This window comes from Aedes albopictus, chromosome 2 (genome assembly GCF_035046485.1).
Source record: "Aedes albopictus strain Foshan chromosome 2, AalbF5, whole genome shotgun sequence".
NCBI classification, from domain to species: domain Eukaryota; kingdom Metazoa; phylum Arthropoda; class Insecta; order Diptera; family Culicidae; genus Aedes; species Aedes albopictus.
Genome location: NC_085137.1, coordinates 265865951 through 266010129, shown reverse-complemented (window position 1 = coordinate 266010129; position 144179 = coordinate 265865951). Strand labels below are relative to the sequence as shown.

Genomic DNA, 144179 nt, shown 5'->3' with positions numbered 1-144179 from the left:
CTGAAACCCTCGGGCGAAGTGCGTCTCTGTTTGGACGCCAGGCGCTTAAACGATCGGACTAGGAGGGATGCTTATCCTCTCCCACACCAAGATCGTATATTGAGTAGACTAGGGTCAAGTAGGTTTCTAACCACAATTGATTTAACTAAAGCTTTTCTACAAATCCCCCTAGACCCTAGTTCTCGTAAATATACGGCGTTCTCGGTGTTGGGTAGAGGATTGTTCCAGTTCACCCGCCTACCCTTTGGATTAGTCAACAGTCCCGCCACACTGGCTCGGCTGATGGACGAAGTCTTAGGGTACGGTGAACTGGAACCGAATGTGTTTGTCTACCTCGACGACATCGTCGTGGTAAGCAGCACATTCGAAGCACACCTCCAGTCTCTGACCGAAGTAGCTCGTCGATTGCGTATGGCCAACCTCTCTATCAATCTCAATAAATCCAAATTTTGTTTGAGAGAGTTACCTTACCTCGGGTACATAATCTCAGCCGATGGGTTGAGACCAAATCCCGATCGTGTGGACGCCATAATTAATTATGAGCGCCCCACTTCGTTACGTGCCCTACGTCGATTTTTGGGAATGGCGAATTATTATCGACGCTTTATTCCCCGCTTTAGCGAGATTTCAGCTCCTCTAACCAACCTGCTGAGAAAGAAACCCAAGACAATCGTCTGGAATACGGCAGCGGAGAAGGCTTTCCTGGAACTGAAGGAGAACCTAATCACAAGTCCCGTCCTCGCGAACCCCAACTTTGAACTGCCGTTCCAAATCCAAACGGATGCGAGTGACAGTGCAATAGCCGCAATCCTTGCACAGCAGCATGAGTGCGGAGAGAAAGTGGTTGCGTATTTCTCGCAAAAACTCTCTCCGGCACAACAATCTTACGCAGCCTCCGAGAAGGAAGGACTTGCCGTTCTGACTGCAATCAACAAATTTCGTCCCTACATAGAAGGCACACGGTTCGTTGTCATTACCGATGCCTCTGCACTTACCCATATTATGAATGGGAAGTGGCGAACTTCGTCGCGTCTCAGTCGATGGAGCATCGAGCTGCAGGGCAATGATTTTGAAATCCGACACCGAAGGGGGAAGGACAATGTGATTCCGGACGCACTCTCCCGTTCTATGGAGATCGCTGCATTAGGTGATGGAGACGCATGGTACTCTTCTCAGTATCAGAAAGTTCTCTCGGAGCCTGATGAGCACATCGATTACAAAGTGGAAGGAGGGAAACTGTACAAATTTGTGCCGAATAAGACGGAAGTTCTTGATTTCCGATTCGAGAAGAAGCTCTGTGTTCCGGAGAGGTCTCGAGAAGAGATTCTCCGAAAAGAGCACGACGAAGGGTTCCACATAGGCTATGAAAAGTTGCTGGAACGTATTCGCACGAGGTATTTTTGGCCGAAGATGTCCACCACTATACGGAAATACGTCGAACGGTGTCGAACCTGCAGAGAGTGCAAGCCCACTACAATCTCCCAACATCCAGTCATGGGAAACCAACGACTGGCCACGAAGCCTTTCCAAATGCTGGCAATTGATTTTATCCAATCGCTGCCAAGATCTAAAACCGGCCATACCCACCTTTTAGTTTTATTAGACGTTTTTTCAAAATGGACTGTTTTAGTCCCGGTGAGAAAAATCTCAACAGATCTTGTAATCAAGATTCTAGAAGAACAATGGTTCCGCCGCTTCTCGGTCCCGGAGATATTGATTAGCGACAACGCAACTAGCTTTCTAAGTAACACGTTCAAAGACTTTCTAAACCGGTATCAAGTGAAGCACTGGACCAACTCCCGGCACCACAGCCAGGCTAATCCGGTCGAGCGCTTGAACCGGAGTATTAACTCGTGCATCCGGACATACGTTAAGACTGACCAGCGTATGTGGGATACGAGAATCTCCGAAGTGGAACACACACTAAATAACACCACACATTCATCTACTGGTCTGACTCCGTATATGATTGTTTTCGGGCATGAAATTGTTTCCTGTGGTGCGGAGCATCGTCGTGATCCCGACACTACTGAGGTTTCCGAGGCTGAAAGAGTAGATAGAAAATTAAAAGTTGACCAGCAAATTCAGGATATAGTAATTAAAAACTTGGCCAAAGCCCATGACAAGAGTGCCAGAGCTTATAATCTTCGGTTCCGGAAGCCTGCCCCAGTATATCAGGTGGGACAGAATGTCTATAAGCGAAATTTCGCTCAGTCGGTGGCTGGAGAGGCCTATAATGCAAAACTAGGTCCCGCTTATACACCGTGCACTATCGTCTCTCGTCGTGGCACGAGCTCCTATGAGCTAATTGATGAGCAAGGCAAAAACCTTGGTATTTTTTCTTCGGCGGATCTTAAGCCTGGTGTCCCCGATGATGAGTAAAAGTCTGTCCAACGTCATCACTATTTTCGATACCATCTATCCAGAAATTGACTCGATTTTGTCCAAAATGTTTGTAGAGCCTTTGTGAGTCAGCGTACGCGTCCTTTGTAAATGTGATGATCATCGTTTATTGTGAATTGTAAAGCAAATATTGTGCAAGTGAAAAAGCGAATCTGATGAGTATAGAATGTCTTGCCGTCCGAATGTATTGTCCATATATAGTTGTTTCACTTCATCAAACTTCGGAAATAAATAATAGTCTGTCATCATTGGAAGAAGCAGAAGCGACGGGGAAATTTAACCGATCAAAGATAAACAACAACAAATGCAAAATTTCCAGATCGCGATGTGCAGTAGCTTAGGATCCAGTGATCTGCCCTGCCTTTTCTAATTGTGAAATTGTGAACCAACCTTGTTTACCACCCCATTCAATATTAAAACCTATGAAAACCACGTACTAAACCATAGTAACGTTCGGCAAGAATAGCATTCAGAAATCAAATCATCAGATGATTTCGTTTTGATAAGAGAAAAGATTCTACTTTTCCTCGGAACAGTCAAGTTTCGGACATTGGAAGAAGATATAATCGAATAACCATTTCGTGAGATTACAATTACGTTAACAAAAGTCCTCTAATTTAGATGAGGCAACTGTTTGTTACTAAGACGTAACTAATGCTAATTTTTGTAAATTTTCGAGAGCGAAAAAAGTTGCAACTCAACCCTGGGATGACTAAAAATGAATTCAACAAATGAAAAATTAATTCAAAACTTTGTTTTGATTAATTTTTAGGGGGGAAGATGAGGTAGTGTTACCGTTGGGGAACAAAATCCTTTATTGGTTTGCCGAGTAAAAATACCGAAGAAGAAAAATTTAAATTGTCAGTTATTGTCAAACCTTAATTGTCTGTAAAAAGTATATATTGTGTTCAGTTCATGCCTTAGAGGTAAATAAATAGCTAGTTTAAAAAGTATCCTATACGCATGCACACCTAAATACTAAAATAATAATAATAATATTGTATAAAACACTATTCTAAGAACAAAGTTTGTAAAAACACTTTTCGAACATAACACAAAACACACACCTAACTGCTGCATGGGCATTAAGCGAGGATGTCGCGAGCTACGAAAAGGACCATCAGAGCAAAGAGAAAAAGGGAAATTGAAGAAAACGGGTAAGCTACTGGGTCTTCGGATGAGAAGAGGTCTCTTTTCCACACCGACAGTCGAAGTGCATAGTCACCAACACGGAAAGCTAAAACTTAGTGCCTATTTTCGGACGTTACCCACATTGTGGAAGCCTCGAGTGAGTGGAAAAGTTAATCGTTCCGCCGAGAATTAAGATAGAACCAGGTATGCCTGATCTATACGCTGTAACTCAATTGAAATTGGACCCAGTAGCACGCAAATACCCTAACCTGTAAATATAACCCTCTTTCCAACCAGGACCCAAGACCTTTGGACTCAGGATCCATGTCCACATTTAGGACCTGATTGAGTGACCACAAAAACCCTCCTAAGGTCGAGAAATCCTTGCAGACAGCGACGATTCAAGGAAACTCGCTACGACTCGACTCCCCAGACGACCGTTCCTGGGTGTAGAGACGAGCCCCAGCCAACAGTAGAACCCCAGCCCTTGACGAGTTCCCGAGATATCTGCCCGTAGTTACCCCGAGTACGACCAACCAAGCGTGGATGTGCTCCGAGGAGCAGTCGCAAGTCATCCTAACCTCGGCTTCGTCCCTACAGCAGTTCCAGCCGGCCGGCCCACCAAACACCTACACACACCCACATAATAAGGTAATCGTGAATAAAAACCTAGTAGTTAAATTTCAAATCCGTGCAGTTGTTCCTTAATTAGCTTCCCGATTAGCCGACCTTGAGTATATAGGTCCCAAGCTCTGGCTCGCCGGTGATCAAAAACGGTAGCCGAGGGTCCGTCTGACCCCCAAGTAACAGTACAGTGCCTGAACAGCAACATGGTGGATATGATCGGTCGGAAGCGATACCGCTCTCAGTGGTCATTGAGCAGCCATCTCAGCGATACGCAGGGATTCCCGGGTCAAGTTATCCAGTGTATTCTCCACAGAACGTTGGTTTTTCGAATCCGCAGGTGAATCGGCTGTCCCATCGATACCAAGAGGAGATCGTGCCTCCGCAAGATCCAGTTCAGCAGCCAGCTATGGCTGAACAATCCGTCGTTCTTCAGTCGCAACAGCTTGCAGCGCGGCATGTAGTTGGGAAACAGTTGCCCAGATTCGATGGCAACCCAATCGACTGGCCTATGTTCATCAGTAGCTATGAACAGTCGACCGCTGCTTGCGGCTACACAAACGCTGAAAACCTGATTAGGCTTCAGCAGTGCCTGACTGGGCACGCGAAAGAGTCGGTCTGCAGCAAACTTTTGCTGCCAGAGAGCGTGCCTCACGCTATCGAGACACTGCGTATACGCTACGGTCGACCAGAGCTGCTACTCAAATCGCTCCTCGAAAAGGTTCGTCGTACACCAGGTCCAAGACAAGATAAATTGGAAACGGTTATCGAGTTCGGTTTGGCAGTTGGGAATTTTGTCGATCATCTCCGGGCGGCGCAGTTGCAGCAACATCTCACCAATCCCATGATGATGCAGGAGTTGGTAGATAAGCTCCCAGGCTCGATGAAAATGGAGTGGGCTTCCTTCAAGGGCCAACAACCGTTGGCAGACTTAGAGACCTTTGGGCGCTTCATGGAAAAGCAGGTCAACGCAGCGAGTGCGGTGAGCTTCGAGCTTCCAGTCCACGAGAAGACGTATAAGCACGAAAAGCAGAAAGGAAGGGAGAGTGCCGGGATCCATGCACATTCGCAAAGCGATAGTCCAAGCAGTAAACCGAATTCGTCAGGACAACCTCGGAAACCGACTAAAATCTGTGGTGTCTGTACTCGCGAAGGTCACAGGGCGGCGGATTGCTCTCAGTTCAAAGAGCTGAACGTCGACGAGCGGTGGAAGACTATTCAGAAGAAGGGCTTATGCAGAACATGTCTGAACAGCCACGGCAAATGGCCTTGCAAGTCATGGCAAGGCTGTGCGGTAGATGGGTGCCGACTGAAGCACCATACTCTTCTTCACTCTCCTTCATCGACACACCATGTCAATTATTCATCTACCCATACACCTTCAACGAAAGCCTTGTTCCGCATACTGCCTGTCATCCTATACAACGAAGGCAGAAGCGTGTCGGTATTCGCTTTCATCGACGAAGGTTCGGAAATCACACTGCTGGAAGACAACGTTGCGAAGCAGCTGGGTGTAAAAGGTCCCGTGAAAGCTTTAACTCTGCAGTGGACAGGTAACGTTAAGCGGAATGAGTCCAGGTCCCAGGAGGTGAACTTGGGAATATCAGGGAAGTGTGGTTCTGAGAAGTTCGATCTTCGTCAAGCCAGGACAGTCAGCTGTCTATTCCTGCCCAGTCAGCAGCTCAACTACGAAGAATTGTCTCAGCGTTTCCCACACCTCCGCGGTCTCCCAATGGAGAGTTATGAAAATGTTCAGCCGAAGCTTCTGATCGGCTTGGATAACCTTCGTCTAGGCGCTCCACTGAAACTTCGTGAGGGTGGACCGAACGATCCAATTGCTGCAAAGTGTCGCCTAGGGTGGACCGTTTATGGGTGTGCTGGTGACAGAGGAGAAAACGCAGCTTTGGTTAATTTTCACACCGTGGAAGCTGCGGATACGGATCACCTATTGAACGAGCAGTTGCGAGATTTTTTCACCTTGGAGAATGACGGCCTCTCCAATCGCAACGAAACCCTAGAATCGGAGGAAGATAAACGAGCGAGGATGATTCTCGAGCAGACGACTCGACGCATTGGTGACCGTTTCGAGACGGGACTTCTATGGCGAACAGATAATCCAGAATTCCCTGACAGCTACCCGATGGCGACTAGACGACTGGTGGGATTGGAAAGGAAATTTGCCAAACAGCCGCTGCTTGGAGATCGAGTACTTGAACAGATTCATGACTACGAGCGTAAAGGCTACGCGCACAGGGCGACTCAAGCGGAGCTGGATTCAGTGGATCGCAGCCGATTGTGGTTCCTGCCGTTAGGAGTAGTTCAACATCCCAGAAAGCAGAAAGTTCGGTTGATTTGGGATGCCAAAGCTACAGTGGGATCTGTCTCCTTCAATTCTAAACTCCTAAAGGGTCCTGACCTGCTGACACCATTGCTCGCCGTTCTCAGCTCCTTTTGCCAATTCCCGGTAGCCGTGTGTGGTGATATACGGGAAATGTTCCACCAGATTAAAATCAGGGAACAAGACCGTCTCTCTCAGTGCTTTCTGTGGCGTGACACTCCGTCAGAAGATATCAAAATATACGTGATGGATGTTGCGACGTTTGGGTCTACATGTTCGCCCGTATCAGCCCAATTTGTAAAAAACCTAAACGCTGCAGAGTTTTCCGAGCAATATCCACGAGCCGCGGTCGCTATCATCAAGCACCACTACGTAGACGACTACCTGGACAGCTTCCGGACAGTCCAGGAAGCTACAGAAGTCGTGAATGAGGTGAAACTCGTTCACTCGAAGGGAGGATTCGAGCTTCGCAATTTCCTGTCCAACTCTGGGGAAGTTCTGCAAGGTATCGGAGAAAAATCAGGAGATCCAATGAAGGAATTGGCCTTGGAGAGGGCTGAAAACGCGGAATCGGTTTTGGGGATGAAATGGATGCCCAGTGTAGACTGCTTCACGTACACTGTCAACCTTCGGGAAGATCTTCAATGGATTCTCAACCACAACCACGTTCCCACGAAACGAGAAATACTTCGGGTCGTTATGAGCCTGTTCGACCCGCTAGGCCTGGTCTCTTTCTTCCTCATTCAAGGAAAGGTCCTAATCCAAGGAATCTGGGCCTCAGGAACAGGTTGGGACGAACCGATCAACGAAAACAACATTCGGCAATGGCGCCAATGGGTGGATTGTTTCGATCAGTTGAACACAGTAAGGATTCCACGGTGCTACTTCTCCACCGCCTTTTCCAACAATGCCAATCGACTAGAGGTCCATGTGTTCGTTGACGCTAGCGAAACAGCATACTGTTGCGTCGTATATTTCCGACTAGTGAGTGAAAGTGGTATTCAAGTAGCTCTGGTTGGATCGAAAAGCAGAGTGGCGCCCCTAAAAACTCTTTCCATCCCACGATTAGAGTTGAAGGCTGCTGTTCTCGGTGCTCAATACCTTCAATCTGTTCTGAGCAATCATGAACTTCCGGTGTCTAATCGCTATATGTGGACCGATTCTACAACCGTTCTAGCGTGGATTCTATCAGACCACCGCCGGTTCCAGAAGTTTGTTGCGGTGCGAGTGGGCGAAATTTTGACATTGAGTGATCCTCAAGACTGGAGATGGGTCCCGACAAAAGCCAATGTAGCGGATATGGCCACAAAGTGGGGAAAAGGCCCTGTTTTCCAAGCACAAAATCCGTGGTTTCGTGGTCCATCTTTCCTTCATCAAAGTGAAGAACATTGGCCGGAACGTCGTCAAGATATTTCGACCCAAGAAGAACTTCGGCCAGTTCATGCGCACTGGTCAGCAGTCCCACTGATTGAAGCCACAAGATTCTGTCGGTACGAGAGGATGCAGCGGGCAATGGCGTATGCTTTACGTTTCGTAGACAATCTTCGTCATAAACGGAGCGGTTCAGCACTACAGCTAGGCGTTCTCAACCAAACTGAATTGAGACGTGCAGAGGAAACATTGTGGAAAGTAGCTCAAGCGGACTGCTTTCGTGAAGAAATAACAGTCCTGTCTCCGACGCAAGGATCACCGGATACGCGGCACGCTTGCGTGTCCAAATCAAGCCCGGTTTTCAAAGTATGGCCGTATCTAGACGACCAAGGGATCCTCCGGATGCGAGGCCGTATTGGCGCTGCAACATTTGCACCAGTCGAAGCCAGATTCCCTGCTGTTTTGCCACGGCATCATCGCATTACCAAACTTATAATTGACTGCTATCATCGCCGCTTCCGCCATGCAAACAGGGAAACTGTCGTGAACGAAATGCGGCAACGATTTGAAGTGGCAAAGCTGCGAAGTCTCGTCGAGAAGGTTTCAAGGGAATGTGCCCTTTGTCGCGTGAAGAAAAGTCGTCCACAACCTCCAGCAATGGCTCCACTTCCACCGGCTCGACTGCAAGCTTTCGTCCGACCATTTACATTCGTTGGAGTAGATTATTTCGGGCCGATTTTCGTCAGAGTTGGAAGGAGCCAAGTTAAACGTTGGGTGGCAGTATTTACCTGCCTGACAGTGCGCGCGGTGCACATCGAAGTAGTGCACAATCTGTCAACTGAATCGTGCATCATGGCAGTTCGGCGTTTTGTTGCACGACGAGGTCCGCCAGCTGAAATCTACAGCGACAACGCAACGTGCTTCCAGGGTGCGGGCAATGTTTTAGAGAAGCAGCGTGAGCGGAACGAAGCTCTGGCGTCATCTTTTACAAGTGCCAGAACAAAATGGATGTTCATCCCTCCGGCGGCGCCGCACATGGGCGGAGCCTGGGAGCGTCTCGTACGTTCAGTGAAAACCGCAATTGGAGCGGTTGCGGATGCCCCCCGAAAACCAGACGATGAAACCCTGGAAACAATCCTGGTGGAAGCCGAGTTCATCATAAACTCCAGCCCTCTCACCTACATTCCCCTTAAGTCAGCTGATCAAGAATCGCTTACGCCCAACCACTTTCTGTTGGGCAACTCTAGTGGCCTGAAGATTCTGCCATCCCAGCCAATGCTACAACGAGGAGATCTAAGGAGTAGCTGGAAGTTGGCCCAATCGATTTGCGACGAGTTCTGGCGTAGGTGGGTAAAGGAGTACGCACCGGTTATCACCCGCCGGACCAAATGGTTTGCGGAAACGCGGGACCTGAAGGTTGGTGATCTGGTTCTTGTTGTTGGTGGAACGGCGCGTCATCAGTGGGTTCGCGGACGTGTAGAAAGGGTTATCTCCGGGAGAGACGGGCGAGTGCGTCAAGCACAAGTACGCACTGCATCAGGATTACTCCGAAGACCCGCAGTTAAGCTAGTTCTTCTAGACATCGTGGAGAGCGGTGAACCTGTCAAACATAATGGTGGCTCCATAGAGGAATCCTAGGACGTCATACAGGTTCACGGGTGGGGGGATGTTACGATGAGCCACCCCACTGTACGGATAGTTTGGTCGATGAGGCAAACAATCATCAAACGATAGGAGAAAACGATAGTTACGAGCCCGAAAACCCGGGTGTAAACAAATAGGGCCGATATGATTCAATAGCTGCTTATAGTTGTAGCACAATAGAAACGAAAGTGAGATTGTGGCATGCATTTGGTAGTTCTTAATTCTATTCTAATGTCTAAGTGAATTGTTATAAACTAATGAAATTCCTTTATCATCTTAGCTTACACTTTGCTTAACATCACCTCTGCAGTAAAATTAGTATCAGTCGCTTGAATTTTTCCTATAATTAATAGTGGTTGTGTGCACAGGTAAACATACCAATGTGAATGAAAGTTTCTATAAGTAATTAAGTTGATCCTAAATCTAGGTGTACACGCAACTAAAACTACCTCCCCTAATTCTACCCTTTGTACAACGAAGACGAATTTCCGTAATAAGAACTGATCGTGAGTATGTAAAATTATGTTGTAAAACCCTAAATCTAACCTTAAAATTACCCTTACATGCAGATCGAACTCAACAGTGACGGTCAGAAAATATTATACGGTTGTTGAATTACGTTGCTAAGGTTCACCAAAAATTGTAAGCTCCTAAAATGTACAAAATTGTGAACCAATTACTAAATATACATTAATTTTAGCTTAAAGCTTACCAAAGGCAAAAACCTGGTTTGCTTCATAGGTTTTGGAGAAATCATCCGTACAATCTACAATGATCGATTTCTCATAATCGATTTTCTCCCCAAGCAACACACATGGTTACAAATCAGTGACGACAGCGTATGTAAGGGTTGCACAGAAGTCACTGTAATTTACTGCGCAACCCTTACATGCAATGCCGTCACTGTTTTGTAACCATGTGTGTTGCATGGGTCTTTGCTCAGTAACTACCGGTGAATCATTTCCAGATGTTTTCGTGTGTATTTGATTTTTAGAGGGACTTTAACCTTCCGGTCATTCGTCCCTAATGTTTTCGTTGTTCTAGCACTAGTCGTCCTTTATCTGAACAAACCAAGAGATCATACTAGCAGCAAACATATTGAATTATTGTACACGGTGTTCAATAAGTTCGGATACACAGTAAAATAGAATTTATGTTCCATCTGCAATTCAGATTTGCAAAGTGAATGTATCAATTGAAAGCTCACATAATACTGATCAAATACAGTATATGTTTTGAAATAAACTGTCCTTTATCCTTTTGTAATAATTGCAAATGTGTCTCAAGTTCCTTTCGGCCGGCACGCACGTCTTTCTTTGACATTTCGTCTAGTTTTCATTGAGTAATGGTGTTAAGTTAAATTAAATAAGGTTGTTGTTCTCAGCATTAGTGGTTGCAACTATGACCATACGAAATAATCTATAAGATTCAGATTAGGTGAAGTATGGAGTCATTTTATCAAGATCTTTAAAATTGCTAAAATTGTCGCTGTACCTGTTTTAATGATATTTGTTTTGTAAAAAAAGCAAGGCTGCGTTATATCTCAGTTTAATCTATAATTATCTTTTCCAAAACTTGAATATATCCCTATTGAGGCCACTTTTAACCAAAATTGGCTTTATATAATGTATTTATGCCTTTTATATAGGTTTAAGCACATTTTGACTAAACTTTCAAATTTATCGCCATATCATCACTGAAATAGCAGTGTAAAACTTTTGTCTATTAATTTAGTTATTTTAATTTAGTACAGGAAGATGTAAACTTAAAAGTCAACGTTTTAGACTTCTGTAGCATGAACAACTTTTCGAAAATTATACTAGTGTGCCGGAGCTGTCAAATATTAGATACATCCAAGCCTTATCAAAAAAAGTAGAAAAAGACGTTATTCAAAACCATATTTTGCATTTGATCAGTGTTATAGGACCTTTCAATAAATACATTTACTTTGAGAATCTGAATGAGAGATGTGAAATAAATGTTATATGGTGTATCCGAACTTATTGAACACCGTGAAACTGACCACATTTTGTATTTTAATGGACTGAAATATATCCACCAAATTCTCACAATCACATCTTTAGTTTCAATTGATTCTTAGAAAATGGAGAAAATTTCCATTTGTCCGAAAGTACCCGAAAGTACCATTTGCCAGAATGTACCAATCCCCAGAATTTCATATTTAATATTGAATACTGGGGACTGGTACAGTGGTACATTCTGACAAATGGTACTTTCGGGATAATAGTATTCTGGCAAATGATACATTCTGGCAAATGGTTTTCTGGCGTTTGTCATTCTGGCGAACGGTTTTCTGGCAAATATCGCACAATCACAATTTACATATTGCAGCATTAATTGCGATAACATAAACTGAAAACTAAAAAAACATTATTTTAGAATTTAATAGCAACCACCTGAGTGAATGCTTCTCGCATCGAGCATTTTGACATTTGCGGTAGGACTGCGGCGGTCGGAACCACCGCAACCCCGTTGGATTTGTTCTATGTTACCGCAATGCTACGTAGGTAGACTCATATTTAGTTATCTCAAACCCCTCACCCCTCGTAGACTTTTGCCCGTACCAAAATTTGATAATTTGTGTGGACCGTACACTGAGGCAAAAATACTTAGGAATTAAATAAGTCGCAACTTATGAACGGACGATTTTTCTGTTTCATTACTCACTTATTGACTTTATAGTTGTCGCGATCGCGTTCCATATCTACAACTTATGATTGACATAAGCGACATGGTTGTGATAAAACCTTGGATAAAACCATAATTGAAATCTATGAAAATCTTTACAATGAGGCTATGGATTCCAGCTTGCTGCGTCTTAGACAAATGAGCATTACTCACAGATCGGTTTTCGGAGCTATCGTATATTCAAAATAAAGTTGATTTTATTTAAGTGCCCATAATTTCTCGAAATTCAACAACAATGGAATTAAATATACGTTAGTAAAATGATCGATTCCTCTTAATTCATCTTAGCGTTTTTCGTCAAAGTGAAAAGAAGCAAGTTTGACTGCATTACGTGGTAAAAACAAACCATGCAAACTTGCATTATTGAATGAACGTACAGTCGAATACGTTCCTTGCACTTAAAAAAATTGTGGTCGATGAAGAGAAATCGATCATTTTACTTATGCGGTAATTCAAGACGCATAATAAGAGCAAACATACGATAGTTATAGTTTTGATTCAATGATATTTCTAAGCAAAACTTATGATCTTGTACCAACTTTTCGAACCCTCTAAGCAGAATACCCTCTTCGAATTGCTTATCCTTTGACAGATACGCGTATTTCGACTACCTTTGACAGATACGCGTATTTCGACTACCACTTGTAATCTTCTTCAGTTTCAGTTCTGGATAACTGACACTGAGGAAGATTACAAGTGGTAGTCGAAATACGCGTATCTGTCAAAGGTTAAGCAATTAGGGCGGAATTAAAAGGTACAAAACTGATTCCACCCTGATAAAACATATAAAAAAAAACGATAAATTTTATTGTTACAACACCATTTTTACCATTGAACGTATTGTAATTTACACAGCACACTCACCATCACCCCTATTGTTCTATACCATTCGGCGTATGGTAAATGGCACTTTTACAATAAAAAATGGTGGTCGTTATGTATCTTAACCATAAAATTTTGAGAAAATTTTCATACACTTTTTCGCAAAAAACAATTGAATGTATTGTGTTTTTATGAGACATTTTTAGGGCAATTTTCAAAAGAAAACAATACATCTTAATGTTTTTTCATTGTTCTTACAATACAAATACAATTGGTCGGCGTTAAGTCAGAGAGGACCATGTGTCTTTTACTAAATTTCTTGAAAAACGACTTTAAAGTTTGCAACTCTATAAGTTTTGAGTTTTTCGACAAATGTTCCTGATTTTTTGCCATAAATCTTATTAACTATTCATCACAGCATCGCTCTGTATTGATCACGAAAAAACGTAAAATAAAGCTTGAAACCTGGAAATTGCTTACTAATTGATTGTACATAGTCCACTCTGACTGAACGGTTTTTGGAAAATATTCAACCAACTACAGTTCACACTCAAGTTTTTACATATTTGATGAAAAAATAATGCACAAGTAGGACAACAGTTAATAGGAGTAGTGTATAATGTGAGCAGAAAGTTTGATTTTGATATTACACTGTTGATTACCGTTTTCAATTTTTATGTTCAGTCAGAGTGGACCAAGTACAACAGTTCAATATAACAAGAAGGGCTATGAAGGGTAGTCAATTAATGAGCTTTTTAAGAATTCTTTACTTGAACATTTTATAGCTAACAACTTTTGAATGTATTTTCATAGTTCGGTACGTTTTTGAAACATTGTAGTTACACAGTTCATAATAATTTATTCAAAGGACTGGCATTTTTCAAAAATTCGTTCAGACAGAGTGAACCAAGTACGCAATTCTTAAATATTCGGTAAAATCAAATTCTTCATGAAACGGGTATTGGTGCATATCAATATGATGCCCAACAGCTACTAAACAAACATATTCTGATTTGGAAAGGATTACGAAGAATAAGGTTATTACAACTATTTTTCTGAGAGACACATGGTCCACTCTGTCTGCACGCGAAATGCCACTATATGCTTCAACACAATGATCTGTAAAATACGATATTGACCATAATAAAAATGGAATTTCACGTGCTTTCTTGATCAATAATCATCAGAAAATGCGTTAGGGAGTCATACGATTTAGAAACGTATCACATTTTGATGATAAACTATTTTATTTATTGGATTTTAACCAATACACATTTTTTTAACTCTCTTGACATCAAGCATATGGTCCACTCTGACTGCACACTATAACCGATTTTTGCAGTTCAATCAAAAGAAAATTGTACCATAACTCTCGTTAATTGTAACATTAAGAAAATTGGGTGAATGTTCTAAGTAGCTTAAATAATTCTTAATCAAATGCCCTAAATATCTAATTTTCGTCAATTTTGTTACTTGGTCCCCTCTGACTTAACGCCGACCAATTAATTGAATGGCGTCAAATGAATCGTTGTTACAATAAAAATACAATAATATTTGTTGTTATTTGTAAGCAGTTTTCGTTTCCATAGAATTTATATTTCTCGCTAACATTTACATCCAGCATTAACGAGCACTAACGACCGCCAGAATGATATGCACATTTTATGATAAGAGTTAAACACTCTGATGTCTGTCTAGTATGTGTTGCTTGGCAGCTGTTGATAGGATCTATCATCAATCTTTTCAAATAACTGCCAAATATCACAAGTCAGACCTCAGGTCGTATGATCCATACTATAAATCGTTCACAATTCATGTGGCCATTAGTATCTGTAAATGCTGAAGAAAAATGTTATCGAGAAATATGAATTCTTTGGTTTTTCAAAGGCGAAATCTGTTCACACAACAACAAATATAATTGCATGTTTATTTTAACATCGATTCAACTGACCCCATTAAACAAAATGTATTTGTATTGTTATCAATGGTAGTTTACTATTTACTAGATTTGTTTAATTTATTGGAAAACAATAGAAAAATCATTGTTCATCTTTTTCTTGTCGTAACGTCCTCACTTGGCTAAAACCTGCTGTTCAGCTAGTTTTCTATAAGTACTTTCTCAGTTATTCATTGTGAGCTTCCTCTGCCAACACGGCTTGACGTCTGTCAGTCGTTGAAGTTTTAGCGAATAACATTCGATAACCGAAACATCTACTGTCCTCAAATTTAAAACGAAAACTATAAAAAAATATGTCAAGTGATTTTGTATTTGATTATACAAACATGATCCAAGCAAATTGTGTCATACCCTTGACACTAAGTCCAATTATTCTTAAGCACTACTATCGAACTCAGCGTAATAAATTTAGATTATTTCCAAACTTCTAGCATGGAATCACATCACGTTTCATCAGCATCTATTGTTCTTCCTTTTGCAAGCTAGTAGATTGACGAATGACCGTTTCCCTTGTTTTGGTTTGGTTTTACCACAGCGGACCACTACTCTTTTGTCCAATGCAGTGCGACGCGCCGACCGAGGGGTCGTTACAATAATGTTATGTAAATTCCTCTAAGATGGAGTACTATATTTGTAGTATTGATCTGCGTAGAGAAATTATTTAACTGGTCGATGTTATCAAAGGTGTTGCATAAAATATGGTGTCCATTATGCTCCGATGGTTGTCCATTTCGTCCCGTACCTTTCCTGCCAGCCCACGGTTATTTATTTTTGTTATTTAAATTCCTCTGAGATTTGTAGTATTGATCTGCGTAAACAAATAACTCAACTAGTCGATGTAATCAAAGGTATATGTGGCATAAAATATGCAGGAGTATCCATAATGCCCCGATGATGGATGGTTCACCCCGTACCTTTCCTGCCAGATACATTTCTCGAAAGACATTCTACATCCTGTAAATGATTGCTTAAGCTAAAGTTGTGAGCCAACTGAAAATATGTTTAGTTGTTCTCTGTTATACAGGCCTATAGGATTTGAACCAGGTCTTCTTAAATGGATTGACTCATTCATTTCATTTTCATTTCGCATTCTTCTCCTGTTGATTTGCCGGTGCTAGTCTTTTTTACGGCTGGCTCGCAGGGCCTGACACCAACCCACTAACTCAGCGAGCGGGGCTTACCTTCCCGGAAGCTACGGGATCTGCATTGGCATTTCCTCCAACTACAGTGCTCAATAGCTAGGCTCAAGCACCAGTCTTCGCCGGGGTGGTATTTTAATGGGCGTCCAGTTGATAATATTTTACCTGAGCTTCCACCCCCAAATGGGTTGAATCATAGCTCACGAATCGTCAACAAATAATTAAATTCAAAAGTGCTAAATCAAGTCCAATACATGTAAGACGGAAGGGTTTAGAGTTGAGAGAATATCGAAATTATAACTTTATTCAAAGAAATTATACTACAACGCGCACACGCGACGTCACCAGTATGGTGGTCGGATAAGAACTGACTTCATGAACTTTTTCGCCGAGGGGCTACCCGATCTTCCCACACGGCCTTTCCTGACACTACTTCCGCCCCGGAAGTGTCCATGGCTTGATGGAGTCACCAGCGGTAGTCGTCTTCCTCCAGCCTTCGGCTTCATCGTCGACCTTCAATACTTCAAAACGGACGTTGGGTAGAGCTTCGGTGATATCGTACGGTCCAATGAATTTCGGCTTGACTTTCTGGCCCACACCGAATTAGGTTTTCGGTATCGCCACCAGATCTCCAACTTTGTTCTTCACCATTAGCTTCCGACGAACATTGTAATACTTCCGGTTCTCCTCTTGCATCTTTTGAATGTTCTTCTGTGCCGCACTGCGTAGTTCACTTCGTTCCTGCTCAAAGCTTTCTTGGATCTCCTTTCGCAGCATTTCGTGTTAAATGGCATCTTCCTTTGTTCGCATCTTAACGCCAGTCAGCATTTGAAAGGCTGTCATGTCAATCGATCTTTGCCAACTGTTATTCAAGCATTTTTGAACGTCAGCCACATGCTTGAACCATTCCTCCGGCCTGTCGACGGACACCTTAGTTATCATCGGAATGATGATTCGATGAACACGTTCTACTTGTCCATTTCCACGGGGCACCCCAGTAGCAATCTTGTGAAGCTCAATGTTTTCGTCCTCGTGAATAATCCGGACATAAATGCGGAGCCTCGGTCACAGATAATCCTTCTCAGGTTACCAAAGGTGTCGGTAATTATGCGCAACTTTTTCACCGTTTCTTTCGCGGTCGTTGACTTCGTAGGGAACAGCCATACAAACTTGGTAAAGCCATCAATCACCGTCAGAATGTAGTTGTAGGACTTCTTGGTTGATGGCATTGGTCCTACATGGTCGACATGAAATGTATCCAACGGGACATCACCTTTCGGGATGGGGTGTAACTCTCCCTCAGGTTTTCCTCGTTTCTTTTCACCAACGATACAAGGGACACAAGTGGTAATGCACCGCTTGATCCTCTCTTCTAGTCCTGGTACGTAATAGTCCTCGTTGATCCTTCGCTTCACCTTCTTGACTCCGAAATGTCCTCTTTTATGCGCAGACCGAATGATTTCCACCCAGCTAACACAAAGTCTTATATGATGTTGAATAGGATGCTAAAATGGAGGCCATATACGTGCATGCTTCCATTTAACCGCGTGTAAAGTGTACGTATATCGCCTCCACTTTTACATCCTATTTAACATCATATGCGATCGTGTGTTGACTGGGCATCTCCATAGACTCCGGAACGTAGATCCTCTTCGTAGATTCGCCATCACCTTCGTACAAGACACCGTTGCTCACAGAATATATGCCAACAACTTCACCTTGCTCCAATTCCGCCAAAATCGCCATCGCTTTCTGATCCTGCTTCTGTGCCGCACGAACCTTGGCAACAATCGGTGCGGACACAACCATGACATTCGCCCTGGACAGAGCATCCACGTGAGGCATCTTCTCTCCACGGCGATGTTCAACCTTGTAGTCGATTTCGGCGAGATCCATGACCCACCTTGCAATCCGAGGGTTCAGCTTCTTCGTGGACATCGAACCTTCAAAGGCCATGCAGTCGGTAATAATCTTGAACTTCCGGCCAAGCAGATAACATTGGAACTTTCAAACAGATTCGACAACGGCCAACGTTTCCAACTCGTAGGAGTGGTAGTTTTTCTCGGAACCATTCGTAAGGCGACTGTAGTAATAGCAGGGGTGGAATTTCCCATCATCGTTTGCTTTCTGCATCAGGATACCTGCCAATGCCTCAGGGTGGAAAATCCGCAACACTGGGAAGCTGGCCAAAATCTCCTTGATACGGTTGAAGGCACTCACCGCATCTTCATTAAACTGAAAAGATCTTCCCCTTTTCAACATACCTGAAAGCGGACGCGTTAGGCTTGCGAACACTGGGACGAACTTCCTGTGGTAGCTGGCCAATCCGTAAAATCGCTGCAGTAGCATCGCTGTTGTTGGCTGCGGAAACTGCAAAAATTTCCCGACCTTAGCAGGTGCCGGCTCCACACGGCCATCGTATATCATATAGCCGAGATGTTCTAGACGTCGATGCAGGAAAGCGCACTTCTTCCAATTACACTGCAATCCATTCTTCTCAGCCACTTCCAACACTCGTTTCAACACTTTCAGTCCTTGTTCTTCATTTTTGGACGGAATGATGACATCGTCCACGAATGCCATAATTGTCTCTTTATTGATCAAGTCTTTAAACACCGTGGTAATGAATCGACCGAACGCGTTACCACTTGTACACAATCGAAACGGTGCTCGTAGAAACTCATATTGTCCATCACTCGTCACGAACGCGGTGTACTTTCTACTCTTCTCTTCTACCGGTACGTGAAAGTACGAATTCTTCAGATCGAGCGTCGTGTACACACGAGCCTCCGACAATCGATCTATTTGGTCTTCAACTTTGGGCATCGGAAATTTATCGCACACTATTGTTTTGTTTATTTCCCGGTAGTCAACACAGACGCGGTACGATCCGTCCTTCTTCGGAACGACCACAACCAGACTCGCATATTCACTTTAGGATGGCTGCACTATGCCGTCCTTCATCCATTCCCCGATTTGCTGGTGGTGAAGTCTTTTTCCAGCTGTGCCAACCGACGAGAATTTTCACAAACGGCGTCGTCGTCCTTCAACTTGATTGATAATTCATTGGCAGCAACCACTGACTGACTCGGATTATAATTCTCAATCATTCCCAAAACTTCGTCGCGGTATTTATACGGCACTGAAATCTCGTTTTCACCAATGTACTCCTCTACGCAACGGATCCATTTGGTATCACTCTGTTCCGGCTCTTCAACTTTTTGTGGGAACTTTTCACTCGCGCCCCATCGGGAGTAATCGCGTAATCGACACTGTTCAGGAAATCCATTCCAATCAACAACTGCATATCGATCGCGTCAACCGGCACAACATAGAAACGCACAACGTATTTTTCTTCTTCGATGTCGGCTTCGAGATCTAGTTCGCCGCAAACCGCACTTTTCCACCGTAGCCGCGCACCTTCATCGATGATTTTCCCATCGGCGGACTGGATTCCGAAAGATCCGTACACAAATCCTGCCGAAATTTCACTCCCGGTATCGATTATCGCAGAAAAGTCGCGCCCGAACAACTTCATCGTCACACACGGTTTGCCGTCGGCTTGCAGTACATTCACTTTGGATGCGGCTTTTTTGTCACTCTACTTTTTCTCCTTCTTCCTGCTGCAATCTTTCGACAGGTAACCAAACGAGTTGCAGCCAAAACACTTCGGTCCGTCGTTCTTCTGCGGACACTCGTGCGCCACATGCGACGCCTCACCGCAATTGAAGCAGTGACGCTTCGCTTCGGGTTTACTGCTCTGCTTCGTCGAATCCGATTTTCGATGCTCTTTCTTTCGTCCGGCGTCGTCGTCCACTCTCGGTTTGCGCTCCGCTTTCCGTTGTACATTTTCGAAGTTGAGCAGATTCGCCTTCAGCTCTCGGATCGTGCTGGCCTCGTACAAGAGGGATCGATGAAATTCGTCTTCCGTTATTCCATCGACAATGTTCTCACACACACATTTGGCTCATCAAGATTGATCGCGAGGGCAATTCGTTGCATTTCGTAGATATAGTTTCGCGGCGATTCCGTCGGCTTCTTCTTGCGCCCAGCCAACGTGCGATGAACGTCGCTTGCCCGTACGAAAGGGGAAAATTCACGGATAAGGGCAATCTTCAGCTGCCAATCATTTTTTTCCGGCACATTATCAACTTCTGCCCATCGTTCCAGAATGCTGTTTTCGCCATGGCCTCAAACTGGTTCATCCACATTTTCACATCGTGGCCTTCCTCTGCTCCGAATGCTTCATGCTATCCTCCACATCACGAAATGAGTATGGTAGTTGCTCCTGTTGTGCGAGTGGGGTTGGCTCCGGCGTAGACGTCGTTCTCTTTCTACCCACCGCCGGCGTGAAGAATTCTGAGTCGTCCGTATCGTCGTCAGCATCTCTGTGTGAGTAATCGTTTTCGTCGTTCGAGATGTCGTCGTCATCAACTTCATCGACCAAGCCGTCGTCGTCGGCGCGTCGGTCGTCGTCGTTTTCAACTTTCGCATCGTCGTCGTTCTGGTTGCAATCCTGCGCCGCGTCGTTGGCCTCAGGAGCGCCGTCGTTTTCCGCCATCGATTTGTCGTGATCAACAAAGCGTTTTGCCATAGCCTTTTTATTTCCCGGTGTCGGCAATCCTCGTTTTTCGCACTCTCGCTGAATGCCGAGCTTGGTCAGCGTGTCGCACAAAAGTACAACGTAGTCCTCCATCTTGAATCGTCCGATTCGCGTCGTTTTACTTTTGATTTACTAAATCACTAAATCACTAAATCGCGATGTGTTAAAACATCGCGAACACTGTCTCAACAACTCTCCTTCCTGGATCGAGCCCCCATGTAAGACGGAAGGGTTTAGAGTTGAGAGAATATCGAAATTATAACTTTATTCAAAGAAATTATACTACAACGCGCACACGCGACGTCACCAGTATGGCGGTCGGATTAGAACTGACTTCATGAACTTTTTCGCCGAGGGGCTACCCGATCTTTCCACATACATGTAACTTCAGGAGTTCCTCAAGGATCTCATTTAGGCCAACTTTTGTTTATCTTGTAGGTCAATGATGTTTCTTTTATACTTAGTAAGACTAATATTCTCATATATGCTGACGACATGAAACTGTACTTCGAAATAAGAAAAAATTAAGACTATGTTATTCCAAAATGAAATAAATGTATTTTACACTTGGTGTCAGAAAAGCCTATTCAAACTTAATGTAAAAAAAGTAACTCCATTTCCAGTAGCAGGAAGTTAAACACGCGTACGGTGTACTAGTAGATTCTAAAGTGACAATTATAGATCATTATAATACAATCATTAACAAGGCCAGTAAGATGCTTGGGTTTATAAAACGTTTTAGTTACAATTTCCACGACATATACACAATAAAAACATTATATATTTCCTATGTTCGTTCAATACTAGAATATTGTTGTATAGTATGGTCGCCATTTTCAGATAATCACGTCAGCCAAATAGAATCTGTTCAAAAACAGGTTTTATTATTCGCTCTTCGCAAACTGGGTTGGAGAAGTGGGCAGCCTCTGCCACCTTATGAAGCACGGTACAAGCTGTTAGATATCCAAACATTTAAAGAACGTCGAAAATTTGCCATGATTTCATTTATAAATGACATCGTATCCAACCGAGTTGATTCACAGAAAATTTTATCAAAATTGAATTTTTGTACGCCTACTCGTCAATTACGAAATTGCAGCATTTTTTCTACTAATCACTATCGTACTAATTATGCCATGTGTGGACCTATAAATCAAATGATGAGGATATATAATGAACAATGTGAGTCCATTGATTTCGGTTTGTCGAAAGCTAAGATTAAGAATCAATTGGGTTTTTAAATTTTGAAAAATGTATTGATTTTTTGATTTCATACGAAAGAGCACCTTTTTCTGAGCCGCTATGATTTTTTTTTTCAGATTTTTAGAACTTTATTTTGGTACCTTAAATTAATTTCAAAGATATTTTTTGAAATCACCTTTTGACAGCTGGGCAACTGCTTGGCAGCTCCGTCCAGTACAAACTGCGACGAGGGGTGATGCGAGAAATCGCTCCCATACAAACTTCAAACTGATTTTTGAATAGGTTCCCGGGCTCCAAAATTCATGATAATTTGGATTTCGACTCATTTTGACATGCAGATTTAGAATATTAAAGTATCTCAACACCGTTAAAGAAGCCAATTGAATGTAATTCGTTACTAAAAAATAATGTTAGGTTAAGAAAACATAAATCTAACAAATGGTCTACATATGATTGACGACGAATAAATAAATAAACTAACGTACTCATTTGCTTGGGATGTCCATTATGTCCCTAATCCCTCTAAAATATTCAAATCTGGGCCCTGTAGCCTAATCGGGCTAATAATATTAGCTACAAGTTACAAGTTACAAGTACTAATATTACAAGTGCTAATAATTTGTGTTGCATAAAGGCTCAATTTTCCACTAATATTATTAGCACTTGTAATATTAGTGACCATGAAAATACAAGTTGTTTTGGTTCATTTACCTGTCAAAATTCATCCGACAGTTCACTATTAATTTGAAATGGCAGTTGATGTTTGTTTATATTCTGCATTTTCCGCGTAACATCCGGAAATAACTTCATTTATTCCGAAGTTTTGCATTCTTTATACGATAGATGAAGAAAAGCATGTGCTGTTTGGATAATTTTCGGCCGCTCTGACGAAATATTTTTTTACAAAGTATGGTACTGCAAGTACCTACATTTTTAGTAAAATGTCCCAAAGATTTAATAGTACTGGTTGAAAAACAATGTATAAAGATTTAGCAACATGTATTATGCTTCTTGTTAAAATCCGAAGTGATCTGGGATGCAAAAATTTAGCTTTTACCTACTTTTATATGTCGCAATTCGATTCGACTTAGTGTATGTATATTGTAGCTCTTGATTAGCTTAATGATGCGCAATACAAGCAATTGATTCAAATTTATTTCGCATCTGAAACTTTACCTGTACTTATGCAGTGACCATAATATGTAATTTTACCAAGAACCTCTTATCAAAGATGGGTATTGGAAACTTTGGAGAACTTGAGAGACTCAGCAGAAATTATATTTTGGATACAAAGTGTATTTTTCTCTTCAATGAGTTTCGAATACATACCGCCAAATTTAATCGTCGAAAACTGGAATTAAGGTTGACATGTTAGATAATTATCTTATTATAATTATAAGATAATTATAATTAATATCTTTTGAGTTCATCAAAATGGTAAATCGATATATTCAAAACTAAATATGACTTCTGCAACTCTTTAAATCTAACTTGTAAATTATTTTAAAAGACCTTTGAGACTTGTGATTAAAAGTACAAGTCATAGTTAATATGTTATGAGACGTATTTTGATCTGCTCGTCGCATTTCGTTCGCGTTTGAAATTTTTTTTTCTTCGCGATTCCGCTGACTGTTTGGCCGGTGCTACGCCATCCGGATGGCTCTTCCGCGGGTGAGAAAGTGTGAAATATCATTTTCAAGAAGATTAGTGTTCAAACATGGATCCGTGTTACTGGAGCAGCTGGCAGCGCTACACCATCCGGAAGAGTTTTAGTGTCTTGTACGTGATTGAATGCCGCTGCCAGCAGGGGGTTCACACAAGAAGTGCCGAAGCTCGTATAGAAAGTGTCGTTTTTTCGTAGTTTTTCGCGTTTTTCGCTGATATGTCACACCGTCAGATTCGCGAATCGGTCGGTACACACACCACGCTATCAATGATTCGCGAGTGGTTCCAGAATCAAACAGTGTGGCCTCATATTCATAATTATGTGAGAGGTCAAGTGACGTGTGTTCTAATGATGACTGAATGCGTGCGCGATGGTGGTGAGACGAGAGCATGCTGAGGAGCATCCGATCTGCGCTGTTACGACGTTCCCATGGTGATGGTAGCGCTACCTTGGACGGATTCCGGTGAGAATGTTCTGATTATCGTTACTACTTCAAATTGAACTAAATACGTGCCAGTTTTGAAGGTTACCTTTGAAGCAGGAAGTGTGTTTGCATTATCATTATCCATTTGATAACGGTAATGCACACATGCGGGGCTTGTTGTAAGTGAAAGTGACCTCGGAATGGACGTGAGTAACCAGACATTCTGAAACGGGTCACTGGATCCCAACAGAGCTATCACCTTTCAACTCCCGGGCTAAAGATGATTTCAGTTGTGAGTATGAAATTCTTTAAAAACCATACAGACAACTGCAGACATCTTTCTTCCATAATACCACTGCCGGACAGTGGGAGTTGAATTGTATACACACACACACACACACACACAGTCATAGTTAATATGTTATACTTGTAGTTTGTTTATGCAACATACACTTGTAAATTCTACTAATAATATTAGTCCGACCGACTTGTAGTATTGGACTTGTAACTTGTACTTGTAGTATTTTTATGCAACAGAAAATTATAAGTTACAAGCTACAAGACTTATATTATTAGTAAAATTTTTATTATGCTACAGGCCCCTATTCAAATTATTGAGCCAGCACTAATACTTGCATGTGCAAACATTTGTTTACATTGCGTGTGAAATTTATCACAGCAAATTAAACAAAAAGTGAGCAAATATTGTAAAACATGAAAAAGTTTTATTTGTCGCATTTTTTTTTATTTCTGATTTATCTAGGTGGACAAAGCTAGAAATCGAAAGTTCTGTCATATGCCAAAGAAAAAGAGTTGATATGTTAAAAAGTCTGAGAGTTCTAGAGAGCCAAAGAGCTATTTGTTTTGTGCTCTCCGTTCGAAAGGGATATAGGGGAAGTTTTGTTCTCTTCGTCAAGGGGGGTTTTCTGAAAGCTGTTGAACTTAGAGTTGGCCTCAAATCCTTCCCAATCAAGTTGAGTTATACGACCACGTTTCAAGAAATCTGGTCGACAGAAACCCCTCATGACGAACAGAACAAACCTGCCGATCATACCCATCGTCACCTCATGTGAAAATTGTACTGCTTTTTTCCTCGGTTTGGGGCAAAATGAATACAAGTGCGTGGAATTGCAGGAGCAAGGCATATTTTCAGGCAGTTGATAGTGTATAAAAAACGCAGCACGTATGTTTCTTGCATAAAATAATTAATTAGATAAAATTTATAACTCATTCATACTTCAAAGATTTTTGTATCGAACTAACTAAAATTTTCATATTGCATGTTAAAAAAGGGGATATATTTATTGCAACATCAGCAAAATGTCCAAGAAATTTATTGATCTCAATTTTTTAGCAAAGTTTGTACATAGAAGCCATACATTACATTACATTAATTTGCTAGGTTCATAACATTTAATAAAAACTGTTTCAATTTATTTTCAGACCAAAACGAACGCAGATGGATTGAATATTCTATACATACATGACGTTACATATGATCAATGTGGAGAAATACAATGCATAGCCACAGTTTCTAACCAAACATCAACTACTACAGCGTCCGGCATGTTAACTGTATCGCCAGCACCATTTAGTAAACGAACATTTAAAATAATGGGAGAGAAACAGCACCCTCATTTTTCGAACTCGTTGAAAAATTGTAGGGTGTTTACGGGAAGTACATTGGCATTTGAAGTAAAATTTCAGGGATATCCCGAACCTCAAGTAATATGGATGCGTACGGTATGCTTCATTATTGTGTAGTATGGGCAGGCTGGTCCGCACTGAGCGCATAAAAATTCTGCTCTTTGGATTTACATCATCGAGCACATCAAAAACTAGAAATCTTTTCATCTTATCAGACAGAAGGATTTTGAAAATTTCTAAATGTCACTTCCAACTGTCAAAAAACCGCACCGCAGAGCCACAAAGGGATTTTCACCCGGGTGAAAATACTCTAGTGAATTTCACGTTGAACGGCTCGCGCGGCTCTGCGGTGCGGTTTTTTGACAGTTCGAAATGTCATTTAGGGTATTTCAACATCCTTCTACCAGGTAAGATGAAAAGATTTATAATAAATGATGTACTTGATGGTGTAAATCCAAAGAACAGAATTTTAAAGCGCTCAGTGCGGATAAGCCTGAATTGCATGGGAATATAAAAGTTGCAGTAAATTTACTTTCTAGGGTCGCCCTATCGAGGATATTAATGCAGCAATTGCCACAAAGCCTGGATGTTCAATCCTTACCATTAACGGTATTAATGCAAACCAAAGCGGAAAATATGCAGCATTCATAATCAACAATTATGGAAGTGAAACTACATCAGCATCTGTGACTGTTGAGGGTCCTCCAGACCCACCAAGTGGAAAACCAAGCGTAGCACTTGATTCCCAAGGAGTTACAGTGACCTGGTGTGGCCCTCCTTATGATGGCGGATGCATGATATCTGGATTTCTGTAAGTAATATTATAACATCTAAGCGTACTAAATGTACATCTAAATAGCAATTTCACTTCACTTCGTTCTTTATCTAAACTGCCGTCAATTCTGCTGGTTTCAAGACTGAGTAGCCGGTTTTAATTGATAGTTAATACATGTCAATTATCCGGGATTCGATTATCCGGAATTTAAGACTCGATTATCCGGAATATTTTTATAGCGATTTTTTAATATTTTGAAGCGTAGTGGCTACACGTTCATTTCATAAGTGGATGGTCAGGGGTCGATCCCAGCCTCGGTATTTGCAATTTTTCGTCAGTTGCTCTTCCCCCGAGAGCGGCTGACGCCTGACTCTCTTCTGAGCATATGCTCTAACGGACCCGAAAACTTGGATATCGGCTAATGGCAACTCATAATGGACCCCCAATCGAACTGGAAAAGGAACAAGAGCCACATATCAACATCCTCGTGCTCATCATTCTATCAAGGACAGGGTAGAAAAGTCACAGCAGCGCAAAGGCAACCAGTTCGATACAGAAGAATTCGAATAGAATACATTTGGGCGCTGTGCAACCGCCAATGGTTGAAGAAAAAAAAAACAGTGCTGACACGCTTTTAAATCAGGGGTGTAAGATCCTACCCTTTACGCTCACCCAAACATGTCCACCTGCTCGCCATCTACTGTTGGTTCTAATTTGTAAACATCTTTTGTTTAATGGTTTATAGACATAAACAGTAGCTCAAACATCAGTATTTTTCTCTCGAGTCTGATGCTTATGATCAATGTTTTCGATTATCGAAATGTCTTGAGTCATAGTGTAAAATTATCCTTACACTTCAGCAAAATAGTCACCCAGAGAGATTTCAATTTTCAGCCGATTTCCGTACTCCAAACAAAACAACAACAACAAATGAGAGTAGAGGCTAATTGGCTTCTTTAGGGGTGTTGAGATAACCCCAAATTCTGAATCTGCACGCCAAACTGAGCCGAAATGATTTTAGGTATCAATATAAAGTTCTAAAAATCTGAAAAAAATCATTCTGGCTCTGAAAAAGGTGCTCTTTCGCATGAAATTGAAAAATCAATAAATTTTTCCTAATTAAAAAACCCATAATGGCGAAAACAGAACACTAATATATTCGAAATAAAATTTTTCAATCTAATATGTTGAATATAACATCTTTTATGTGTGAATCACATAGTGACTTGCTTTTAGCATGATAAACCGGTAGGGTATCGCGCCACTTGGGCGGTGGCTTCTATATTCGTCTGTTTTCCACTGTAACTCAGTCAATTTTGAACCAATGGACTTGAAATGTTGTACACGGGTAGAAAACAGACGAATATAGAAGCCACCGCCCAAGTGGCGCGATTCCCTATAAAAATCAAATTTGGAAGTCTGTACGATTTATATCGAAAACAAAGTAGTAATAATAATAATAATAATAATAATAATAATAATAATAATAATAATAATAATAATAATAATAATAATAATAATAATAATAATAATAATAATAATAATAATAATAATAATAATAATAATAATAATAATAATAATAATAATAATAATAATAATAATAATAATAATAATAATAATAATAATAATAATAATAATAATAATAATAATAATAATAATAATAATAATAATAATAATAATAATAATAATAATAAAAATAATAATAATAATAATAATAATAATAATAATAATAATAATAATAATAATTATAATAAAAATAATAATAATAATAATAATAATAATAATAATAATAATAATAATAATAATAATAATAATAATAATAATAATAATAATAATAATAATAATAATAATAATAATAATAATAATAATAATAATAATAATAATAATAATAATAATAATAATAATAATAATAATAATAATAATAATAATAATAATAATAATAATAATAATAATAATAATAATAATAATAATAATAATAATAATAATAATAATAATAATAATAATAATAATAATAATAATAATAATAATAATAATAATAATAATAATAATAATAATAATAATAATAATAATAATAATAATAATAATAATAATAATAATAATAATAATAATAATAATAATAATAATAATAATAATAATAATAATAATAATAATAATAATAATAATAATAATAATAATAATAATAATAATAATAATAATAATAATAATAATAATAATAATAATAATAATAATAATAATAATAATAATAATAATAATAATAATAATAATAATAATAATAATAATAATAATAATAATAATAATAATAATAATAATAATAATAATAATAATAATAATAATAATAATAATAATAATAATAATAATAATAATAATAATAATAATAATAATAATAATATTAATAATAATAATAATAATAATAATAATAATAATAATAATAATAATAATAATAATAATAATAATAATAATAATAATAATAAAAATAAAAATAATAATAATAATAATAATAATAATAATAATAATAATAATAATAATAATAATAATAATAATAATAATAATAATAATAATAATAATAATAATAATAATAATAATAATAATAATAATAATAATAATAATAATAATAATAATAATAATAATAATAATAATAATAATAATAATAATAATAATAATAATAATAATAATAATAATAATAATAATAATAATAATAATAATAATAATAATAATAATAATAATAATAATAATAATAATAATAATAATAATAATAATAATAATAATAATAATAATAATAATAATAATAATAATAATAATAATAATAATAATAATAATAATAATAATAATAATAATAATAATAATAATAATAATAATAATAATAATAATAATAATAATAATAATAATAATAATAATAATAATAATAATAATAATAATAATAATAATAATAATAATAATAATAATAATAATAATAATAATAATAATAATAATAATAATAATAATAATAATAATAATAATAATAATAATAATAATAATAATAATAATAATAATAATAATAATAATAATAATAATAATAATAATAATAATAATAATAATAATAATAATAATAATAATAATAATAATAATAATAATAATAATAATAATAATAATAATAATAATAATAATAATAATAATAATAATAATAATAATAATAATAATAATAATAATAATAATAATAATAATAATAATAATAATAATAATAATAATAATAATAATAATAATAATAATAATAATAATAATAATAATAATAATAATAATAATAATAATAATAATAATAATAATAATAATAATAATAATAATAATAATAATAATAATAATAATAATAATAATAATAATAATAATAATAATAATAATAATAATAATAATAATAATAATAATAATAATAATAATAATAATAATAATAATAATAATAATAATAATAATAATAATAATAATAATAATAATAATAATAATAATAATAATAATAATAATAATAATAATAATAATAATAATAATAATAATAATAATAATAATAATAATAATAATAATAATAATAATAATAATAATAATAATAATAATAATAATAATAATAATAATAATAATAATAATAATAATAATAATAATAATAATAATAATAATAATAATAATAATAATAATAATAATAATAATAATAATAATAATAATAATAATAATAATAATAATAATAATAATAATAATAATAATAATAATAATAATAATAATAATAATAATAATAATAATAATAATAATAATAATAATAATAATAATAATAATAATAATAATAATAATAATAATAATAATAATAATAATAATAATAATAATAATAATAATAATAATAATAATAATAATAATAATAATAATAATAATAATAATAATAATAATAATAATAATAATAATAATAATAATAATAATAATAATAATAATAATAATAATAATAATAATAATAATAATAATAATAATAATAACTCGAGCACATCGATAAGGCGGCGTCAAACGCGTGGCTGGTGCGGGGTGACCTGTTCTCAGAAACAGAAGGTTTCATGGTAGCCATCCAGGACCGGGTAATTGCGACGAAGAACTATCGGCGGTACATATTGCACGAGGACGTGGAGGACCGTTGTAGGAAGTGTAATTCAGTAGGGGAAACGATCGAGCATGTCGTTGCAGGCTGTTCAGTGTTAGCTGGATCAGCTTACCTCGATCGTCACAACGAAGTTGCCAAGATTGTGCACCAACAGCTTGCTTTAAAGCACAACTTGGTCGACAGATTTGTACCCTACTACAAGTACCAGCCGGACCCGGTTCTGGAAAATAGTTGCATAAAGCTGTACTGGGATCGCGAGATCATTACGGACGTCCTCATTCGTGCCAACCGGCCTGACATTGTGGTTTTCGACAAAAGGATGAAGCGAGTAACTCTCATCGACATCGCTGTACCGTTAGACCAAAATGTCCAATCAACGTTCTCCGGCAAGATAACCAAGTACCACGACCTAGCGGAGGAGTTGAAGCAGATGTGGCACCTGGAGGACGTCCGTATAGTTCCGGTTGTCCTCTCGGCAACCGGAGTTGTCCCTAAATCTCTCCTGAGGTCCCTAGACGAGCTGGAATTGAAGAAGGACCTGAACAGCATCCTGAAAGCGGTGATTCTTGGAACCTGTAGTATAGTTAGGCGGTTCCTGAATCATCACAACTGAAAGTACATCCAAAAGCAGACTCATTAGGATAAGCTAAAAAACCGGCTAATGAGATCCACAGAGCCTAATCCCCTTTGGCATTCCGATTGCCCGGGGTAGGTGAAAGTTTCCAGCAATTTTTGCTGAGAAGTGCCAAAACTCTATAATAATAATAAAGTTCTTGCATCGTGTCAACTGTGTTCTGAGGAGCTTTCTGTCAGCCGGCAACAAGGTGAAGGCGATCAACACGTTTGCTGTGCCCCTGTTGACCTACAGCTTTGGGGTGGTAAAGTGGACCAAGACTGACCTCGAGGCGTTAGAACGAGCAGTACGAGTGGCGTTCACCAAGCACCGCATGCGCCATCCAAAGTCGTCCATTGAGAGAGTCACCCTGCCACGCGCAGTAGGAGGAAGAGGCGTCACCGATATCCAGGCACTGTGTGTCTCCCAGATCCAGCAGCTGCGGGCATATTTCGTAGAAAGCCAGAACCGTCACGAAATGTACCGCACTGTATGTGAAGCTGACCACGGTTACAGCGCCCTGCATCTGGCGCAGGAGGATTATCAGCTGAACTGCGACATCAAGACCGTCGACGAGATGATCGTAGCGTGGAAGCAAAAGGAGTTGCATGGGACGCACCCCCATCAACTGGAACTCGAGCACATCGATAAGGCGGCGTCAAACGCGTGGCTGGTGCGGGGTGACCTCTTCTCAGAAACAGAAGGTTTCATGGTAGCCATCCAGGACCGGGTTATTGCGACGAAGAACTATCGGCGGTACATATTGCACGAGGACGTGGAGGACCGTTGCAGGAAGTGTAATTCAGTAGGAGAAACGATCGAGCATGTCGTTGCAGGCTGTTCAGTGTTAGCTGGATCAGCTTACCTCGATCGTCACAACGAAGTTGCCAAGATTGTGCACCAACAGCTTGCTTTAAAGCACAACTTGGTCGACAGATTTGTACCCTACTACAAGTACCAGCCGGACCCGGTTCTGGAAAATAGTTGCATAAAGCTGTACTGGGATCGCGAGATCATTACGGACGTCCTCATTCGTGCCAACCGGCCTGACATTGTGGTTTTCGACAAAAGGATGAAGCGAGTAACTCTCATCGACATCGCTGTACCGTTAGACCATAATGTCCAATCAACGTTCTCCGGCAAGATAACCAAGTACCACGACCTAGCGGAGGAGTTGAAGCAGATGTGGCACCTGGAGGACGTCCGTATAGTTCCGGTTGTCCTCTCGGCAACCGGAGTTGTCCCTAAATCTCTCCTGAGGTCCCTAGACGAGCTGGAATTGAAGAAGGACCTGAACAGCATCCTGAAAGCGGTGATTCTTGGAACCTGTAGTATAGTTAGGCGGTTCCTGAATCATCACAACTGAAAGTACATCCAAAAGCAGACTCATTAGGATAAGCTAAAAAACCGGCTAATGAGATCCACAGAGCCTAATCCCCTTTGGCATTCCGATTGCCCGGGGTAGGTGAAAGTTTCCAGCAATTTTTGCTGAGAAGTGCCAAAACTCTATAATAATAATAATAATAATAATAATAATAATAATAATAATAATAATAATAATAATAATAATAATAATAATAATAATAATAATAATAATAATAATAATAATAATAATAATAATAATAATAATAATAATAATAATAATAATAATAATAATAATAATAATAATAATAATAATAATAATAATAATAATAATAATAATAATAATAATAATAATAATAATAATAATAATAATAATAATAATAATAATAATAATAATAATAATAATAATAATAATAATAATAATAATAATAATAATAATAATAATAATAATAATAATAATAATAATAATAATAATAATAATAATAATAATAATAATAATAATAATAATAATAATAATAATAATAATAATAATAATAATAATAATAATAATAATAATAATAATAATAATAATAATAATAATAATAATAATAATGACGAGTAACCCTCATCGACATCGCTGTACCGTTAGACCATAATGTCCAAGCAACGTTCTCCGGCAAGATAACCAAGTACCACGACCTAGCGGAGGAGTTGAAGCAGATGTGGCACCTGGAGGACGTCCGTATAGTTCCGGTTGTCCTCTCGGCAACCGGAGTTGTCCCTAAATCTCTCCTGAGGTCCCTAGACGAGCTGGAATTGAAGAAGGACCTGAACAGCATCCTGAAAGCGGTGATTCTTGGAACCTGTAGTATAGTTAGGCGGTTCCTGAATCATCACAACTGAAAGTACATCCAAATGCAGACTCATTAGGATAAGCTAAAAAAACCGGCTAATGAGATCCACAGAGCCTAATCCCCTTTGGCATTCCGATTGCCCGGGGTAGGTGAAAGTTTCCAGCAACTTTTGCTGAGAAGTGCCAAAACTCTATAATAATAATAATAATAATAATAATAATAATAATAATAATAATAATAATAATAATAATAATAATAATAATAATAATAATAATAATAATAATAATAATAATAATAATAATAATAATAATAATAATAATAATAATAATAATAATAATAAAATTGTGAAGCCCGCAGAACTCCGAGATCTCACAGAAGTCAACATTACGGAGATCCTCGACACCCATGTACAGCGGTTGAGTGCTCTTGCGAAACGATTGCGGCGTTATGGAGAATGTTCGAAGCGGAAGGAACAAAACCGGATGATCAACATTAACGAAAGAGAGTTCTACAACTGCATCCGAAACGACAAGCCTGACTATGGAGAAGGCCTTCCGGAGATTGGCGAAGTCACACAGTTCTGGGCCAATCTATGGGAGAACCCTGTCCAGCACAGCGACGATGGGATGTGGTTGGCAGAAGAAGAGCGACAGTGTAATGGAGTTGGAGACATGACCGCGGTCGTAGTAACCGCTCAGGATGTACGCGAGGCTACCCGGGATGTACGCGAGGCTACCCGGTATACCAGAAATTGGGCTGCACCAGGACCCGATTTCGTGCACAATTTTTGGTATAAAAAGCTCACGACGCTCCACGGGCGGATGGCGGAATGCTTCAACATGGTGCTAGAAGACCCCACGCAGCTACCAGAGTTCATTACCAGGGGTATCACTTATCTTCTGCCGAAGGACCAAAACACAGCTGACCCAGCAAAGTACAGACCAATAACGTGTCTTTCGAGTCTGTACAAAGTGCTGTCGTCGGTGATAGCGAGGAGGATACAAACCCACTGCGATGCCAACAACGTGATGACCGAAGAACAAAAAGGGTGTCGCAAAAACACGCAAGGCTGCAAAGATCAGGTCATTATAGATGCAGTCATTGTGGGTCAAGCCACCGATAAGCAGAGGAACCTGAGCATGGCGTATATCGACTACAAGAAGGCGTACGAATCAGTGCCGCACTCGTACCTTCTTAAGGTGCTGCAGTTCTACAAGGTAGACGGGAACGTCATCAGGCTGATGCAACACGCGATGGCGATGTGGAGCACGTCCCTACAAATCACCGACGGAACAGCTGTGTTGCGGTCCAGATCTCTCAGCATCAGGAGGGGTATATTTCAAGGCGATACCTTCAGTCCGCTATGGTTCTGCCTTGCAATGAACCCCCTCAGCAGAGCACTCAACCAATGCAATTATGGCTACCAACTGAAAAGTGGGGGAAGGAGTACAAGAATAACCCACACCTTCTTTATGGACGACCTGAAGCTGTTTGCGGAATTTATTTATTTATTTATTTCATTTCGTCAACCGACGTAGACTAGTACATTATACATATACATATTTTTTTCTTATTTCTTAATATTATAATTATGAAAAACATTGAAAAATATATAAAAAAAAATGAATTAAATTATGTAGTGTTTTGTTTTTTTTTTAAGTGTTCCTATTTCTAATGGTACGAAAATATGTTTTTAAATTTTGCCTGGACATGGTAAAGTCAATCGTTTCGCAATGTTTATTATAAGCAACCATCATGCGATTTATAGGCCCAAATTTGGCGTAGTTTGTTCGGTGGTGGTTACTTGCGAAAGTATTCCGATTTCTTAATTGCCGAGAGGGTATATAAAAATTTAGTTTTGATAAGATTTCAGGCGAGTCTATACGATGCGAAACGATATCGTTTACGAATGAAATCATTGCGATTTCACGCCGCTCTTGCAGAGTTTGTATGTCAATAAGCATGCAGCGTGCTTTGTAAGACGGAAGTGGAAATGATGTCCAGCCTAATTTACGAAGAGCAAACAGTAGAAATTGTTTTTGCACTGATTCTAATCTTTCTTCGTGCGTGGTTGAAAAAGGAGACCATACAGTGCTGCAGTATTCTAAAATAGATCTAACATAGGCAATATAAAGTGTTTTAATTGTATATGGGTCATGAAAGTTATAGCAGAAGCGCTTAATGAACCCTAGCATATTATTAGCCCTGTGAATGATTGTGTTGTAGTGGTCAACGAATGTAAGTTTAGAGTCTAAGATTACTCCTAAATCCCTAACCCTTTCACATTTTTCCACATTCTTATTTCCTAATGCGATAGAGACATTCGGTGTTGTTCTTTTTCTGCTAAATGATATTAGATTGCATTTTTTAACATTCAGTTCTAATAGGCTTTTGTTGCACCATGTGTAGAATATGTCTATTTCATTGCGGAATACATTGATGTCTTCATCATTTCTTATTTCCAAAAAGAGCTTCATGTCGTCGGCATAAATTAACACTTTTAATTTCTTGAGAATGAAGGAAATATCGTTTACATAAATGATAAAAAGAAGAGGTCCCAAATGAGAACCTTGTGGTACACCGGAAGTGACTTGAATTGGTTTTGATTTGTATCCATCAAATTTAATTATTTGTTGGCGGTCACTCAGGTATGATTCAAGCCATTTCAGGTGACCTGGTTCAATTCCAATTTTCTGCAATTTGAAAAGCAGCATTGGTATGTCGATGCGATCAAATGCCTTACTAAAGTCCGTATAAAGAGCTTCCACGTGATTTCCATTATCCATTGCATTCAGTACATAGTCAACAAATTGAAGCAAATTTGTTGAAGTTGATCGGCCTTTAAAAAAGCCATGCTGCATGTTAGTTATTCTGTTTTTGATTTGTAGAAATAACTTTTTGTTGACAATTGCCTCAAATAGTTTTGGAATGCAAGAGATAATGGCTATGCCGCGATAATTACGTACGTCTGATTTACGACCAGATTTAAAAATAGGCACTAAAAAAGAGGTTTTCCATACTTTTGGGAAGTTTGAAGTATCGAGTGATATTTTAAAAAGCCAAAATAAAGGAGCAGTGAGCTCCTTAGCTAAATTTTTCAGAAATATTGGAGGAATTTTGTCAGGACCATGTCCTTTAGAGGCGTCCAAGTTTAAAAGTGCTTCAAAAATTTCATTTGGTTGAATTTGATTCACACCAACATTCCTAATAAAATCTGGGTAGAAAGCAAAGTAATCGCGGTCACGATCTTCTTCAGAAAAAGTTGTATAGATTTCCTGGAAAAAATCCGCAAATAGATTGCAATTCTTTTCCGGGTTGTCTCCAACTTTTTCGTCAAGATGCATAACGGATGGAAAATTGTCAGATTTTAATTTGCTTTTTACGTAATTAAAGAAGTTCTTTGGGCAGGACTTTATTTCGAGTTCAGTTCTCGTATTATATTCTTCAAATGCATTATTAATTTCAAAATTTAATTGGTCGCATATGTTCAAATATTTAGCTAAATTTTCATCAGTTTCATATTTTTTGTAAATTTTGTGTGCTTTTTGTTTGCAATTTTTCAGATTTTTGATTTGTTGATTATACCATATTGGATATTTTGAATTTATATGACGACGTTTCGTTTTTATTGGAGTTTCTTGCCCAATAATTTCATTTAAAATTCTGTAGAATTCTTCTACGGCAGATTCGGCATTTCCTTCATTCTTAAGAATAGCTTGCCAATCTACACTACTTAATTTACATTTTATGTTTTCGTACTTCGCTAATTTGTATTCAAACACTTCCTCATATTCGCAGTCGTTGGGGATTTTGTGCTCATGTATGAACAAAGAATATTCGATTGCTGTGTGGAAAGCTTCATTTTTCCATAATGGAGACAATGATTCGCTGACACAGAAGTCGTCAAAGATATTCGTTAATAAAAAGTCTAGGTAGCAATTTTGGCGGTTTTTTATGTGATTGATTTGGTTTAGACCTAAATTTGCAGTTTTGTCAAAAATAAATTGCAAGGTTTCATTCTCCCCAACGACTGGGAGTAAAATACTTTCATTTTCAGAGTCCAAAATGAAATCAGCATTACGTTGATTAAAGTCCCCGTATATGTGGACCTTAATCTCGGGAGGAAGTTCAGACATGATTTGTTCAGCACATTGAAAAAAGTTTTCGTATGTAGTTTTGTTCGCATGTTCTGGTGGAAAATACACTGAGGCGAAAATATGTGTTTCACCTGCTATGTGAGATTTCACCCAGACATGCTCAAATTCTTTAAATTTAGATGTGTTCATGATTTCTGAATCAAAATTGGCCGAAATAGCCACGAGAACTCCTCCTCCTGATTTCCTCTGGGACTCATGAAAATTTCGGTCGTTTCGGAATACATTAAAAGCACTTCCAAAAATTTCTTCGCTTCGAACACTTTCATCCCAGCTTGTCTCAGTTGCCAAGACTACCGAGAAGGATGAGCCTAATAAATTTTTTTGGATTTCTTGTATTTTGGCTGGACTTTTCATTCGATTGAAATTTTGACAATAAATCAAAATTTCGGTCGAGTTGTTTTTTGTCGAAGAAGTAGTTGGAAGTGTGTCGGATTGTGAAATATTTAAAATACAGTCAGATTGAGAATTACCCGTTGATGGTTCGTCATGAATTTCTGCTTCCAAAGAAGGCGTCGTTATTTCCGAAAATGTGTGACGGGAGAGTAAAATTTGTTGGCACTCTCGCGTAGGTGCTGCAATCGGTTGGTCCTTTCGCTGGTCAGGAATCGTCCGTATGATAGCAAGTCAGCTGCCGCTTCAGTTGCATCCACTCCATACTCTTGATGAACTTCGACGAAGATGCGATTTAGATGCTCTGGAACCGTAGGCAAGCCTTCCGATGCCAGCAGCATTCTAATGCTTGTAGATGTCATGCCCTCTACACAGACCGTTGTAGGCTGGTCTTTCATGTAGGCAAGATATAAGCGGACAATTTTCATAATTTTTGGGTCACGCAGTCTGGCCTTTAAAAAGCGCCCATCACCTTGCACAGATTGCTGCGTCAGGCGTACAATGGGTGGACGCATTGGATCAAATTCGAATTGACCGTCTGTGCTTTCAGTTGAAGGTGCTGAGTGGAAGTCATTTTGATTGCCAGTCGTTTGTTGTGACATGTGCGGGCTTGGATGCTGCTGGATATTGTTTTTGCGCAGTGGTTGTAGTTGTTGCTTCTGGTTGCTAGTAGACTGTTGATGACTGTTGGATGATGATGGCTTCTGATTAATTGTTTCACCTTTTTCGAAAGTGATAAAAGATTTTGCAGCAGATATAGAAAGCGCTGCAATTGGGTGGTCTGTGGATTCTGGAGGGCTGGAGAATTGACTTTTGGCCATATTTAATAACTGCTTGTCTGTTTTTTTGTTGATTGTGGTGTTGTGGTTGCTATTGTTGTTGTTGTTGTTGTTGTTGTTGTTGTTGTTGTTGTTGTTGTTGTTGTTATTGTTGTTGTTGTTGTTGTTGCTGTTGTTTTTGTTGTTGTTGTTGTTGTTGTTGTTGTTGTTGTTGTTGTTGTTGTTGTTGTTGTTGTTGTTGTTGTTGTTGTTGTTGTTGTTGTTATTGTTGTTGTTGTTGTTGATGATGTTGTTGTTGCTATTGTTGCTAGTATGCTGCTTACGACGTCTCTTATTGCGAGGCATCTTTTCAGCAATTTTGGCATCAAGCTTAGACCAGTCTCTGCGCCAAAGCAGTTTTCTGCCGCTGTCTATAAACCGCCAACCACTGTCTGGTGGCTGTGAAACACGCATTTTCGCTCGACGTTCAGCAAAGAGCTCAGCAATAGCATCGCGCTTTGGTGTTGCAGAAGGTGATTGACGAGTGTTGCTTGAAGAATTAGTTAGTGGTACTTCTGCTAACTCTTCCGCCAATGTTTGATTAGCCTGCGGTGAGCGATTTCCTGAGCTGCTCTCAAGAGCTTCGACAACAGCGGATACAGATTTAACCTCATCTAAAATTTCCTTGGATAGAGAAAGTAGATGAGGTAGTTCCAAAATTTCATGTGGGCTTCTTTCCGCCTGTATAATTTCTGTTACTGCTGCGGTTGCAGCTGATTTGGCTAAAGATACTAAGTCATTCCTGACCGAGTCAATTATTTGCGGAAGTGGGTCAATTGGATGCCCCGGTGAGTTCGTTGCGTTAATTGTTTTTACGGCTGCTTCTTCAGCTGCTGGCTGTGCAGCCTTCTGAATAGCCCTGGTGAGCGCTGAAGGTGTGTCGCAGAGTGCTGATATTTGATTCTTTATTTCTGTAGCGCTGTTTTTGCTGCTACTAGTAAGTACAGATATATTCTGTTTGATAACATCAAACAGTTTTTCCACGCGCTCAAGCGTTTCGTCATGGATAGCGCTAAGTGTTTCGAAGTTTGATTGCAGCTTGTGGTTTGCTGCCAGACTGGATTCAATGCTGTCCTTTATGTTGGCGAAAGATGTTGCCAATTGTTTCAGGTTCAGCTCGGGGGTGAAGTTTTCTTGACAATCCTGGCAAAGAGGCAGCATAAAGGTCCGCAGAACTTCTTCGTGATGTCGTTGTGCTCCTACACAAGCTGCGTGGAATTGCCGGTTACAGTTTCCGCGACAACGCCATAGGAAGCGGTTGTCAGTCAGCATGCAATTAATTATACCACACTTCATTGCACTCGCGGTGGGTAAAAAAAAAATAAAGTCACACACGGCGGCGGCGATTCGCGTGAGGCGAAAAGTAGAGAAAAAAAAAATACTAACGCAGGTTCGCGTACGGACGGACCCGGGGTCAAAATAAATAATAAGTTAAGTTTTAAAAATATTTACAAGCGCGCTGTTACGCACGTCCGAACTCAAAGGTGGTTCGACTAAGACTGATCAGTACAGAGGCTGCATCAACTGTTGCAGCTTGTGACGGTGTTCAGCAACGACATCCGGATGGAGTTTGGAATTGAAAAATGTCGGTCAGTCCATCTTCGCCGGGGTCAAGTAGTGGACGCCAGCTGTTTCCGCGTCAACGAGCAGGAGGAGATTCGGAATATGTTGAAGGCGAAGTGTACAAGTACCTCGGCTTCCTGCAACTTAGAGGTATTCGCCACACAGCGATCAAGAAGGAACTACAGGACAAGTTCTTGCATCGTGTCAACTGTGTTCTGAGGAGCTTTCTGTCAGCCGGCAACAAGGTGAAGGCGATCAACACGTTTGCTGTGCCCCTGTTGACCTACAGCTTTGGGGCGGTAAAGCGGACCAAGACTGACCTCGAGGCGTTAGAACGAGCAGTACGAGTGGCGTTCACCAAGCACCGCATGCGCCATCCAAAGTCGTCCATTAAGAGAGTCACCCTGCCACGCGCAGTAGGAGGAAGAGGCGTCATCGATATCCAGGCACTATGTGTCTCCCAGATCCAGCAGCTGCGGGCATATTTCGTAGAAAGCCAGAACCGTCACGAAATGTACCGCACTGTATGTGAAGCTGACCACGGTTACAGCGCCCTGCATCTGGCGCAGGAGGATTATCAGCTGAACTGCGACATCAAAACCGTCGACGAGATGATCGTAACGTGGAAGCAAAAGGAGTTGCATGGGACGCACCCCCATCAACTGGAACTCGAGCACATCGATAAGGCGGCGTCAAACGCGTGGCTGGTGCGGGGTGACCTGTTCTCAGAAACAGAAGGTTTCATGGTAGCCATCCAGGACCGGGTAATTGCGACGAAAAACTATCGGCGGTACATATTGCACAAAGACGTGGAGGACCGCTGCAGGAAGTGCAATTCAGTAGGAGAAACGATCGAGCATATCGTTGCAGGCTGTTCAGTGTTAACTGGATCTGCCTACCTCGATCGTCACAACGAAGTTGCCAAGATTGTGCACCAACAGCTTGCTTTAAAGCACAACTTGGTCGACAGATTTGTACCCTACTACAAGTACCAGCCGGACCCGGTTCTGGAAAATAGTTGCATAAAGCTGTACTGGGATCGCGAGATCATTACGGACGTCCTCATTCGTGCCAACCGGCCCGACATTGTGGTTTACGACAAAAGGATGAAGCGGGTAACCCTCATCGACATCGCTGTACCGTTAGACCATAATGTCCAATCAACGTTCTCCGGCAAGATAACCAAGTACCACGACCTAGCGGAGGAGTTGAAGCAGATGTGGCACTTGGAGGACGTCCGTATAGTTCCGGTTGTCCTCTCGGAAACCTGAGTTGTCCCTAAATCTCTCCTAAGGTCCCTAGACGAGCTGGAATTGAAGAAGGACCTGAACAGCATCCTGAAAGCGGTGATTCTTGGAACCTGTAGTACAGTTAGGCGGTTCCTGAATCACCACAACTGACATCCGAAGCAGACTCATTAGGATAAGCTTAACAAACCGGCTAATGAGATCCACAGAGCCTAATCCCCTTTGGCATTCCGAGTGCCCGGGGTAGGTGAAAGTTTCCAGCAATTTTTGCTGAGAAGTGCCAAAACTCTATAATAATAATAAAATTGAAATTTTCTTGTTTAGCAGTTACGTCTTTCTACTGGTTCTAAAACATGCTAGAGGGTAGGCGATATTTGTTCCCAGTTGACAGTCAACTTACACCCCTGTTTTAAATTCCCCCGATTTCGTTTTTCCTCGTTTTAGTCGTCTTTTTGACCTGATTATGTTAGCCCTTTTGAACAAGAAAATATAACAGTTTTTGCACTCAGCATTACCATTTTACAATCAGTCTCAATTTTAGTTGATACCTTTTAGCATCATATGCGAATCTCGTACCAAACAAATCACGCGGTATAATTGGAAACAGCAAAAAAAATTGAATCTCGTGTCAGCTAAATATGCTATGTCACTTTTCACATGATTTTGAATCTGCTTTTAAAAAGTTTGTAAAATAATCGTTTTTTTTTTCTTTTCTCGGAGATTAATTCTGCTGGCCTCATGCATTACGTGTGAATTTTCATAAAATACCTTAGGGTCATTTTAAATGTTGCTCCAGATAATGAAAAATATTCAGCGAAAAATGAATGATTTTCTTTTATTTCTTTTACAGATTAGAAATTCAGTATATGGACGGTGAATGGCACGTACTTGCTATTGTGTTTGATACTTTATCTTATTTCGTGAAAAATTTGACACCGAATAAAGCCTACAAGTTTCGAATACGAGCAAAAAATATTTATGGATATAGTGAGCCTGGCTTATCTAGCGATGCCATTTTAATTTCGTTGTTAAATTCCGAAAAAGACGAACAACTGAATTGGACGGAGTGTGAGATTGGAGAAGGAGAGGTGTTTTCTTCTGTTTATGAATCATTAGAAGAACTTGGTCGAGGAAGATTTGGAGTAGTACACAAGGTGCGCCACCGACAAACTGGAGATTTACGTGCAGCTAAAATTGTGAAATGTATCAAAACTTCCGATAGAAAGAAAGTGCAAGAAGAAATATCCATTATGAAATCTTTGCAACATCCAAAGTTACTGCAGTTGATACAATGTTTCGAAGCATCTCGCGACATCACAATGGTAGTCGAATACATAAGTGGTGGAGAACTCTTCGAAAGGGTTGTAGCGGATGACTTCACACTGACCGAGAAAGATTGCATTATGTTTATGCGCCAAATCTGTGAGGGCGTTTGCTATATGCATAACCTTTCAATCGTTCATTTGGATTTGAAACCTGAAAATATTATGTGTAGTACCCGTAATAGCCATCAGGTGAGTAATCAGTCATTTCTATTTTTTTCTATTATTATTTAGAATCCGAACAGGAAAAGCAAGCTATTCTATTCAATTAAATATTATAATATATTACATATTACATATTAAGGCACAGTGATGTTTGAATGATAAGCGGGTGTTATGATTTTTTCAAAGCAAAGCAAAGCAAAGATAACCGTACACATCGTAGTTGCTACTTCGTGATTGACCAGAACAATCGAAGTTGCACAGAGATCCAATGAATGGTGCTTGGGACTAGCTACATACTCTCAATGTGCATACATCGAGAGTTCAATATTTTAAAGTCAATAACGGCGCCGGCCACGTCCTTACGGTCATCGGGAAAGGGGAAGGAATGTTTAGTTCTACAACCGTTGTTACTAGAAACCGTGGTATCCACAGCATCCCCACAGTTGTCTCGGGAAGAAGTATTTGTTAGTAGGGTAGGGTAAGGTGTGGAACTTGGAGCCACCTTTGGTAGGTGATATGATCCACAAGTTATATGAAAATACACGACACGGTCTTCATCCCGATTATGATTTATTTGTTCGCAATGGTAAGGGTAATGCTGCACATACGTCAACGATCTTTCTATATTAAATGCGTTACCGCATTGATCGTTTACACTACCGTGAAAACCGACTTTCTCACGAAAGTTATCGCGCGCTTCTGATTTTGCATTCAATATTCGCGTCCCCATCTTCCTACCGAGAAAACCGATCGACTCACAGAAATAGTCGCGCGTTTCACACAATATTGAACTTAGAATATACGGAGAATAAACTTTCAAGCTTAGATAGCTATTTTGAAATTATGTATTTTACTAAGAGTAGTTCCATGTGTTACCTGTGATCGACAGCCGTTGATTTAATAAAGCCAATTACCGTAAAATGGGGTGTTAAGGGACGAAAAAAAAAAATCAAGCTTAACTTTTCCAGCCTTTTCATGCACAAAACGGTCATCATAATGTAGGTTAATCATTGTCTAGACGCCAGCTACCAATTAAGATTGAAGTTTTAAAAGGTTTTGCGAAGAAATTGGCGTTTTTTCGTGAAAATGTGAAATTTTTGTGCAAAATTGTAAATGGGGTGTTAAGGGATTTGAAAAAAGTTTATTTTTAGTACAATGAAAAGTTAACAATTTAATCGAAAATATAATCTTTAACGTTCTTAAACGTTTTCAAAACTATCAATCAGAGTCTGAAGCTGAAAATGGTTCACTGTTTTCTGATTCAACGATCGGATCTCTGCGACAAAGTCGCCTGGCATTTCGGCGAAGGGTGACCACCAGCTGTGTAGGTGGTTTCATTTTTGGGCGACCGCGTTTTCCATGGTTGTTGGTTGTGTCAACGTCCTTGATTGGTCGTTTTTGTGCTGACAGCCGTTTCCTTTGCTTTTTGGGACAAACTTGTCGTTTATGTTGAGTGTCCGCATTCGAAGGTCCAGGCTGAGGAGAAGGTTCGCGCGTAGAGTTCAATTCCGCCACTCCTTCACTTTGAGAGACCCCTTCCCGAGTAGAAGTAAAAATCAGAACAATTTCATCATTTGATATTCCTCAGTGAAGTACTCAAGATCATAATTAGCTATTGGCTTGTTTGACATAAGAGATAAAAGATCAAAAATAAGATCAAAAATTAGTATGGGGAAGAACAAAATAATATCTCATTTTGATGTTATAAGATCAGACTAATATCTGGGGAGATCTGGGCTGTAGCACATCTAACCAATATCATAAAATGATCTGACAGATGGATTAGAGTAAAAAAAAAAAAGAAAAATGGCCTCGACCAGAATCGAACTCATGACCTTGTGATTCATGAGCAGTGACATTACCACTGCACTACGACTCATATCTGAAAATAGGTGGTAACAAGAGCATCAAGTTCTACGTTTTCCAAGGTGTTTGCGAGTCATGGTAGTTGTGTTGGTTTGGTCCGGCCATGTTGTGGATGAGTGTGTGAAAGAACTAATTATGATCTTGAATAGTAGTTTTCAGATCTTACAATTTTCGGATGTTATAGATGAATGTGTCAAAGAACTGATTTTGATCTTGAGCAGTAATTTTCAGATCTTTCGAATTCTGGATGTTGCAGATGGAAATGTGAAGAGCTAATTTTGATCTTGAGCAGTATTTTTCAGATTTCTCAATGATAAATGTTCTATTGCAGAATATTAATACAGTTTCCACCCAAAATTTGCAAACTGACGTGATGGTATGAAAATAAAAATGAATTAAGGCTCAATTAGGAATTGCATATTTTCCTAAACTAAAAGAGCACTTTTCTCTAGATGATTTCACATTTTATGCTCTTTCTCTGAATTGTTAACAAAGCTAGTCATCCAAACTTCAAAAACGACATGCGTAGAAACATGTTTGGTTTATTTTGCGCCAAAAACAGGACGAATTTCCACCAATAGGACGCAATCAGTGAAGTACTAGATTGTAGTAATGAGCTGAGTTTTTGTATGGTGACAAGGTAAATTCTCAATCTCTGTAACGAAATGACGCAAAAAGCCTGGCTATTATGATTCCTTGCCTGACCTAATGGTGTTTGAGCAAAACTTTAGATAACTGTGTTATTGTTTTCTCCATTTCTTGCAACAAAGTTTTCCAAAGTGTTATTCCAACAGCACCAAATAAGGCAAGGAATCATAATACCCACGCCTCCTGCATGATTTCCTTGCAGAAACAGAGAATTTACCTTCTAGCCATAAAAAATCAGCTAAAAATCTAGTATGTACTTCACTGAACGTGCTCTATTGTGAACTGTCGCCCAGAAAAGCTTTGGAAACATTTAGAAGATCGTAGTCGTCACGACTGTCGTCTGTTCGTATACCCGAGGCAGAATTGCTACGCAATCCGTTGGTTGAAACTCAAAAAGCTTGTCGTCTGCAGCGGTATGTTTTGTTGAATCTAGAATCAAACGGTCCGTTTTTCGAAATGGACGTATTTTGCTTAGCGGGCCGATAAAGTTCCCGATTTGTCCGGTGATTCATTTATTGAATTCGTACCACAAATGCAAGCTCTACATCGAGGTCCAGCTCATGTTGTCATCGGACTCAATTGGAAAGCCTCTGCTGGTTTACTCACAGTGAAATAAAATAATTATAAACTGGGATTAAGAAATCTATCAGATAAAATCATATTATATTTTTATGCCTTTTTAAAGAAAAGCAAATATCGATCAAATGCATTTTTTGTGCCGATTACTAGAAAAATGTATTGTTTTTTTGCCGCATCCATAAACCAGCTTATTGAAAATGAACTTCTACTTCCTTTTTGTCCCAGTGCTCGTTTGTAAAATTTGTGGTGTACATAAGGGAACATCTATTTATTATGTAACGCTAAATTCGATCATTTTGAACCCACGGGTTGATTCATTAGGATCTGACGGAATCCATAATGTGCTTTTGTATGATAACTCCAACTTTTTTGTATGGGTCGTAACGCTAGGCTGTATTCCCTATTCCCCTGGAGCGTTATGGAATTTATTGATCCCCTATCTCCTGAAGCGTAACGTTATTTGGGGACGGCGCATAATGAAAGTTGAAAACTTAAAATGATTTTTATGCGCAATGTTGGGAAATTTCGACATTCATACAGCGGGTTGCACTAGGCTTTCCAAAGATCAAATTAAGTACTAATTTTGAAATCATATCACGATGAGATATTGAGCAGATATTTGGTAACTTTTTGAATATCTCATCAATATCATATTAAGATATGACATCATAATTTGATCGTTTTAAGATATGATTATGATATTCACGTCTACCCGGGTTGTGATGCTGGTTTCTTTTTCGGACAACCTCGTTGTCCACGTTGAGTGCTCGAGGCTACCAGATTGGGTGGTTCAAGTTGAGCAGGAGGCTCTTGAGTGTAGCATAGCAGATCTTCTCTAGACACGCTTTTGCCTGGAGGAACGTTCACTTTCTTTTTACGTTGGCTTGCGTTATGCGAGGAATAACGAGCATTTCTTAGATAGTCAATAAGAACATCGTTAATAGAGTTCTCAATGACAGTTGTATTGTAAGATCCTTTCGGCAGTCTGCTGTAAACGTTGTGTGGATTAAACCGATATATGCCACATTTTCGGAATCCACTGCGGATGTTAGATTTTATTCGACTTTCGCCTATTTTTTGAGCATTTTATTAAGCAGGGTTGGAAACCTGCATTTTGGGATGGATGGTTTGTTTTGACCTTCACCATGTTTCCACTCCTCAAGAATATTTCGCCAACTTTTCTTAAATGAGGAGAAAACGGCGACATCAAGTGGTTGTAACATGTGTGAAGAATTTGATGGCAAGAAAATAAAATTAATGTCATAAATCTCGCAAATTTCTACCGCTTTTATGGAAATGTGCGCTGCCAAGTTATCACCAATGATGAATTTTTTCCCTGTTGAGAAGAATTAAAATAATTTGACTAACAAAGATATGTTTCACTCTAAAATAATTTGAATGTAACCTGTCAGTGGACGCAGTTTTGGGACAACAATAGTTTCTAGCCAATCGTTGAATGAAACGCTATCGAACCAGCCGCTTTTAGAACGATTGTAGCGAGCACCCTTTGGCCACCTTCAACCCAAGTGCTATACAAATGCGAAGCTTTGTAAACAATGTAAGGTGATAGTAAGTCGCCAGAAGCACTTACAGCAAACATGACTGAAGTGGAAGTTTTCGTCGAATTCATTACACGTTCAGTATATTTGGAAGTTCTTCGGCAAATAACTTTCTTCAAGCCGGGATCGTCCGTAAAATTCGTTTCATCATAATTGAAAATGTTTTCCGGCGGAACATTGGCCAATTCATTGCTTAGGTTATCAAAAAACGATCGCAAACACTCATAGTCGACAGCAGCTCTTGACCGTTTAATGTTATTGGCGATTCGGTGTGACAATTCCTTATGTCGGCTCACAAAACCACGAACATAATCTATGCCTGGTATGTTGTTGGTAAACTTTGGAATGACTATATTGTTAATTTTCAAATAGTCAGCGATGATTTTTTGAATTTCTTTGATTTCAAATGGGTATCCCCAATCGGCACATGTGATAAATCGTTTTGCCAAAAGCTGTTCCAAATCTGAAGAAATTGCCGATATCGGTCCGGTATGGTCGCCAGTGTTTGGTCTTAGTATTCTCCGGTTCAAAACAGACTTGTTGATGCTTCAAGCGCACGCTGAAGTTGCTTCGGATCCACTCTGTTGCGGTGTTTTACACCGGACCTTTTTTCCACACCCGAGGCATCTAAAAAAAATGTGCTGATAATATTCATCTGGTAACAAAATATTGACGGTTTCCCTCCTTATCGAACGCGACGATTTGAATCCGTCGCGGATGAAACCGTCGCCAGAGTCGTCGCAACCAATCAGCAGGCGGAAGTCTGACGTTTCTCCGATCTCACTAACACAAACAACAGCAAAGGTGGTGCTTGATTCGTTGCGATGATTCAGAAATGCAGACTGCAAGTTGGCAGCGCGTTTTGTTATGAAAGCAACATACAATATTGATATAATATATACCTGGTCAATATCAAACAGGGTATCTCCAGCAAAGCAAACCAATCTACAATCACAACAGAACACGTCTGATTTGTTTTTCACCACTGAAAAAGATTTAACTACGAGAACTTCGAACAAAGCGCTGCGATGGTACTGTGATACAAAATTCCAAACAGCCAAAATATTAGTGTAAGTGCTTGAATAGCATGCTGAATGCAGTTGATGTGGATTTTTAATGTGTTGATCGGATGGATACCTCATTACGTTTATCAGTGTGCTTACCATTTTGACGTCAAGCTTCATTAAAAGAAGCAGCTGTTTTTTTCAATCAAATAAAAAATTTCTTAACACCCCATATGAATTTGAAAACTGACTTTTTTTACTAAAGTAGATCGTATTCGAAAACAAACACATGCAAACGAAAACTTTTACCCTTGATTTGATGAGAATTAGTTTTGGAACTTTTTAAAATATGCTACATATTTTTTCTGACATTATTGCTTTGCTTTCCAATTGAATGTTTCGAGGACACAAAAATTTAAGAAAAGCAATGTGATTTGTTTTTGATGTTCTGTGTCAAAACGGAGCGGTATTTCCTTTCAAGACTTTTCACACAGTTGTCTTACAGTTCAAATAATAGTTTAAACGTGATGAAAAACAATAATTATTCTTCTGATTAATTTAATGATTTCTCAAAGATGAATGTGAAGTACACTCCCTTAACACCCCATGGGTTCTTAACACCCCATTTTATGGTATTTTTAATTTTCTCAATGATTGTTGTGAACTGCAATCACTTTCTTCTAACATTTTTATCGTTTCAATATTAGACCTGCACCAGAACTACATGATTAATTTGCAGATATTACAGACTCCAGGAGTCCTAATGAAAACGCATTGGCGAAATTACCCCAACTTCTTCTAGTATGTAAAGAAAAAAAAAACTCGGAATGATCTCACCCAGTTCCATGTCGTCGGATGACCGCAACCATTCCTCGACTCCTTCAATTTTCTGCAATACTGTTTGCTACCAAGTGTTCATCCATTGTTATCATTGTGCCCCAAACACGTGTCACTCCTCACCTATTCCTTCGAACAATGCTACGCGACCGAGATTTTCATCGCAACTGCCACAAACAAGCGTTACTTTTTTTTCGCCGAACAATGTAACCCGATCGAGATCCGCAACTGTCCAAAACATGCATCATTCTTCACTTCTTCCTTCGAACGAAGCCATGGCGGTCCCCACCGCAACTGCCCCAAACCTGCATCAATTTTTCACTTTTTTCATTCAAACAAAGCCACCCGATCGCGGTCCCCATCGCAACTGCCCCAAACACGCGTTATTTTTCACTTTTTCCTTCGAACAAAGCCACCCGATCGCGATCCCCATCGCAACTGCCCCAAACACGCGTTATTTTTCACTTTTTCCTTCGAACAAAGCCACCCGATCGCGGTCCCCATCGCAACTGCCCCAAACACGCGTTATTTTTCACTTTTTCCTTCGAACAAAGCCACCTGATCGCGGTCCCCATCGCAACTGCCCCAAACACGCATCAATTTTTCAATTTTTCCTTCAAACAAAGCCACCCGATCGCTGTCCCTATGGCAACTCCATAAGCGGGTGTTATGATTTTTTCGTAGTAAAAACCATTTCATCCTTAAACCTTCAGGACGCGCGCCTGTTTGATATGGAAACTGCACCGCGCTTGCACTGTATACGATGAGCGTGGTTTTTTGGGAAGGTTGTACTTTTTACCACGGCACGTGTCCTGAAGGATTAAGGTGCATCTTTCAAAATTCGCATTTTATCGAGTATAAACCCGAGCAAAGTCCAACAGCAGAATTACAGCAAATTGAAAACATGATTTGTATTCAGCAACAAATTGATATCACTTTTTGATATCATTTTATCTTTACTCAATTTGATTTCAAATTTTGCTTTCGGTTTGCTGTCATTTTGAATTACTGTAAATATTTGGTGTTACAATAGTTTTTAAATCTTTTAATAAACTACATAAAGTAATTCTAGGGATATATCATTAGTGCAATTATATTATTGCATTTAGGATTTGATATCCACCGAAAAACTCTACATTTAACTATTTTTCATTTTTTTTGCGCTGATAACAAAAACAGTTATCAATTTGCTATCATCGATAGCAGGAATGGATTTCAATTTGCTGTCACAGGAACATTTTTCTGCTCTCAATTTTGATATTTTAACCGTTAAAACGACCAAAACGACAACAACCTGAGTTATCAAAATTTGCAATATCACAACATCAAAATAAGTTTTCAATTTGCTATCAGATTTTACTCGGGAATCTGGATATCTTGCAAACGCATCGTGTTGAAAATGTTACTTCCGTAACATTTCAGCCATTTTTTTGACAAGTTCCAAGATTTGTGCAGAATCTATGATTTACAAGAATCTATGCAAATTTCAAGGTGTTTGAAATCGATGATTTTGCGATCAAAATGAAATAACTTTTTTTGACTTGGCTAGAGGTTTGGCGTGTTCTACAAAGTTTTTCTGCATGTTAAAAGGCGTCTTTTGATAAAATGTAATAAATGATTGATCCCCCTAGAAGTGAGATAAAATTTTTATTTTTTTTCGAAATATTTTTTAGAGGTTTGACGTCTTCGGCAAAGTTGTAGCCTATAATAAGAGAAAAAATCGTAGAACAGTTGAAAGATTAGACTTTTTACTCTCATTTGGGGTGGACCCTCGTGGGCAATAGTCGGAATGATGGTTTAAATACGTGACAAAAACTAATTATTTTGCCTGTAATACAAGAAAAATAAATAAAAATAATAACTAAGAAGCCCACAGTAATTTTCACTGTACTGTGTTTCTTCCGGCAATATCTTTACAACGTTTTTGCAAAAATCAGTGAGTTTTTATCATTAAAAATCCAAACATCAGAAGAACATATTGTTATAACCCGAGAGTTATTACTAAAGCTAGTTCTAAATAGAAGTATTGAATTTCTTCAAACCTATGACAACATATCTATGCCCAAACGAATGACTACCCACCCAACAGTCATAAAATTGAATGGCTACGGTGGCTAGAATATTAAATGCGATTTGATAAATACCTTCGCAGTTCTAATTAAGGTAGTGGTAATTTTAGATTCTTCAATACATATTTTGACAATTTCCTGTTGAAAACAATGTAAATCTTTTGATATAAACCAATTTGATATAAAATTTTATTTTCAACCCGATTTTCGTGAAAAGTACTGTTAAAAATATGAAAAATACTTCAATAAACTCATGATACAGACGATGGGACGACAAAACATGTAATTGGTTAACGTCAAGAGATTAAAAATAATGTTTAAAAAAAAAAAAAAAACTATCGCATTATTTCTCGGCACACCCTGTATTTTATTGATTTATATCTGATATATTTCAATTGCTTACCAGTTGTAAGTCAAACTCGTTGATTACCGAAAAAGCTGCTAATCTGCTATCGGATGAATCAAAACTTCTCCTGGTATTTTCCGATACTGATTTCGTAGTTGAAAAGTCAAACATCAAATATAAATATAAATACATGAAAAAAAATCTACTCTGTGTTTTGATGCACATCTTGAGCTGATTAATATTTCCTTTTCCCTATTCCTAGCGCTACATAACTTGAATATTGCCCCACAAAAAAAAACTTCAAACAGGTAATTTTAAAGTAACTTTATCAGAAATTGCCTGATCATTTGATAGTAAATAATTTAAATTCAAAATCATCAATAAAATATTCTGTTTGGTAAAAACAATGCTAAAAACGTTTTTTTTTTATAGAATGAGAAAATCTGCAACAGATACCCAAGAGGTGGTTCTTCGGGTGATGTGGGGATCGACCCACTAAAAACTCATTCTCTCTCTTCCTTACCTTCGCGGTACGCCCGTTAGGGATGACTTCGAGAAGGGGGGGACCGTACATGAGTACACTCTAATAGTAAGCGTTCCACCAGCTACCGCCTTAAGTTGTTCACTCTCCCCTGGAGGCTCGGGTCCTGGCTAGCACTTAGACTACCCGTTGAACTCAAGCTCCTGGATGGGGAAGGGGGGCCAACTCAACTAGCTGTTGTTCGGCTCGCCATTTACTCTGTAGTTCAAGTACGATTCGAGAAACCGTGGAAGTAACGGAGTCCCACTTGTCCGCCCCCATACACATCCTTTCAACAATGTTGTCAGGCGTGATATCTCTACCGCATACCTCCTGCATACTCGACCTTTACTCCACGAAACGTGGACATTCAAAGAGCACATGCTCCGCGGTCTCGTCGCAGTCTGCACACTCCGGACATGCGGGGGAGCCTGCGTGTTCGAATCTGTGCAGATACCACCTAAAGCACCCATGGCCTGACAGAAATTGAGTCATGTGAAAATTCACCTCGCCATGGGGCCTGCTCGTCCACTTGGACGCGCTCGGGAGGGTCTGTGCCATTTGGCATAAAGCCATTTGGCATAAGGCCGTTTGGCATAAGATCACTTGGCATAAAGCCATTTGGCATAACGGTCATTTGGCATAATGGACACTTGGCATAATAAAGAAGGGTGCATTTCGATTATGCCAAATGACCGTTATGCCAAATGGCTTTATGCCAAGTGACCTTATGCCAAATGACCTATGCCAAATGACTTTATGCCAAATGTCCCGCTCCCCGCTCGGGATGAGCCTGTGTGTCCATCTACCCTTGCTGGAGGAATCCCATTCGCTCTGCCACTTCAGCATAGACGAGGTTCTGGCGATACGCCTCGCGCCTCTTATGCCGCGTCGCTCGAAGCATTCTTCATCCTCTGCCACCACTAAAGCTATGGGCATCATGCCCGCTAGCACACATACCGCGTCCTTTGAGACCGTGCGGTATGCGCTCACCACCCTAAGGCACATCAGCCTGTGGGTACTCTCAAGTCGCTTCACGTTTCGGTTAACCACTAGCGCCTTCGACCATGCAGCGGCGCCATACCGTAGTATGGAGACCGCTACTGCCGCGAGCAGCTTACGCTTACTCGAGACTATTGCCGAGCTGTTTGACATTATCTTTGACAATGCCATTATCGCCATGCTTGCCCTTTTGCAGGCATATTCTCCGTGGCTTCCGAATTTCAGGTTATCGTCGATATCATGACCCCCAATTGCTTCAGTGAGCGCTTAGAGTTGATCGTGCATACACCTGTGGTGACCACTGCCTGCTGTTCAGACTTGCGGTTGTATGGGGCAGCAGGGACGGTTGTCCTGGGGCCTGACGCAACCCCCCCCCCGCTTGCGAGTCAGTCGCGTAGTTGCCGACTAAGAATAGGACTAGTAACCCCAATTCAAGGTGTCAAGCGACCCGTGCCGAGGAATGAGTGATCGAGGGGGTGAAAAAGATGCTCGATCTTTAACGGAGCCTGTGGGGTACCTGGGCACCCCCCACAGTAAGCTGTCCCTTACCGCGTTAATGCAGAGCTCTGGCGTGGTGGACATTCTTTCTCGTGCAACTCGTGAGAATAAAATATGAACAAAAATTCAAAAAAATATAGACATAGGTGGAAGCAGTGGTGCGATCAACCCCTTCGCAAGAAGCGGGTTGTTGAGGTCTCCGACAAGGAGAAGCGAGGAGTCAGGTGCTGGAAGCTGCTTACGTAGCTCAAGCGTGGGAGCTCCTGTCCACTCCACGGCAAGCCAGCCGGTGGAGGTCATGGATGGAGCGTGGTTGCTGAGGGCCATCAGCCAAGAAGTAGGAAAAGGACGGCCCGCATTAGAGGTTGCTGAGCAGCAGCTTGGCAAAATCATCGGCTTTGCGACAACTAAGTCGAATATAAGCAAGGACAAACACAACTTGCGGGGAGACGTGGGTTCAAATCCCACCAGAACTACGTGGATTTTTTCGCAATTTTTCCACTCAATTTGTCCATTTTTCAACACATATTGTGCCTATGAACTTCAGGCATTACGTATGTCTAACATACCATTTCGATTGGTTATCCGAAAAACAACAACATTCGTGTTGAAAAAGAGCGGCGGTCTCTCTATCGCAATAGCGGTCGTGCGACGGACATGCGACCGAGTCGAACGCCCGACACACACTGACGGTCTTATTCGCAAGTTGTGGATGAGCATGTGCTGTGGATAGGCAAAAGTCTCGACACTAAAAATAACTTGCTCTCACTGTTGTTCGTAGGCACGCTCAGAGAGTGTTGGAAGTGGACATCTAAGGACCGAAGGAGATGGTAAATTGCGAGGAAAGAACGTGGTGTGAGGTGGGCTTTGGGTTCAAGTTGGCTTTCTACTTCACAGAATTGTTACCTTGTTCTGTGGCGGAGTTGGTTAACGCGCCCTGTCTAGCGAACTTGGAGAGACGTGGGTTTAAATCCCACCAGAACTACGTGGATTTTTTCGCAATTTTTCCACTCAATTTGTCCATTTTTCAACACATATTGTGCCTATGAACTTCAGGCATTTCGTATGTCTAACATACCATTTCGGTTGGTTATCCGAAAAACAACAACATTCGTGTTGATAAGATTGATGTAATTCAGGTAAAAGAGCTACAAAAAAATTAAAAAAATATAAAATTTTCAAAAAAAAAAAAATACAATTTCGTTGTAGCTTCAAGTTGATCTCAATTCCTAATTCATTTTATGATTTTAAAATATTTGCGTGATGCATCCTAAACAAGTTTGATGAACAATATTGATATAGTTCTGGTCGAAAAACAACAAAAAAAAACCGGAAAAATACAAATATTTTGAGAAAATTATACAATTTTGCTATAATTTCAAATTGATCTCAATATTTCATACATTTATGATTTAAAAAATGCACATTTTTCCTAAGAAAATTTGCAAGCTGGCCAAAGCACTTAAAAAATTCAGAAAATTACAAATATTTCCGATGACATACATTTTAATTATGGGTCTCCAGTTAGCCTTGTGGTTAAGACTATGGATCGTCAATCCGGAGACAACGGGTTCGATTCCCGTTCCGGTCGGGAGAACTTTTTGGACTTCCTGGGCATAGCGTATCATAGTACTTGTCACACAATGTACAAATTCATGCAATGGCAGGCAAAGAAAGCCCTTCAATTAATCACTGTGGAAGTGCTCAAAGAACACTAAGTTGAAGAGAGGCAGGCCAAGTTCCAATGCGAACGTCGGGCCATATAGAAGAACATTTTAATTATAACTTAAAATTTAATAAATATCCCATACATATTATGATTCCAAAATAGTTGCATGTCGGGGCCCGTGGCGTAGTGGTCCACACGTTCGCTTCATAAGCGGATGGTCATGGGTTCGATCCCAGCCCCGGCACTTGCAATTTTTCGTCAGTTGCTCTTCCTTCCGAGAGCAGCTGACACCTGACCCTCTTTGGAGCATATGCTCTAACGGACCCGGAAACTTGGATATCGGCGAACCGCAACTCATAATGGACGACCCCCAATTGGACTGGAAAAGGAACAAGAGCCACACATCAGCATCATCGTGCTCATCATTCTACTGTGGACAGGGTAGAAAAGTGAAAGCAGCACAAGGCGCCAGTTCGATATAGTTGATTTAGAATAGTATACATTTAGGCGCTGTACAATATGTAAGTGCAGCGTCCAATTGGAATCGCTCACGTAGTGCCCTAGTGGACAAAGGAGCTGTAAATTAGGTTTAGTAATTAAGAATAAAAAAAAAATAGTTGCACATTCATACAGAACATGAATTTTTAAAATTCGCAGTTTTCTAATTTTTAGTAGTTTTTTGGAGAGAAAACTATCAACAATGTTCTGCAAACTTGTTTTGGATAGATACGCAAATATTTTAAAATCATAAAATGTATGGGATTTGGAGATCAATTTGAATTTATATTTTTCCTGAAAAAATAGTAGTTTTCTGATTTTTTGTAGTTCTTTGGAGGAAAAACTATCAACAATGTTTTGCAACCCTGTTTTGAATAAAAAAGCAAATATTTTAAAATCATAAAATGTATGAGAAATTGAAATCAATTTGAAGTTATATCAAAATTGTATTTTTTTCTGAAAAAAATCGTAGTTTTCTGATTTTCGTTTGTTGTTCTTTGGAGAGAAAACTATCAACAACGTTCTGCATACTTGATTTGGATAAATACGCAAATATTTTGAAATCATGAGAAATTGAAATCAATTTGAAGTTATATCAAATTTGTATATTCCTGCTGAAAAAATCATAGTGTTCTAAATTGTTTGCATACTTGTTTTGGATAAATAATGTTCTGCATGCAAACATGTTCTGGATAATTACGCAAATATTTTTAAATCATAATATGTATTGGAATTCGAGATTAGTTTATAACAAAATTGCATATTTTCCCTGAAAAATGCGTAGTTTTCTGGTTTTTGTGTAGTTCTTTGGCCAGATTTACATCAATAATATTCTGCATACTTGTTCAGGATAGATACGCAAATATATAAGAATAAAAAAATGTATGCGAATTCGAGATTAGTTTGAAATTAAAACAAAATTGAATATTTTACCTGAAAAATTTGTAATTTTCTAAATTTTTTGTAGTTCTTTGGCCAGATTTATATCAACAATGTTCTGCAAATTTGTTCTGGATAAATGCGAAAATATATTAGAATCAAAAAATGTATGGGAATTCGAGATTAGTTTGAAATTGTAACAAAATTGTAAATTTTTCCTGAAAAATTCGTAATACTCAAAAATCTTTGTAGTTCTTTGGCCAGATTTATATCAATAATGTTCTGCAAACTTGTTCTGGATAAATACGAAAATGTTTTAAAATCGTAAAATGTATGCGATTTCGAGGAGAGTTTGAAGTTATAACAAAATTGTATATTTTTCCTGAAAAAGAATCGTAGTTTTCTAAACTTTCTGTAGTTCTTTGGCCAGATTTACATCAATAATGTTCTGCAAACTTGTTCTTGATACAAACGAAAATATTTTAAAATCATAAAATGTCAAAGATTGAGATGTTATAAGATGTTATAACAAAATTGTATATTTTTCCCGAAAAAATCGTAGTTTTCTGTTTTTTGTAGTTTTTTGGTCAGATTTATATTAATAATGTTCTGCAAACATGTTCTGGATAAATACGCAAATATTTCAAAATCATAAAATTTATGGGAATTCGAGATAAGTTTTGTATAATTGTATATTTTTCCTGAAAAATTCGTAGTTTTCTGAATTTTTTGCAGTCTTTGGCCAGATTTTTATCAACAATATTCTGCAAATTTGTTCTGGATAAATACGCAAATATTTTTAAATCATAAAATGTATGGGAATTCGAGATTAATTTGAAATTTTAACAAAATTGTATATTTTTCCTGAAAAATCCGTAGTTTTTTTTATTTTTTTGTAGTTTTTTGAAGAGAAAAATATCAACAATGGTCTGAGAGTTTCTTCCTTAAGTATATGCCCACATTTTAAAAGAAAAAAAATACGCTGGTCATCGTGACAAATTTAAAGTTACAAAAGAAAATATGGGTTTCTCTGTATTATACGTAGTTTTGTGAATATGTTGCAGTGCTTTGAGGGATAAATAATCACTTAAAACACATTGATAGCTTTATTATACTCGTGTGGGCTATTCACCATCAAAAAATCATGTGGTCATCGCGATAAATTTAAAGTTCTGCGTGAACATAAAAATCTCACGAAATTTATAACGACATGCTACAGGTTTTTTAGTACTAGAAATTAGAATTTTGATCAGAGAAAAAAATTTCAAAATATGTATTCTTATCCAGAGATCCTGAAAAAAATCATCGCTTAAATGTTTTTTTGCAATCGGACTTGTAACGGCCGAAATATAGAAGGTTGAAATTAGCGTTCCAACTTTTTTCGAGGCATAGACGTTCGTGTAAGTGAAAAATAGCATCGACGCAGGAGTGTTAATTAAAGGTTCCAACGCGGAATATCCCGGGACAGAAAATCCCGGGATCTTCAAAAGTTCGGGATTTCCTTAATTCCGGGATCAAATTTTTCACCGTCCCGAAAATCCCGGGATTCCCGGGACACACATTTCTTACATATTTTTTAACCTTGATTTGGATTTGGAGAGTCTCTGAAACGTATTCGTAAACGTATTGCGTGAATTTTTTCGAAACGCCTTCAAGAAAAAATCAAGAAAATATTACATAACCACTTCAGCTGTGCGTGGACTTCAAAACTCGTTGGAATTCGACTGATACGATGCTGAAGCACTTCAGTCGCTGTTTTGATTACATCACAGAGACACTTTCCGAAATTGAGCTTTTAGGTCTTATGTAGGACTGTGATTTCGAGGTTGCAATAAACCTTCAGGAAGTTCTTCAGCTAATCAAACCTACTTCGGAAGTATTGGTAAGACGAGTTACTACATTACTGTCTGCGGAAGGCAGCCCAAGTTTCTTGTATTCGAAGATACTCCAAAGTTGGAAACAACCTCTTCGATGCAATCACGAACGAACGGCGCCAAAAGGAAATAATAACAGCGCTGAAGTTCTTTCAAGGTCTTTCGTTGTCAACGCAAGTGCCAGCAGAACTGGAAAACTTGCCAAAAACGTAAATGATTAAGTTCATCGAAGATGTGATCTGGGAGTTCGATTGTTGCAAGACTGCCAAAGACAACGAATAATGGTGCTGCCGAGTTGAATGCACACCTTCGAGCATGCAAGAATAACTGGAATCGGCTATAAAGGAATATGTCAACCCGTCCTAGATTGATTCGGCAACGAATGATTTTTCAAAAATAATTGCGAAAGAGCTATCAATTTTTGAGCTATATGGTGAGTTGAACCGACAATTAAACCAATAGCGAGCGCATATTTTCGAACTCCGGGAATATCTGTTCTAAAAAGCGAACCAAACTGTCCGATGTTATCATTTTTAACAATTGGGTTTTTAAATTTTGAAAAATATATTGATTTTTTGATTTTATACGAAAGAGCACCTTTTTCTGAGCCACTATGATTTTATTCAGGTTTTTAGAACCTTATTTTGGTACCTAAAATCTATTCCAAAGAAATTTTTTGAAATCACCTTTTGACAGCTGGGCAATTGCTTGACAGCACCTCCCAGTACAAACTGCGATGAGGGGTCATTCGACAAATCGCTCCCATACAAACTTCAAATTGATTTTTAAATAGGTTCCCGGGCTCCAAAATTCATGAAAATTTGGATTTCGGCTCAGTTTGACATGCAGATTCAGAATATCGAATTATCTCAACACCGTTAAGCCAATTGCTTCGTTCTTGAAGTCGTATTTTCAGAGAACGAATTTAAATTGATAAAACCAATTACCAGTTGATTTGAACCGCATTGGTTATACTTTATTAATGAATAAAACATAATCCTATCCACAAAATTGCGGTTTTCAAGCACATTTAAAAATTTCCCGGGATCCCGGGATTTCCCGGGACAATCAACAAGTTTTATCCCGCATCCCGGGACAAGCAAATTGGTCGGGAAATGGAGCCTCTAGTGTTAAAAGATAATGAATATTCCCAGTTTTTACAAGCAATTGTTGTAATTCTAGACATAGTTTATTACCTCTAAGACAAACTCCAGCCTATTTTCCTCCTCTTCTGCAACGTTTCTCGACCATTTATATGTAAATATTGCTTCTCCTGCATCAATTCCCGCATTGGTCACCACCGTTTACCACTAAATCATTACCCTCCTATATCATTTTGAACCGTCGAGATGCCTAAACTATTTTGTTTTTCATAGTTTAAATATTCTCCGTGCAGTTGAAACCCGGAATTTTCGACTAACGAAGTTGAATTTTTCTCCAAATCGGTGCGTCGGACCCAACTTCGGAAGCGATGCGCTGTATAGCAGACCAGGTTTACTCTCGGGTTTACTATACAGCGCACCACTTCCGAAGTTAGGTCCGACGCATGGGTGTGGAGAAAAATCCAACTTCGTTAGTCGAAAACAACGATTTTCAACTAAATTGAGTTTGATAATACTAGTTTGATCACACTGTTTCCATGGTGCATCGGTGGAGCAGATGGGGAACGCAACGGACTTGGACTTTCTATCAGGAACCCGGAGAACAGCAGGCAGAATCTTGATCAAGTAGCAAAAAAGCAACTTCAGCAGCGAAAGAAGTTAGAAAAGAACAGGAGATGCATTTTTTTTCTTTGTCTCATTTTTGACAACTCTCGTTCCAGAGACTTTGTACGAAATTTTAAAGTTGGCATTATATCAGCCGAATAATTCACCAAAAGTGGCATTTGAGGAGCTCTATAAGAGGATACAGAGCTTATTAGCTCTGTTAGCCAGGTTCTATATTCGACTTTAGAACCGACTTAATGTCATTTTTACGGCCTCTTGGTTACTTCCCCAGGTAACCACTAAGCACTATTCTGACCATTATAACGGTTATTGAACAGCTTTTCAGTGCCAATAAGCTCTATATAAGCATTATTAATGCTTATAGGCACTATAAACCAGTGTTGAGAATACTCACTTGCAAGAGCGATACTCACTTGCTTATATCTCAGTTCAGAAGCACGCTATCAAAAAATGATGTTTGAAGGGCTTTTAAATTGTAGTTTAATCTAAAAGTTTGCCGAATAAAGTAAAGGTCGCAAACGTATACCAAAGTTGTGAGAGAGCTGTGACTACGAGGTGAGTAAAATTCGTGTAATTTATACTCACCTTGTGCTAGTAAGCACTAACATAATCCTTGTATGTCTATATAAAGCCTACAAGCTGTAAATAAGTTTGTCAGTGCTGTCACAGGGCTTAGAGCAACATGACGTTTTTATCAATCATAATAAATTTCAACCAAAACAGACTGAAGCCAATAACATTTTAACATGAATGTTAACGGATCGGGATCGGGGGCACGGGATCATTTTTGTTATCATTCGAATGCTGCCTGGAATGCTGTTGTTTAATAGATAATAGATATTTCTATTTTTTACAAGCAATTGTTGTGATTCCAGACACGATTATCATAGTTTATTACTTCTGAGAGAAACTCTAGCCCATTTCCCTCCTCTTCTGCAACGTTTCTCGACCATTTATATGTAAATATTGCTTCTCCTGCATCAAATCCCGCATTCGTCACCATCGTTTACCACTAAATCATTACCCTCCCATATCATTTTGATCCGTCGAGATGCCTAAACTATTTTGTTTTTCATAGTTTAAATACTAGTTTGATTACACTGTTCCCATGGTGCATCGGTGGAGCAAATGGGAAACGCAACGGACTTGGACTTTCTATCAGGAACCCGGAGGACAGCAGACAGAATCTTGATCAAGTAGCAAAAAAGCAACTTCAGTAGCGAAAGAAGTTAGAAAAGAACAGGAGATACATTTTTTTCTTTTTTTCTTTGTCTCACTTTTGGCAACTCTCGCTCCAGAGACTTGGTACGAAATTTTGAAGTTGGCCTTATATCAGCCGAATTATTCGTCAAAAGTGGCTATTGAGGAGCTCTACAAGAGGATACAGAGCCAATTAGCTCTGTTAGCTAGGTTCTATATTCGACTATAGCACCGACTTAATGCCATTTTTACGGCCTTATGGTTACTTGGGTTGGGTTCATTACCATGAAACTGAACAATTAACATCAAATAAACTCAGGGGGATGACGAAGGGCCAGAATCATCAACCCAGCATTCGATTCAACATGACGTCCAATGTTTTTGTTTTGATTGCTTAATTCATGGAATAAATGCGCTGGAAACATCGACACTGCTTCGCTGCTACATATAATATCGTGCAAAGTGTGTTCGAAATAGTAGAATTAGGCGCTGTACAAAAGTGTAAGTACAGTTTCCAATGGACTACCCGCTTGGCGCACATCCACAGTTGATCAGCAGGAGTAAATCTATTTTATTTTGTATGGTGAAAAGCATCTAAACTTGAATTACTTGAAATAGAAAGCTTTTACTGAAAAAATATTTGGTAGGCTTAATAGTAGTCACCATTGTGCACAACCACTACCAAATATTTTTTTCGAATGATGTATTCCACTTCGATAAATTTGCCTATAGATGCTATTCGCCATACAATATTTTTGCGGTTTGCTTTTAGCGAATTTTCGCGCATAGAAGCTAGCGCCACATTGGTAGATGCGGAGAATAGGAAAACAGCCTATGTAGTTAATTCATTGGAATCGCTCACGCAGTGCCCTAGTGGACAAAAGAGTTGTAGATTAAGTTAAGTGATTGAAGAATAAAAACAAATATGATCATGGTTGGACCACCACATGATGATGGGTGGACCAAGCCATTACCATGCTGATTGCTACGCCCAAGTTAGTTTGTTTGTGGTTTGCAGTTCACAATTCCAGATATAGAACGGCGGCTTTAAAATAAAAGTCCTCCGTCTGCTCGTTATCATATAAAATCACCGTTCCCGTACGACGCGCAAGACCGTAACCAAGCCCCGTTTGCGGGGCGCCCAGCAGCCAATGAAGTACACGCTACGGATTGATCAGCCCCGGTCAGAGTCCAGGGAACGTGAAACTTTTCGTAGCAAGAAGCGCGGCACTGACACTGACACTGACACTTGGACCGTGTTCAGTCATTCACCCGAGATCTTCACAACCTGAACTACGACGCTATTGAATACGACGAGATGAGTGATCGTTCTGGCGGGGGGAGATGTAACGAACACTATGGCGCAAAGTCCAAATAAAGTCGTTCAACTCCCATACATTGGTGTGAAATTTCGGGGTTCATGAAGTACTAGACCAAAAAAAAATGTAATACCTGCGTAAAATGTTAGCTTGCGCTCTTTTGCAAATCGAATATCTAGTACTCCGCTAATGTTGCTATGAGTAACTACCCAAGTAACCACAAGCATTATATCATTAGCATTAGCATTAGCATTACCATTAAGCAAGTCGCACAAATTCGTAGGTGGTACAGCCCTGGATCGCTGTTATGAGGGTTGCATCCTTTCTGTCCGTTACCAAAGCACAAAGATTTGGGACTAATCTCTGACTCTTAGATAAAATTGATGCAATCCTCCAACGGCCGAGTGCAGTCCTGGCCACGTCCTTGCGACAGCTGAAGGATGAGAAAGGAAAATTAGTTGGACACCTATGAAAGTACATAAAGTAACCACAAGCATTATATCATTGCACAAATAAGACTGAATATCAACCTTTGCAATGCGAAATGCAGTAATTCCACACTTGTCATGCAATAATCCTTTAGATTGGCGTTATCAATGTAATGATGCATTACATTTTTTTTTACATTAGGGTGTATTAAAAGCTGATATACGATAATTCAATAATTCAACACTGCAAAAACTGAATAAATGCAATGTACATTAATAAAAAAATTGAAAAAAATACTACACGAACACACATTAGGTATGTTTGTTAATAAATTAATGAGAAAAAGTAATCCCGCGCGTTTGAATTTCTGATTCGTGGACGAAAACCGTATTGGGAGCTGGACCTCGAGAGCTGATCCTCTGAAGCTCAAACTAGTCGTCGCTTCAAGGAACTTCCTTGTAAACAGCACCAGCTCAGATTATAGCATGAGAATCTTTAAAGTTTTGAGACAACGCAAGAGTTTGACATGTTGCATTTAGTGTTGATATCCACGTTTGTTGTCATAGGTTACTAAAGAACAAGTTCAATAAAAATGAGGTATTCACTCAAATGTCTTGGGTACCGGGGACCAAATGCAGTACTAGAGTTTGTACCCAGTCTGAGCCCGAGTGCTACGACTTAGTTTGTACTTTGCTCTAGCGGGAAACGAGATCAAAGCAAAAAATATTCTCCGAACGATCATTCGTTACAGATAGTCTAAGTCCGCATGCTGATCGGTTGCCTTTGGTTGGCTCTGTGTTAAAAAGATTTAATTTTCCTTGCATCACCCGAAAACCTTCATCAATATACATCATCATGTTACAGTACTATCAAGAGCCGTAGGGCTCAATATGGTGAAAGTGAGTCACTGAATGGCGAAAAATGTATACAAATGTATACATCCTATAGGAAATTAACAAATTACTAACGGTAGCCAAATGGCTCAGCAAAGGGATCTCTCGGAAGCTGTTGCAAAATATTAGCACGACGCATGTTGCTCGCTGATTGGCGAAACTCTAGAAATTTAACAAATTAATAACAGGAGCTAAATGGATCAGCATGGATGTAGCGAAAGAGCTTAGGACACTATAATTGTTATGGAGGGGATTCAATCGTAGCACTGGTTTTCTCAGCAGATCAAAACTCACAGTGTAGGGTATTGGTTCCCTTATTAAGCATGTGGCTCTCATTTTCATCCTACGAAAAACAAAGGATTGAGACGCTGTGGTCCACTGCACGAATGTATGCTGGCCTGCTTACTCTCACCGAAAATTTGACGTATGAGAGGTGCCGGCACCGCTCAAACGTCAAATTTTCCGTGAGAGTAAGCAGGCTAGCATAAATTCGTGCAGTGGACCGTTTGTTTTGTTTCTTATTTTTGTATTTTTTTTGTTAGAAGTGAGCACCCATGAAAACAAAAAGAACGGAGTCAATCGGTACCGTAATCGATAGTTTTCGAATAGGATGAATATGGGAGCGTGAGATGACTGATGGCACACATACCCTATATGGGGATCAGCTCAAACTAAAAAAAATGTTTATTCATTAACCGTAGTGTGGCCAGCAAAAACAAAACACCCGTAGAAGGCCGGCAGGGTTCCCGGGTACCCACGAAATGGAAATGATCATATCTCAGCGATTGTCCACCGATTTTAAAAGTTTTTGCCTCATTCAACTCAGAAACTCATTATCTATCAAGATCGTATTTGGTTGGACCGGTCCGATCACCATAGGTACCGGAAAATCCGGATTCCTGGATCCGTGTTTTTATACAATACAATATACGGGATTTTCGGTAGGTTAGTAGCAATTTCGGTACCAAGCATCGTAAAATTGCTTTGGTATATTGTATCTGACCGGCCTGGAATCATAAAACGTGTTGACTTTGAAACTGTGATTTCGGAACACGCTTCCCGTGAGGCCATGGTTGACCATAAACACTTTAAGGTATCCTCCCAAGTAACATTTTAAGTTTTGTTCGGCTCTACAAGAGATCTTCATGACCTATTTTATAAAACTTGCAATAAAACAGAATCATACATCAAAACCTCTTGATAACCTCTTTAAGATTATCTTCCGGCTAAGTGGACCACTCTCGGAGGGGTTTTGCAAACCGCATTAAGAGTAGCATTAAACCCGTTTTAAAACCTAGTTGAAATATTTCCCATTCTCGATTGTTGTTGTTTTTTTTTTCAACAAAAACTATGACAGCTCAAGATGCAGAGAAGTTTCTTCGATGGCACGTAAAGTTTAGGAGGATACATAATTCGTAAGTAGAAAGCGATTATTTCAAAGTAGTATTTTAGTAGTTATTGTGCTGGTAGGCTTATGCGCATTCGAATTTACCGTGAATATTGGGGTTGCAGAATCATAAAATTAATGCGCTTCGAAAATAGTGAATATTATCATCTTGGAATGAAATAAATCTATTTGTGAATTTAGTAAAACTATCCCGAATCACAAGAAAACTCAGCAGAGAGAGTTTATTTATGTGAGCATGTAATGAAAATGGTTGCAAACTACCAATTCATTGCTAATTTAAGCAAAATTAACTATTTTACATTCACGTAAGCTAATTTTTCAATATGGCGACGACCATAATCAGCGGAAATAAAATGAAAGCAAGTTTACTTTTATGATGACCGCAATAAACCTAGCAGTGTCGTAGTTTCTGCTTTTCCACCAACAGATGTCGTTACTAATCGAACGGATCGCCATCTGTTGAGAGTTTTAACAGTTTTATCGCGGTAATAATGATTGCCAGAAGGTTTACATATCGGAAAGCTTTGTGTACTCTTTAAATCTGTCTTTATGGATATCTTCAAGTATACTATAAAACATTTTATTAATGGTTTTCATAAAAGCAGTCATAAAACTGTGAGTTTTAATTATTGCTGTAACAAAACATTAATAAAAATCAAACAAAACCAATCAGCGATATTATTGTTACTTGGGCTAGCCTTAACAATGTGGGTTTCAATATGGTATAAGGACATGCTCCCAAAACTATGGATTTTCCGAAAACCACGGTGATTAGATCGGTCTAACCAAATATTTTCCCGATAGATGATGAGTTTCTGAATTGAATGAGCTAAAAATTTCCAAAATCGATGAAAAATTGACGGAGATATGACCATTTCAATTTCGTGGATACCCGGGTACCCTGCCGGCCTTCCACGTAATAAAAAAATGCAGGAGCCCCTCCCCCTGCCCCTCCTCACTTTAAAATTTGGTCAACCCCAGTAATAGATGTATATTCACGAGTTCTAAGATCTAACAGAGTTCCAACATCCTAGTCTCAATAACCATTAAAATATCGAGATTTGAAATTGAAAAAGGTACCCGGGTACCCTGCCGGCCACATAACTAGTTGTCCCGGAAAACGTCGTTCAGCCTGCCTACTGTGTTTTTTTAACATGCAGCTCTGTAGAAAAATGCAGCAAAAATGGAATTTTCACCTTTCTCGTTTTCGGTGCCTTCCTGGTCGATTTTCACAATTATTTTTCCGTACGAACATGTCGGAGTACTGCACGAATGGAACACTGAAAGAATGGTGAAGATCCGTTGACCTGTTCCCGAGCTTATTCGTGACATACAAACACCATTCCATTTTTATTTATATAGATAATAAAAATTATTTTTTAAAATAATAGGTAGGTTCTAACAATTCACAGTGCTTCCTTCCACTCACTATTTGCGCTTTAACTCTTCAAGATTAACCCAATTTAATAAAATAATTACAAAATTTCCTCGAGCAATTCAATTGCTCGACCGCCAATTCAATCCACCTATTGTTTTTAGTTCTGTCACTTGTTTAGGGTAACCATCCGCAATTACTGCGCCAACATTTCCACCCCCGTAATTCTTTGTATTCCACGAAGTGTTACCATAGACTTATTTCAAGACCTCGATGTACCAAAGAAAACTATTAAATTGTCTGTGTCCAGTCCGGTACCCAATAATATTCATTACCGTGAATTTTTTTCGTGTAAATTTCCTAATTTGTGTGAATTATGTTTAGCCTGTAACTTCCATCTGACAGTTAAGGACTTAACATAAATTACGTAATGGGTGCTGAGGATTGTTCACAGTCTGCGAACTTGACTGCAGAAAAAAATCGCGACGGTGTTACTGTTAACTATCGCGGCGCGCGTAAATATCACTGGTAACCCTATTGTATTCTATCCTGGTGAACCAATGGATGATGAAGAAACTGACATCTATTCACACCACACTCGTATGCGTCTTGACAAACCCTGGTGCTGTAGCGATCAAGACAACTCCTGCACAGTTTCAGTTCTCCAACTAAGTACCATCGACGACTTATAGCATACGATTGGAACACTGCACAATCTTTAACCTGGTGGTTTTGCCTCTTGCAAACTAAACAGCACCTTGATCGGGTATCTCCTCGTGTTTAATTTTAAAAACCAAATCATCATAAACTGTATCAGATTTTACTCCTAGAGATGTGAGCTCACATGCTGTATCGTGCCTACTCCAGTTTAATCTCTCCGGGTAGTTTTGTAGCAACGTTGGATTCGTAAGGTGTTCCTTCTGATCCATCGCTAGTAAATGATCGTAACGATTCCGTATCGCCATTCCATATTCTATCACCGTTTCTAAATGGTCAATGTTAGGTGGCGCAATTGTGAATACGAATTTTGTTCATCAACGAATTGATCAAAACCGTTGGTCTTCCATACAACATTCTAAGCGTTCTAATCACTTACGCTACTAATTCGGGTAACATCAAACTGCTGCGCACGTACTCTAAGGTTTTACCTTTCAAGCACCTCTGCTGCCTCACCCGAGCAGAGGAGAATACCAAGTTAATAACTACGAAATCACATAACTTGTTTTTATATCTTGTTCTGTTATTATTAAATTATCAAGGCATAGCTTTTCCATAACAAATTTTGTTGGACAATCTCATTTTGTTATAATCAAGCTATTGATATACATTAACCAAATTACATATATATAACATGTTTTGTTGTACTATTGATTAACTTATCAGCAATAATACAACAGTAACAAATTTTGAAATCACAGCAACAATTCGACAATTATGACCTGTCCCTTTGTGTTATTCCATTTTTGTATTCAGGTTAGAAGGAAATTTCTGTACCTTTTAATAATTCCTTAAATAATTTTCGGATAAGCACTTGGAAGTTCTGGAGGAGCTTTTCGATAAATCCCTGGAGAAGTCTGAAGAGCCCCTGGCGAAATTTTCTTAGAAATTCCGAAGGTAATTCTTCTGAGCAATGTTTACAATTCTTGACAAAATCTTTTGAAAAACACCTGGAAAAACATTCGGAAAAACTCCCGATGAAATCTGTTGGGAATCGTCACCAGGACAGGTAGAACGCCTTTTAGCAGCTTGACTGTGATGCAGCTTAAAGCTAGAAGTTTATTAAATTCAATTAACATTATTATACGGTAACCAAGATATAATTCGCGCTTACATTTCAGTACGCTTTCCGTGCCTGGTAGGCTTTCAGACGCCTAATTCCCAACAGATAATTCAAATCTAGAACCAAATATTTCAATAAGCTGGGTAACAGATATACACGGAACGGCAAAGCAATCTACCACTTACTACTAATGCGAACTTTCTTTAGATATGGATAACCTATACCAACCACCTCTGCCGGTCAGTAAATTCACCGCTAGATAGATAACAAAATAATTACATCGTACTAATTCAACAATTCTAGTGTGTCAATTTACCAATTAAATAGTAGCTAAACTTCTTATAATCCAGGGTCTTAATTTTATCCGCAGGTTTTCGACAGCATATCTACAACTTGACTACGTTCTGCAAATCACTCTTCTTCTTCCATCTGACAGACCGCTGTATCATTTGCATTCGATGGGTGGTGGACGTCAGTTAAGATTACTCGACACTCACACTACCAATATCAGTTGTCGCACGGTGGGTTTGACAACATTCCCCCTCCCGTGTGATTGCGAGATCCGGAAGCTTCTGTCGTGTTCGTCTCGCTAACCTCCAACAATGCCAGCTTTACCGCCGGTCGTGTCAGCACCCCGCTCGTTGTTTGTACCATGGCTTTACGTACCTGACCGTCCTTACCTTTCACGACTTGAACTATTCTCCCTCTTTCCCATCCATTACGTTTGGTCTCATCAAACACGATAACGAGATCGCCTTCTTTAAGCGGCCTTGCAGGTTGATGCCATTTTGTGCGCTTGGCCAGGTCCGGCAGATACTCGCGGATCCACCTTCTCCAAAATTCGTCCACAAGGTTCTTCGCCAACTTCCAGCTGTCTCGAAGCGTCGCACGGCTTTCGTCTAACGGAGTAGCTGGTTGGATTATTCCTCGGGTTCCATATAGGAGGAAATGATTTGGCGTTAAAGCTTCGTCTTCCTCGGAGTCTAACGCAGTTGCCTCAACCTTCAGAATTACGGTTTCCAGCACTTCATCGCTGGGATGGTGCGGATGGTCACTGATCGTTGTCATCGCTGATTTGACCGATCGAATCAACCTTTCCCACGCCCCGCCCATGTGGGGGGCAGATGGAGGATTGAACAACCAATTAGTTCGTGCGTTTGTAAACGTCGCCGCACACTTTTCATTTATCGTTCGAAGTTGTTCTTTTAATAGATTGTTGGCCCCCACAAAGTTGGTGCCGTTGTCCGACAAAATAGTTTCAGGTGCACCTCTACGCGCCACGAACCTTCGAATAGCCATCACGCATGACTGGGTAGTGAGACCATGAGCTACTTCCAAATGGATGGCCCTGATGGACATGCATGTGAATAATACAATCCAACGTTTCACGGTGCTCCGTCCTAGCTTCACCATAAGAGGACCGAAGTAGTCAATACCAGTATTGGTAAAAGGGCGTATGAATGACGTTAAACGGACTGCGGGTAGTGGGGACATGAGAGGAGGGCTTGGGACTGCCTTGAATATGCGACATCTCTGACAATTTCTCGTTGCTCGCTTAATCAAGGTACGGAGTGCTGATATGCAGAATCGCTGTCGCATGTGGTTTAGCACAGTTTCGTTGTTCGCGTGGAGACATTGACGATGATAACTGTCGACAACGAGTTGGGTTATATAGTGATCCTTGGGAAGTATGATAGGAAACTTTGCTTGGAAAGGGACGATGGGCGCTGCTCCTATTCGACTATTCACCCGTATCACACCTGCACTATCAAGGTACGGAGACTGTTTCCACAATGGGCTTGACTTGTCCAGCATCTTTTGCTGGTCGGGATTTTTTCTGTTGTGGTGTAACGTAACGTACTCATCAGGATAGGTTCCCATCTGCACCTGCTTCCATAAAACGTTTTCCGCATCTCGATACTCTTCGCTAGTTAACCACGGTGAAGTCTGTTGCCTTTTAAACTTTCTGACAGCTCGTAACACAAACGCAGTTGTACGCAGTATCCTTTGCCATGATGAAAACCGAGCAGCGTCAATGAACGGTTCACGAACAACATGATGATGCATGTAGACGGCGCGTAGTTCCTCCGTAACGGATATTAATGACTTCAACTGCACTGGCCAGAACTCCTCCGATTGCTTCAGAAAAGGCGGTCCACTAAACCACCTACTTTCACGATCAAATCTTGGGCCTGATCCCCATTTCGTGGCTTCGTCCGCTACGTTGTAACGCGATTGTAGATGCCTCCACTCGTCGACGGTTGTCAGACTGAGAATCTCACCAACACGGTACGCAACGAAAGGATGATAACGCCGGCTGTCAGAACGGAGCCATGCCAAAACGGTCGAAGAATCAAGCCAAAGGAAGCGTCGATGAATCGGGATATTCAAACTTTTACAGATACTGTCAATCAATCGGCTGCCAATCAATGCCGCTTGTAGTTCAAGCCGAGGGATGGAAAGTGGTTTCAGAGGTGCCACTTTTGATTTTGCGGCTACTAGTGCACATTTTGGAACCGCATCATCGACAATCCGCAGATACGCGACACAAGCGTATGCCTCTGCACTGGCATCCACGAAAACGTGAATCTGTGTGTTTCCAAGCGCCTTCTGACTCGCGTTGTTAAAGAAACATCGCGGGACCTGAACATTGTTCAAATCTGTCAACGATCGACTCCATTTTTTCCACTGCGCTTGTAGGTTCTCTGCTATGGGTTCATCCCAGTCAGTCCCCGACCGCCAAATGTCCTGCATGAGGATTTTTCCTTGTACTACGAAATGCGCGATCAGGCCGAGAGGATCAAAGAGCGACATTATAGTGCGCAACACTTGACGTTTTGTTGGAACGCTTTGTTCTGTTATTGGTTTCGCTATGTCAGGATTCAACGTTGACTCAAAGGTGAATTCATCGGTTACAGGCTTCCAAACCATCCCCAGGACCCATTCCTTCTGCTCAGTTTGATCTAAGTTCATAGACTTGCTCTCAGGATCATCGGTAATTCCCACTCGCCGGAGGACATCGGAAGAGTTGGAGATGAAGTAACGAATCTCAAATCCTGCTTGAGAATGGACAAACTTAACTGCATTCCATCGCTGGACAGCTTGTTCAACAGTGTCGACACTGTCTAAATAATCGTCTACATAATGGCTATTAATTATGGCGTCCGCTGCGTCTGGGTATTCTGACTCGAATTCTTTAGCATTCATGTTTTTAACAAACTGCGCTGAGCTTGGGGAACATGTGGCTCCGAAGGTTGCCACGTCCATCACAAAAATCTGAGGGGATGAATCTGACGAGGACCTCCAGAGAAATCGTTGTGCCTGTTTATCAGCATTGCGGATGAATATCTGATGGAACATCTCTCTAATGTCACCGCAGAGAGCGATGTTCCGTTGCCGAAATCGGAGAAGTATTGCAGTTAGCGACGTTAAAAGATCGGGTCCTTTGAGGAGCATATCATTGAACGACGTTCCGCCAACTCGCGCAGCCGCGTCCCAGATAAGGCGAACTTTGTGTGGCTTTTTTGGATTTTGGACCACCCCAAGAGGCAGGTACCAAACCCTACTTGGGTCTGAAGAACGTCTTTCTTCTTCAATCAGCCGATGTGTATAGCCTTTCTTCTCGTATTCTACGATTTGTCCATGTACTTTTTTCTTAAGCGCCGGGTTTCGAGATAATCGTTTCTCCAGCTGCATCAGTCGCTTCTCTGCCATATTGTAGCTATCCGGAAAACTTATGTTGTCATATTTCCAGATAAGTCCCGTCTCGAATGCTTTGCCTACCCTTCGCGTGGTGCCCACCATAATCTGCTTCGCACGTTTATCAACTTGTGCTTCTGGTTTCACTGTTATACTGGCTTCTTCGATTCCGAAAAACGTCTTCATTTGCTCGTGGAGTTCTCTGTTCTTCATTTCCGAATGGTGATTCAGAAGTTCTACCGATTCATTTTCACCGCACTGTTTACCAAAAATACACCAGCCCAATCGCGTTTTTGCGGCAACCGGATCATTAGCTTTGCCCTCACGGATCTTCAAAATCGCGAGGAGGCGCGCGTGTTCCATTCCGATTATGATTCCCGGATTTGCTTTTGAGTAGCTCTGCACAGGTAACCCTCGGAGATGAGGATACACGGATTTCAATTCCTCGTACTGTAACGTTTGACTCGGTAGGTTTAGTTTCTGGACAGTACGGACATTATTGAGCCGGAACCGATTTCCCCCACCTTGTCCGGCGATTACGATGGAAACGCGTTTCGAGTACTTCTCTTCTCGGCTGACATTGCCCGTCCAGCTGAGCCATAAAGAGTCGGCGGGGCCATCTACACCGAGCTTTGTTGCTATGGCTGCTTCCATCAGCGTAGACGAGGAGCCATCGTCTAAAAATGCATATGTGTATACCAACTTTTCATCCATTCCTTTCATTATGACTGGTAGATATCGGAATAGAGTACTTGGGAATCCGTGATGCAAATTCTGATGGACTACTGACTCGTTATCCGGAGCGCTGGAATCCGCTCCAGTTTGCCTACTGCTTCTATCGATTTCGCTAGTATGAAGCAGAGTGTGGTGGCGTAGACGACACCCTGCAATTCCACATTCCTTACCGGAACGACAAGGCCACCGTCGATGAGGTACTAAGCACATTCTGCACAATCCATTTTGACGCATGGCTTTCCATCTGGCATCCACATTCAACTCTTTGAACAATTTACAATCGTGTATCTCATGGCTTGCGCTGGAACAGTAGAAACATTTTTTCGGTATCGATTGCTCCGATAGATGGTGGCCTACGAGCTCTTCGTTCACGGAAGTTTCTTCGGTATGTGTATACAATTTGGATCTATTATTACGTGCTCCAGCTGACTTCGCTGACTTTGAGACTGAAAAATCTGGCAGCGTCACGTCTGATGCCGTGTTGACTAATTCCGACATGAAGCTCCCAAATGTTGACAAGTTGACGACTGGACTGGCCCGTTTGAAAGTAGACCATTGCATCTTGTAGGTAGCTGGTAGCTTCTCTACTAGTTCATGTAGGAGCATGGGATTATGTAGGTGGTCATTTAATCTTGAGAGTTGCATATGATCCACTAGGTCTTGCACTGCTAAACCAAATTTGATCACCGTTTTGAGGTTGTCCGCCTTTGGTGCCGGAACTTCGCGAAGCTTATTAAGCAATGAATGTATCAGTATTTCTGGTCTTCCAAATAACCTTTGCAGCGTGCTGATGACGAACGGAACCGACTCAGGCAATAACAGACGGCTTTTTACTGCTGCCAGCGCGGATCCATCCAGGCAATGTTGAAGCCTAGCCAGGTTTTCGGCATCGGAATAACCACATGCTTGGGTGGTGTTTTGAAACGCGCTCAAGAAAATCGGCCAATCCTCAGGGTCCCCGGAAAACTTCGACAGGTTTCTCGACATGACCTGGCGTGCCGCGAGTTGTACAGGCGTCGGTCCTGTATTGGAGTGATCGGACGGCCCAGGATGATAGTTATGTTGAAAAGAAGTAGATTGAAGCCTCGCTGATCCTCCAGTGTTAATTCCGGGTCGGCAATTCCCATGAGCCACCGTAGTTGACGGATGACGCAAACTAGGCATACTGTACGTAGGACCAACATTACTGTTTATGTGACAAGGGTCTGTCAACAATGATTCTAACGGCGGATGATCCAAGTTGCGACGTTGATGTTGATACAGCGCTGTGTCCCTCGGGCCCACCGCCGGGACAAACTCCGATATGTCCATGGGAATACGCGAGATAGAGGTACGCTGTCCAATTTCACCCGAGGGGTTAGCTTGCCTGTGCGAGAACTGCGGAGTGGAAGAGGAGTTCGGTGGCGCTTGCCTGTTGCTAGTCACGCCCTCCGACATTGTTGTTACAGGCTGCACAGCTGCTGATGCTCGATGTTCCTCTGCTAACGGGACATTTTCCGCGATAGTCGTTGGGTTCGTCGGGGTTTGGACACCAATTAGTGTTTGATTGGTTGGGATTCCTCCAGTGGCTTGCTGTACTATATTACGTTCCCTACTTAGCCAGTCTCGCACCTTTTGACTACTTGTCCGACTTTTGACGCTACTTCTCCCACTCACGCTATCATTATCATCAGATCCTGCCAACAACAATTCGAACTTTTCCTTCAAGTAACGACATTCTTCCTCCATTCGATCCTTGCGAATCTTCTCTTCTTCTTCCGCTGCCTTTTTCCTTGCTGCATCTTCTTCTTCTTGATGTTTCAGTCGTAGTTTTCGCTGCTCTTCTAATAGTTGTAGTTGCAGTTGCTGACGTTGAGATGTTCCACTTTGGCGTGACGTGCGAGATGTCCCGGAATTTTGGCTGCGTGGCTTGTCATTTATCTCCGCAAGGCATTTTTCGCACTTCCAGCTACGCTCCGGATCGGCAATCGAGTCGGTTACACCAGCACAATCGTAGTGGACCCAGGTCTCGCACAAATCACACCCGACCATATTGTTATCAGAATCAGACCGGTTACACTTACCGCAGTGGAGGCAATCTTTCGGATTAGAGGTAGAACCCATTTTGATGCACCGTTTGATGAAATCTTTAAGATTGTTGGGAATCGTCACCAGGACAGGTAGAACGCCTTTTAGCAGCTTGACGACTGTGATGCAGCTTAAAGCTAGAAGTTTATTAAATTCAATTAACATTATTATACGGTAACCAAGATATAATTCGCGCTTACATATCAGTACGCTTTCCGTGCCTGGTAGGCTTTCAGACGCCTAATTCCCAACAGATAATTCAAATTTAGAACCAAATATTTCAATAAGCTGGGTAACAGATATACACGGAACGGCAAAGCAATCTACCACTTACTACTAATGCGAACTTTCTTTAGATATGGATAACCTATATCAACCACCTCTGCCGGTCAGTAAATTCACCGCTAGATAGATAACAAAATAATTACATCGTACTAATTCAACAATACGAAGCAATCAGTGAAGTACTAGATTGAAAGTAGTGAGCTGGATTTTTGTATGGTGAGATGATCAGTTCTCCGTTTCTGCAATAAAATGGTGCAAACAGCTTGGGTTATATGATTTCTTGCTTAATTTGATGCTGTTTGAGCAAAAGTTTGGGTAACTGTGTTGTTGTATTATTTATTTCTTGCAACTTCAACAACACAGTTACCCAAACTTTTGCTCAAACAGCATCAAATTAGGCAAGGAATCATATAACCCACGCTGTTTGCACCATTTCATTGCAGAAACGGAGAACTGATCATCTCATCATACAAAAATCCAGCTCACTACTTTCAATCTAGTACTTCACTGATTGCTTCCTATTCTAGTGTGTCAATTTACCAATTAAATAGTAGCTAAACTTCTTATAATCCAGGGTCTTAATTTTATCCGCAGGTTTTCGACAGCACATCAACAACTTGACTACGTTCTGCAAATCACTCTCCTTCTTCCATCTGACAGACCGCTGTATCATTTGCATTCGATGGGTGGTGGACGTCAGTTAAGATTACTCGACACTCACACTACCAATATCAGTTGTCGCACGGTGGGTTTGACAACAAAATCCTTAACGAAATGTTCAGAAAAAATTTAAGATGAACTTCAGGACTAATGATCACAGGAAATTCTGAAGAAATCCTTGAAGGGATTCTATGCAGGATTCTGGAGGAATTTCTAGAGGAGGCTTTGAAAATCCATGAAAGATTCCGTCGAAGAACTCTCGGAGAAATTTCTGGAATATTTTTGAAGTAATTTATGGAAAAGTTAAGATCAAATCTGTCGACGAATTTCTGGAAGAATTTTATGACAAAGTCACTTGACAAACACAAAAGAAGTTTTTGACGGAATCCTTAGAGAAATAGAGGAATTTTAGAAAACAATATTGCAAACATTTCTAGTGAAAGTCCTGTAGGAATCATCAGCGGAAGTTCAGGAGAAATAATAGCAAAATTTTTGGCGGAATCCTTGTAGACTCCAGGAGGAATATTCGACATAATTCTGGAATCCAGGAAAAATCGGAGGAATAAAAACAAAATTTCCAGAAAAGTTGTAATAATCTGTACAATATATCCAATATCCCAAAAATTTTTTGCAAAACTGTTGAGCATTCTAAAAATTCTTCAGTTTCTACGCTAAAAAAACAAAACAAAAGTCACATATTGCTATCGCCGATCAAACTTTTTCAAATACACGTGTTGATTTCAAAACCGTGCTCCAAAAACAATTAAAGTAGAACAGTATATGAATTACAAGTGGAAATCGAAGCTCGTCGTATTTGATAATGTAGAAATTACTAAAGATCGATTATCTTGCGACTTCAAATCTCTTAGAATGAATTAAAAGCTGAATATAGTATTCTTCGATCATTTGAAAATATTTCTTACGTCAGAGTCAGCAAGCCTCGTTAGGTAAATGTACGACTCGTGCTGAAAAAATCAACTTTTCGCAACTCGTTACATAAATAACTAGGGTATCGGGATGCTTCGTTGGCATAGTCCCCTCGTTCGGCCTATCTCAACGTCAACCAAAAACTCAAACAAACACGCATAACTGGATATCAGAAAAGCTATGCGCCAAACAACTGTAACATTTCGTTTCAATTTGAGCACTTTGGAACATTAAAATTGAATGATAGTGTCTCTTTGTTTAGCTTTTGTAGACGCCATGATTCCTCGGCCTAGTGGGTAGTCTATACACATGATCATGAATGGCATGATTCTGGAACATTTCAAAATGACTTTTCAATAACTGAACATTTGATGCGACGGTCAAAGATGCTATTTTGAACTTGTGTATTTGTTTTCAATGAATAATAACCAGGTACAAATTGAATGTGGGCCGAATATTGAGGACATTTTTTCACTATGTACCCAAATCTTGGCCCATACGTAAATAATACGTCAATTATTGACGACAAAAACACCGACGTCAACACCATTTCTTGTGTAAGAACCAGGAAGAACGAACAGGAAGAAAGATTTTGTGTGCGGTGACTGTAAAAATATAACACATTAATAGGGTTGCGTTGTTTTCGTTACTAAATTAGGAAAGAACTTTAGTTTAAGTGCTTTATTTATAGTTTTTGGAAATTTAGCTCCGAAAATGTAATTTCAAAGTAAGATTGGTGAACAAACAGAGTTAATACTTCAGCAGAAATATTGAAAAAATAGATAATTAGTGGTTCTAATGCATGGAAAGCAATAGGCCAACGTTGTATCCACTAATAGGCCAATTTTTGTATCATAGACCAACGTTGCATACCATCGCATCGAATCTTTTCAACTAATTTAAGTAAATTCTTGAATATTTACGTTAGTTTACTTCCAATTGGTGAAACATGCATTGCCTAGCGTGTGTAATAGGATCAACATATTATTTCTAGTGCTATGGATTCATGAGTTATGGTCAAAATTGTCAAGGCGGCTTGCAAATTAGTCCAAGGAATGGTACATATACCCTATTTCGATAGTGTTTATAATATTTAAATTTTTAATAGTTTTTTTTTTGTTTGTTCCTTATTTATTTTTGTCCCCCCCCTCGTACCTGATGAGAGGTCTCGGACATAAAAGAATAATATTTGCATCGGCCTAAGTATTACAACTTATTCAGTAACGAGTTTGATATCATAGCAAATTCTGCTCTCCGATTACTATCAATAACATATTATTTTTTTTTTGTTAAAAAGTGAAGTTTTATTTGTCAGTTCATGTTTTTACAGTTTTGAATTTAAAAATCTAAATCTAGGTAGAAATTCAGAGCATTAACATCAAAATTGGTTATGGAAATATTTTCCGAATTCCCTGTTATTAAATTGTTATTGAAACTAACAAAACAAGTTATTGAAATGGTTTTCCAGGAACATTTTTTTTGTTATGGAATTTGTTATTTTGCCGCTTGTGACAGACAAGTTTATAATACAATATGTTATGGTAATAACTTGAAAATAATCGATTTTATTATTCAGTTATATGGTCCAAATAACACAGCTCCTTATGCTGTTGTTATTCCCTTCTGCTCGGGCACGAAATTTTCGGCATTGCTGTAGCCACATGCCTGCGTGCTATTGTTGTATTCGCTATAGTACACAGACCAATCTTCAGGATCACCTGTAAACACAGGCAAGTCCGCCGACATTACTTGTCGAGCACAAACTTGTTGTGTTGTAGGTACACAACTTCCATTTCTAGTTGATATCGAATCACTAATTGTAGCAGAATCTTCAACGGCATTCACTGGGGGTGTAGCTCGCGGAGTAGTATCGCTCATATCGCTTGATGCGTCCACTTCGGCGAAGTCCTGGTCACACTCATCAATCGAGCCGCGCATTAATTAATCGTTTTAGATCAAATTGTTTTCGTGCATACAATAAATCTACACGCTCTCGGTCCGTAATCGCCTTTAATTTGATCAAACGTTCGGTGTCCCAATATTTCATCTGCAGCTTTATAATTTGCGCTGACGATTTCGCCTTTTGTGCCTCCATTTTTCAACGATCAGCAGCGGTAAAAAGTGATATAAATTTTTAACTTTGTTGTGGTGGCGATTCAATCGTAGCACTGCCCGAGCAGAAGAAAATATCAACAGCATAATAAAATATGTTATTTTGGCCTAATAACTGTATAATGGAATCAGTAATTTCTATGTTATTAGCATAACATATTATGTTATAAACTTGTCTGTCATAAGCGGCAAAACAACAAATATCATAACAAAAAAATGTTCCTAGAAGAATAACTCAATAACATGTTTTGTTAGCTCAATTACAACTTAATAACAGGAAATTTGTGAACTTGTTACTGTTGTGTTATTCTTCGTCACATATTTGTACATTCTCTACCCGAGCAGAGGAGAATATCAAATTTATAACTACGAAATCACATAACCTGTTTTTATATCTTGTTTTGTTATTATTTAATAGGAAGCAATCAGTGAAGTACTAGATTGAAAGTAGTGAGCTGGATTTTTGTATGGTGAGATGATCAGTTCTTCATTTCTGCAATGAAATGGTGCAAACAGCGTGGGTTATATGATTTCTTGACTAATTTGATGCTATTTGAGCAAAAGTTTGGGTAACTGTGTTGTTGTATTATTTATTTCTTGCAACTTCAACAACACGGTTATCCAAACTTTTGCTCAAACAGCATCAAATTAGTCAAGAAATCATATAACCCACGCTGTTTGCACCATTTCATTGCAGAAATGGAGAACTGATCATCTCACCATACAAAAATCCAGCTCACTACTTTCAATCTAGTACTTCACTGATTGCTTCCTATTATCAAGGCATAGCTTTTCCATAACAAATTTTGTTGGACAATCTCATTTTGTTACAATCAAGCTATTGATACACATTCACTCAATTACATTTCAATAACATGTTTTGTTGAAGTACAATGTTTGATAATGTTGTACTATTGATCATCTTATCAGCAATAGCACAGTTGGGAAGGAAATTTCTGTTCGAATCCTCTGAAAATGTCTAAATAATATTCGAAAAAAAAAACACTAAAAGTTCTGGAGGACCCCTTCGATACCCTGGAGAAGTCTTCAAAAGAACTCCTGGCGCAATCTTCTTAGAAAATATAAAAGCAATTCTTTCGAGCAATTATTAGAATTCTTGGCAAAATATTTTGAAAAATTCCAAGGGAATTCCTCGGAAAAAGCTCCTGTTGAAATTCTCAAAAAATAATTCAGTGAAATCTTAAGATGAAATTCGGGACAAATAATCACGGGATTCTGTTCATCATTCTGGAGGAATTTCTAGCGGAGTCTTTGAAAATCTGTGAATGATTTCATAGAAGAACTTCGGAGAAATTTCTGGAAGCTTTTTCTTTTACATTGTCTTAGAATGAATTAAAGGCTGAATATAGTATTTTCCATCATTTGAAGTATCTTAACTCATGTTATTGGTGGGATTGTGGAACAAAGGGAGTAATTTTATATAATAAGTATCATAATTAACATAGTTATGTTTTTGATATCATAACAAATTTTAATTTCCGATTATTATCAATAACAAATTAATATTAAAATTTGTTATTAAAATATTTTCCTAATTCACTGTTATTAAGTTGTTGTTGAAACTAACATAACAAGTTATTAACATGGATTTCCAAGAACATTTTTTTGTTATGATATTTGTTATTTTGCCGTTTATGACAGACAAGTTTATGACATAATATGTTTGTTGCGGAAAAGCAATATGCAATCGAAGCAACATGAGCATAGTAACATAAGCCTAGTAACATAAGCATAGCAACAGATGTTATTATGTAGTAATAAATTGTTCATTAGTTTTTCAACCCCCATTACGTACAGACGTGTATTATTCCAAGAGGTTATTGGTCCAGCAAAGTTGAAGATGGATCGCCTCGGTGTTGAGAAGCTGAACAATCAAAACTATGGCAGCTGGAAGTTTACCGTGGAGCTGTTGCTGGTGAGGGAGGACCTGTGGCGTTTCGTGGACCCAGGACAACCGCCAGTGGAAATTGCGCCAACGGAAGGACATCCAGGAAACGCTGCTGCAGTTGCTGCTTGGAAAGCTGGTGATCAGAAAGCGAGAGCGACCATCGGACTGCTAGTGGAACAGAAGCAACACGTTTTGATCCGGAACACTACTTCTGCAAGAGAAGCCTGGGAGAACCTGCAGCGTCACCATGAACGGATTACTCTTTCTGCGAAGGTAGGACTGTTTTACCAGCTGTGTGAGATGCGGTACGTGGACGGCGGAGATATCGAGCAGCATTTTTATGAAATGGAGCGCTTGTTCGAGAAACTTTCCAAGGCTGGCACGAACCTCGGCCGTGAACTGGAGGTGATGATCGTTCTACGAAGCTTACCGAAGTCACTCAGCACGCTGACCACCGCACTCGACTGTTGCAGAGAAGATGAAGTTACACTGGAGCTTGTGAAGCAAAAAGTTATCGATGAAGTCCTGAAGCGTGGACGAGAAGGTTCATCCGATCAAGCTTTGAAGGTGGAGGACCGGATGCAGAAGAAGGTTAGTTCAATTGTGTGCCACAACTGCAAAAGAACTGGACACAAAAAGAAGGATTGCAACGTGAAGGCTAAAAGGGAAAACCGGGACGAAGGAAGGCAACACCGATCAGCACAAGCCAAGGTAACAACTCCAGAAGCAGGAGGATTCGCGTTCACTGTTACGAATTCCGTTCGAGAATGGATCGTGGACTCTGGTGCATCGTGGCATATTTGCGCAAACCGGAATTTCTTCGTGGAGCTGGGAGAGCGGAAGGCAGGAACACCCAGTGAAGTGGTGGTTGCTGATGGCCGAACATGCCCGGTGAAAGGAGAAGGTACATGCAAGCTGAGTTGTTTTGTGAAGAACGGCATCGTGAAGGAAGTTACCCTGAGTCAAGTGTTGTACATCCCGGAGTTAGAAGCTAATCTGTTGTCCGTCGGATGTTTGATAAAGAAAGGTGCTGACGTCAGTTTCAACGAGTCCGGCTGTGCTGTGTCAAGCGGAAAAGTAGTAGCGATGGAAGCTGTGCTCAAAAACGGATTGTACGAGTTGAAGCTAGAAAGGAGCCCTGTTGTAGCGGCAGTGAAGAGCCACAACCCGATGTGTATTCACGAGTGGCACAGGCGACTAGGACATCGTGATCCTGAAGCTATTTTCGAGGCTGAGAAACGAGAGCTTGTGACCGGCATCAAAATTCAACCCTGCGGAATCAAAGCGGTTTGCGAGTGCTGCGTTGAGGGAAAGATGACCCGAAATCCTTTTCCCAAGAAGGCCAAACAAAAATCGAAAGCTATCATGGATCTGGTGCATAGCGACTTGTGCGGACCGATGAACACGAAGACCCCAGGCGGTTGCAGGTATTTTCTAACATTCATTGACGACTACAGCCGTTATTCGTGGATTTATTTCCTGCGGAACAAATCGGAAGCTGCTGATTGTTTTGACCAGTTTGTTCGGATGATGAGGACACAGCATGGAAAAACCCCGAAGATATTGCGATCGGATCAAGGTGGCGAATACTGCAACAAGAGTATCGAGAATACGTGCAAGAGTTTCGGTATACTGCAGCAGTTTACTACGGCCTACACCCCCGAACAAAATGGTGTGGCCGAGCGAAGGAACAGATACCTGGTAGAAATGGCACGTTGCATGTTATTGGACGCCAAGCTGGGATATCAGTATTGGGCAGAAGCGGTGAGTACAGCAAATTTTCTACATAACGTTTTACCGACGAGGGCCAAGGAGATCACACCACACGAAACTGTATACGGGCTCAAACCGGACTTGTCGGAGGTGCATGTGTTCGGTGTCAAGGCTTACGTGCACATTCCAAAGGAGCAACGAACAAAGTTGAAGCCGAAAGCGAAGAAGATGACGTTTGTCGGATACTCTCCACAGCACAAAGGATACCGAATGATTGATTTGAAGACCAACAAGATTGTGATAAGTCGAGATGTGAGGTTCCTATCGGAAGATGAGCCGGAAATGTTTGTTGCATCGGAGGAAGCTACAGTCGAGTATGAGTTCCGAAACAGCGATGTGCAGGATGTAACAGAACAACAGTTGGAAAATCCAATTGACGATAATGAAGGACCAGAGGTCGATGGAAACGTAACACTATTCGAAGACGCTAACGAGTTCGAAGATGACGATGAAAGCGAAGACTCCAATGTTTCCATTCAGGAGGAGCCTGAGGTCAGACGATCAGGACGGAGTACCAAAGGAGTTGCACCGCAGCGGTTTCACGTGGAAATGCTGCGTTCGAACGTGGAAATGCTGCGTTCGAACAATCAGGAGAACCTGGATCGTACCAAGATGCTGTCAGCGGTCGGGAGCGTGAGCAGTGGAAGGCTGCTATCAAGGAGGAACTAGACTCTCACGAAGAAAACGGGACCTGGGAGTTAGTCAACCTGCCACCGGGAGTTAAGCCAGTTGGTTGTCGGTGGATTTTCAAGAAGAAACGGGATGCAACAGGAAAGGTTACGCGATACAAGGCCCGTTTAGTTGCACAAGGTTTCACGCAAGTATACGGACAGGATTTCTATGAAGTTTTTGCGCCTGTGGCTAAGCAGGTAACGCTCCGTGTTCTTTTGACGATTGCTGCAAGAAAGAATCTCCTTTTGAAACACATCGACATCAAGACTGCCTATTTGTACGGTACGCTTGACGAGCAGATTTTCATGCGACTTCCGCCGGGAGTCGAAGCTGCTGGGAAGAAAACCGGGTGCCTACTGAAGAAAAGTATTTACGGCTTGAAACAATCAGCGAGGATGTGGAATCAACGGATAGACAGCACTCTCAAGAAGATGGGATTCAAGTCGTCAGATGCAGATCCCTGTTTATATGTCCGAACAAGAAGAGGCAAGACTTCTTTCATTCTTCTTTACGTGGATGATACGCTGGTGGCGTGCTCAAACCAGGAGGAGTATGAAGAAATTTCGTTAGGAAGAGAATTCAACCTGACGGAACTGGGCGAAGTTCATAGCTACCTCGGAATAGAGATCAAGAAGCGTGGAAACAACTACTACCTTAACCAAACTGCATACATCCGGCAACTGGCAGAACGGTTCGGAATGCAAGAAGCAAAATGTTCAAGAATTCCAATGGATCCTGGCTATATCCAACAGAAGGAGGAGGGAGACAGGCTGCCGAACAAAAAGATGTATCAGAGCCTCATCGGCGGTTTATTGTATTTAGCCGTGACAACTAGATCGGGCATTGCGGTAAGCACATCAATACTCGGACGTCGAGTCAGCAAACCTACATCTGCGGACTGGACGGAGGCTAAACGTGTTCTTCGATATTTGATCGGAACCAGTGACTTGATGTTGTGCCTTGGAGGAGGAGAGCAAATTCTAGAAGGATTCTCAGATGCGGATTGGGCTGGTGAAGCAAAGGATCGAAAATCTACGTCTGGCCATTTATATCGATTGGATGGTGGACTCGTTCTCTGGGGTGCCAAGAAGCAGACATGCGTAGCATTATCTTCAACTGAAGCCGAATATGTATCGTTGTCAATATGCTGAAAAGAATTGGAATGGTTTCTGCGACTGCTTGAGAGCTTTGGAGAAAGACCTGCCTTACCGGTGAAAATTTGGGAAGACAATCAAAGCAGCATAAAACTGTTACAGCAAGATGACTACACTAAACGCTCAAAGCACGTGGACACCCGATATCATTATACTCGAGATTTGATGAAGAAAGGAAATATTGATGTCCAGTATTGCCCAACAACAGATATGCTTGCTGACATGCTGACCAAGCCGCTCTACCGGATCAAGCTGGAGAACTTTCGTTCAAGAATTGGTCTGATTCCATATTGAGGAGGAGTGTTGCGGAATAGCAATATGCAATCGAAGCAACATGAGCATAGTAACATAAGCCTAGTAACATAAGCATAGCAACAGATGTTATTATGTAGTAATAAATTGTTCATTAGTTTTTCAACCCCCATTACGTACAGACGTGTATTATTCCAAGAATGTTATGTTAATAACTTAAAAATAATCGTTTCTATTATTCAGTTATTTGAATCTAATCTAATCTCACAGTAACGCAGCCACTATTTTTTTTAACACATGGTATCATCATACAATAAAAATACCTGAATCCCCCTGAAACAAAAGGTTTATTAGCAGTTAAAAACGAAACTTAAATTAAAACAAAAACATTACAAAAATACATCAAATTTTAATTTTATGCTACCACTTTAAGCAGTAAAATAGCAAGATTAAAATTTGATGCAATGTTGTAGATCTTACACCGTAACGCACCGTTTTAAGGTGATCTACCCACGTTACGGGATCTCCCATGGATCCTAAAGAAAGACATAAAAGTAGTTGCGAAGCGATTTTTTTTTTGTATGAAACGGTTTGTATAGGGAAAATTTGACTTTTTTAATAAGGCATCATTTGATGGTTCAACATTTTTGAAAATTTTTAATCCGTATTTTATCAATTTCCCAAAAAAGTTGAAAAAAGTGACTTTTTAGGTGAAAAAGTGACTTTAGTGACCTGACCTTCAAAAAAGAGACTTTTTAGTGACCAACCCAAAAAAGGTGACTAAGTCACTAAAAAGTGACTTGCTACCAGCCCTGATATCGAGGGTACGCTATATCGAGGGTACGTTATATCGAAGAATATCTGTATATACATCAAAACCTCTTGATAACCTCTTTAAGAGCGTTTCCCGGCTAAGTGGACCACTCTCGGAGAGGTTTTGCAAACCGTTTGAACACCTAGTTGAAAAATTTCCCTTTCTCGATTGTTGTTGTTTTTTTTTTTAACAAAAACTATGACAGCTCACGATGAAAAAAGCTTTTTCGATGGCACGTAAAGTTCAGGACGATACATCATTCATAAGTAGAAGCGGTCATTTCAAAGTAATATTTTAATAGTTATTGTGTTGGTAGGCTTATGCGCATTCAATTTTACCGTGAATATCGCAGAATCATATCGTGAATTGCAGAATCATAAAATTAATGCGCTTCAAAAATAGTGAATATTATCATCTTGGAATGAAATAAATCAATTTGTTTATTTGGTAAAACTATCTCGAATCACAAGAAAACTCAACAGAGAGAGTTTATTTATGTGAGCATGTTGTGGAAATGGTGACAAACTATCAATTCATTGCTAATTTGAGCAAAATTAACTTTTTTCCATTCACGTTAGCTAATTCTTCAATATGGCGACAACCATAATCAGCGAAAATAAAACGAAAGCAAGTTTACTTTTATGATGACCGCAATAATCCTAGCAGTGTCGTAGTTCTGCTTTTCCACCAGCAGATGTCGTTACTAATCGAACGGATCGCCATCTGTTGAGAGTTTTAACAGTTTTATTGTGGTAATAATGATTGCCAGAAGGTTTACATATCGGAAAGTTTTGTTTACTCTTAAAATCTGTCTTTATGGATATCTTCAAGTATACTATAAAACATTTTATCAATGGTTTTCATAAAAGCACTCATAAAACTGCGAGTTTTAATTATTGCTGTAATAAAACCCTGATAAAAATCAAACAAAACCAATCAGCAATGAAATTGTTACTTGGGTGTACCGTCAAATGGGGTAACTTGCAACACTTTTCGACTTTGAAGCAATATTATTGAAAATCTAAACATTTGAAACATCCTGTGAAGCATCGTGTACGCTAATTACCCCGAGTAGAATACTATGCCCATATAACCGAGGCGGTAAACGCACGGGTATTCAGCATGACCATGCTAAGGGTGACGGGTTCGATTCCCGGTCGGTCCAGGATCTTTTCGTAAAGGAAATTTCCTTGACTTCCTTGGGCCGTGCCTGCCACACGATATACACATGCAAAAAATGATCATTGGCAGAGGAAGCTCTCAGTTAATAACTGTGGAAGTGCTCATAGAACACTAAGCTGAGAAGCAGGCTTTGTCCCAGTGAGGACGTTACGCCAAGAAGAGAAGAGAGGAGAATACTATGCAGCACTTGGTTTACCAAAATACGTTGCCACCTAATCAGGAGGTGCGAAATACATGCTTGTTGCAAGTTTCCCCATCTATGGGGTAACTTGCAACATAGGGCATGAATCTAAGTTAGCTATCATTAAACAGCACTAACATTCTAGTATTAAGTCGTATTGTAAATTTTTGATGTTATGCATGAAACATACCATGAAAAGATGTACACTAACCAATTGACATATAATTTTTCATGAAAGGATTGATAGTTATTGCAAGCAAGAGTATGTAACAATCCGCTCTGTTCACGAAGATAACGGCTTAAGCGCCACCCTCATCTAGAAGGACCGTTACCTCTTTTCAAAAACCCGGTATGAGATCTCCTGCTCAGGGCAGGCCAAACAGTTTAGCAGAACTTCTTATCCCAACTTTGACCCAAACGACGCGACGCAAATAAACCAAACCAATTCAAAAAAACTAAAGAAAAATTAAAAAAAAGAAAAAGCTATTATATTGGAGGACTCTCCAGGACTGATCGGTAGTGATTCGAGTAACTTTAAGCTCAAACAAACTCGTTTGTTTCTTCAAATTACGACCACGGTCTGGTGAGGTGATTACTAAACTCGAAGTAGGTAAACTTTATTCTTAAAATCAACGAAATTCAAAAAAAAAATAAAAATAAAAGCAAATTTAATGAGCTCTACAATCTATCCGTTTCTAATTGTTCCTACTTTTTCAGATTTATTCTTAATCAGAACAAACTGGCTACGGACCGTGTAACTATTCTGAATGGTCTGACCTTATTCTTCGGCGAAAAGCGGCTCCCACGTCGGACGATGTCGAGCAGATCCTCGTAGACGGTCGACGGACTATCGATGCGACGAACCAGCCAGACGAAACACGTGGTTGCTTCCAAAAAAAACGTCCAAGAGCCAACTCGTGCGTGGGCGATATGGGGTGAATGCGTCCCCAGTATTGGTGGAGCTTTCGAGCAGCTGTTGCGTAGCTCGCTTCCACGTGCCTTCTGTACGATGACTCGAGTTCCTCGGCTTCCTGGTTATCACCACAATCGAGCACGTGGCGCTCGACAGGCGGACGAACGGTTGGATGACCGCGACTGGTTCTCGTCTTGGCTTCGGTTGGGAAAATCCACCCGGGATAACCCCAGATAAACCGCCCACGTTTTCGGGGCTAGGCCTGTTCAACGTGGTCAAACTTTAATGCTCGCTCAAGTCCAATTACTCACCAGCTTACCTGATCGGTTTCTTCAACTATTCACACTTCAGAAAATTCTCAAGTCTTTTCAGACTATTCTAGGTAACTCACTAAATTTACTAAAACAGAACAAAAATATAAATTTAATTGGAATATAAACTCTACTCGCGCACTTACTTCGACTTTAGTTCGAAATAAAATCAAATTAATTATACTTCCAACTTCAGATTGGTATAACACTTTTAACGATCTTAACGATCTGAGCACTCCACCAGTAATGATAGAACGAGCGCGAGACGAATTGGGTCGAGCTAAAAAATTAAGACGCAATAACTACCTCATCGTGTACAAGTGCGTACTATTGTCTTTTTTTAGAGGTCAGTTTTGGAGAGAGAAGCCTCATCTAGAAGTTTGATTTTCATTGGCGGTACATTATATGTATTGCAGACTTTCCTAGGTGGAAATTTCCACGACTCACCGTTTTTAAATATTAATTTGGTTTATTCGCCTACTGTTATGCATTCTTATGGGCATTGCTCGACACGATTGCTATGGTCCACTGCACGAAAGTATGCTAACCTGCTTACTCTCACCGAAAATTTGACGTTTGAGCGGTGCCGACACCTCTCAAACGTCAAATTTCGTGTGAGAGTAAGCAGGCCAGCATACATTCGTGCAGTGGACCATAATGATATAATCTCATACCAAGTTATTTTAGAGGGTTTCTTCTATCCAAACATAGGTGGCTTGAATGTTTCTAGACATATGCACAGAACTACAAATCAACCCAAATTTAAGTTGTTTTGACGCAATCCCGGTCCTCCGTGGAATAACTCAAATTTGCGTCAAACAGCGAAAGTGGTGAGTGAGTAGTTCTCGTTTGAGAGCGGCAAAAAAAATTAACCCACTGGTAAGTTATTTTCACCCAACGGAGGCCTCAAATGACGCAAATTTGGGTTAACTCAAGAAAACCCAAATTTGGCTTCTTCCACGGAAGAGCAGCGGATGCGTCGGTGCTTCTCTCTTTGTTTTCGACAACATTGCGGTAGGGCGAGGGAGAAAACAACCCAACTTTGAGTTAAAACTAAAAGCAGTTTAGCCAAATTTGAGTTTTTAAAACTTATTCTTTGGGTTTTAATATTTTTCCGTGTGGCATGAAACGCCTTTCATTCCCGAGTGTAATAAAATACAACAATGAACATTAAATAGGGTTACAAGTATATCGTTTAGCAACAGGTCTCACGTTCCTCAAACACAAAATATATATGAATCTCGTGACATAGCACTCATTACAAAATGTCAACAATGATTATTGTGAGTCATCTTCAAGTAGTTTTCAGTTTTAAGTGGTGTTTGGCAATTTCAGCTAAATTAACATGATTGAAACACACCTATTCTACTTTGTAAATGTCAAACTCGCTAATTTGGGTATTAAACTGAAATAATTTACTCCATCTAGGTTCAGAATTGATGTTGGTGATTGCTTTACAGCGTTCATAAACAAAAATTGAACTTTTAACATGATGAAACATGAATGAAACTTCAAAATGTGGTATTTTCTAACAATGTTTGAAGGTCACGTGCAAAAAAAATTGTAAAAATGAATTTTCATTTGAAAATGAACGCGTTACGTAATAAATGATCCATTTTGGTTATTTATGTCAAATATATCGTGAAATGAAGATAAATAATAGAAGGTTTCGTCAAATTCAACTGTTGCAAGTTACCGCATAGTGGTTTTCGAATATTATAATAGGGGGATTCACTTAACAGCGTAAACCGCTTATTAAAGTTTATTCTGATTAAACGTCGTGATCACCAAGGCAATCTTTGATTATTTCATTCGCTATTTCATGAAACATTCCAAATAAACGAAATTCATGGCTTACGCTGCAATTTAAACTGTTTAGTGAGTCTCCTTAATGATTTTTTGCATTACTTAGTCGATAAGTTTATCAAACTTTTATCGTTTAGCTAAGCTTACTATCAGGTACCCTAACTGCAAGCAAGGTCATCAGACTTATCGCACTTACCATAAGGGAGAGGTCAAGCACGATTTTCATACTTGTTTTTATGGCATAAAATGAGCAATCCGTTTTAACAGTGTAGCTAAACCATAAACAAAGAAACAAAGCTAATTTTTTTTACTAAATCGATCTTCGATACACATAATCTCTATAACCGAAATAGTAGGGCATACTAGTTTTCATTATTATTAGAAAATGCTTTACATTTAGTGTATGCCATCGTGTTGCAAGTTACACCGCTGTTGCACGTAACCCCGTTTGACGGTACACAGTCGTCCATTGAAAGAATTATTATGATTAAATTGACTACGTCTATAATTTTATTGCCCTAACCAATGCTTGCAGTACATCAGAGATGCATTTCAACCCAAGTAACAATTTTGATTTTATCGAAGTTTTTTTAGCGATTCAAAAACCCTAACCATAAAACCATTGATGCCGACTTGAAAGTCCTCTCGGGCTCTTATATGCCTCCTATGGTCCACGTTCTGGCTAGTTGGCCCAATCTTATTATGATCTACAGGACTTCGTATGCAAATCGGCTTAGGATTTCGGGTTGTATCATAGTTTTATCGTATCCCCGGTACAACCTTCTAAATAAAAGCATCTTCTGACTTGTCAAATATATGTTTTGTTTTATTATTCTGTTGTACCAAACAGAATGCGAACGACGCGTTTGATCGCCTTCCAGGTAGCATTGTTCTTCCTCTACAAGTGGTTGGGGAAGCGTTGTCTGTACGATAGGCAAACAGTTTCAAACAATAAACAAATCGCTTTCGCTCTTCGTACATATGTACAACAGAGATGGTTATATTTGCGGTTTAGGGGAAGATTATATAGATCGATGAGATTAGAATTGAACCTTATGACAACTAGGATGTCGGGTCATTAATTGGCTCGGTAGCTTAGTTGGTAAAGCACTTGTCTAGCGAATAAGGGTCGTGAGTTCAAATCTCACCTGAGCTGTGGATTTTTTCCCAATTTAACCAATAATTTACCCATCTGTACATATGTACGTTGAGTTATTTGAAATTCATAATTGATCACACGGATTGGTATTACCGAAAATTTGCACTTTGAGTGAGTCGTTATTTATCACTACCAATGTTCGATCGTCAGAATAAATTACCATCAACCCCGTTTGACTTGCAACACTAAATGTCTTCTGTCTATGTTTATCAACAAAACATAAAAATCTGTCGTTCACATACCAAAACTCAGTTGAACTATAAAGTGCACATACAATCTGAGTAGTAGCCACGGTTTTTACTTTTATGGAAATAGTTCCAACAAAATATTCATAAATTTAACATTAGTTTGAAAAGTAACAAAAATGTGAGCCTCGAATCGTTGCCTGCAAAAGAATGAAAACAAAATTTCCCAAAAATTATATTCTATATGCGGATTCTATACATAATGAGCTATATGAATTTCCATTTTACTTTATAAAAATATTACAATATCTTTGTTATATTCATATGTTTTGAAATATTGTACCTATGTGACTTGCAATGAGTGTTGCAAGTTACCGTTTGACGGTATGCTGATCTGGAATTCAGATTAGTTTTCCTATTTTATACATGTTAGTAGGGTGGGGCTAATTTTAAAAAATGTCTCCGGAATATGATTTCCCATGTGGAAAGTGATCCACTAGTCGAAATAAGTGAGCTGTACAAAAATGAGCGATTTCGGTTGACGGGGTGACTTGCAAAACTTCCCAGCTTCAACTAACAAAAAATGTTGATTAAAGTAAATTTTAAAATTCAAACTATTTGTAATAGTTTTAATAGCCGGCCCCTCTATAAAATAGAGTGAACAAGTTATAGATTGATTTATTTTTTTTTTCATGTTGAAAAATCCGAAAAAGATCGTTTTTGATACAAGACGTCGTGCTAACACTTGCAACACCCTGTAAATCCCTGTTCAAACACGCAGATATTAATTTTTAGTTTCAAGCATATTTGAGCAGTATTCTTGCTACTATTGTGATATCGTTTGGCCTGACATACTTATTTTTGCATTTGTTTTTACATAGGAAATTGAATTGTGAATTTTTATATGGAAATACTGGGCTCAAAAACACCAAGTTACTAATTGTTAATTTAACATAAGTGTTAAAGTATTTTTCAGTTCATATGATGATCCTTCAGATTTTTGCTGGTGAATTATTAGTTAAACAAGCATATTTCGTTTTTGTGGACATTGAATTGTTAAGAAAATGAGTGTTGCAAGTCACCTAGGTACAATATTTCAAAACATATGAATATAACAAAGATATTGTAATATTTTTATAAAGTAAAATGGAAATTCATATAGCTCATTATGTATAGAATCCGCATATAGAATATAATTTTTGGGAAATTTTGTTTTCATTCTTTTGCAGGCAACGATTCGAGGCTCACATTTTTGTAACTTTTCAAACTAATGTTAAATTTATGAATATTTTGTTGGAACTATTTTCATAAAAGTAAAAATCGTGGCTACTACTCAGATTGTATGTGCACTTTATAGTTCAACTGAGTTTTGGTATGTGAACGACAGATTTTTATGTTTTGTTGATAAACATAGACAGAAGACATTTAGTGTTGCAAGTCAAACGGGGTTGACGGTAATTTATTCTGACGATCGAACATTGGTAGTGAAAAATAACGACTCACTCAAAGTGCAAATTTTCGGTAATACCAATCCGTGTGATCAATTATGAATTTCAAATAACTCAACGTACATATGTACAGATGTGTAAATTATTGGTTAAATTGGGAAAAAATCCACAGCTCAGGTGAGATTTGAACTCACGACCCTTATTCGCTAGACAAGTGCTTTACCAACTAAGCTACCGAGCCAATTAATGACCCGACAACCTAGTTGTCATAAGGTTCAATTCTAATCTCATCGATCTATATCATCTTCCCCTAAACCGCAAATATAACCATCTCTGTTGTACATATGTACGAAGAGCGAAAGCGATTTGTTTATTGTTTGAAACTGTTTGCCTATCGTACAGACAACGCTTCCCCAACCACTTGTAGAGGAAGAACAATGCTACCTGAAAGGCGATCAAACGCGTCGTTCGCATTCTGTTTGGTACAACAGAATAATAAAACAAAACATATATTTGACAAGTCAGAAGATGCTTTTATTTAGAAGGTTGTACCGGGGATACGATAAAACTATGATACAACCCGAAATCCTAAGCCGATTTGCATACGAAGTCCTGTAGATCATAATAAGATTGGGCCAACTAGCCAGAACGTGGACCATAGGAGGCATATAAGAGCCCGAGAGGACCTTCAAGTCGGCATCAATGGTTTTATGGTTAGGGTTTTTGAATCGCTAAAAAAACTTCGATAAAATTAAAATTGTTACTTGGGTTGAAATGCATCTCTGATGTACTGCAAGCATTGGTTAGGGCAATAAAATTATAGACGTAGTCAATTTAATCATAATAATTCTTTCAATGAACGACTGTGTACCGTCAAACGGGGTTACTTGCAACAGCGGTGTAACTTGCAACACGATGGCATATACTAAATGTGAAGCATTTTCTAATAATAATGAAAACTAGTATGCCCTACTATTTCGGTTATAGAGATTATGTGTATCAAAGATCGATTTAGTAAAAAAAATTAGCTTTGTTTCTTTGTTTATGGTTTAGCTACACTGTTAAAACGGATTGCTCATTTTATGCCATAAAAACAAGTATGAAAATCGTGCTTGACCTCTCCCTTATGGTAAGTGCGAAAGTCTGATGACCTTGCTTGCAGTTAGGGTACCTGATAGTAAGCTTAGCTAAACGATAAAAGTTTGATAAACTTATCGACTAAGTAATGCAAAAAATCATTATCATATTCGAAAACCACTATGGGGTAACTTGCAACAGTTGAATTTGACGAAACCTTCTATTATTTATCTTCATTTCACGATATATTTGACAGAAATAATCAAAATGGATCATTTATTACGTAACGCGTTCATTTTCAAATGAAAATTCATTTTTACAATTTTTTTTGCACGTGACCTTCAAACATTGTTAGGAAATACCACATTTTGAAGTTTCATTCATGTTTCATCATGTTAAAAGTTCAATTTTTGTTTATGAACGCTGTAAAGCAATCACCAACATCAATTCTGAACCTAGATGGAGTAAATTATTTCAGTTTAATATCCAAATTAGCGAGTTTGACATTTACAAAGTAGAATAGGTGTGTTTCAATCATGTTAATTTAGCTGAAATTGCCAAACACCACTTCAAACTGAAAACTACTTGAAGATGACTCACAATAATCATTGTTGACATTTTGTAATGAGTGCTAAGTCACGAGAATCATATATATTTTGTGTTTGATGAACGTGAGATCTGTTGCTAAACGATATACTTGTAACCCTATTTAATGTTCATTGTTGTATTTTATTACACTCGGGAATGAAAGGCGTTTCATGCCATATGTCTAGAAACATTCAAGCCACCTATGTTTGGATAGAAGAAACCCTCTAAAATAACTTGGTATGAGATTATATCATTATGGTCCACTGCACGAATGTATGCTGGCCTGCTTACTCTCACACGAAATTTGACGTTTGAGAGGTGTCGGCACCGCTCAAACGTCAAATTTTCGGTGAGAGTAAGCAGGTTAGCATACTTTCGTGCAGTGGACCATAGCAATCGTGTCGAGCAATGCACATAAGAATGCATAACCGTAGGCGAATAAACCAAATTAATATTTAAAAACGGTGAGTCGTGGAAATTTCCACCTAGGAAAGTCTGCAATACATATAATGTACCGCCAATGAAAATCAAACTTCTACACTTAAAAAAATCCGCACATATTTATTGGCAAAAATCCATCTCACTCCATTATTACAATCTATATGCGCGCACATAAACGTTCTCCACGCAAGGTTGCACATAAAATCTAATAGTCAGATGGAAAATATTTGCAGCAGCATTTATATTCTAAATGCGTAGTTTGAATTTATGTGCGATGCATTTATTTTTCGAGTGCAAAGCTTGATAGCAAAATTCTATGTGTGGGCACATGGAAACTAGATGCGGATTTTTCTTAGTGTAGATGAGGTTTCTCTCTCCAAAACTGACCTCTAAAAAAAGACAATAGTACGCACTTGTACACGATGAGGTAGTTATTGCGTCTTAATTTTTTAGCTCGACCCAATTCGTCTCGCGCTCGTTCTATCATTACTGGTGGAGTGCTCAGATCGTTAAGATCGTTAAAAGTGTTATACCAATCTGAAGTTGGAAGTATAATTAATTTGATTTTATTTCGAACTAAAGTCGAAGTAAGTGCGCGAGTAGAGTTTATATTCAAATTAAATTTATATTTTTGTTCTGTTTTAGTAAATTTAGTGAGTTACCTAGAATAGTCTGAAAAGACTTGAGAATTTTCTGAAGTGTGAATAGTTGAAGAAGCCGATCAGGTAAGCTGGTGAGTAATTGGACTTGAGCGAGCATTAAAGTTTGACCACGTTGAACAGGCCTAGCCCCGAAAACTTTGGCGGTTTATCTGGGGTTATCCCGGGTGGATTTTCCCAACCGAAGCCAAGACGAGAACCAGTCGCGGTCATCCAACCGTTCGTCCGCCTGTCGAGCGCCACGTGCTCGATTGTGGTGATAACCAGGAAGCCGAGGAACTCGAGTCATCGTACAGAAGGCACGTGGAAGCGAGCTACGCAACAGCTGCTCGAAAGCTCCACCAATACTGGGGACGCATTCACCCCATATCGCCCACGCACGAGTTGGCTCTTGGACGTTTTTTTTGGAAGCAACCACGTGTTTCGTCTGGCTGGTTCGTCGCATCGATAGTCCGTCGACCGTCTACGAGGATCTGCTCGACATCGTCCGACGTGGGAGCCGCTTTTCGCCGAAGAATAAGGTCAGACCATTTAGAATATTTACAATTGCGCAACGTAGAAGAAATTTGCTCGATTATTTGAATCAGCTCGAACTGCTTTTAAGACGAGCTTGATTGTGACATCACGGTCCGTAGCCAGTTTGTTCTGATTAAGAATAAATCTGAAAAAGTAGGAACAATTAGAAACGGATAGATTGTAGAGCTCATTAAATTTGCTTTTATTTTTATTTTTTTTTGAATTTCGTTGATTTTAAGAATAAAGTTTACCTACTTCGAGTTTAGTAATCACCTCACCAGACCGTGGTCGTAATTTGAAGAAACAAACGAGTTTGTTTGAGCTTAAAGTTACTCGAATCACTACCGATCAGTCCTGGAGAGTCCTCCAATATAATAGCTTTTTCTTTTTTTTAATTTTTCTTTAGTTTTTTTTTGAATTGGTTTGGTTTATTTGCGTCGCGTCGTTTGGGTCAAAGTTGGGATAAGAAGTTCTGCTAAACTGTTTGGCCTGCCCTGAGCAGGAGATCTCATACCGGGTTTTTGAAAAGAGGTAACGGTCCTTCTAGATGAGGGTGGCGCTTAAGCCGTTATCTTCGTGAACAGAGCGGATTGTTACATACTCTTGCTTGCAATAACTATCAATCCTTTCATGAAAAAATATATGTCAATTGGTTAGTGTACATCTTTTCATGGTATGTTTCATGCATAACATCAAAAATTTACAATACGACTTAATACTAGAATGTTAGTGCTGTTTAATGATAGCTAACTTAGATTCATGCCCTATGTTGCAAGTTACCCCATAGATGGGGAAACTTGCAACAAGCATGTATTTCGCACCTCCTGATTAGGTGGCAACGTATTTTGGTAAACCAAGTGCTGCATAGTATTCTACTCGGGGTAATTAGCGTACACGATGCTTCACAGGATGTTTCAAATGTTTAGATTTTCAATAATATTGCTTCAAAGTCGAAAAGTGTTGCAAGTTACCCCATTTGACGGTACACCCAAGTAACAATTTCATTGCTGATTGGTTTTGTTTGATTTTTATCAGGGTTTTATTACAGCAATAATTAAAACTCGCAGTTTTATGAGTGCTTTTATGAAAACCATTGATAAAATGTTTTATAGTATACTTGAAGATATCCATAAAGACAGATTTTAAAAGTAAACAAAACTTTCCGATATGTAAACCTTCTGGCAATCATTATTACCACAATAAAACTGTTAAAACTCTCAACAGATGGCGATCCGTTCGATTAGTAACGACATCTGCTGGTGGAAAAGCAGAACTACGACACTGCTAGGATTATTGCGGTCATCATAAAAGTAAACTTGCTTTCGTTTTATTTTCGCTGATTATGGTTGTCGCCATATTGAAGAATTAGCTAACGTGAATGGAAAAAAGTTAATTTTGCTTAAATTAGCAATGAATTGATAGTTTGTCACCATTTCCACAACATGCTCACATAAATAAACTCTCTCTGTTGAGTTTTCTTGTGATTCGAGATAGTTTTACCAAATAAACAAATTGATTTATTTCATTCCAAGATGATAATATTCACTATTTTTGAAGCGCATTAATTTTATGATTCTGCAATTCACGATATGATTCTGCGATATTCACGGTAAAATTGAATGCGCATAAGCCTACCAACACAATAACTATTAAAATATTACTTTGAAATGACCGCTTCTACTTATGAATGATGTATCGTCCTGAACTTTACGTGCCATCGAAGAAGCTTTTTTCATCGTGAGCTGTCATAGTTTTTGTTAAAAAAAAACAACAACAATCGAGAAAGGGAAATTTTTCAACTAGGTGTTAAAACGGTTTGCAAAACCTCTCCGAGAGTGGTCCACTTAGCCGGGAAACGCTCTTAAAGAGGTTATCAAGAGGTTTTGATGTATATACAGATATTCTTCGATATAACGTACCCTCGATATAGCGTACCCTCGATATCAGGGCTGGTAGCAAGTCACTTTTTAGTGACTTCCCGGGTAGAGGTAAAATACTGACGATCAAAACATGATATTGGTTTGATTGATATAAGAGATAAAAGATCTGAAAATAATATCTAAAAAATGTTCCTGGAACATCTGAACAATATCAAAATTTGATATTTCAAGATCATACGAATAGCTCGCTGCTATTGGTTAGATCTTACAAAATCTAAATATGATTTGATGATGATGTTACAGGAGTAAATTTTTGATTTTATTTTTAGATCTTTTATCTCTTATGTCAATCAAATCCATATCACTTTTTGATCTCCATATCAAAATATGCTATTATTGAGCTCTTTTCTTCTACTCGGGTTAGTCACCTTTTTTTGGGTTGGTCACTAAAAAGTCTCTTTTTTCAAGGTCAGGTCACTAAAGTCACTTTTTCACCTAAAAAGTCACTTTTTTCAACTTTTTTGGGAAATTGATAAAATACGGATTAAAAATTTTCAAAAATGTTGAACCATCAAATGATGCCTTATTAAAAAAGTCAAATTTTCCCTATACAAACCGTTTCATACAAAAAAAAATCGCTTCGCAACTACTTTTATGTCTTTCTTTAGGATCCATGGGAGATCCCGTAACGTGGGTAGATCACCTTAAAACGGTGCGTTACGGTGTAAGATCTACAACATTGCATCAAATTTTAATCTTGCTATTTTACTGCTTAAAGTGGTAGCATAAAATTAAAATTTGATGTATTTTTGTAATGTTTTTGTTTTAATTTAAGTTTCGTTTTTAACTGCTAATAAACCTTTTGTTTCAGGGGAATTCAGGTAATTTTATTGTATGATGATACCATGTGTTAAAAAAATAGTGGCTGCGTTAGTGTGAGATTAGATTAGATTCAAATAACTGAATAATAGAAACGATTATTTTTAAGTTATTAACATAACATATTATGTCATAAACTTGTCTGTCATAAACGGCAAAATAACAAATATCATAACAAAAAAATGTTCTTGGAAATCCATGTTAATAATTTGTTATGTTAGTTTCAATAACAACTTAATAACAGTGAATTAGGAAAATATTTTAATAACAAATTTTAATATTAATTTGTTATTGATAATAATCGGAAATTATAATTTGTTATGATATCAAAATCATAACTATGTTAATTATGATACTTATAATATAAAATTACTCCCTTTGTTTCACAATCCCACCAATAACATGAGTAAAAATACTTCAAATGATGAAAAACACTATATAATGTTAGGAGACATTCCACGGGTGGTGAATGTGACTGTGAGAATGACAAAAACTAAGTTCGCCACACAAACTGTGCATTAAATGGAAGTTGAATGCATTTGATTTACTCTGGGAGCTTGGGGATGAACCAGCCTCGGGCTGAAAATCCCCATAATAAAGAGCCAATAATAATAAATTACTCTGGGAGGCATTGAGTGCAAATAAGGTTTTTTTTCAATATAGCGGAGTTTCAAAGATTTTTCAGTACTTACATCAATTATCCCGGCTAGGCGACATATTTTTCTGATAAAACTGTGTTCCAGAACATTTCTTCTTCTCCCTCCTGAGGTGGTCATAACTGAGCTCATGAGCTAACATGAGAACTAACGGTTTTATCACAGCATTATTTGATCTATACTACGACCACGGAATCTTTTGTTGATTTAAGCATTGCCTGACAGTTTTGTGCATTTGCTTACAAAAAAAATCTCTCCGATAACAACCGCAAATGCAAGTTTTATTGAAATGGCATATAATAATCATAAATGCAAATGCAAATGCAAGTTTTATTGAAATGGCATATAATAATCATAAAACCAAGTTTCTATTATTCAGTTATTTTACCCAAATAACACAGCTCTCCATGCTGTTGTTATTCCCTCCTGCTCGGGTATAGCAGAATAATAACTAAACATGTTCTACAACAAAATATATTATTGAAATGTTATCTTGTGGATATATCTCAAAAACTTTAATATAACAAAATAAGATTGGCCAATAAAACATGTTATTAAAAAGATAAATTTTGATAAGTTAATAATAACAAATTATGCGTTGCGTTGCGTTGCGTTGCGTGGTAACGGAGTAATTCGTAGATTGCATACTGAAAGTTGTCATGTTAAAACTTTAATACTCCTATTCTAATTGCTTATGGAATGCTATTTGGGAAGGAACAGCTATCCAATCAGAGGTTGAAGTAAAAAAGACATGAGAACTTCCATTGCCGGCCACGCCCATCTTCTCCGTTACGAGGATAGGAAAGGATGTGATGATATGACACCTACTTTACAAGAGGTCAGCGACTCACCGACACTCCCATAGGTGTCAAGGAGTTGGATATTTGGAATGGGATGATTGGGGAATCACTATAAGCGAGTGATGCGGCAAGATTCAGATTGTGTAGGTGTGTTGGTGTGAGTGCAAGTGTTTTAGTATATTTAAACACCAACGTTGGGAGTGACGTAGCTAAGAGATTTGTCACTCCATGGGCCTTTTTGCTTCCGGGTTGGGGCACAGGCATTTGGACCATGTGTCCTGGCTAAAAAGCCTAGGTTTAAGCGCCATTGCTCGCTCTCTGAAACGATAAGAAATACATTGTGTGGATAGGAAGGGATAGTATGGAGTGGGTGATATTTATTTATCGAGATGCCAGCGACTCACCGACGCCCTCGTAAATAAAAAGGAGATGAGATGTTGGTACGGAAATGGTTTGGAATTCAGTATGGTTAAGTCAAGCGACTGGGTTATTAAAAAACTATATAAAACTTATGTGTAGTAATGGCTCACTTAAAAATCTGTTCCACATTGGAACGAACTCACCAAATTATCTGGTTGCACCATCGTCCATAGCATGCACAATTTCCTTTCTGAAAAATCCAAATTCAATGTCCGGTATCCTCTGTCAACGACGCACTTCCTCCAAAACGTTTCATATTTTGCCAAATTCGTCACTGTACCCGTTCAGCAATTACCCTCAATTGAAGGAATGAATGCGATCGTGTCTGGTGTTTCTCCGCCTTCCGATTGCTTCCTTCCGGCGGAATAATAATTCTGCCATCCGATGGTTGTTCGATGTAGCAGCTAGCAGTTGTACTATTAGCCTTCAGTCCTTCCGTGGGAACATCATTTGACCAAAATAGCACCGGTTCGCCAGATCCAGGTCATGAATCAGGAGGTAACAGTGGTGCCGAATCCATGATGGGCGGCTGTGAGGTTGAAGTTTGCACCTTTGCCAATCGCTCGTCAGAACGGATTTCACGAAAATTTTTGACTTATTCCGAACCACGTGCGATCGAACTTAAACGTGCATAAAAAACACTTTATGTGTTTCATCTTCTTTCAAATTCACTAAATCACTATGCAACTTCTTCAAATGTTCAAATTAAAAAAAAAAATAATAATAATAATAATAATAATAATCATAAGTTAATAATAACAAATTATGATAGAAAAACAGGCTTTGTGATTCTGTTGTTATCAATTTGCTATTCTCTTCTGCTCGGGTGGTTTTCACAGTAGATCAAAACTCACAGTGTATATGGGGATCTGCTTAAACTATACATATTTATTCATTTTTTCATTAACAATATAATTTATTTTGTAATTTAAAAGGTTCTCACAATTCACAGTGATTCTTTCCACTCACTATTTGCGCTTAAAATCTTCAAGATTAACCCAATTTAATCAAATGATTACAAAATCTCCGCCAGCAATTCAATTGCTCGACCGTTAATTCAATCCACCTATTGTTTTTAGTTCTGTCACTTGTTCAGGGTAACCATCCGCAATTACCGCGCCAACAATAATAATAAAAGCGTAGAATAACAAATTGGTGTTGGCGCAGAAGGCGCAAAACGCCTCCTCTGCTTTCATAAAACTTAATGTTCGATGTTTTATTTTTTTCAATTTTAGGTGAAAATTATTGACTTTGGATTAGCTCAACAATTAGCGCAAAACAAATCTGTTCGAGTATTGCTCGGGACACCAGAATTCGTTCCTCCCGAAATTATCAACTATGAACCTATAGGCTTGCAGTCTGATATGTGGAGTATTGGAGTCATCTGTTACGTTTTGCTATCCGGACTTTCACCATTTATGGGAGAAACTGACGTAGATACATTCAACAACATAACTCGAGCCGAATATGATTTTGATGATGATGCTTTTGACATCGTTTCCGAAGAAGCTAAAGACTTTATATCTGGATTACTACTGTATCGGAAGGAAGAAAGACTATCAGCCGGCCAATGCATACAAACTAAATGGCTGTCATTGGATTCTTCTGCTTTAGGAAATTCAAAAATATGTACCCATAAATTGAAAAAGTTTATTGTCAGAAGAAAGTGGCAGGTAAGTTTCAACAAATTAAAAGTTTACATAGTGCCCTAGAAAAAAGAGAGCTGTAAATTAGGTTAAGTAGTTGAGAATGACAAAAAGTTACTTTGTCGAAAATACTTAAACTCATTTCAAAATAATCAACAGTTCACAAAGATCAATTATTTATGAATTTTATGTTTTCTTCATTTCAGAAAACCGGAAATGCTATACGTGCATTGGGTCGCATGGCCTCACTGTCTGCTTCAAGAAGGAATTCATCCACTTTAGCAAACACTGGAATCAAGGCAAATATCTGGAGTTTTGAAGGCACACCATGAAGAAGTTTGATGATTTTTTTTTCCAAAGTATGATAACAAAGTGTCTTCCACGATTCGTCAAACGAGCGCAAACATGTTTAATTTAATTATTGTATTTTTCGCCACAAACGTATTATTTTGTGATTTTCTGTTTAAGATTCAGGCAACATGTTTTATTGGTTCATAGTTAGGTAATAGGTTGCTGACGTTATTGTAGTTAAATTTGGCTAAATCAAACATAAAGTCTCTCGGGCACTCCACGGATTGTTGCATGTTGAACTTTATTTTAGTTCTTTTTTTTTAAATCAAACTCGGCTAAAATGAAAAAAAAAATGCATATGTGAATGAAGATTTTTTTTCTCCATCGACAAGTTATTATAAGCTATAGCCAACTTACTAACAAATCCATTAAAATTTAGTTAAATTGTGTTAAGTTCGGCACTTCGAAAAATAAAGGATCATATTACCTGGACGTGGTATTTTTAACAGTTATGCACTGACAAAGGTTTTTACGAGCATAGTACATGATTAAACGCACGGCAAATTTTGTTTATCATTTAGAAGGTGATACATTCCACGAAACATGCTGTTTTTGTTTTTAAATGATGTTCTTCAAAGGCTAAACTATGAATGACTCATAAGAAAGTGATCATTCTTCATAAATAATTCCAAAAGTCCCAGTGAAGAAACAGGGGTGTAAGCAGTATTTAATAAAAAAAAAATTCCATAAGCAAATAAAAAAAAAAATGCAAAATAAATCAAAAGGTTCCATAAATAATTGATTTTTGAGCAATGAAAAACGTCAAAAATGCAATGAATAATTTAACTGTTGCAATAAATAAGTCAATTTTTTCACCAAAAAACTTCGAATTTTCCATAAATAAATTCGATTTATACATGATAATTTAGAAAATCCGTGCTGAATCCGTACAACATCTTCTTGACATGGCAGCTCCTTGCGATACGATAATCGTCATGGGCGAGTACAACTTGCCTGATCTAGTCTGGGATTTTGATGAGGATGTGAATGGGTTCTTGCCAATCAACGCGACTACCGACCAAGAACTAGCCGTAGTTGAGTCTTTGCTTTCTAAAGGGCTCAAACAAATCAACGATCTGGTCAACGAGATCGGTAAGCTGCTCGACCTTGTTCTTGTGAGCGACGAGGACTCCATGGTACTATTTGAATCGCCGTCTGCTATGCTGAAAGTCGACCCGCATCATAAGCCGCTGGTGTTAAGATTTGATATCCGATCTGCTAAACATTCATCATCGTCCAATTCAACCCGCAGTGAGTATAATTTTGCAAGGTGTGATTTCGATCTCGTGAACGCGAGATTGGATGCGCTGGATTGGTCGTAGCTACTCGATCTGCCAACTGTTGATGCAGCCGTATCCGCTTTTTGTGATAACATTTATCAAGATATTTTATTCAAATTTGAAAAAAATAATAAACAAAATATCGTAACCAAGATTACCAGATTGATGTTTTGTTTGCTTTGATGGTGGGGCGAAAAAATATGAAGGAGTTGCTTCAAGCGAAATCAGGACAGGCGAATATTGTGGGGGAAAGTGGGGGTGTAGCATATTACCTCTCATCAATAAACATTGTCTCTTATAGTGTGTACCTTTATTATGACAAAACCCTGGAATCGAGAAATAGCATACCTTGAGTGGTTGAGACTTTGGGAGAAGGGGGTCTCTTTTCACGTGACAGCCGAGACGATCGGACGTAGATACGACAGCTGGCGACGAGGATACGGGAAAGTAAGTATTTGGTAGCAGCACATTTTTTTTGCTGGGTTGCTGCTCAGTATATCGCCTTTTTATTGTGTTAAATGGGATTAATGGATAATATTACCGATCCATAAACTACAAAATTCCTGGTTGAAGTTAACGGGTGATTTGCGAGAGCAAAATGAGTGCTTTCCGGAAACAAACTTTGAACAAGAACTGTTCAATGGAGTCGGCAGAAATCAGTGGATTTCTCCAGTTGAAGCGCAAGAATCGGAAGGATTCTTCACGGGGCATGCTGAGAGTATTCGTGGAATACTTTAGAAGCTGGCGAAAATCGCATTTTTAAGATGACGCTGATTCTAGTATGAGATAGATTTTCAGGTTAGGTTGCCAACAATCAATACGACTATCGACGCGCAAAAGCCACGTGAATCTGGCACAGTAGTAGTGACTCACTACTAGTACTACTACTACTACTACTACTACTACTACTACTACTACTACTAGTGAGACGCATATCGAATAGGGTCCATGGGTGAATACATGACAACGTGAAAAAAAAAAAGACTTGATGAGGTGGTGTTAGTACGATGGAATATGTGAACACAAAATGACGTCATTATTGGGTTTACTTGTGACCAGGGAGAATATTCTCCCTGCTTGTGACGATGACTATAGGCTGGGGTGAAAAGTAATGATTTTCTCTGTTGTGGAAGCTATTGATGTATTTAATGACGCAGACCACTAAGCTAGATATGTTTTGAATTTACAGATGGAAGAATCTCGTGCTGTTCCCCCCTTTCAATGTGACCGAATCGAGACGGGTAAGCTGGCCAAAGAATGGAGAAGGTGGAAAGAAGCCCTTGACTGTTACTTCGAAGCCTACGGGATTACCGACCAAAGGGTGAAACGAGCAAAGCTGCTGCACCTCGATGGATCCGCACCTCAAACGGTGTTCAGGAACCTTGGAGATACCGAACACGTACCTTTGGTTGCATTGGACCCAAAGTACTATGACATGGCCATCGATCAACTGGATGAGTTCTTTGAGCCACGTCACCAGAACACCTCCGAGCGTCGAAAACTTCGTCAAATGAAACAGCAAGCAAACGAGAGGTTTGCTGATTATGTGATTCGCTTAAAGCAGCAAGCATCGGAATGCGGCTTTGACAGATACGGTACGGAAGTGGGTTAAATTTTGACCAACATTTATCTCACGGACGCCGTCGTCGAGGGATGCACATCGAATGAAGTGCGGAAAATGATTTGCTGAAGGATTTGCCCTTCCCGGAGATTGAGATGCTCGGTGTATCGCAAGAGGGCGTCGAACTGCAGGTGGAGGAAATTGCGGAAGGTCAACGACCACGAAAACTGTACAGAGTGACAGAACAGAGAGCCGATCGTCGTAAAAGCAATTCCGGTGGCGCTGGGAAGCCGCAAGGGCGAAGTTGCTTCAGGTTCGTGCGGTCGAAGCCACTGAGATGCCCGATGCCCCGGTGCTCAAAGGCCCTCCGGGAAGTCCAAACCAGGATAAAGTATACTACGCGTTCTACACGGGAAATGAGTTGAACGTGCTTCCATGCGTGATTGGAGGAGTCAAGATTGACATGCTGGTCGACTGAGGGGCCGACGCCAATCTCATCACTGCTAAAGCATGGGTGATGATGAAAGAGCAGTGGATTTCGATACATTCTTCCGAAAAAGGAACTTCCCGAATGCTACGAGGATACGACAGCGATAAACCGCTCACAATTCTGGGCTGTTTCACAGCAGATGTTACCACTGGCTCCAGGACTGTCCAAGCAGAATTCTTGGTTGTCGAAGAAGGCCAGCGTTGTCTACTTGGCGACAAAACGGCAAAGCAGCTGGGTGTACTACGCATAGGTATGGACATCGGTCAGGTTGCAGAGGCGCCGAAGCCATTGAGCAAAATCAAAGGCATTCAAGTTGGAAAACAAGTGAATCCCGAAGTAAAACCGGTCTTCCAGCCAATGCGCAGAATCCCGTTGCCATTGGAAGAAGCGGTCGGCAGAAAAATTGATGAGCTACTGAAATGCGACGTAATTGAAGTGAAATCAGGACCGACCAGTTGGGTATCTCCACTGGTGGTGGTTGGAAAGGCCAATGGGGAACCACGATTGTGTCTTGACTTGCGCCGGGTGAACGAAGCTGTGCTCAGAGAGCATCACCCTATGCCGGTAGTCGAGGACTATGTTGCACGAATAGGGCAAGGAAACATCTGGAGCAAACTTGATGTGATGGAGGCGTTTCTGCAAATGGAACTTGCGGAGGATTCAAGAGATTTAACTACGTTCATCACTAGTCGCGGATTGTTCCGTTTCAAGCGCCTTCCATTTAGGCTTGTAACAGCCCCTGAATTGTTCCAAAAGGCGATGGACGATATTCTGGCGGGGTGCGACGGAGCCCACTGCTTCATCGACGACATCACCATCGAAGGAAAGAATGTGGAGGAGCACGATAACCGTCTCGAGAAGGTAGAGAAATGATTTCATTTTTTTGTTCGTTATTTGAATATGAATTGATAATAAAACGAGCGAATAATACATTTAAAAGGAAATAATTTATTTTAGGTTCTAACTCGCTTGTAACATCGTTGTGTTGAACTCAACTGGGAGAAGTGCAAATTGAGGGTGACTGAACTAGAGATATTAGGTCACAAAATCGGTGTAAATGGAATAAGCCCATAAGAATCAAAAATTGCAGCCCTACCCACGTTCCGGCAACCTCAAAACGAGGCGGAGCTGAGAAGCTTTTTGGGGCTGGCAAATTACATGAACAAATACATTCCAAATCTTGCCACTATTGACGAACCACTCAGAAAATTGCTGCAGAAGGATGCAGAATTTGAATGGACAGAGCATCACTCTAATGTATTCCAGGAAATAAAAACAGCATTGTGCAAAGTCGACAATCTTGGCTTCTACAAAGTTTTTTTTACTTATTAAAATCTTGTTTATTTTGTTGAATTTGTATAAAAATTAGTTACAATATAATTATTTACATTTCAACTTGAAGAAAGAAGTTCAACTCATCTACATCTACTGCGTTATCACAATTAATGACAAAGGTGATATAGTTTATGAAAACTTTGAGAATTTGAATTGTCTGCCCTCTATTTGAGTTCGTTAAAACTGGCCTAATTAGATTCCAAACGTAGGTCTCCGTCGTCCATCAAGGATTGTCGCCATAATTTCCTGCAAATGGTCCCACGCGGCTGCTACACGCTGACATTCACTGAACTTGTGTTTCAGACTCTCCGATACCGCATTACAGTGTAGGCAACGTTCGCTGTCCCTCCTTTGAATGGCATGCCATAAGGGGCTGTCCATAAACCACGTGGTCATTTTTTTGGGACTTTTCAACCCCCCCCTCCCCCCCCGTGGTCATTAGTCCATACAAATTTTTTTATTTGCCCATACAAAATGGTCATTGGCCGAAACCCCCCCCCCCCCCCTAATGACCACGTGGTTTATGGACAGCCCCTAAGCGCCTATGCTCCGTTTTTTCATTCACCAACATGTACCAGTTGCTGCGCTGTTCAGATGTCAGCCTTCTGTTACCAATGTTCCGCCATACCTGCTTCCAGTTGACCGTAGGATTTCGTGTCTCCACTCTTGGGCGATCAGTTTGATCCAGGTAGAATCGGTGGAATTGATCGGAGGTGGGATTTTGTAGGATCTGCGGAGGCAAACGTGGCTGTGTTTGCAGGATGAGTCTAAGGCAAGGAAGGTCAGCTGGGGGGTCATTGGGATTTGCTTGAGATATGAAAGAAGAATAGAAAGGAATGGAGCCGATCTCTTGTAAATGACGGTTCAGCAGTAGTTCTTTTGATTTGAAAGCTACTAGCTGCAGCTTCAATCCACCTTGATCCCGTGGTCTTGCCAGTTGCTGTATCGGAACACGTGCTGGTTGTCTCCTCCAGAGAAAAATACCCATGGTGCTGGTTATTTTAGCCGAGTGTATGCAATACGGTGGCAAAAGTGACGACAAATACCACACTTTCGCTGTGATGAAGGTTGTTACCATTTGGGTGGTTTACCCTATAGCAAATTCTGAGCAACAGAGAGAACAGGCAGAGAGAACAAGCAGATAGACCCATACTGCTGTTCGGTATGAACTATTTTCGCACGGCTACGTACAAGTGCTATAAAACGATATTCGATAATTTATGTTATGTTCTTTTTCCAATCAGAATTATGTTTTATGTAGAGTTTGATGTACTAGATTAAGAATACCATTCCAATAAATCCTAAATCATCTGCTTAATCCTAAAAGTAAACTTAAAAGCTAGGCATGCCTCTGAGCATTAGCGGAGCCAGCTTTTTCTTTTTTCTTACTCACTCTCCTAAACATGCAGGAAAATGAGCGAGATGAAAGAGGAGGCAATCTGCCCCCTCTTCCATCTGTTTCTTTCTCGTGCATGTTTAGGAGAGTGAGTAAGAAAAAAGAAAATGCTGGCTCCGCTAATGCCTCTGAGTATAACACTCCTAAAGCAACGGTCAAATTAAATTAAAGACAAATTGAATCAGGTAAACCCAATAGATACTTGCCCTAATTTGTGCAGTCTAAGTAAGCCGTCGTTCGTTAAATTAGGACCCATTTGGTTAAATACCTCGCTGTTTAGCGTTGAGTACTCGCCGGTCCCATAGTACCGTCGGCTAGTTCGAATTGGACGGTGCTAAAGCCGTGCACATCAAGTGACGAATCTCGGCTGCGACCTACCCCTTTGAGCACGTGGGTTCCTCGTGGGGGTCGAGTGACGATTGAAGCAAGGCCGATAAGCATCGATCCAACGAGAGAGCCCGGCGCTGACCGAGCATCCCAGAGAGGCCCCTTTCTCTTCATCCGACGAGAGCCCTCGTCGACATCCGATCCGGCGTCCCAGAGGTTTACGATCTATCACGCCGGCCGGTCAGCAGGACTACACTTCACACATTCCCACACCACACACACGTAGCGTAAGTACAGTGAAAATAAAGTATACAGAAAAGACCGATCAAGTTGTGTTGCTTTTTGATCAGCCATAATTCACATCCGTTGTCTAAGCCGACCCTGAGAAGAGGCGGGTGTAGCCCACCCCGGACGGCTTCCGCGGCTGGACCAGAAGCCAGGGGATTCCGAGTGTCAGGGCCCTTCTGGCCTCAACACTCTAGACAGGAATTGTTCTCTTGTAACAATTGGCGCCCAATTTGAAAAGACAACGCTGATCAGATTGCAACCAACAGAAAACGGAGTGAGCTAGGGATTCAGGTTAGGTAAACCTCTGATTGCTCTAGTTGATGCTATATGGTGAATTAAACACGTGGTTGATGCAATACCTGCTACCTCACCACATTCAAGTATCTTTTTTATTGCTGCTTACTAGTGCGCGTACACTCTCAAAAGCGAAGATTTATTGTTGATGGTCAACCAAATATCGGGAGCATTTCGTTGCATTCGATTGCACTATAGGTTTTTTAATGGGTCTTGATTCTCCTTGAATATTGAAACACTTTTGCTAAAATTTGGGCGATTATTAGTATTTTTTGAAATTTTGGCGCAACATTCATTAAAATGGATTTGCAAAGCTTGTACAAAAACATGGATGTATCTCACCTCTCTGTAGACGAGGTTGAGCATGAGTTGCTGATACGGAACATCCTATTTGATTAGGACGAACATGAGAGTAAGAAGAGAAGAAAGCTGAAAGATCGCATGCGCGAAGAACGAGAATTGGATTCGGTTGTGCACTCAGTGACGTGGAGAGAAGCGAGCGAGGAGATGACAATCATTAACTCGAAGATTTTGATTATCGAAGGACTGTTAGCCAGTTCAAAATGTGATCAAAGACAAAGAGAAAAGTTGAGAACCCGCTTGATCCACTACAGAGTAAGAATTTTTTCGCTCTTTCGTGCGCCTCAGGCTCGTAGATATCAGACCGAAGTGACAAAGATAGGTAGACAGGTAGCAGAAATATTCGAAAAATACTTTCCCGATTACGCCTTGGTAGACGGTGATAGCTACAAACCACCGAAGAAATTTGAAAAAGATTTAAGTATGGCAATTGAAGATGTGCGTAGTGAATTGGAAATGCTGAACGAAACCGCTTGCGGGAATGATTTGCCGGTATCGGAAGAAGAAGCAAGCGGTGGAGTAAAGCCAACCTTAGAGTCGAAACGAAGGACTATGGAAAGATCAGTACAGAGATCAAAAGAAATTTTGGACAAGTTGACAGATTATGAGAAAGGAAAAGTAGAAAATGTGGGTGATTTGGTGAGACATTTCCGGGATTTTGTAATAGCTACAACAAAGAAGAGAGGAGAAAAAGGGAGATTGAGGTTGAAGAGAGGCGAATTAAACAGGCAGCAGAGGGTATAGAGAGGAAGAAAAGATTGGAAAAGCTTCTGGTTGACCTTAATGAGAAAATCAAAATCAAGCCGACAGTGATTCCCAAGCAGGAAAGAGACTTGCCAAATGAAGCGGAAGTTACGGACAAAAATAAGTTTGAACCAAGAGTCAAACAGGGTTTGCTAAAGTCTGATTCTGAAGACCAGTTTCAAACTCCAACTGGCAGTTCTGATGAACGGCCACCGGAGAAAAATCTCAAATTTAGGAAAACCAGCAGGGAGAGTCGGGAGTTAAACGTTCGTAAATTCGGAAAGCGATCACGAAAACTGAGTGTCTCATCAGAGTTCTCAGACCAGTCCAGCGAGAGTGCTTGGTCTTTTTATTCCAACCAAGCAAGTTCCACAGACTCGGATAGGCCACGAAGAGTTCAGGAGCGAGTTAGAAAAGAAGTAAGGCAGAGAGATAGGAGGGAACACCAAAGACCTCTCAAACGGATCCCGATGTCCGAATGGCGAATCAAATATGACGGAAAAGATGGGGGTAGAAGATTGGCGGAATTTTTGAAAGAGGTGAAAATGAGACGCAGGGCTGAAAGCATTTCGGATCGCGAGCTGTTCAGAGGTGCGATTCACCTTTTCTCAGGGAGAGCCAAAGATTGGTTTATTGTGGGCATGGAAAACCGAGATTTCAGAAACTGGGGTGAGCTGAAATCCGAATTGAAACGCGAATTTCTTCCGCCAGACCTCGATTTTCAACTTGAGATACAGGCAACAAATCGACGACAAGCTCGTGGAGAGAAATTTGTTGATTATCTCCACGACATGTTGAAGATCTTCCAATCCATGACTCGACCAATATCTGAAAGGAGGAAATTTGAAATTATCTGGAGGAACATGCGATTTGATTACAAGAACGCCATGACTGGTGCTGGAATCAAGTCCCGATGATGGAAAAGTAGAAAATGTGGGTGATTTGGTGAGACATTTCCGGGATTTTGTAATAGCTACAACAAAGAAGAGAGGAGAAAAAGGGAGATTGAGGTTGAAGAGAGGCGAATTAAACAGGCAGCAGAGGGTATAGAGAGGAAGAAAAGATTGGAAAAGCTTCTGGTTGACCTTAATGAGAAAATCAAAATCAAGCCGACAGTGATTCCCAAGCAGGAAAGAGACTTGCCAAATGAAGCGGAAGTTACGGACAAAAATAAGTTTGAACCAAGAGTCAAACAGGGTTTGCTAAAGTCTGATTCTGAAGACCAGTTTCAAACTCCAACTGGCAGTTCTGATGAACGGCCACCGGAGAAAAATCTCAAATTTAGGAAAACCAGCAGGGAGAGTCGGGAGTTAAACGTTCGTAAATTCGGAAAGCGATCACGAAAACTGAGTGTCTCATCAGAGTTCTCAGACGAGTCCAGCGAGAGTGCTTGGTCTTTTTATTCCAACCAAGCAAGTTCCACAGACTCGGATAGGCCACGAAGAGTTCAGGAGCGAGTTAGAAAAGAAGTAAGGCAGAGAGATAGGAGGGAACACCAAAGACCTCTCAAACGGATCCCGATGTCCGAATGGCGAATCAAATATGACGGAAAAGATGGGGGTAGAAGATTGGCGGAATTTTTGAAAGAGGTGAAAATGAGACGCAGGGCTGAAAGCATTTCGGATCGCGAGCTGTTCAGAGGTGCGATTCACCTTTTCTCAGGGAGAGCCAAAGATTGGTTTATTGTGGGCATGGAAAACCGAGATTTCAGAAACTGGGGTGAGCTGAAATCCGAATTGAAACGCGAATTTCTTCCGCCAGACCTCGATTTTCAACTTGAGATACAGGCAACAAATCGACGACAAGCTCGTGGAGAGAAATTTGTTGATTATCTCCACGACATGTTGAAGATCTTCCAATCCATGACTCGACCAATATCTGAAAGGAGGAAATTTGAAATTATCTGGAGGAACATGCGATTTGATTACAAGAACGCCATGACTGGTGCTGGAATCAAGTCGATTTCCAAATTAAAACGGTACGGCAGAATTGTCGACGAAAATAACTGGAGCATTTTCCAAAAGCCGCTCGACAATTCGAACAAGTCTCGTTCCAATCAGTTGAATGAAATTTCGACTGGCAATAAATTAAAAACCCTCAAACCGAAGGATAAACCGAAACAGACAGAACAAACCCCTACACATGAGAAACAGAAGGCAGAAGATAGGACTCAGTCGAAGGGAACTCAAGGGGACCCACCACAGCTGATGGAGGGTACCTCAAAGGGCACCTTACAAGAATTGGCAAACCAATACAAGCGTCCACCGATTGGTACGTGCTACAATTGTAGACAACGGGGACACCACTATCCCGAATGTGAGGAACCCAAAAGGAAATTTTGTCGAATGTGTGGCTTCTTGGGAGTTCTCACAAAAACTTGTCCGGCTTGTCCAAAAAACTCGGAGAGCTCAGCTTGAGGGAGCAAGCTGAAATCGTTTCTCCACAATCTCCCACTACTACACCTTTTGACGATTTAAGAGCGTACGGGTTCGAATCGGTGGATGATGATGATTATGAGTCGGATTCCATCGACGAACTGCTAATCCATCTTGAGGGAGATGCTCGCCCATTTGTAGAGGTTGAAATTTTCAACAAAAAATTGATTGGACTATTGGACAGTGGTGCCCAGAGAACCGTCCTTGGCAGGGGGTCCGAAAATCTAATTGAAAGCCTGAGACTGAAAGTTTTTCAGTCATCAACCTTAGCGAAAACGGCCTCTGGATCTCCATTCACAATCCTAGGCTATGTAAACTTGCCAATTACGTTCAATGGAGAAACACACATAATTGCTGCCTTGATTGCACCCGAGGTCAAGCACAAACTGATTCTGGGATACGAAGACTTTTGGCGAGCGTTCAATCTCGAACCAGTTGTCCAAAATCAGAGAGTGAGTGACGATGAGAACTTTGATGATAGCGATATCGAACTTGATGAAATTCAGGAGGATGCGTTGTCACAAGAACAGTTGGACAGGTTGGAGGAGGTAAAAGGGATGTTTAAGGTTGCAGTGGAAGGGGAAATGCTCAATATCATTCACATGATATCTCACAAAATAGAGTTGAAGGAGGAATACGGAAACTCTCCCCCTGTAAGAATCAATCCTTACCTGACGTCGCCAGAGCTTCAGGCCAAAATTAACAGAGAATTGGACAAAATGTTAGCACAGCAGGTGATCGAACGTAGTAAAAGTGACTGGTCGCTAAGCACAGTGCCGGTTTTGAAACCAACGGGCGAAGTGCGCCTGTGCTTAGATGCGCGACGATTGAATGATCGGACTAAGTGCGACGCATACCCTCTACCACACCAGGACCGTATACTTAGCAGATTGGGGCCATGCAAATATTTAACAACGATCGACTTATCTAAAGCGTTCCTGCAAATACCGCTTGATCCCAATTCGCGAAAATATACGGCCTTTTCGGTGTTGGGCAGAGGGCTTTTTCATTTTACCCGACTTCCTTTTGGGCTTGTTAACAGCCCTGCAATACTTGCTCGACTGATGGACGAAGTATCGGGCTTCAGCAAATTAGAGCCTAATGTCTTCGTCGGGCCCATATAGCCGAGGCGGTAAACGCACGGGTATTCAGCATGACCATGCTGAGGGTGACGGGTTCGATTCCCGGTCGGTCCAGGATCTTTTCGTAAAGGAAATTTCCTTGACTTCCTTGGGCATAGAGTATCTTCGTGCCTGCCACACGATATACACATGCAAAATGGTCATTGGCAGAGGAAGCTCTCAGTTAATAACTGTGGAAGTGCTCATAAGAACACTAAGCTGAGAAGCAGGCTTTGTCCCAATGAGGACGTTACGCCAAGAAGAGAGAGAGAGAGAGTCTTCGTCTATCTTGACGACATTGTGGTCGTCAGCAATACCTTCGAAGCTCACATCGAAAGCCTTCGTGAAGTGGCAAGACGACTTCGAAATGCAAATTGTCTATCAATATAGATAAATCGAAGTTCTGTGTCAAGGAGCTCCCCTATCTTGGTTATATCATCTCCCGAGAAGGTCTGCGTCCAAATTCAGAGCGAATCGAGGCCATAATTAATTACGAGCGGCCAAAGTCGATTCGGTCTCTGCGACGGTTTTTAGGCATGGCCAATTATTACAGGAGATTTATCTCTAATGTTAGTGAGCTAACCGCTCCGCTCACTAATCTCCTACGAAACAAGCCAAAATCAATTAGGTGGTCAGAAGTGGCTGAGCAGGCATTTAATAGCATTAAAGACCGCCTAATTTCAGCTCCCGTGCTATGCAACCCTAATTTCAACTTGCCCTTCGTTATCCAAACGGATGCCTCTGATAGCGCAATTGCAGCTATCCTCACCCAAGAGCATGAAGATGGTGAACGGGTGGTAGCCTACTTCTCTCAGAAGTTAACCCCCGCTCAGCAAAACTATGCTGCGTCTGAGAAGGAGGGCCTAGCCGTCCTCTCAGCAATAGACAAATTCAGGGCGTACATTGAGGGAACTCATTTTGTCGTCGTCACTGATGCTTCGGCATTGACCCATATTATGAATGGGAAGTGGCGATCGTCGTCAAGATTATGTCGCTGGAGCATTGATTTGCAGGGCTTCGACATGGAAATCAGACACAGGCGCGGGAAAGATAATCTGATCCCCGACGCACTCTCTCGTGCGGTCGAAGTGGTCGAGGTCGACAACACTCAAGCGGACGCATGGTATTCCTCTACGTTGGACTCTGTGCGAGAGATTCCAGATGATCACCTCGATTATCGCATATAAGATGGTCACTTATTTAAGTATGTTCCCAATAAAACTGACACTCTCGACTACAAATACGAGTGGAAACAGTGTATTCCCGAGTCTAGCCGAGAGAGAGTGACGAAGGAAGAGCATGAGCGCAATCTTCACATCGGATACGTAAAACTGCTAGAGAAGATGAGGCAAAAGTTTTACTGGCCAAGAATGGCAACCACGGTTCGCAAGTACGTCGAACGCTGTGCAACGTGTAAAGAGTGTAAGCCCGCGTCTTTTTCCCAGCACCCAGAGATGGGTAAGCAAAGGCTGACTTCAAAGCCATTTCAAATTTTTACAATTGACTTCATACAGTCATTACCACGAAGCCGAGGGGGCAACTGTCACCTATTCGTTATGCTGGACATATATTCAAAATGGACCATGTTGGTCCCCATGAAGAAAATTGCCACCGAACTTGTTATTAAGACATTGGAAGAGCTATGGTTTCGCCGCTATTCAGTACCCGAAATACTGATTAGCGATAATGCGAGTACATTTTTGAGCAAGAAGTTTAAGGAATTCCTCGATCGCTACAAAGTCGTTAACTGGACAAATGCAAGGCATCACAGCCAGGCCAACCCGGTAGAACGGTTGAACCGCAGCATTGAAACTTGCATTTGCACTTATGTGCGCTCCGACCAACGAACATGGGACACTAAGATCTCTGATGTTGAATTTACCATAAATAGTACTGTTCATTCGTCGACGGGGTTTTCCCCTTATAAAATCCTATTCGGTCACGAAATAGTAGCTAGCGGCGATGATCATCGGTTAGATGTAGTAACTAGTGAACCTTCGGAAGCTAAGCGATTAGAGAAGAAATATCAAATTGATAAAACAATTCAAGAAATGGTAGTCAAAAATTTGCAAAAAGCTTATGATAAAAGCACCCGAAATTACAATCTGCGATTCCGACAACCTGCGCCAAGTTACACCGTAGGCCAGAAAGTGTATCGCCGAAGCTTTGCACAGTCTTCTGCAGGGGACTTGTTCAATGCAAAATTAGGCCCTGCATATATTCCGTGCACCATTGTGGCAAAAAGGGGCACAAATTCTTATGAGCTTGCGGACGAAGCAGGAAAAAACTTAGGGATTTTCTCCGCTTCAGATTTGAAACCGGGCGTACCGGAAAATTAGGATAATTTTGTAAATATTAAGCCGAAAATAGTTAATTTATGTCTTAGGTTTTTTTTTGTAAAAGTTGTAACCGTTTGGTTCCCAGTTTACACTTGCTGGCTCCACCGCAAGTCCCTTTTCCTTTCCCCTCCCGACTACAACCCTGAAAATAAACAAAATACACATGCAGAGGCAGTTGGCACTCACTGGTTAATGATTTGTCAGTGAGTGAGCCTGTTTCACTTTCCCGTGTTCCTGACATTGATGCCAGACGAAAGTCGTGCAGTTTGAGCGTGGGTAAAATATACCCACTAATACTTATTGAATTCTCACTGACAGATGACGCTAGTGACCAGCGGACATTAGGGTGTGGAAACATGAACATAAAATTAACATAGCTGTCAAAATAAAAATAAAATAATAATAGTAAGAATTAATTTCTATGAAGGGGAAGTTTTATAAAAGCCTCCTTGTTGGCAGAAGACGCTCTCTTTTTAATACCGATCCTCGAAAGGAATTGTAGTGCGCGCGCGAGTAGTGTAATAATTCGAGGTTAGAATAATTGTTAAAAAGAAACCTCTTAGTGGTGAAAATTTCTATAATTTTGTGTTGTCTTTTCTTTAAATTTAGGATCAAAGTACAGAGTTGTTTGTCAGCATAAGTGTTAATAATTGCCATGCAGAAACAAAAACAAACAATTGGTTAGTAGTGTTAATAAGTGTTAGTACAAACATAAAAATTAATGTGTGTTAAAATTCATAGAACAAATAACAATAACGATCCACAACAACTGTTAAAATAGTCACTATGACTGGCTAAAATCAAGAAAAAGGTAATTATAATAAAGCTAAATAGTGAGGGTGTTTGAGGTTAGGTATGGTGCGTCACGGGTGCTAATTTCTGGTGATAAGGTCCACACCAGGGACCTTTTTCTTTTGTATTATTGTTCCAACAGTGACAGATGAACAACGGTTGACATTTCCGAAGATTGGGTAGTGGATGAGGTGGCTGTTCCGGATTTTCCGTTATAATCGTCTCCGGTTCGAACAACTTGTGAGAAGCGCACGTCGGAAGAACGCCATTGTGATCCACCCGCCTTGCTGAAGCACATCCGCCATCTTCCATGTTCCGTCACCGTAAACCAATCGCCATTGTTTCCCAAAGCTTCTATGGAAGTAGCCCAACCACCAACCAACTACCGTTTGGCGATCCGTCGGCATGTGGGAAGTCAAGTGTCACGAACTGCCCCACCCTAGTTCGGTACCGTCGACATCAAATCAGCCAAACCGCTACGAAGAACCGATTGTCCGATACTCCGTCGGCAATAGAGATGCCTCGCCTTCTGGCCAACTACCAAGAATTGGCCCACCCTAGTCCAGCAACCAACGGGAAGAACCAAGCAAACCCGCTACCACCACTACCAACCGTCGCCAGGATCCGGATCCAGACTTCAAGTACCAAGCATGCGAAAGATAAGTACCCTTAAGTGACGTCACCCTTGTAAATAAACCCTATGTTATTAGATAGCTTCAGTGGTAGCCCATTATTTAGAGAGAGCAGCCCTGAATTATAGACTTTCTCACCCCTTTTCTTTGTGCGTTGTTTCCGGGTTCCGATAGAGAACCGTTCAAGCCTCGCCTTTGGAGTGATTGGTTATTTCTTAGCGTTTGTCCCCTAAATGTTTAGTTTGGACACCCTTACTCCGACACTTGCCCCTCATGTGAGTCAGAGTTCCATTGCATACTGTTCCTGCAACGATTTAGATCTCATTCATGGCAGTGGATGTATGGGAAAGAAAAGTCATTCATCGACCCTGCAGATTCCCACCCCCGAGCTAGCGAGTTACAAAGTCACAGTCTGAGTCAAGGTCATTGTCCAAGTTTAGTGAACCTGATGGAGTCAGATGTATGGTAGTGTGTGTGTGTAGTGGTCCATCATAACTCATCACCGTAAATAGTAGCGTATCATTTCAGGAAGTAATAGCACTTTGGGAACACAACCGATCCAAGATCTCACAACTTATACATGAAAAATTCCCAATGATGCGAAGCAGGATCTTTATGAAACGTTTCACCTGCGTTACGGCCAAAAAAATCGTTCTATAGTCCATATCCAATAGTATCAGCTTGTTTAACCGTCTAGTCTGTTAATTGTAGTTCCGTTATTCACTTGAGCAATAGATTTCACTTATCAAAGTCGTCGAGTCCTCATTTTACCAGCTACTTACCACGTCGTGCCACATTTGAAGAATATTTCATCAGATAGAATTCACAAATAGATTGTCGAAGAGAATGATCATTTCTCCCTCTCAACACTAGAAGTGTTTAGATATCTGGGAGAGATCAGATCTGTTAACAGCAAGTTCGGGTATAGCGTCGAAAATTAGTCTTTCATAGTTCAAGTGAAAGTAACTATTTGGTTAATCAACGCATAAATTCCCCCTATTGCGAAAAATTTCGAAAGCATACTAAGATGCATCTCAATCCTGGGTGGTGATATAGAGATATTGGAATACTGGTTTAATAAATTAATAATTGGAATTATTAATTTATTTGGAGGGAGTATGGGGTAGTGTTACCATTTGGGTGGTTTACCCTATAGCAAATTCCGAGCAACAGAGAAAACAGGCAGAGAGAACAAGCAGATAGACCCATACTGCTGTTCGGTATGAACTATTTTCGCACGTCTACGTACAAGTGATATAAAACGATATTCGATAATTTATGTTATGTTCTTTTTCCAATCAGAATTATGTTTTATGTAGAGTTTGATGTACTAGATTAAGAATACCATTCCAATAAATCCTAAATCATCTGCTTAATCCTAAAAGTAAACTTAAAAGCTAGGCATGCCTCTGAGTATAACACTCCTAAAGCAACGGTCAAATTAAAGAACACAGAACACAGCTTGTTAAACACTAGGTACACTTTACATACAAAATATTGCCAACTAGATCGGATTAAAGGGGATTTTCACGAGGAAAGAGGAACGAAAAGAACTAGACTCAAAAAAGGGAAGATCGAAGGTATCTATTGGGTTGTAACGAAACTAGAAGATCTTTTCCACACGGACAGTGAGCCAAGACAGTCGTTTTTCCAAAAAGTTTATAAGTGCTGAGCTAAGAAGCCATCAAGATCAAGCCACGTTGGAGTATCCAACGATTAAAGTTTTCGAAAGTGAAAAAGTGTTTGGAGCTCGGAAGACAAATTGAATCAGGCAAGGTTGCAACCATTCATTTGCAAAGATTTACATTCATTTGCTATTATCTCAGTCCAGAAGCATGCTATCGAAAAACAATGTATGGATGAATTTAACCTTGTAGTTTTATCTGAAAGTTTGCCGAATAACATTGGGGTCGCAAACGTATAACAAAGTCGTGAGCGAGCTGTGAAGGCTACTCTCCACGCGGTGAATATAAATTTCATTCACGCTGTGGAACGTTGCCTTTACAGCTCGCTCACGACTTTGGAATGCGTGTGCGACCCCAATGCTATTCGGCAAACTTCCAGATAAAACTACAAGGTTAAATTCATCCATACATTGTTTTTCGATAGCATGCTTCTGAACTGAGATAATAGCAAATGAATGTAAATCTTTGCAAATGAATGGTTGCAACCTTGGAATCAGGTAAACCCAATACACAGACAAACAGACGTAACACTCTGATATTTTGCATCGTACACCGATTTAACGGTCTATTTGAAAATTCGATAGTTGGCCAACTGACCACCCGTGGCGCTCGCATCGTTTTTGCTCGAGTTTGACGTTTGCTCACTACCGCCATCTAGTTGATGGTCGGCCAAACTCAGTCCTTTTAGCATTGGGCGAACATGTTTCCGTGACTATGATTTGATTCGAAAAATGTTCGAAGTGTTACGTCTGTTTGTCTGTGCCCAATAGATACTTGCCCTAATTTGTGCAGTCTAAGTAAGCCGTCGTTCGTTAAATTAGGACCCATTTGGTTAAATACCTCGCTGTTTAGCGTTGAGTACTCGCCGGTCCCATAGTACCGTCGGCTAGTTCGAATTGGACGGTGCTAAAGCCGTGCACATCAAGTGACGAATCTCGGCTGCGACCTACCCCTTTGAGCACGTGGGTTCCTCGTGGGGGTCGAGTGACGATTGAAGCAAGGCCGATAAGCATCGATCCAACGAGAGAGCCCGGCGCTGACCGAGCATCCCGGAGAGGCCCCTTTCTCTTCATCCGACGAGAGCCCTCGTCGACATCCGATCCGGCGTCCCAGAGGTTCCCGATCTATCACGCCGGCCGGCCAGCAAGACTACACTTCACACATTCCCACACCACACACACGTAGCGTAAGTACAGTGAAAATAAAGTATACAGAAAAGACCGATCAAGTTGTGTTGCTTTTTGATCAGCCATCATTCACATCCGTTGTCTAAGCCGACCCTGAGAAGAGGCGGGTGTAGCCCACCCCGGACGGCTTCCGCGGCTGGACCAGAAGCCAGGGGATTCCGAGTGTCAGGGCCCTTCTGGCCTCAACACTCTAGACAGGAATTGTTCTCTAGTAACAAGGTATTGAGGAGGATTACCTTCTGATGGAGGGTAAGCGTACGCATTGAGTGTAACCATATCTGCTGCCTAATTTTGCCGACCAGTACGTTCCAATTTAGGGAGATCATTCGCCGTATCGAATTGGCAAAAATCACACCCAGATTTTTAATTTCCTCTTCTGTTCTCAGCCAATCCACCTGTATTGGGTTCCCATTGATGAATCCGACATCGATAGACGTCGTCTTGCGCAGGTTAAGTACTGCACCTGAAACTCGCCCAAATCGCAGGAGCAAGTCATGCATTGCTTGAATTTTTTGACCCGACGATACGACGACGGTGATGCCGTCAGCATACGCTACCACCAAATCATCGGCGGTGCAAACACGTTCGAGAGAAACCAGCAACGGATGTAGGTACAATACGAACAAATGCATTGCCAATGGGTCCCCTTGTCGCACCGATCGCTGTATTGGGAACGGTGCCGTCATATGTCCATTTATTAGCAGTCGAGAAGTGGAGAGAGCCGAGATCCTTCTCAGCAAATCAACAAACTGGGTGTTTATGCCGAGACGCTCCATGTTACCAAAGAGGATTGAGTGTCTGACTCGGTCAAACGCATGGTCGAAGTCGAAACCGACGAGTTTCGCTACCTGCTTTCGCGCCGTGAGCTGGGCTATTCGATCTTTCAGTGCCAATGTAGCTTGGAAAATATTTTTATCGCCGTTTGTGCATTTCTGAGAGGCACTGAGGATATGGTGTGTTCTCATCACGTTATCGAGCCGTACCTTCAGAATACGAGAGAGCAGCTTGTTATCAAAGTTCAAAAGCGATATTGGTCTGTACGCTCCAACAGTGTTCCCAGATCCCTTTTTCTTGATTAGTACAATAACACCATCAACAAATTTGGAAGGAAAATTTGATGATAGAGCTTCGTTGAGGAGCAGGTTGAGCTCGCGGTGAATAACGTCGAATACACGTAGATAAAATTCCTTCGGTATCCCATCCGGTCCTGGTGACTTCTTGGATGCACTTGATTTTATTGCGGACCATATATCCGCCGTAGTTATAGCCTCCGTGCATGCAACGTTCGTCGCATCGTTATGTGGAATAATCTGGTTGCACTGAAAAAATCTGGTTGCACTGGTTCTGAATACATCTCGGAGAAGTACTGAAGCACACGGTCTTGAATGACTTGCGAATCATCAATGAGATTCCCTCCTTCGCCTTCAAGTTGAGATATTGTTGTTCTCCTTCTCTCTCCAAGCTGGAACGCCCCAGCTACGATGGTTTGGTTGATTCGTACGAAGGCTTGAGTAAACCGACGCTGGAGAGCGAGCATTTCTCCTTTGAGACGGTTTATGGTTGCTAGCATTGCCGGGTTTCGATAGTAATCATCGTATGCCCGGCGAAGTCGATCGTGGAGAGTTTGATGCGCGCGATTAAACTCATCATAAGCTTCTTTTGATTTCCAGCCAAAAAATCTGGCAATTTTCGGCTTTCCGTGTTCAAGCCACCAGTCCATCCAACTGCGATAATTGCGTTCCTGACGGGTCCAGAATTGCCACCTCAGCTGAAACTCTGCTATGTTCTTGTTGGTGAGGAGATGCGGGCGAAGAGACCAGAAACCACGGCCTTGCGGGCGACCGAGATGTGGTAGGCATATCCGAGAAGTAACCGCCATATGATCAGAGAACGAACACGCGTGTGTGTGGATGTTCTGCAGCTGTTCTCGTATACCACCGCTTACGTATATACGGTCTAGACGAGATGTAGAGTTTGCTGTAATGTAGGTGTGGCCTGGATCCCTCGGACGCAGTTTAACCCACACATCGTGCAGGTTTAGCTGTTGCACGGATATTTGCAAGGCAGGACTGATATTGTACCCCGTTGCGTCACACTGCCGCAGCACACAATTAAAGTCGCCGGCGAGGATGATATGGTCAGATTGATGACGAAGATAGAAGGCCTACGTATTGTTGAAGAAGCGCTCCCGTTGTGCTCGCAGCGCCGTGCCGGATGGTGCATAGACGCAACAGAGTGTAGTGCCGTGTACCCGTAGAGCAACCAGACGGCCGTCCAGACTTTTCTCCACATTCGAGAATTGAATGTGGTCTTTCAAAGCAATGGCAGTACCTATTCTCGCATGATCCACGTTAGCGATAACGTTGAACCCAGGTAGAGAGAGTTGCTCGTTCTCTACCTCTTGGAGAAACAAAATATCGACATCGAGGGTTCGAATAAATGTTCGTAGCGCACTTAGCTTGGTGTTATTCGTGATGGTGTTCACGTTTATTGTTGTAATGTTGTAGCTAGTTGTTGGATGTAAACTGCGCATCCCTATCGAAAAGTCAGTTGACGCTCGTCGCGATGACGAATCCGAAGAAGCCGAGCCGAATGGCTCGAACGAGGTAATGAATATACAAAGAATCAGTCTTATCTGATACTCCAGCAAGAACAGTCCATTTAGTCAGTTGTGCGAGAAACCGAAATTACCCTTTCGCTCGATTCTGTTCTTTTGGTTAAAGTCGTCCGGGTTTGGTCTGTTCCGCAGCCGCATCACAGTATTTAAAAGTGGCGACGAGGATGGGATGCGCAGTTTACATCCAACACTAGTGAAGAGGCTATTTTAGTAGTTCGTGTCTTTGTTGGTTGAGTCGTCGATCCCATCGCAGCGCATTTTTTTGCCGGCTGGGCGTTTGAACGATGCCTTGCTGGAGGTTAACGAGTCCGTTTCGTTGCCGTCGTTTTTTTCGCTGATCGTCGGGTTTCTCTGACCCACGGTTCCATTTCGCTTTCCCCTTGTTCGTCTGCTTTCGTCGAATTGTTCCCGGACTCGGTTCCTGTTGCCTCAAACGCGGGCGAGGGCATAGTTCCGCTCGTAGACGGGCCTACCGGGATGGATGATGGTTTTTGAGTTTGTTGTTGGGCGGGCTTCGGTGCCGACGATTTCGCCGGTGGGAGCTTCGGACGGGGGAGATTCGGGGCTTTCATGACATCGGCATACGACGTACTGTTTGCGGCCAGTTTTTGAACCAGCAGTTTTTCATTTTGAACGCAGGAGACGCCGTTATGTACGAACTCGCTGCAATATTTTCATGTATGCTGCTGTCCAAAATATGTAAGACAGGTTCGTTCTTTCCCCGTCAATCGTGACATATGAGGCTATGTTCTTCTTCACAGTCATTCGCACGATTCGTACGCTGGTCGGGAGACCGGAGAAGAGGTGACTATCGTCCCACAGCTCTTCCCGAATGGAGTGAAGCTCGTTATACGCGCTGAGGAAGTTGATGATTTTGTCATTCGTGACATCTTCGGAGAGGTTGAATAGCTTCACCTCAACCGCCCCATCCTCCATCAACAGACGAAGTTTGTACGGTTTTCCGTCGACGGTCAGCTCGTGCTTGTTGTCGTTCTCTTCGACAGTTTTTTGCGCCACATCGAGTGAAGTAGTTTTAACGAATGCGGTACCAAGGTTGCGACTGTATTGTATTCGCATGACCTCCTCAGACCCAGCGTCACGCCGACAAACTGGTGCACCTCCTTGGAGGACGGTTTCTTAGGCACATTTGCATACTCGATGCGAAATGTGTTTTCGCGGCGTTTTATCGCGGACATTTGCACGCGACTGCGGCGAAACGCAACACGAAATTCACGCAGTATCTCACAAACGGACACAGCGTGGTAATACGATAGAAATTTATCAATTAGCCGGCGTTTGACTTCCGTAGACGATACATGAACGCGTCTGTTCGGCTCGGAAGTTGAGCACTAACTGAGGATCGCACTGCAGTGATAGTCGACGCAAGCCCTGTCGGACTTGGAGCAATCCTAGTGCAGTTCGATGCGAACAGACTTCACCGGGTGATAAGCTTCGCTTCAAAATCGTTGACGGAAACGGAACGACGTTACTGTCAAACGGAGAAGGAAGCTCTAGCTTTAGTTTGGAGTGTAGAGCGATTCCGATATTACCTTTTGGGTAAATCGTTTGACCTGATAACCGACTGCAAAGTTCTAGAGCTTCTGTTCTCGAAACGCTCCAAACCGCGCGCTCGTATTGAGAGGTGGGTCCTCAGATTGCAAATGTTCGAATATAAAGTGGTCTACATCTCGGGAAAGGATTATGTTGCCGATACATTATCGCGCCTTGCTGTGCGAGAAGCGAAACCGTTTGACGTAAGTGAAGAGATTATTATACATACATGAAGTATCTGCGTTCGCTGCAGGAAGTGTAGCACTCACATGGCTTGAAATAAAAGAGGCTACTAACATCGACAACGACATTCAGCAGGTAATGAACATCCTGGAGTCCAGCCATCTTCAAAACTTAACAGTTGAGTACCGCGTTTGCGCCAACGAACTGAGTGTATACCAGAATGTCCTCTTACGAGGCGATCGTATTGGCGTACCCTCTTCACTTCGTAAGCGGGTCTTGACTACTGCTCACGAAGGACACCCAGGAAGAATCATCTCAGAACCAACGTTTGGTGGCCGAGGATGGACGCTGAAGTCGAGAGGTATGTAAAACAGTGCAGAGGGTGTAGTTTAGTGGCCGCTCCGGGACCACCCGAGCCAGTGCAACGCAGCCAGCTTCCATCGTTCCCCTGGAATACTATAGCACTCGATTTCCTAGGCCCTCTGCCTGAGGGACAACACATTCTAGTTGTCATAGATTGTTACAGCAGATTTATGGAGGTCGTGGAGATGGAAGGTACCACAGCGAAAGATGTTGTACGAGAACTCTCGATAATGTTCAGCAGGTACCCAAGAAACATTTTTTGATTTAAGAAATGTTTCTCAAAGCAACGTTATTAAACTGCAAGTCGTATTATATTTGAACAGTTTTAAAATAAAACTGTTCTTCAACTCTTGTTCGCCCAAAAATGAGAATCTGTTCAATATCAACCGTTATATAAGCACGATTAAATGAATGTTTCGTCAATGATTGTACATCGGATGTAAAATTCTTGATCAACGTTAGAACCATCATCAATTTACACAAACATCATAAACTTTTCTTCAACGTTTATTAAACAATGTTGTATGACGCTATTTGTTTAATCATTTAAGAATGGTTTTAGAAACCATTATTGCGCATTAGCAGCATAGTGCATAATAACAAGTTTTCTTCGATATTTATTCAACTATAATACAATCAAAACATGCTGGGGTCGTGATATAACTCACGAAACTTATTTCTATTAATAGATATGGTTTAACAATTACTACAAAAACGATTCTAAAACGTTTCTTCAAAATCATTGTAACAATAAAATAGCAAAAAAGATTAAAATTTCTACATTTCTGCATTTGTATTGAATCTGGAATATCTCTCTCTGATTATGTACCCCCAAACATCTTTATTTTATTACATTTTATGGGTCAAATTACATCAATGGAAAGACTCGAACTCTGGACCTTTGGGTTCACACTCGTCTGCATCCGCTCTGCTTCAATCCGAATTACATGAATCGGCAAATTTAAAGCAGTATATAAATATTCAATCCCTGAGTCGAATACATATGCTGCTTAACGTTGAACAATTCGTCATTGAAATAATCGTCATCATCAAACATTTGAAAGCAGTTTTTTTGCTCAAAACAAAAGTCTTTGCTATGAAAATATATTCACTGTACTCCACATGAGGAGTAGAATGCAGTGAATATATTTTCACGGTCGATGTTTTGATTTACAGCGAGCAAACTGCTTTTTATTTTCCGAAAAATGATGACGGATGCTTGAGCCTTAAACATTGCTTAAATATTTTATGCAACTAATTATCTTCATAAACATTGAAGCTGATCAATGTTTGAATAATTGTAACCGCAACGTTTAATCATAAGGCATGCATGCTAATTATGTTGCTAGTCTTACTGATGGACTCACGGTGTTGTGTTGTAAGATTAGTATCTCTTCGAACTTTTGATTTATTTGAATGCCCAAACAAGTGAACTTTGTTTTATTTTCACTGATTCTGTTTTGTGTCGGGATAAGAATGTGTAACGCTTGTGTATATCTCCAAGCAGCTATAAAATATGAACATAAGGAAGCTGAGCACGGTTTGACCGGTGCCACCAAAGTGGGTACCAATACCAAACTGAGGAGCTGCCCAGGATCTACTTCAGCTGAATTTTCTGGTGTTTTTGTTGCTGATTTTGCTGTCGTTAGAGTGTGTAGTGTAAAAGTTGAGTAAGAATGTTTGTGAAAAGTGAATATTTTGAGCTGCTGCAAGAGTTTGTTTGGTCTTCAAGCTTGTAGCCGCGGATGCTTTTCTTAGGCTCCTAATCAGCAGTCGTGTTTACAAATAGGGGCAGGGCGAACAACGATAATGAAGTGATACAGTACAACTGCTAATCAACGTTGCTTGAATAAAAGTATAACATTTGTATCAAAGAAACATGATAACTTGTTGTTAAGCTATATCAGTGAGGTTGAATAAAATGATCAAGCAAAAGTTGTTAAACTTTAAATAAGCTACTTGTTCGATTGATGATCATATGTGGAATAACGGCATCTAATGCGTCGGAAGCAGCTATCATTATTAGAGCACTATTAGACAGATGATGTGAATACCTGAGCAACTGTCTTTCAACTTTTGTGCCATTGGTTATTCAATGAGCAGAAATATGTATAACAAACGTGCAGTTTCCACTGCATGAAACATTTATTCGCCATTTTGTTCAACATACACTCTTGTACAACCAACAATCAATACGAAACATGAAATTCGCCCGTGACTCCAGTTTCATCAATTTTCAATGACCCCAATCCTCCAGTACGTAATTTTTGAATGCACATAAGAAGGAGGCGCGTTTCACGCTTTTTACTGTCAACAACAATAATGTTTTACATTCGTTCGTTCAAAATGTCATCCACAACAGGTTGGTATCTTGAACTTTGCTACAGACACCGCAAAGAAAAAAAAACTTTGAAATTTCATCATTCTTTTTATGTACATTTAAATTTCAGCTTTCGTCAATATTACCGTGACTGTACCTTCGACTGCCCCGAGGGGTTCCCATGGGAGACTTTGTGTCCAAGAGCGAGCCCGATAGTAGATCACATCAGTCCCTGATGGCTTGCTCTATGCCTCTATGCATCAAGTAGCAGGTCGATTCCGCGCGGCTTTTGGGATGAACTCGAAATGCCTTTTTGACCCCTAGGACTTCGGGCGTTTATTCCTAATATAAATAGGAAAGGTGGATACAAAATACACTGCATAAAGTAAATTGTATTTATCCAGGCAGGGTTTGGGCGAGAAAGAAAGATGATGGAAGAGGTGCCTGGGTCGGAGATGTGGGTGGATCCTCATGAGTTGATAAGTTGAGATATTATCCCGCAAGAAACGCAACTTCCCTGTACCCACTGCCGCCATTACCACGCACGGATAAGTGTATTGAAAACATTTGGTTTTCCCCCGGGAACACGCACATAGGAATACGCCAGATTCTAAAAATCTGATGAATGAGACAGCACTCCCATCGAATCTGGGAGATAAAGGTCTATTATCAGGCCGGTAGCGAACAGTGGTTCGACTGGGCATAGCTCGGACGAACTTCGACTGAACTATTGAAAACCCGTAAGAACCGAATAAAAACTACGTCATGATACGAATGGTATTGAATCGTTGTCCAGGAGCATGACCGGGCTTGTTACTAGCTAAGAATGAGAGTACAAGCACTAACACAGTAAAAGCAGGAAATCCGAAATTGTCTCCACATGAAGTTGACGCTCAAGATTTTTTTTCAGGTTTGAAAAAAATATAAACAAAGCATCGTTACCTAGATTACGAGCTTGATGTATAGTTTGCTTTGATGGCGGGCGAAAGAAATCAAGGCGTCGCTTTAAGCGAAATCATCACAGGCGAAAATCGTGGGGGAAATGTGGGGGAGCGAATGGCGTCATAAAATCGTCCTGTTTTGTTCCTGACATTTATATCTTGATGTTAAATCTATGGTACAACTGTCGGCGCCTTTGTAGCATGTTTAATCAACTGGCATGCTTATTAATGATTTTGAATTGTTACTTGGGTATGGAATGCCGACTGCATTGAAGGCCGATAATGCACCTCAGCTGAATTCGGAGTACACTGAGTCTCGCGAATTCTGTGTTACTAACGGCATACACCTTCTGAACACGATTCCTTATTGGCCGCAGTCAAACGGGGAGGTGGAGCGGCAGAATCGTTCCATTCTTAAACTGCTGCGTATCGCCCAAGAACTGGGCCACGATTGGAGGTTAGAACTGCGTCGATATTTACTGACTCATCACTCGACCAAGCACCCAAGCACAGGGAAGTCGCCAGGCTTGTTGATGTTTGGACGTCACATCAAAAGTAAATTGCCTACTGTGATCAATTTGTATGAAGATGCTGGTGTACGCGAAAGAGACGCTATTGTCAAAGAAAAGGGTAAGGAGTATGGGGATAAAAGGCGGCAGACTAGGGATCATGATTTGCAGGACGGTGATTCTGTGCTTGTGAAACGAATGCGTAAAGCTAGCAAGTTCGACAGTGACTTTTCCAATGAAGAATTTATCATTAAACGGAAAACAGGAACAGATACAATCATCAAATCGAAGGAAACTGGTAAACAGTTCAGACGTTGTTCAGCTCACTTAAAAAATATCAGCAGCAGGGATACATCGGAGGTTAGCGTGAATTCGGAAAACGATAAAACGATGAGAGATGTGATTGATGATTCACTAGATAAATCATCGGGTAACTCAGTGGAGGAAAGCCAACTAGCTCAACGGACATCAGGTACTAAACGGATCTATAATCAACCTGCTCGTTATCAAGATTACGTAACGTATTGAAACTTTACAACAACTTGAAAAGCAGTAACCTTTACTTCTGTTTTAAATAAAAATGGGGATTGTAGCATATTACCTCTCATCAATAAACATTGTCTCTTATAGTGTGTACCTTTATTATGACAAAACCCTGGAATCGAGAAATAGCATACCTTGAGTGGTTGAGACTTTGAGAGAAGGGGGTCTCTTTTCACGTAACAGCCGAGACGATCGGATGTAGATACGACAGCTGGCGACGAGGATACGGGAAAGTAAGTATTTGGTGGCAGCACAAACACCTGGAACAGGTTCCGCGGGGGCCTCATTGGGGACACTTCTGTTTTTCAACCAAAACAAGTCGTGTGACGTATCAAACATCCTGATTTCGAGAGAATGAGACAGAAAAGGTAGACTGAAGTATGTATCAACTGATATGGCCGATCCGGAACACCTGGAACAGGTTCCGCGGGGGCCTCATTGGGGACACTTATGTTTTTCAGCCAAAACAAGTCGTACGACGTATCAAACTTCCTGATTTCGAGAGAATGAGACAGAAAAGGTAGATTGAAGTATGCATCAACTGATATGGCCGATCCGGAACACCTGGAACAGGATCCGCGGGGGCCTCATTGGAGACACTTATGTTTTTCAGCCAAAAAAAGTCGTACGACGTATCAAACTTCATGATTTCGAGAGAATGAGACAGAATAGGTAGACTGAAGTATGTATCAACTGATATGACTGCTCCGGAACAACTGGAGCAGGTTCCGCGGGGCCTCATTAGGGACATTTCTGGTTTTCAACCAAATCATGTCGTGCGACGTATCAAACCTCATGATTTCAAATGAATAAGCCAGAAATGATAGACTAAAACCTGTATCACCTAATATGACCACCCGGAACATCTTGCACAGGTTTTCCGGGGCTTCATTATAGACACTTCTTGTTTTCAATCAAAACATGTCGTGCGCCGTACCAAACTTCATGATTTAGAATGAATGAGCCAAAAATGATAGACTTAAGTCTGTGTCAACTAATATGGCCACCTCGGCATACCTACCACAGGTTCCACGGTGGCGTCATTGATGACACTTCTGGTTTACAATCAAAACCTGCCGTGCAACATATCAAACTCCATGATTTCGAATGAATAAGCCAGAAAAGATAAAACTAAGTAGACTCGACTCGGTATCGACTTGAAAGGGCGCTCTAGAAAACTTCCCATAGGTTCCTTTTAAATTTAGATTAAGCAATCCACAAAACGTACACAAGCTGTATATTTTCTGAAAAATCGGCATATGTTTGAAAAAAATAAAAGGTTAGATGTTTATTTTCAAAAATACTTTTTATACTTATAATATGAGTTGATACATACTTCAGTCTACCTTTTCTGTCTCATTCTCCCGAAATCATGAAGTTTGATACGTCGCACGGCTTGTTTTGGTTGGAAAAACAGTAGTGTCCCCAATAAGGCCCCCGCGGAACCTGTTCCAGGTGTTCCGGAGCGGCCATATCAGTTGATACATACTTCAGTGTACCTTTTCTGTCTCATTCTCTCGAAATCATGGAGTTTGATACGTCGCATGGCATGTTTTGGTTGAAAACCAAAAGTGTCCCCAATAAGGCCCCCGCGGAACCTGTCACGGTGGTCCGGATCGGTCAACTTATACAAATCTGGTTATTGCAGTTGTGTTTCATTGCTCGCAACAAAAATTACGCTGAAAATTGATGATTCAAATACAATAACCCACGAAATAATCACTTTTTGCCATTTTGGCACCCCCCCCCCCCCCCCCTGACCCCAGTACAATCCGGAATATGTCCGGAATGGTTCCGGATGTTGCATGGCCACTTGAGTATAATAAACTAGCACCAAATTATGATCGATTGAGGGTGACTTCAAAAAAATCGGCTGAAAATTGCATTTTGAAAATGAGATGTCAAGGTGCGGGTATGTGAAGGTTAACGATGACTAAACGCCCGACATCGATGGCTACAGGCGTTCGACTACCCTTAGTGGAGCGCGCCTGCAGTTGTTGTAAGTATTCGGGATACCACCTGTGGTAGATCCTCTATTAATGTCCGTTTTCACTTCGTCTACTTCGTACGCACGCGAGTGCTACACGATTGGTAACGCGCGTTGATTGATTGAATCAGTCTCTTCCCGACCGCGCGCCAGCATGGTTTGTCGTATGCCGCAGCGCGTGTGGCATTAGCAGATAACATTAAATAGATCTTTTATGATCGTTACCACAAGATGGCGACGAGGATGGGATCCAAAGAATGAAAAAAAAAAACTAATCTAGTAATTTGTTTAGTAGTTTAACCATGTTTGTGAAAAAAATGAAAATAAGCGAAAAAGAAATGTAAAAAAAAACAAGTGTTTGGTTGCGTGCAGGAGAGAAAAACGGAAAATGGTTACGATTTAAATTGCATGTTTGCAAAGAAGAGAAAATAAAATGAAATATTTTGAAATGAAACGATTTATGATGCTAAATGGTGCAAATGAGATTGTGCATAACCCGGATGCGCAACAAGCATCAAATCGAGTGGCGTGCCCCGCTTTCGTTCGTCCGCTTTTGTGCTCGCCGCTTGATTCAATTCAAGGTCAGGCATTCAAGGCCGTTCGGTATGGCTCAATTGTTTCTGTGGAAATTTGTTTTTGATTGCTTATGTGGTGCATGATGATCAATCGTTGCAGACTGTTGAATATGAAAGTACATAAATTATTTGGGCCGGTGCGGACTATGTATAATGATAAATTAGGTGAGTGAGATGAACTAGGTGGAGTTGAAGGTAAGTCTTCATTTAATTATTAGACTCACATGCTGGGCCAATGCATAGATTGATTGACAACATCAAAGGCCTAATGTGAAAATAATACATAATTAAATGGATTAATCCAAACGAAGCAAAGTTATATTTCAACAAAATTCAGTTGCAATGTGACATTGATTTTGAATAGGGAGAGTAAGGTATGTCACATCCATGATTAACTAAAAATTAACATTTTTGTCAAGACTTCCAATTGGTTTTAAAAGTAAAGTGTTTAAATAAATTTCAATCAAAGAAAAATAACTTGTTTCTTAGAACGAGACTAATTGTGTTGTAAATTAAACAACCTTTTCTTGAGTACAGATTTAGAGAACGGTCAACGGTGTATTCCCAGGTTTCAAAATTATCAAGTGTTCATGGTCAGATTGTTTCTGTGATATGATATCCAATATTGGAAGGCGGCAATCTTAGCAGCCATTCATGCTTTATAATGTCCGCGATCCTCAATGATGAGCATGGTAGCTTTAGGTGATGTGGGAACTAAATGATTTCTTGAAAAAAAAAATAAAAGTGGGTAAAACGGATTAAAAAAAAAGTAGATCCTGGTGTCACGGAGAGGACCTGTTATTAATGCTCATAACTTTCACGCCGAGAACCTGACATCAGGGATGACATGCTCTTCAGTGTGTGTGTGAGCGTGCGCGGTTTAATATAAAAATAAGCTGCACTGTGCTCATTTTCTGTGCGGAATTCTATCCCTGCCTGACATCGTATCTCACTCGCGACAAACTCACAAAATGTGAGTTCTTCTTTCGGAAGGGAAGTAAAGCCATTGGGTTCCGCACTAGCCTCGGGCTAAACCTATCGATGATTAAGATAAACCAACGACCCAGGACCGAGACCAGTGCAGTGGAGGCAAATGCTCATTCGGCGTAGACTCGCCGCTATAAATTGTAGCCCATCAAGTTAGTAAATAATAGATCCTCGCTCTTAAATGCTGCGAAAAGCAGATTGCTCTAGGATGAGACATGTAAAAAAAAATCGCGGTGGAATGGGTTGATGTATACTTTACTTACAGATGATTCGGGAATGAGATAATCACTCTCAAATGATGTGAAAGGTTTATCGCCTTAGATGATGCGATGATATAGGATGCGAATGATTCGGGAAGTAAATGATCGCTCTTAAATGACGCGATGAGTCAATTGTTGCTCTTGGATGATGCGAGATGGTGTTCGATCGCTCTTAAATGATGCGAAAAGTATATCGCTCTTGGATGATGCGAGATGATGTTCGATCGCTCTTGGATGATGCGAGATGATGTTCGATCGCTCTTGGATGATGCGATGATACAGGATTGCTGTTGGATGATGCATGAAAAGATATAACCGCTCTTAAGTGATGCGAAGCTTGCCCATCAACGATTCGGTAAATAGGTGATCGCTCTTAAATGATGCGAAAAGTCAACTATCGCTCTTGGATGATGCGAAATGATATTCGTACGCTCTTAACCCTTATGTGGCCAACAGGGTACCCGGGTACCCAGCACCCATTTAAAAAACACGGTGTAGAAAAAAAGCAAGAAGTTTGTCGGACACATAACGGTAAAATGATGAAAGGAGTAGATCATCGCACTTTGATATTATGAGATGGGTATCTGTAGATCGCTTTTAAATGTTGCGAAAAGCTAATGATCGCTCAGAATGATGCGATAAGACAAATGAATGATTTTCAGTTATTCAAAAAGTAAATGATAGTTTAATTGTTGATGAAAAAGTAACACATGACTTCTTGACAATGAGAAGATGTCGACCTTAGATAGATATTGAAATAGAGTGTTATTGAAAAAAAAAAACTTGAGGCGTAATAACGCTAAGGTGATACGAGGAAGCGTAATGATTTGATTTGAAAATTATTTCAAGGCACCGCGACGTGATTCTTGAAAATTTGATGCAACTATTGATGATGAAGTTCAAACCACTGAAATTATGCATTTGCTGAATCGAACATCCACTGTGACATTCAAAGATAAGGTATTGTTTGCAAACCTTGTTAAAAAAAAAAGAAAATAAAAGATGATTGAATAATGTACACCCGAACTGCAATTTTCGACAACATTTTATGATTATGATATTCAACTTTGCAGTTTTAGTTTACCTGTTACGGTTTTATTCCAGGCGACGATACGAGTAAGAAATAAACAAGGTACTCACACTCGCATGCAGCATGCTAAAAACGAGAACTGACATCGCTAAATTTCATTCACTTTTCTGGGGATGAGTGTTTTTACCCGTGGTGGCGTGGAGGGTACTCATTCCCACAAACCACCGCTTGAGAAGAATAGCCTGTCAGCTCTGGTATTATGCGGATGATTAGAAATTATACATGGTTAGGTCACACACCAAAGGAACTCCCGGACTGTCACAACGTGGAACTGAAAACGACCGCCACACCCGTTCAATTTCGGCTAAAAAAAGTGATACTTAGCAGCACAGAAGTGTACATTATAAGAGACAGTTTGTCCATTGAACAATCTGTACAGAAAAAAAAGACGTTACACATAACTAAAAAAAACATCGTTTTGAAACCCTAGCCGCCCAATGCTTATTATTCTGTACTTGATTGAGCAATCACTTGACCGGTATTTGTGAGCAAACGTACGAAAAAATATAACAAAGTTAGTATCGCGTGTGTCCAACTGAGCAGCTACTGAATATTTAAATCAATTGATGAAAAGCTAGTAGAGAGAGACGTCGGTAATCTACCATACCTGCATCCAGTTATGTGTTTATGAACAGTGTTACAGATGAGATGGAAATCATAATAAAAAGTTGAAGGAGGCATGCTATTATCTAAAATTTAATGCATGAGTATTTTTATTTAAAAGGTTTAAAACATTTTACGGCAATGGAAAAAAGCAGTTAAAAAAAATGATTATGTTATCTTTGAATGATTTAGGTTATAGTTTGAGTATATACAACAGACGTAGCGATAAGTGAATTATTCAAGTCAAAATTTCCTGTAAAAAACGAGTTTAGAGCTTAAAATGTTTGAACCATAAAGTACAATGATAAAAATAAAATTACGTGAATGTCATAGGAAACTTTAGCGTGGAAATACTTACTATCATAGCTCAATAATAGATATCGATAATGGAAAAGGAAAAGCAATTTTGGTCGCCCTAAAAAAAAAAAAGGTCATGCCAGTTTATTACAAGGTAGGTTTTACCTTGCATGAAGGGAAGGATATTTAGTAGCAGATTGATATATACTTGCATATTTGCAAAAATAATTCTGTTGATTGTTGTCAAAGATAAAATTAAATATAAAAATATTTACGTTGACTATATCGGCACCAACATTTCAAAAGGGCGTAACTGCTTTTGCAACCAATGCCTTCTCACAGACCTGTGGGTCGTATTTCATTCATCTCACGCAATTCACATCCATTAATCGAAAGAGGAGGCTTTTATCTTTCTATTTGTGCTAATGGATTGCTCGAGAGGGATGCGATACGCTCCACAGCTTTGTGAGAAGGCATTGGTTGTAAATGCAGTTACGCCCTTTTGAAATGTTGGTGCCGATATGCATCAACAATACAATTACACTGTTGAAACTTGCACTTACTGATTAGGGCTGTTTTGTTATTGTTTTGAGAATATCGAAAGGTGTTGTAGGTTCCTAAAATTTTAGGTCGCGCGACCCCCTTTTGCCAGCAGGCGTAGTTTTCGCGACCCACAGTTTGGGAAACCATGGAAATCATTCACAACACCCTTGACCGAGGCAGAATAGAATGGCATTTGTTGAAATGTCTGACATGCAACAAAGAGTTTTTGCATTGAAGTTTATTGTGCTCCGAACTATTCGAAAATCCAATGACTCCTAGGAGGAGTCCCAGAATATTTCTTGATATTATGTTTTGTCAATCTTTTTATTAAAACAAATATAGTGTTTTACTAATGACACATATACAATGGCATAAAATGCTCCTTCTAAATCGAATAAAACTACAACAATCGTCAACGTCTAGTATAAAATTCAATCTAAACATGATCAGGTTCGAAATCGTCCATGATAAATTTCGTTAGAGGTAATTTGGAACTTGACCTCGCTTCAAACTACCAATATGCAAAGATAAAGTACTTCATAGTCTATGTGAATCATGTGTAATTGCGGTTACAATTTGTATCATTTGCTACATTTAAATATTTGCCAAGGCCCTGGAAAATGATGACTGTTAGATACTGCGAGTGAACTAAAAAAAAAAATCAAAAGTTGAGATGTAAGCGGACAAATGACTTTTTTTTCGGTTATTACATTTCGTTGTTCTGAAATGCGCCATTTATAGCCTGGTCTGGGAAAAATCATTAGGGGGTTCACTTAACAGCATAAACTGATTAAACGTCGCGATCACCAAGGCAATCTTTGATTATTGGATTCGTAAAATCATGAAACATTTCAAAAAAGCAGAAAATCATGGTTTACGCAGCAATTTAGTCTGTTTAGTGAGTAACCCTATTGAGATGTTTAAGATGTTTTGTAGTTATTGGTATGCCTAATCGAGAGAGTAACCACTCTACCGCTGCTGTTGTCAGTCAACGAATAATTACATAAAAAATAAAACATCTACAAATTATTACAATAAAAAAAAAAAAATTCGAGAGAGGTATATGATACTGACAACCTTGAATTCCTGACTTCTGTTTGAGGAAATGCGGATAGTTGAATAGTGTTCGAATGTTAGGGTTTACCAAACATTAACATGTGGTATAATCTGAAATAACGTTTCAATTTTGTCTCACATGCTCACATGTAAATTATGTTTAAATACTGATTTCCACATGTTTTTGAGGCGGTGACAATAATAAGTCTATTGAAATCAATTAAATGATTTTCCAAAGATGAATCACATTGGGTACAAAATCACTATCTTCTTTTCCTGAGAAAAGGGGATGTGGTAGATCCTCTATTAATGTCCGTTTTCACTTCGTCTACTTCGTACGCACGCGAGTGCTACACGATTGGTAACGCGCGTTGATTGATTGAATCAGTCTCTTCCCGACCGCGCGCCAGCATGGTTTGTCGTATGCCGCAGCGCGTGTGGCATTAGCAGATAACATTAAATAGATCTTTTATGATCGTTACCACACCACCTGTTCCATATCTGCTGAAAGTGATTCTGTACGAGATGCCATCGACTTAATCTATTGTCTGCTGTAGATTTCAGATCAGGTTGTGGTAAGGCTTGTAAGTGGGACCCGATAAAAAAATGACCAGGCGTGAGTGCTTCCAGATCGGATGGATCGGTGGACATCTGAGTGACTGGCCGTGAGTTTAAGCACATTTCTATCTGTGCTAGTAGAGTAAGCATTTCGTCTTGAGTGAAGGAAGTGGTGCCAAGTTGTTTCAGCAGATGATTCTTCGTCGACTTCACCGCCGCCTCCCATAACCCACCAAAATGGGGGGCGCGGGGTGGGATAAACTTCCACTCGATGTTACTGCTGGTGCACCAGTCGGAAATCAGCTTGCGGTCATGTTCGTTCGTCTTGAGCATACGATATAGTTGATTGAGCTCGTTCGCAGCTCCTGTAAAGTTCGTTGCGTTATCCGAATGCAGTTGAGTTACCATACCAAGGCGAGCAACAAATCTTCGGAGTGCAGCAAGAAAAGCTGCCGTTAAGAGATCGTGGACGAGTTCAATGTGAGTTGCTCGGGTTGAAAAACATACAAAAATTGCGATGTACGCTTTTACTGGTCCGGCTTTGCGGTGGGCTCCTTTGAGATACACTGGCCCACAATAATCTATCCCAGAAATTCGAAAACGACATGTTACGGTGTCTCCTCCACGTTAACACATTCCGGGCAAAAGGGCGAAAGAGCGTGCCCAAACCGGTGCAGGTACTTCCTGAATCAGCCATGGCCGGACAGGAACTGCGTCAGATGGAAGTTCACCTCCCCATGTTTCCTATTCACCTACGCTGACACACTAGGGATAAGCCTTCGTCGCCTTTCCGCAGGCGTAGTCGACGTGCTCCTTGAAGTTAAGTCGACCATCGACCTGTGTCGCTGAATGGCGATAGGTTAGGTACGAACACGAGAACGACTAGAATAACAAATTTAGAAGCGACAAAAAGTGCATGAGCACAGTAGCAGAAGAGCGCATGAGCGCATTGCCCCCCTGAAGCAGTCGCGTATCACTGGTACCAGGGGGATCGAGGCGTCAAGGTGTAGCAGAGTTTTTCCAATAGGTTTTCTCTGCTAGGGAGGTTGGGAGGAAAAAAACACACAAACACACACACACACACACACACACACACACACACACACAAACACACACACACACACACACACACACACACACACACACACACACACACACACACACACACACACACACACACACACACACACACACACACCCAAACACCCGGAGTGCCAACCGGCACATTAGGATCGACGCCAGTAAGACCCTAATTATGGCAAACTGGCAGCACATGGACATGGACACGAGCAAGGAATACGTATATACTACCAGACGCTACAGAGCTGACAACCGTACTATTCCACTACCCTAGTAAGAATGGGTGACACCTTTCCGAAACGGCGAGTGGGCTAATGGTATGGTTGCCCCCGTCCCGTTAAAACTTTGGCAGGCCTCCAAGTACGTTCCGAACTCGCCACCTTAGCCGGTGGAAGTAGGCTCAGTTGAACATTCCTGACTAGTGCCGATCTGGCTCTGAACACGGTTCCCCATAAAGGACCGTGTCAACCCTAGCATGGCCTCACTGCTTGCAAAGATCACCATGGGATCACGACGGCAACTACTTACGACGGGCGAAGATAGCGGCTTGGAGGGGGGACCCAACCAGATGGAGAAGAACAACAATTACACAACAACGGAGGTAGCAGATGATAAGGATGCGAGCGCATTCCTAAGGAGCAGTAGGTTGACACGTTCGCCGGTAGAAACTTTTAGTATCGCGGCAACGGATAACAGCAGCACGCCACGAGGTGGGCGACATGGACTCTTTGGAGCAAAAGGGGTAACGAGTCAAATGTCCACACCAAGCGGTAGCACTAAAGGAGGGCCCCCGGTGTCTACACCGAGCAGCAGCACCACTCAAGAAGGCCTACAACTTGCGAGGCCCAAGGTGTCAATGGTGGAGTTGAGCAGGAAGGTCATCGAGCTGCACGAATACGTAAAAGGCCGTAACAACGTGCACACTGAGATTAAACAAAGGGTGTCGAGCCTCAGGTACGCCGTGTTGGAAGCTGACCGCGAGCACACAGCGTTGCGTAAAAGAGCTGAGACTGCTGAAAAGGCTTTGAAGCTGGCCTTGGAGCAGATTGCGGCGGTGGAAGCATCAACAGAGTTACAGGAGACGCCGAAAGGACGCAGAAATAAGAGCTCGAACAAGCGGGATAGAGAAACACCAGGAGAGGAGGAACGCCCGAAGAAGACTAAGAATGTTCAAGGTAGCGAGGAGTTGAGCGACGAGAGAGCCAACAGCGATTGGAACGTCGTCAAAAATCACAAGGAGAAGAAGAAAAATCAGCCCAAAAAGGAGGAAACGAAAGGGAATAATCGGATCGAAAAAGGTAGAATGCCGGCTCGAGACGAAAGGAGATCCAAAGAAAACAGGCAAGAACGCCGTCTGCCCCATCGAGAGAGACACATGGGAGACGCCCTGCTGGTCAAGGCAAACGACCAACAGTCGTACGCAGCAATCCTCAAGAAAGTCCGAGAGGATCCGGAGTTGAAGGAACTGGGTGAGAACGTGGTGAGAACCAGGCGCACTCAACAAGGAGATATGCTCTTTGAGCTGAAGAAGGATCCGGCGATTAAAAGTTCTGCCTACCGAGAGCAGTTCGCCAAGTCATTGGGCGACCTCGTCGGGGATGGTGGGAACGTGAAAGCTTTGTGCCAGGAAGCAACGATCGAATGCCGATACCTGGACGAGATCACAACAGTGGAGGAGCTTGGTCGTGAACTGAAGACGCAATGCGAATTGGGAGAAGAGGTTCTAACGATCCGTCTGACGAAGGGGTACCAAGGCACACAAACAGCGATGATTCGACTGTCGGTGCCTGCGGCTAGCAAATTGTTGAAGGTAGGCAAGGTACGAGTTGGTTGTTCGGTGTGTCCGCTGAGGGTCGCCGCCCGAATAGCAAGGAGTGACCGCAAACGGGTGTTGAGATGCTTCAAGTGCATGGGCTTTGGACACATGTCGGCCAACTGCAAAGGCCCAGACAGATCTGAACAATGCAGAAAATGTGGAGAGAAGGGACACTTTGCGAAGGACTGCTCGCAAGCGCCAAAGTGCATGCTCTGCACAGCGGAAGAAGGAAACGTCCATTCGACGGGTGGATACAAGTGCCCTGCATATAAGAAGGCGATCGCAGGCCAACAGTAATGGAGATAATGCAGATCAACCTGAATCATTGTGATACCGCACAGCAACTGTTGAGGCAGTCAACAACGGAAGCAAAGTGCGATGTTGCGATTATTGCAGAGCCGTACCGAGTTCCTCTCGGTAACAACAACTGGGTGGCAGATAGCACGGGAACGGCTGCTATACAAGTGATGGGAAGATTTCCAATTCAGGAAGTGATCGCAAGCGCGTACGAAGGTTTCGTCATCGCCAAAATCAACGGTACCTTTATATGCAGCTGCTATGCACCCCCAAGGTGGACAGCAGAGAAATTCGATCGGATGCTGGAGGAGTTAGCCGACAAGCTGGTTGGACGTAGGCCAGTACTGATCGGCGGAGACTTCAATGCGTGGGCCGTGGAGTGGGGTAGCAAGCTAACCAACGCAAGAGGTTACAGCCTGCTGGAAGCACTAGCGAGGTTGGAGGTACAATTGTGCAACGTTGGCACCGTAAGCACATTCAGGAAAGACGGGCGGGAGTCGATCATCGACATTACCTTCTGCAGTCCATCGCTAGCAAGCAATATGAACTGGAAAGTAAGCGAAGAGTACACCCACAGTGATCACCAGGCGATCTGCTACAGCGTTGGCCAACGGAACCCTACGGCCATGCAGAGAAACAGAATATGCGAGCGAAAGTGGAAGACGAAGGCCTTCGACAAGGATCTCTTCGTTGAGGCACTCCGTATGGACAGTGACACTCCAGACCTAGATGCGGTAGAGCTAACAAGAGCGATTACAAGGGCATGCGACACTACAATGCCACGGAAACGGGAGCCAAGGTACAGACGACGTCCTGCGCATTGGTGGAACGAGACACTCGGCACCCTCCGTGCTGCCTGTCTAAGAGCCAGAAGGCGCTATCAGAGGGCAAGAAACCCCCCGGATAGGGAGGAGCGGAAGTTGGTGTTCCAGGAGGCCAGAGCCGCATTTAAAAAGGAGATAATCGTGAGCAAGTCGAACTGCCACAAGGAGCTATGCCGAGATGCCGACGCAAATCCCTGGGGTGACGCGTACCGAGTCGTGATGGCGAAGATCAAAGGTCCAGCGATGCCAGCCGAGATGTGTCCAGACAAGCTGAAGGTAATCGTGGAGGGTCTCTTTCCGAAGCACGACCCAACGACGTGGCCACCAACACCGTATGGTGAGGAAAACGACGGTAGTGCGGAAGCTCGACGAGTCTCCAATGTCGAGCTGGAAGCAGTGGCGAAGAAACTAAAAGCGAGCAAAGCTCCGGGTCCGGACGGGATCCCCAATGTGGCGTTGAAATCGGCGGTCCTAGCTTATCTCGATATGTTCAGGACGGTGATGCAGAAATGTTTGGAAGAAGGTCACTTCCCAGACATATGGAAGGTGCAGAAACTGGTTTTACTGCCAAAGCCAGGAAAACCGCCGGGTGATCCAGCATCGTATAGGCCGATATGCCTGCTGGACACACTTGGGAAGCTGCTGGAAAAGCTCATCCTTAACAGGGTGGTACCGTTTACAGAAGGAGAGCATGGACTGTCACAGATGCAGTTTGGATTCCGTAAGGAAAAGTCGACGGTGGATGCTATCCGCACGGTCCTGGAGAGGGCCGAGAAGGCGTCCAAACAGAAGAGGAGAGGAAACCGGTACAGCGCCGTAATCACAATTGACGTCAAGAATGCGTTCAATAGCGCCAGCTGGGAGGCCATCGCCGTAGCGCTGCACAGAATGCGGGTTCCAGACTACCTGTGTCGGATCATGAAAAGCTACTTCCAGAACAGAGTCTTGGTGTACGACACTGAAGCTGGACAGAGGAGAATGAATGTGACGGCGGGAGTTCCACAGGGCTCCATCCTCGGGCCAACGTTGTGGAACGCTATGTACAACGGAGTGCTAACGCTACAGCTACCCACAGGCGTCGTGCTCGTGGGCTTTGCGGACGATATCGTCTTATCAGTAACAGGCGAGTCACCGGAGGAGGTAGAAATGTTGGCGGCAGAATCGATTGGTATCATCGAAAATTGGATGAATGGAGTCAAGTTGAAGATAGCCCACCACAAAACGGAGGTGCTATTGGTGAGCAACTGCAAGGCAGTGCAGCGAGTGGAAATCTCCGTCGGAGAACACGCAGTGGCGTCGAAGCGAGAATTGAAGCACCTGGGTGTGATGATCGACGATCGGCTAAACTTTAACAGCCACGTCGACTACGCCTGTGAAAAAGCAGCGAAGGCGATCAACGCACTGTCGAGGATCATGCCAAACACCGGTGGTCCGAGAAGCAGCAAGAGGCGGTTGCTAGCGAGCGTGTCATCTTCAATACTGCGGTACGGAGTCCCAGCCTGGGGTGCGGCGCTAAAAACCAAGCGAAATCGGGGGAAGCTAAACAGCGCGTACCGGCTCATGGCCATACGAGTAGCGAGCGCGTATAAAACAATATCGTCGGAGGCAGTTTGTGTGATTGCAGGGATGATCCCGATCTGCATCACCTTGGAGGAGGACATCGAGTGCTACGAGCGGAGGAGGATCAGCCAAGTGAGAACGTTGGTGCGAACGGCCTCAGTGACAAAGTGGCAACAGGAATGGGATTCCACG

General features: G+C 40.5%; 1 protein-coding gene across 1 annotated transcript; it reads left to right on the top strand.

The window, feature by feature from the left end:
* Positions 1-25447: 25447 nt before the first annotated feature.
* On the top strand, positions 25448-103593 carry LOC109622002 (myosin light chain kinase, smooth muscle; the record flags this gene model as incomplete). The annotated part of the gene is made up of 5 exons (XM_062848133.1): positions 25448-25777; positions 26221-26492; positions 42389-43052; positions 102400-102837; positions 103017-103593. Coding segments are annotated over 5 exons (1830 nt in total), but the record flags the coding sequence as incomplete, so codon positions are not given.
* Between the last annotated feature and the right edge of the window lie 40586 nt (positions 103594-144179).